The 144179-nt window shown below is 33.6% G+C and overlaps 1 protein-coding gene and 1 long non-coding RNA gene across 5 annotated transcripts; one reads left to right on the plus strand and one right to left on the minus strand.

Moving 5' to 3' along the window:
* The first annotated feature begins 22077 nt into the window (after window positions 1–22077).
* On the plus strand, window positions 22078–115296 carry PTPN2 (protein tyrosine phosphatase non-receptor type 2). 4 transcript variants are annotated; one of them, XM_074274612.1, is made up of 11 exons: window positions 22078–22544; window positions 46774–46864; window positions 56152–56252; window positions 64034–64132; window positions 66138–66275; window positions 90559–90768; window positions 93100–93261; window positions 101679–101866; window positions 106210–106311; window positions 111393–111427; window positions 114923–115296. In XM_074274612.1, exons 1-11 carry the CDS (start codon window positions 22476–22478, stop codon window positions 114931–114933), a joined length of 1206 nt encoding a protein of 401 aa, XP_074130713.1. In that variant the 5' UTR covers window positions 22078–22475; the 3' UTR covers window positions 114934–115296. The 4 variants fall into 4 exon arrangements, with proteins under 4 accessions (XP_074130713.1, XP_074130714.1, XP_074130712.1 ...); XM_074274613.1 differs by lacking the exon at window positions 111393–111427; XM_074274611.1 differs by lacking the exons at window positions 111393–111427; window positions 114923–115296 and having other exon boundaries at window positions 106210–107720.
* Window positions 115297–117801: 2505 nt separating this feature from the next.
* On the minus strand, window positions 117802–120310 carry LOC141546690 (uncharacterized). The gene is made up of 3 exons (XR_012483398.1): window positions 120218–120310; window positions 119862–119949; window positions 117802–117857 (listed from the first exon to the last, which is right to left on the minus strand). It is a non-coding gene; the product is annotated as an uncharacterized LOC141546690 (long non-coding RNA).
* Window positions 120311–144179: the final 23869 nt, after the last annotated feature.

Raw genomic sequence — 144179 nt, forward strand, 5'->3', positions numbered from 1 at the left:
CTCCAACTAATGGACATCCACTCAGTTTCCAGTTTCTTGCCACTACAAAAAGGGCTACCACAGACCTTTTTCATATGGGGCCTTTTCCCTCTTTAAGAATTCTTTGGAATACAGGCCCAGTAGGAACACTGCTCGATCAAAAAGTATGCATATTTATAGCCTTTTGGGAACAATTCAAAATTGCTCCCCAAAATTGGTGGATTAGTTCACAGTTCTAGGTGAACTGATTTTGATTAAATTGGTGAGTTTTCTCAGAGAGAGAGAGAGAGAGAGAGAGAAAATATGTGTGTGTGTGTGTGTGTGTAGTGTGTGTGTGCAGGGACAGGGTAAGGGAATCAGGTGAGACAAACCCTTATGCAGTGTTATGGAAACTGGAGTCCCTATAGACTTATAAGGAGGCTTACCAGAGGAGAGGAGAGTTTTGACTGTTTATGATTTCTTGTTAGGATACTTTGTGTTTTGTATTTTCTGCTGAATCAAATGAATTTTCTCTTTTGTTTGCTATAAAGTTAGCCTGAGGGCCATTTTTACCTCTTCTTTAGAATCCTGGACACAAATTACTTGTTCTGCTACTACCAAGGGAGATCTCATAGGGGAAAAAAAAGAAAATGAAATATATTCTGTGTAGAGAACAGACCTCTGGGCACAGAGTTAAAAAGACTTTAGTTCAAATGTTATCTTAGACATTAGCTCTGTGATCCCACTTAACCTCTCACTTCCTCAATTTCCTCATCTGTAAAATGGGGATTATCACATCTATTCACAGAAGTGTTGTGAGGATCAAATGAGATAATATTTGTAAAGGATTAAGCATTGTGCCTGGTACAGAGTAGCTGCTTATTTGAAAAACATATTTGTAATGTTTTCAGGGGAAATTCAAGGTAGGATCATGAGTTTAAAAAGTGTTTTTACTAGAAGTTTTCAAGATTGAATCTAATCAACAACAACAACAACAAAAACCAGGGCATCAATACTGGACCTTGAGTTATACAATAATGGTGAAAAGAGGGGTTTGGTTTGTGTCAAAGTTTTAAAATGCAACAGATTTTCAGCAGTTCTTTTGGGAGCCAGGCTGTTTACGTCACAGCAGTGTTTAACTGGGGGATTAAATAGCTTAGCAATGCGGGAATTACTCTTGTGATATCATCTGTGTTCTACTGCCAGTAAATGTGCTGAAAATACCCTGCTCCGGAAAAGCTATGTCTGTAAGAGACAGATCAGTTTTCCAAGAGAAAAACTAAGCCTCCCCTTGCCCCCTGAAAGAACCAAAACAAAACATGCCCACATCCAATCCATGAGAGCCAAAAATCAATACACAAACAAATGCTGTGTTTATGTACACAAGAATCCAGATCAAAAGTGCTATTTCATACATTATGTTCACTAGGTAAACTAATGGAAATGGATCAGATTAGATATGACTTCCAGTATCATTCTGAATTGAGAAGGATTTATTTCTTTTTAAATTAAAAAGACTTGGAAATATAAAACTTCTTGGGCTTCTTGGGCTTGAAAACTATCCAATAAAGTATAAAATTAAACTTTGTCAAATGTAAAACTGTGTACTGAAAAATCATTTACTACTTTATAAAGTAAAAGTAGCATAGTGTAATAGAAAGTATGTTGACTTCATAGTTGGGAGCCTGAATTCAGATTCCTTTTTGACACAAAAACTAGGCCTTTTACTTACTAGTTGTAGGACTAGGAGTAGTGCCTTGAGTTCTGAGAGGCGTTGTGAGTTCATTTGTTAAGGGATTATATACCTACCTTAAGAAGTTGTTGTGAAGCTCTCTATAAATTTTAAAAGGCTATCAAGTGAGTTAGTTATTATAAGTATTTTCTAATACATTTGTTTTTAATCTCTGTGAGACAACTAAACCAATTTTCTAAAAATCCTGACAATCTTCCAAAAAGTATTCACCATTTTTGGTGAAAAAGCTACTCAATTTTGTTTTTAAAACATTCCAAACAATATTAAAGGGAAAGCTATGAAACATTTTTTTCCCTTGAAATCTCAATTCTGAATATTTTGGTTAACAAGATCATTGCACAATTCCTGGAACCCTTGAAAAGCACTTGTTGGCATCTTGTTATGATCATAATTTACAAAGCATAATTCCTTCTGCACATGGTTTCACAGTCCTAATTTGTCTTAAGTGAAGGAACTAACAGCACAGGGAGCAAATTTGAATATGAAACTATACGACTAACAAAATATATAGTGTAATCTATTTTTGTTATTAGGATATAACTATACAATCTGATCAGTCTGGATGCCCATCAATTGGAGAATGATTGGGTAAATTATGGTATATGTATGGTATGGAATATTACTGTTCTATAAGAAATGACCAGCAGGATGATTTCAGAGAGTCCTGGAGAGACTTACATGAACTGATGCTGGGTGAAATGAGCAGAACCAGGAGATCATTATATATAGTAACAACAAGATTATATGACGATCAATTCTGATGGATGTGGCTCTTTTCAACAATGAGATGATCCAGGCCAATTTCAATGATCTTGTGATGAAGACAGCCATCTACACCCAGAGAGAGGACTGTGGGAACTGAGTATGGATTGCAATATAGCATTCTCACTCTTTTTTTTGTTGTTTGCTTGCATTTTATTTTGCTTCTTTTTTTTTAACTGGTTTGATTGAATTTTTCTTGTGCAGCACTATAATTGTATAAATATGTATCTATATATTGGATGGGCTATCTGCCAACTGGGGAGGGCGTGGGGAAAAGGGCAATTGGAACACAAGGTTTTGCAAGTGCTAATGTTGAAGAATTGTCCACACATATGTTTTGAAAAATAAAAAGCTTTAATTCAGAAATAGGTAAGGAAAGAACCTAAGACAGCTAAGACACCTGAGGAGGGATATAACAAAAAATACTTTTAAAAAGAAAACTTTGAAATAGTTCATGACAGAAAATTCCACTCTTTGTAAAGCACATGTATTTATTTTGGGATATCAGTTAGCATGAAATAAATGACAGCTCAAAGTCTTTGATAAAAATATACAGGATATCCAATTTCCAAATCTTGTTGAGGGAGGTCATCCAAATTCCTCATTTGTCCCAGCTTTCATTCTTTGATCTCCCTTCTTCTTTCTATAACTTATTACTGAATACTTACCAACAATTTTTTAACTAAACACAACCTTGAGGTACCCAGTGAATACAAGTGTAAGAATAGCATTAGTTATTCCTGATGACTTTGCAGAATCTCTGTTAGCATTTTGTGTACAACAAAGAGCATCCTCTTGGACAATGAAAGAAAAATCATTATTCTAGAAGATACATTGCAATACTTTAATTCAAGGCTGCTTTCTTCCTGTTATCCAATATAAAACTGAGTCGTTTTATGATAGTTAACATTTATATAGCCCTTTGCAGTTTACAAATTGCTTTCTTCATATCAACCTTGTGAGGCAAGTAGTGTATCATTTTTGCCTCCATTTTATAGAATTAAAGTTGAAAGATTACTTTGAGAATTTAAGTAATGGTCAGTAAGTGTCAGAGCTTAGACTCATTCCCATGTCTTTTATGAAGCTAGCAATTTTCCTACCATATATTTCTTTTCCCCTTCCCTCCAATCATCAATGAGTCTGAATTTAGGAAATATAAATTAACTGAAATTACTAAGTGAAAAATAGTAATTGAGATATTTGTTAGATTCAAATATAAAATTGTTTCTTGATGAAAAGTAAATAATATATAAATGGAACAAATGTTCTGTCCACTTTTCACAAAGCATCATGAACATGAATACTTATATAATTATATATAGTATCCCTTCCCAATAGAATATAAACTTTTTGAAGGCAGGGACTGTTTTTTTTTATTTTGTCTTTGCAGATCTGGTCAAGTGCCGTGAACATAGGTGTTTTTAAATTGCTTATTGATTTGAATTGGATTGGATTGTTTGGCTCATAATTTAGGTCTATACCAAAGGCAGCATAATTTGGCAGAGTTGATAACAGAACTGGACCTAAAGTTAGAAAGATCTGAGTTCAAAAATGGCTTCAGACTTTTACTGGCTATGTGGTACTACGTAAGTCACTTAATGTCTATAGTCCTCAAGTCCCTTACTGTAAAATGGGGACAATAATGACAATGATAATAACATCTAAGTTTCAAGGATAAAATGAGATGATATTTGTGAAGTGCAAACTTTAAAACACTACATAAATCCTACCTATATAAATGTGAGCTAATATTTCACAGAACACCAAATCATCTAGGTTTCTTAGATAGCTATGATTTTGCATGGCATAGAGTTGATCCAAAGATTGGGCTTTATGGATATGGAACATTGCATATAATGCCATTTTTTCTGTGTTGATTGGTTTTGCTAAATCTTTTTCTATTCTTTCTCTATTTTTCATTTTAGAAAATTCTTTGTCTTAAGAAATAGCTCTCTGGAAGAGAGAGGAATAAACATAGAGAGGGAAATGTAAGTGATAGAAAAACAATCAATACAATTCTATTTTTAAAAATAAAAAAATCCTCAAGGATGCCTCTGGGTTATAAACACAACTTTTATATCAATCCATCTCTGTCATCTCCATCTCTATCATCAACTTCTCTCCTGAGATCCAAACCCACATCTTAAATAAGATAATGCATGTAAAGTGATTTGTAAGCTTTATAGTGCTACTTGTCAGGATTTGGCTTGCTTATTATTGGATATATGTAGGGAACTCCCAAGGAGAAAACTCTCACTACAAATGCAAGTCAGCAATTGTTAAGCAATTTAGAGTTCTAGAAAGCTGTCAGTCAAATGACTTTTCTACAGACTCATTATGAAAATATCAGAGACAACTTGAACTTGGGTTCTCTTGATTCACTCTATCCTCAACACAGGCTGCTTCTCAAGTCAGTTGTATTATTTTCATCATTTTCGTCGTCATTATCAAAATCATTATCACTTTCTTCATGATGTGTACTCACAGGATATTTTCTTCTAGATATCTGACTAGTACTTCAAATTCAAAATGTCTGCAACCAAGTTCATTACCTTTCTTTCAAAACTCTCCTTTTTTTGACTTCACTACTTCCATCAGTGATACTGCCATTTACCTTGTGGCCTGTATTCAAGATCTTGACAATATCTTTGACTCTTTTCTCTCTCATCTTTTATATTTAATCAGTTAGCAAATCCTGTTGATTCTAACTTTATAATATCTTTCACAACAATTTTATTCTATTGTTATTGCCACAGTTCTAAATTAGTACTACCATCTACCTGGACCATCATCATCCTCCTAAAAGATTTCTCTACTGACATTCTCTCCTCTCAGATCCATTTTTATGCCATTGGCAGACCAATCTCAAGCCACCCAAAGTTTAGGAGGTTTGTTGTTGATTTCATATCCATAATAAAAGCAGTGGCATGAACCAGGGATGCTTTTTTAAGTTAAACTTTTATATTTCCACAGATTCATTTGCATGGCAAGACATTCACACACTCCTGTGTTTTTTATTGGAAGCAAGCTGTGAAATAGTTTGAAAGGCATGTATACTGGCAATATGAAATAAATTGAAATTAAAAGAATTTTCTAATCTTCTATCAGATGGAGGCTTGCAATAGTCTCCCTCCTCCTTGTACAAAGAGGTTGAATGAAAAGAATAGGTCATATTTAAGAAAAATGTTCAGCCATTGTTCTGGGGCCTTGCTTGAGGTAGGGTGCCTCTGTCATGACTAAACAACCAGAAGTCCACTCTCATCAAGCTAAAGCTTTTTAGTTACTGCAGGCTAGCAGATGCAAACTGAAATGGTCAATTGGCTGCCTGAGGTTCAAAAGTTAGTTAGCAGTTGAAAAGTTCATCTAAATTGAGAACAATGAATACATGCAATGAATGAGCATCAGGGAGACCTCACCCAATGGAAAGGTAGCTGTAATACATTGTCAGGAGGGAAACAGGCTCAATCAAGTTATCATCAGAAAGCATTGATAGCCTTGAGTTCTTGCCATCTCTTCTGGAATGCTTTCTAGATACACGTTTATTCGATGTGTTCCCTTCCAAGTGGATATCCCTTTCTGTACATTTCCCTTTCTACTGGACTCTATAAGTCCATTCTTTTCAATGAGGTATGCGTATTTATTGGAGATTGTGACCCAAGATTATGAAGAAGAAGTCAAGGTGGAAGGGATGTTAAGTTTTTTAATTTGTTCTTTTATTAAATGTTTTTGCTTTGAATTAATTTTACCTTCTTAATGAAAAGTTAAATATAATGTTGGAGGCTCCTAAGTTATGGTTTTGAGTGAATATGGATGTACTAAGTGCCTGTAGGTAGTTTCCTTGGCTCTCTGAGGTGCCTCACAGGAGAGAAGAGTTTGCACTATTTCTTTATAAATTCATCTTTCCTCATATTATTGCAATGTTTTTCTGAAAATTAATCTTACTAACCTAATCGAATATATTCATTAAGGTTATGAATTCTCAAATGGTACCAAGACTGACTGGTATTATGTTAAACATTTAATAGCCAACATCAGATCCAATTCTTTTTATATATTGATTTGAATTATCCATTGCTTCAGATAAATGATACTGATAGGCTTCAGAACATTGTGCTATAGCTTTATTGTCTATATTACCATTATTCATGATCAACAATTCTCTATTGTGACATACATCTCACTACTTAAATGCCAAAGCTGAAAGCTGAAAATACAAGATTGTTGAAGCACAATCCTAAAGGATGCAGAAGGGGAAGAGATTTAAGGACAAAGTTAGAACAATCAACAATTAGCAAGAAGTAGATAGGTCATTTTCTCTGAGCCAAAAAAGAAAAGAAAAGAAACGCAGTGCTATTTTTGAATGGTAGAAGAAAGATACTGATAACATTCCAATTGGATGGCTTCAGACTCACCAAAGTAGGCTGTCATTTGCTAAAAATATAGGGAGTGAAGGTACTACTAGTACCTTGGGCTTGACAAGACAAATTTAAAGAAAGAATCAATAACAGTATTGCAAAGGATTGATATGCAGTTTTGAGAGACTAATTAGGCCATTCAACATTAAATTTAAAGTGGATAAAATCAAGTTGATTTTGAGACTTCCTCAACCAATTCTCAGAAAATTGGGATTAGATGTAAGAAAAGAGGAATTAGATGGTGATAATTATCCTGGACTGAGGACAGATCAAAGGGCAAGAGCTAGTGAGTCATAAAAATGACAGCTCATGGAGTCAAGATTTTATTTGAAGGTAAAGTGAAGAGTGAACTAAGAGAATTGGCATTGGGATGGATTTATTTTCTCCTATCAAGAAGAAGCCCATTTAGCTATTATCATATATAGCCAATTCCCATACTATCCTGTTTGTGTAGAATGATTGTGAGACTGGAACTCTTTATCAACCTCCACTGATTATCCCCCAACATCTGTACATCTTTAAACAACCTTTAATATATGGATTAGCATGTCTGAGACCTGGTCTGCCAATTGCATTCCATCTGGTCCCTTGATCCCTCCTTCTGAGCTCTGCCTTTAATTCCCTGAGAAATCCCCAGGCTGTATTTTCCCTATAAAATATCTGAATGAGGTTATTCTATCCCTCCTCATAGTGACTTCCCATAATGTTTCTTCTTACTATAGCTAATTGTGGTTTATCTGCTAAACTCCAATTAAGAGCTTACTCCCACCCCATGAGGTATTTCCTTTCTCTTGGTTAATTATGAGTTCCCCTTAAGAACTTATCTTTTCCTTTCCCAACTCTATTTCATATTTGGCACTCCTGGAGTATTCCTGGTGCTTATTTTACCTCTTATTTTGTCTGTAACCTCTTCCCCTAAATAAATCTATCTTTTGCCAAAGAGAATAGCTGTTGTGAATTTGTCACATTTATTTCAAACAAGGAATTTCAACCTTGACCTTATCGAGAGCATCCCTGGAAAGATCATAGATTTTTGAGCTAAAAGTCAGTTTGGGAATGAAACAGGAAAGATTTATTTTTTTAATGTAACTTTATTCACTTTAAAGCACAACTTCAACTTCTCTGACCAGAAATACAAATGACTGCTATATTATTTTTTTGCTTTTTTTATTGAAGTTTTTATTTTAAAAATATACAAGGATCATTTTTTGCCATTGACCCTTGCAAAACCTTGTGTTCCAATTGCCTCCCATTACTCCCACCCCCTCTCCTAGATGGCAAGTAATACAACATATGTTAAACATGGTAATGTATGTAAATCCAATATATGCATATATTTATACAATTATCTTGTTGCCCAAGAAGAATCAGATCAAAAAGGGAAAAAATGAGGAAGAAAATAAAATTCAAGCAAATAACAAAAGAAGTGAAAATGCTGGGATCCATATTCAGTTCCTACAATCCTCTCTCTAGATTTAGATGTTATCATCACAAGATCACAAATGACTGCTTTAAAAGGTGATTATTAGAGGGCTTGACAGTGAATCCAGTCAGAGGAGAATATATTGTTTTATTTTTTATTATCAAAGCTTTTTATTTTCAAAGCAGATGCATAGATACTTCTCAACATTCACAAATTTTATGTTCCAAATTTCTTTCCTTCCTTTCCCCCCAACCACCTCTCCTAGATGGCAAATAATCCAATATATGTTAAATGTGTACAATTCTTCTACACATATTGAGAAAAGGTTTATTAATGTGAATGGGAATTGTCTAGTTCCTGTGTAACCCTTGCCTCTTAGGCCAGTGTGCTGTAAGCACTTTTATAAAGCTATCAAGTCAAGAAGCATTAATTAACTACTATATTTCGTGGCACTGTGCTAAACACTAGGAACACAAATACAGTAGCGAGAGAGGATCTCTACCTTTGAGGAGCATCACAGAAAGTCTCATTGAGAAAGATCAACAGCACAACCAGGTGGAGAAATAAAGACATGGTTGTCCTGAGCCTAAAATTGAGATTCTTGGAACCAGCTCTTATCAGAGGGAAAAGTTGATGCGGTAGGAGAGTACTTCCAATGACAGAAGTTATCTTGGGATGGAGTGAGCTTCCAGGGTGAAGAGGTTACTTTGGCACTATTGAGATGACTCTACTGAGAAACTGTATAGACTTCAACCCAAAATTTACCAATTTGGTGATGCAGAAGTTGTGGTGAGATACTACTGTGAAAAAATCAGTTGTGTTGTATACTACTCAATAAGGCCAGTCAAGGAATCCTAACAAGGATTCCTGTTGCAAAGGATGACAGCTGGGAGCTGAATTGTAACTCATTCTGAGAACTCTTTTCATATGATAGGGTATGCTGGGTGAGACTTCTAAACTTTCAGTGGAGAACTACTTCCAGCAATACCCTCCCCTTTTGGACTAGCTGAAGGTACAGACACAGAGAAAGGCAACGAGGCCGAGAAACAGAGACAGAGATGGATAAACAGACAGAAGAGCTAAACAGATGCCATCTTTCCTTCCAAGGCTTAGTCAAAAGGGAATAGTACTCAAACTTATTACCTTGCTTAATTTAAACTTGTTTTAAATTTCTATGCTCTTATTCTAAATTTGAAAAAAGAAAAGAAGAGAGACAAATTTGTGTGTTTAATAATGAAAAACAAGAAATTGTAGAAAGGAAAAAGTACTTTTCTTTTTTCCTCTTTCCATGGCCCTTACAAAAGAAAGACTGTATAAAATGTAAATGTATTAAGTATGTTCTGTCTCAGTATCTCTCAAGTCACGATGCTACATTTCCCTTCAGGATCCTAGGGGGACAAACTAAAAGGTTTGAAATGTTTTTTTTTTATAACATCAAGTTCAAGCTCAGCTAAGAGAAACACAGAAAATCTCTAAAATTTTGCTCAAATCTATTTCCAAAACTCAAGAGAGAGAGAGAGATAGTTTCTATGTGAATAAAATGCCACTTGTTGCTACCAAGAATTATGGAACTGTGGAGTGGAAACTTGCTAATCTTATATGAATAAACATTATAAAGATGTTATTTATGTGTTAATATTAAACCAATCTAAACTGTGGTATTTTATACAATTATATAAGACACAATATATGCCAATGCTAATTCTGTACTAGTATTTTTATTTATCAAATTGAATTTAATTTTCACTTGCAAAGCACTTAATGGCATCTTCCCTCTTAATAAATTTCTGATGAGGTATTAACAAGGTGTACACTGACAACACTTGTTTAATAGAGCTTTTAAAATTCATGGCCAAAGTACTGTTATTTGTGTCTGGGCAACTTCACAAATAATCAGTGTACTACTTAGACAATTGTCTATACTGATGGAACTCTCCCACCTACAACATGGAGAAGCTTCACCTAAAAGAAGGCAAAGGTTTATCTCAGGTTCCTTCCCTCCACCTTTCTCCCAAACAATATGGGGTAGGTCCAAGACCAAACTTATTAGCTTCCCATTCTTCTAAAGGCATAAAAAAATCTCAGCCATATGGAATCAGACTTGATGGGTACTCAGCTCACTTGCTTACAAGCTTTAAGAAGTGAGGGCGGCCAAGTCTATATCCTTGCAACAAGTAAAAGTCCTTTCGTCAATAGGTCAGTGACTTAGAAATGCCTCATTTTGTCCTCTAAATAAAAAGTAAACTAAGAAAGTATGACCATTAGAGTCTCAGCTCCTACATTTAAGCTTAAAAAAAAAAAAAAAAGCCATAAGGATGAGTGTTAGTAAATCTAGGAACTCCCTTGTCTGTAAGTCGCTTTACCTTTAATTCAAGGCTGCCAGTTACATTTTTTAATTGTTCTAATTCTTATAAGTTTTTCTATACATCAAGCCTTATTGCTGCTTCACAGAATTCACTTTCTTTGACTTAGTTCAAATACCATCTTCACCTGGAACCTTTTCTGATTCCTTGAACCATTCATACTTTTCCTCCCTAACTTATATTTAATCACAAATGTATTTGTTTAATTATTATATATTTCATATTTATATTCTATAAATATATATTTACATGTCTCCCATTCCATTTTTGTCAGTTGTATTTCCAGTATTTAGCATGGTATCTCACCTTTAAATAAGTACTTAACAAATTTGTAATAATTGATTTTTCTTTGCCTTAGTTTATAAAATGAGGAAGCTTATAGATAGCCTCTGAGTCCCTCTGTTGAAGACTCTATTATAACTGCAAAATTTCTTCTACTATCCTTACTAGAAAAGTAGAACTGAAATGGGATTTATGAAAAAATGGAACAGTAAAGAGTTCTGCTGGTAATAGTATCTACAATCTGGGAATTTTCTTAAAAACAGAAAGGTAGGGGCAGCTAGGTGGTGCAATGGATAAAGCACCAGCCCTGAAGTCAGGAGGACCTGAGTTCAAATGTGACCTCAGATACTTAACACTTCCTGTATGACTCTGGGCAACTCACTTAACCCCAACTGCCTTAGCAAACAACAACCAAAAAAAAAAAAAACAAAAACAACCAAAAAAAAAAACCAGAAGGGTGCCCAGGATAAATGTCACAAAATTCTCCTTGATTAAATAGGAAGAATATGTCTTCAAATCAACTTTTTAAAAATTAGTTGGGAAAGTAGGAGGCGAGATTCTTCAGTTGGCCAAACGCCACCACTGAAGAGGCTGCAAAGAGCTGAACAGAGAAGGCAGAGAAATAACTGGTGTAATCTCTCATTTTATGTATAGTCTCTTCCCACAGAAAAATTTAGAGTGGGAAAAGGATGGGATTTCTGGTGGGTTGAGAAAACAGCAGAAATGAAGAAAAAGGGAAAGCAAAGAGAAGTTTAAAAGTGGGAGTAGAAACTACTTCCTTTGGTTCTGGTGTTTTGACTAGGTATGAACACTTTTCGATTAAATCAGAAGGTTAAAACTGACTATGAAGTGGGCCTGTCTGAATTAAAAAGTATTTGTAACTAGTCAAGTCACCCAAACCAAGTAGGGTGGTTTCTCTCCTACCCTTACAAAGACACAGACTTTGAATAAATGAGTGGATGGGAATTCCCCAGAGCCAGAGGCACAGAGGGAGGAGTCAACACCACCCTACTTTCCCAGCATCTCCATCCCCAGAGAGTTCCAGAAGTGGACTCTTCAGTTGAGATCATTTTCTCCCCTGTGAAGCTGAGATTTCATTTTGCTTCTGGGACACAGAATCCCTGCCCCTCTATTATATGGTTTCCCTGAGCCACATAATCCCAGCAAAACTTTACTGTTTAACTTGGTAAATATATTTCTCAATATTGTCTTTTGAGTAATAAGCATGTGTTGGGAAGGGGAGGCTAAACTGCTACATATTAAGCTTGTTACCTTTTAGAGAAGAGACAGAATTGCTCCCCTACCACCTATTCTGAGACACCAGGGAAAGTGGCTTTTCTCTTGAATTCTCCCCCAAAGAAGTATATCCTTATATTGTAACTACAAGGCTCACATTCCTCCTTGAAGTCACAGGACCAAAGGTATGATCTCTCAGCTAGGACTATTTTCTTAATTTCCAGGGAAGATGAAACTCTTAATAGAGCATGGCAGAACCTCACTACATAACCCCACTCCTCAGAGCCCCAGAGTTTCTAACAAAAGAAATTATTTTTACTAAGTAGGTACTAACTTAAATTGTTTTAAAGCTACTGAAATGGGGGGGGGGGCAGAGGATTCTGCTCTTTTACCTATCTGAAATTACTGAAGGAAGTGTGAAATTCTCCAGTTTGCTGCTTTCTTCTATGTTGTATTGAACAGAATCCTGGAACTAAAGCTGGGAAGATCTAAGTATATATCCTGCCACTTCCATTTTTTCAGGCTCAGTTTTCTTCCCTGTAAAATTAGGAAAAGAACACCTACTTTACTAGGTTATCATCAGGACCAAATGTATGGAAAACACTCTGCAAGCTCTGAAGCTGTGTATATATATTTTTCCAATCATTAAGATTTCCTTTACAAATTTTAAACTCTATTCCTCACCAATTTCAAGATATCCTTAACTCCCTCCAGCTGTTGCTAATAATTTCTACAAAGAATTTTTCTCATTACTTTCTTACACATGCTATTCTGTAATGAAATCCTTTCAGAATAGAAACAAAATCAACACAATACGTGACAATACTATAGGAACAAAAAAAGTTTATAAGGCAAGGAACAAATGAGAATTTCTTTTAAAAAGAAATACAAAATAATAATCTAACTACTTCTGTATTGCTTGACATGTTGGGGGGAGGGCCAAATGTTTTAGCTTTAATATTCATGTATCTCCCAAATCCAATACCTGAAACTATTTTCTTCTTTAAAAGCCAAAAAAGTGTCAAAATAAATTCACAGAACAGGGAGGGAAGTTATCTAATCCCATATTCTCATTTTATAAAAGAGAAAACTCAGGTTCAGAATGGGAAAGCAACTGACCCAATGTCATACATATAAGAAGTGGCCAAATAATGATTATGAATTCAAGTTCCCTGACTGTAAATCAGTCCTTATACCTCTGCATTATGTATGGGTAGAAAAAACTCTAGTTGAACTCAACCACCATGGCTAATTCCAGTCCTAATCAAATACAAAGAAAACTATTCGGGATTATTATAGCCTACATGAAATAGAAATAAGAACTGGTGTCTTCTCTATCTTTAAGATTCTATAGGTGATTTTGACAAATTCAAGTCAACTTCCTTTTACAAATGGTTATTAGAATTCAATAGTGGGGCCAAAAGGCATTATAAAACTTACAGAATGAAGGTCATATAGAGAGTATGATATTCTGAAAAAGTTTTAAAGTTGAGAATAGAAACAAAGTTTGAAAATATGAACATTTAGGAGTTGATTTAACAAAAATAACAAAAGTAATGTATCACTTTGTCAACTTAACTCCTGAATCTTTAAAAAAGAAAGTAAGAAAGCAGAAAAAAAAGAAAAAAATTTTCCACTTTGATTTTTGAAGTGGGCAGCATTAAAACTGTAATTTTAAAAATTAAAAAGAAAGTTAGTAATTTGCCTTTTCTATAATTGTTTTTGAATATATACACTACCCTGTTAAATGTCTGTTGTGATTCTAGATAGAGAGTATTTAAAAAAAAAACAAAAAAAAACTAACAGATGTAATCCTGCTCTACCTAAACATGGGATAGTTTTCCTGAGGAAATGCCTGGTAGCACATAGAAGGTAGCCCAGGGACATTGGACTGTCCCACAGGAATGGCCCCAGGCTTGGAAGGGAGTAGGACAACTTTTAACCTGAGAAAAGATCTAAAACAACATTTAATAAGTGTTTACTTTGAGAAAGATGCCAGGGATACAAAGATGAAAAACAATAGTGAGTTCCTGTCTTGTGCCACACAATAGTTTACAAATGCTTAAGAATTTATCTACTATATTGGAGATACCATCTTTAATCACAGCAGTGGATGGGAATAGTCTAAAGAAGGTTAGCAAATATCTTTTACAATTAAAAACCAAACCAAACCAAACCACAACTTCTCCCAAATAGCTAAAGATATGGGTATGTTAGCAATAAATTAAAACTAGTCAGACCTAGCTTGAATTCTGTGTGTTCTTTTTTATTTGCTGGTACAGAAGAAAGCATACTTCTCTGACATTGCTCTCCTTGCTATGTTCTTATTTAGATCTCTTCTTTTTCCTGAAGCATATCCAGGACATTATATTTTCATTTCTAACTAATCTTCCTAATTCAGAAAGTCTATTTATACTTTATAACTGCAAAAAATTAAGATATATGTCCATTTTTATGCAGCAAAGAAAATACTCAAAAATAATTCCCATCCAAATTTCTATTTCATTTCCTGGGAGATAACTTTGCATACAATGGCTATTGCTTAAAATGCAAATTTTCTGAATTAATTATCTTATAATATGTTCCTCAATTGTGTTGTACTGACACTCATATTTTTTAGTTGCTTTTAAAAAGATTTGCTTTCCAGATTGACACTTGAGTCATGTAGGTTTTGGAATTCATTTAAGTATTAGATGCGGTCTAATTTTAACAAATGAACCAGTCAATCTCTAATTTATCACTTTGTAATTTATCATAAGAGTTAACTACAGAAGAATTGTGCAATTACTGCTATATACTCTTGGTATTTCCCGTAGTGTTGATGTCTTGGCATTTAATATTTAACCCTTGGCTGTGTTGAAATTCCTCTTTTGTGTCACTGATTTTGATTATAAAACAACATTTAAAAACAACATTTAAAAACATAAACCTCGTTTTTCAAAACCTCGTGGTTTTGAATTCATGTTGAATTGCTCCTTTATTATATTTACACTCTTTAGGTACCTAGACATGAAAGATTGTTATTAATAATATAGTTATGTTGAAATTATCATTTATATTTGCAAGTAATAATCCATATTACTTATTCATATATCTTTTCTTTATTGATATAATAAAAATATTTCTGAATATTATATTTCAAAGATCACTCATATAGCTAACCTTAAAACAAAGTTTGTCTTTGGGACCTTATTCTCCCCTTCACTGAATGACTCATACTTCTGAATGCAATAGGGGTTTGTACAACACATGCACAGATTATTTTCTGTCTGCCTTCAGTCTACCTAGTTTAGGGAAGGGGGAGGAGGTGCTACTTCTGGTCCTGAATACGGTTTTGATGAATTCCCTAATGCGCTGCTAAGACAGAAACCAATACAAAAAAAGGGTGACATGTCCCTGTACCCCACTCATTTGCTTTCTGGCTTCAAAGAATGAGCACTATTTTGAACTACATCCAGAGAATCTAGTAGAGGAAGGACAGATGCCCTACCACCCATCTGGCCCCATCTGACAGCACACATATGTCTGCGTAGGCAAGCCTATGTCTAGGATAGGGTGGAACTCTCTTTTTTTCCTTTCTTTAAGAAGATAACCTTGTGAATTTCAAAAAGGTTGAAAAAATAGCAGTTGCAGCTGTAGTGCTGTCTTCCTCTAGTATGATAATGGCAGCAATAGCCACAGACATAATAGCAACCATGAAATCCACCAGAATGGTACTACTGACTGACAGAAGGGGAAATAACTGCTTTTTCAGCAGCTTTTCATCAGTGATATGTTAGGATAGTTCAAAGAAAAAGTGAAATATAAAAACATTAGCAGTCCTGAATACTGTATTATCTCCCAAGGAGGCTTGAATATTAACCTCCTAGGAGGAGATTAATTACTGAATTCTAGCCTGGGAATGGTGGCTCAAACCAGTCCCTGCTGCTGGGAATGCTAAGGCTAATAAGTCTCTTGGGCTCAAGGACTCTATGTTGCAGGAGAGCAAGCAAATTGGAGATCTACTCAAATTTAACATTACCATGGGACTCTCTGAGAGCAGGGAAGGAGAGGATGGTTGTCTAGATCAGAAGTAAAGTAAGAGCTCCCTTGCATATCAGAGTGGCAATCTTTTTAAAATAACAAAAGTTACTGATTTCTATAAAATGGTTCTGTTATATTATGACACGTTATGATTCTTTTTATGGTTATCATTTCTTTCTATGTAGGAATAATTTTTTGCCTGATTCTTATTATATACTAAAGCACCTCTTTTCTTTTTGTGAAGTCCCTGGACATGAATCAAAAAAATAAAAATAAAAATAGATACCATGGGGGCAGCTACGTGGCACAGTGGATAGAGTACCAGCCCTGAAGTCAGGAGGACTTGAGTTCAAATCGGACCTCAGACACCTAATACTTCCTAGCATTCTGATCCTGGGCAAGTCACTTAACCCCAATTGCCTCAGCCAAAAAAAAAAAAAAAAAAAAAAATACCAGTCCAGTCTCCTGAATGCTGGGATGAGGCTTTATTGAGTCAATGTGTGTAAGAATAGAAAGCTGAATCCTCATAACTAAAGGTAAGATTTCACCAAAAGGGAACTATAGCAAACATCAGTGAGTAGATACAAAATAGGGAGTAGTGCAGGTCACCAGTCCCTGTTCTCCCAGCAACAGTAATTTCTCTATGCTAGATTAGTTTTCCAAGTTTCTGCCTACCCATTGCTTTTTTTTGTGTGTATGTGTTCCAAAATTATGCTTACTCTTACCCAACCCATCAAAACTCCATTCAATCAGTGGTTAGCAGGGAAGCATGTGCAAAACTTAATTCACATTAAAGAATTACAGCACTTTAGATTGCAAAAAGGGGCACTTTATTATCCTAAAGAAATAATATTCTAATGCTGGAATTTCAGCAGACATCTTAGAATATGAGAGGTCTTCCTGATGGCTGTCAATATCAGGCCAGCTTTCTCACAATGATGCCAAAGTCAAAGAAGAAAGTGGTTGTCCTTTCAAGACAGAAGCCACATATCAAAGGCCTTGAATACCAAGAAGGCAGCATTTTAGAATGACCAAAGTCTTAACAAAAGAAAAATCTATCTTCTGATATTCTGGCTTAAAAGATAGTCCAAAAAGCTTGATCATTATGAAATTTGCCTTGATCACTGAAATCTTCAATGGAGAAGAATGAGAACAATAATATTCTAATATTCATTGTGGATATGAAGGTCGATAAACATGGGATCAAGGAGCCTGTCAAGGAGCTGAATATCAATGTGGCCAAGATCAAGAGACTGACCAGTTTGATAGAGAAATGAAGGTTCTCATTGCCCATCTAAGGTGCTTTGGACACTGCCAATAAAACTGGATTCATCTCAAGTATACCTAATTAAACTATTTTATATTTAATAAAGATTTCCATTATATGTATAAAAATAAACAAATCCTTATTTCAATGACAATATTTATAAAATGATTATAATTACTCTCCTCCTTGTACTGGATTAAATAGGTACTGGATATGAAAGTACTTAATAAACTGTAATGGACTATACAAATTTGAGGCATTATTTTGAACATTACTAATTTTCAAGCTACTTCACTTGTACATACTAATTCAAACCCCAGGGTAGCTAGGTGGCTCAGTAGATAGAACACAAGGCTTAGAGTCAGGAAGATTGAGTTCAAATACTGTCTTAAATACTTGCTAGCAAGAATGTTTGTGGCAGCCCTCTCTGTAGTGGCCAGAAACTGGAAACTGAGTGGATGCCCATCAAGTGGAGAATGACTGAATAAATTGTGGTATATATGAATATTATGGAATATTATTGTTCTGTAAATGACTAGCAGGATGATTTCAGAAAGGCCTGGAGAGACTTACATGAACTAATGCTGGGTGAAATGAGCAGGACTAAGAGATCATTATATACTTCAACAACAATACTGTATGATGATCAATTCTGATGAACGTGGCCCTCTTTAACAATGAGATGAAACAAATCACTTCCAATACATCAGTAATGAATTGAACCAGCTACACCCAGAGAAAGAACTCTAGGAGATGACTATGAACCACTACATAGAATTCCCAATCTCTCTATTTTTGTCTATTTGTGTGGATTATTTCTAATAGCTTTTTCATAGAATCTTTGGGGTTCTCACATATCATCAGCAAAGAGTGCTAATTTTTGATTTCCTTCACAGGCTAATTGTACAATATTTCAAAGTTCTTTTTGTATAGCAAAATAACTGTTTGGACATGCATACATATATTGCCTTTAATTTATACTTTAACATGTTTAACATGTATTGGTCAACCTGCCATCTGGAGGAAGGGGTGGGGGGAAGGAGGGGAAAAGTTAGAACAAAAGGTTCTAAAGGTTCAGCAATTGTCAAGCTGAAAAATTACCCATGCATATACCTTGTAAGTAAAAAGCTATAATTTAAAAAAATAAATCTTGCAAAAAAAATATATTTGCTAGCTATGTGACCCTGGGCAAGCTTCTTAAACCTGTTTGCCTCTGTTTCCTCATCTGTAAAATGAGCTGGAGAAGAAAAAGGCAAACTACTATAATATTTTTCCAAGAAAACTTCAAATTCAGTCATAAAGAATTAGATACAATTGAAACAATCCAAAATATAGGCTATTTTAAAGTTCCCATTTTTGTGTTATGTTGCTTTACATTTTTATTTTTAACTGCATATAGTTCAATACTTTTTTAGAATGAATGGAAACATACATTGAAGCACAAAGAACAGATGTCATACCCCCTTAACACAGAATACATAGCATCTGATGCTTACAGTTAACACTTAACACAACACATAGCATCTGATGCTTACAGTTCTGATGCTCAAATTCAAACCCCCCCTCACCCCCATTCCTAGAGCTTCAAGAAAAGGGAAAGAGGCTTCAGCCACTGACAATCTTTCTGTTGTTCTAAGTCTTCTGACTGGATTTTGCAATGTTGCTTCCTACTTAATTCTCTTCACTAGGGTCCCTTGCCTATATTCTTCACTGTGTGCTGCTGTAATGGCTGCTTACTGTCCTGCTCCAGATATGTCTCATTTCTCACTGAGCTCTTTGGGCATTCACTCCAGGGCCAATAAAATGCCAACAGCAGCAATGTCAAGTTGAGTCTGGACTCAAATTCCTCTCTTTGTGCCATTTTGTCTATTAACCTTCACTAAAGTTAGGACCTATAGCATCCCTGTCATTTTCTTGGCACTTCTCTATCTAGACAACTATCCCATTGGCCCCATTTCTCACTCATTACCTGCCTCAGTTTTGGCATTTATGAGAATATATGTAACCCACAGTCATACTTGATATATTTGCATAAGAGTCTTTTCATCTGCAGAGAGAACCATTAGTACTCCATGCCTATGTGTATGGTGAAGCTGGCAGAGCTTATGAGAGATTTTTTTATTAAAAAAAATCTTATATCTACTAAATGTCTTCCAGTATGTCTTCTCCTTCACCCCCCTTTCAGAGAGCCACCCAATATAAAAAATCTTTAAAGAGAGAAAAAAAATAAAGGAGGAAGAAAAATACCTAATAAATAAATTTCAAATATCTAAAAATTTATGCAATGATTCACATCTGTGGATTATCATCAAAAGAGAGAAGGGAGACATCTTCTATCTCTTCTTTGGGACCATGCTTACTTTCTCTAATTTTCTAACACACTTTTGCTTTTTCTGTAGTCCTTCTCATTTACATTGTTGGAGGACAGGAAAGATGTCTTCTAGCTTCAAAAAAAGAAACACATGGCTCCAAGTCCTTTTTAATAAAAGATTCTTAGGGGAAAAGATAAAATGGGGGAAAGCAAACATATAGAGCTGCTGAAGCCTCAATATGTCCCCAATTTACAATTTGCTAATACAGAGATTTTAGAGAATTGCCTCTGGTGTAGTGGATGAGAATTTGTTACTCCCAAAATGAGAGCACACTCTCCATATATTGTCTATTATGTTCTAATCTTTATAACTTCTGTGACTTGCATGCTATCACCTTGAATAAAAAAGTTTTTGATAATCACTAGCTGTGATGGTCTTTATGTAACTGCATTTGATGAAAAGGGAATCAGATAGTTAAATATACTTTGGAATACTATTTTCCCATTAAGGGCTGGTAATTAGGAAAATGGCTTGAAGCTAAAAAGTTCCTGTACTAATATTGGGGAGTGAGAGGAAGCAGGGCATATCTCTCTCTCTCTCTCTCTCTCTCTCTCTCTCTCTCTCTCTCTCTCTCTCTCTCTCTCTCTCTCTCTCTCTCTCTCTCTCTCTCTCTATGATATGCATAAGATGTAATTGTATAACATAACATAATGACATATAATTTTATATGTGCCAAGATGAATATATAATATAAAGGTGTAATATGTAATATATATATATAAACAGATATATAATTCTAATCTGATATCTTTCAGTAAAGAAGAAAATAAGCATTAAAAGCTTACAATGTACCAGGCATTGTAGTATGTGCTTTACAAATATCATTTCATTCGATACCCACAACAAACCTATGAGATAGACGCTATTATTATCCCCATTTACAATTGAGGAAAATGAGGTAGAGGTGAAATTACTTGTGTAGGATCACAGAGTTAATAAGTATAAGATGTTAATTTCAGGTTCCAAGCTATCTAAGTAATTAATCTATAACAGTGGCATTTAAGACACCAGAATAGATTTGTGAGACATTTGGGATAAAATGGATTGCATTTACATAGTGCTTTAAAGTTTGCAATTTCACTTTACAAATTTATTAACTCATGTTATCTTCCAATAAACCCGATAGGTAGGTGCTATTTTTGTCTTTATTTTACAAGCTCGGAAACTAAGACAAACACAAAATTCCTTAGCCGAAATCACGTAACTAAGAAGTGTCTGAAGCTTGGTTTGAACTCAGCCCTGACTCCAGATCGGGCATTTATTCACTATGCCGACCAGCTGCCTCGAATTTAGGGTTAGAGGCATTTCCAGTGATCCTCATATCACACCCGTCATAAATTTAGATCTGGAAGAGGTTCTAAGATCACACTAATAAGAATATATTTAGAGGCACCCAAACCCTCATTATACAAATAAGTACATTTTCCCGGGAGCTTCATGTTATTTGTTCCATGTCACACAGGTTAAGTGGCAGAGTAGGTTTCAACCGCACAGCTTCTGGCTCCAAATCCAGCACTCTTTCTTCATGGTAGCTTCAGCTCAGATGCCATTTTTGCCTGGAAGACTTGATTCCGCCACCCTCCACCGAATTATTTGTAAATTGCTTTAGGGGAAAAGTTGTTTCATTTTGTCCGCCAATCTCAACCACAGTTGTTTCATTTTGTCCGCCAATCTCAACCACCCGCATACACCGTGCCTTTGGTTTGAGGAACGTTTCTTCAATGAAAAATAACGGCTAGCTTCTATATAGCACTTGCAAAGACTTGCAAAGCACTTTACACCTAGCACTTAGCAACCCCCCAGAAAACCACAGAAGCTAGCATCCGAATGGGCTTTCTTCTGAGGGCTTAAGAAATGTACTCTCCGGGCACATCAGTATGGAAAAGGATCTCTATGTTGCTACATATAAGTAAAGTGAATCAGGGCCAGTCTCCAAAACCTGAGGAGTCCCAGACCACTCTGCACCAATTGCAAGGGTAGAGGGCATTTCTTCATCAGGAAGCTCCTAACGAAAAGAAATCCCAGTCCTTATAGACAACGACTTGGGGGGGGGGGAGGACGTGGTGAAAGAACACCCTACGCGAAGCGTTACTTTCCCCAGAATTTATGCCCCTTGCTCTCCTCCTCCTCCCCCCCTCCCCCAGCTCTGAGCCGCCTAGACCTCGGCGCCGGTCAAGGGGGCGGGGCCGGCGACCGCTTAGCCCCGCCCTCATCCCGCCCCCTTGGGATTCCGAGACCGGGCTGGGTGGTCTTTCGCAGCCCCGCCCCCCCTCTACCTGGGCGCCGATTCCCAGAAGCGGGGTCCACTCCCTCAGCTCTCCCCCTACTGTAAAATCGGCCCCCCGCCTTCTCCTCCCGTCTTCCGCGCCAACTCAGCGTGCTGACGTTCTACGCTTCAGGTACTTTCCCGGCCGCTAGCAGCTGGTGTTCGGCGTCGTCGCAGGGGGTTGGAAGAGGGGGAGCGGGAAGGAGGAGAAAGCAGGGAAAGCGGAGCGCGCATGCGTTAGGCAGCCGCCGCCGGGGAGACGAGTGCGGCTCGCACTCGGCTGTTAACAGCGAGGACGGGGCATGTGCCACTTCGGCCGCGGCGGCTTTTCTCGCGCCCGGTCTCGCCCGCCACCATGTCCATCACCATCGAACGGGAGTTTGAGGAAGTGGATGCTGAGAACCGGTGGCAGCCCATGTACTTGGTGAGTCTTAGGGGTTAATGTGGCGGCCGACGCCGCCTACTCTGAAGGGTCAGGGCTCGGGCTGTCCCTCCAGCCTCCCGTTCCCTCCCTCTTTTCTCCCTTCGCTAGACGGAAGTGACCAAGCCGAAGCGCGCGGGCCGTCCGGGGACTGGCGTTCAGGTGCGCGCTCCGAGTGCGGGACGACGGCGGAGCGCGCCTGCGCCCAGATTTTTCCAATAAATAAATTAATTTAAAGTAGTGTACTCTTTTGTGCGCAGGCGCAGAGATGGTTGCTGAGACCGAGAAGGGAACCCTACAGCGGCCTCTGGTGGTGGGTTATTTTGGTTGGGCCTGGCACTAAACCCCAGGGGGCGCTTTGGGGCAGGGAGGATGGCATTGCCCGTGTCAAAGCTGCGCTGCATGCACATGGCTCCAGAACTCCAAACGATGGAGCTTCTCGCTCTCGCCGCCGCCCGTCCTCCTCTCCCCAAGACTGTTAAATTCCATCTCTCCACACCCTGCCTTCTGAGTAGGAGCAGCAAAGAGGGCCTGTGGAATCCGTTTTTTGTCCATATTCTCTTCTTCCCTGACGGAGCCAGAGCATGTTGTTGTGTAGGCAACCCATTTAAATAAGTCTAGAAAGGAGTCTGTTTTTATATTGCATCCCCTGTAGGTATCAGGCAGGGGAGATGGGGCTTCCATATGGCACCTGACGAGGCTAGGAAAAGCCAGAGCAGTCTCAGTGCTTTCTTCACTTGTGAGAGGGACTTCAGTGCTTCCCGGAGAGGCTATTTGACCCTGAGGCTGTAAACGTGGTAGCTATTTCTAAAGTGAGCTCTGGTCTAAATGGACTAGATTTCATTTATATTTATTTTCCATTAACTAGTACATTTACATGTTTAAACTATATTGGAATTTTATTTGCTGTCTAGGGGAGGAAGAAGGTAGGGAAGGAGAGAAATTTGGAACAGAGTTTTGCAAGGGTGAATGTTGAAACTTTTTGTATGTATTTTGAAAAATAAAAAGCTATTATTATTTTTAAAAAACTATAGAGTAGTTAAAAAGTTTTCCAAACATGGATTGATGGGAAGATATTGTTGGAGGAAAGAAATAACCTTTTTTTTTTTAAATGAAATGAATGAAGCAGCATTCTTCATTCAGTAAGTAAGTACTTGCTGTGTACAAAATATTTTGCTAAGGGACTGGGATACCAATAGAAAAAAGCTCACATTCTAATGTGGGAGAGGACATATAGAAAGTTGAAGCTACAAGTTAGTAAGGTAGAAAGGTACCATATGCTTCAAGACTCAGAGGCAAAATAGATAATAATTCTTCATTTTTAAGGTCGTTTTCGCTAACAAAATCATATCAGCTTATGATATTGATAGTAGTAAGAGCTGCCTTTTTGGGATCTATAGTAGCTGTGGCTGCAGTGCCAACCAAAGCAGTTGACAAATCACAACTTTGGGGGGGGGTGGATGGAGTGGGAATTGCTTCACAGGAAAATGTCTTAAGATCAGATCTGGAAGCAGAATATATGATCTAAAAGCTGGTTTTGAGGTATTCTGTACCTATGGAGGGGTTAATGTAAATAAATAATGCACAGTGCCTTTTAAGTCAAGTAAAACTAAAATTCTTTAACTTTCTATTCTCAACTGAACAAAGATCTATAAAATACTATGTCAGTCACTGCCCTCAAGAAATAGATTGGTTAATGAGGGCTGCACACAAATCATACGCATTAGAAAATACTTAAGTACCTAGGAAAGGGTGAACAATGGCCAACAGATTAAAGGTAAAAAGAAGGGATTTTTTAAAATGACTTCATTTTAACCCAAGTTATGGCTTATTAAACACAAGACAAGAGATGTGAGATGTTAACCTGTAGAGGAGAATATTTTTAAAAATTCTTATGTAACTAGTGATTTTTCTTTGTGATTTCACACAGTTTCTAGCTGTGTGACCCTGGGCAAGTCACTTACTGAATACTATTTGTCTGTTTCTTCATCTGTAAAATGAGCTGGAAAAGGAAATAGCAAACTACCCTGGTATCTTTACCAAGAAATGCAGTCATGTAGAGTCAGACATGATAGGAAAAATGACTGAACTTAGTAGTAAGAGTACTGGTTTGAAGTCAAAGAACTTGGGTGAATTCAAATCCTGTCTCTGTTACATATTACCTTATGTAACCTAAAGCAAATCACTTTACCCTGGGTCTCATTTTCTCATTTATAAAATGAGGTCAGACTAGATGACTTCTGAGAGGTCCCTTTCAGTACTAAATCTATAAATCTAAATGAAATCAAGACTCAAGGATAACTTGCCAGTAGTCAGGTCAGAACTAAAATTTGAATAAAGGCCCTCTGTTGCCTTTCTATTATATGATGTAGGGTTTTTATTCATATAAGTGTAGTGTGTTCGATTGGAAATAATGTCTTGTCATTTTTTTAAAAAATGCTTTCTGATAATAAGGAATTTTTAAATCATGGAAAGTCTTAAGTAAACTAAGTGAATTCCAATGAGAATTCTGGTATGAGGAGCCTGCTAACTATGTCTTCTATTAGTTAAGTTTGTTCAGCAGAGGCAACTGTTTCCAATATGCATCTGACAGCCTGCAAATTTGAGATAATATTTATGGGTAATGCTCAAGAATTTATCTAAATTGAGAATTAGCTTAGTCAATACGAAACAGCAGATAGTCCTTTAGATAATTTTTTGAACTTCCTCTCTGCTGAAATGTGTCATTATCATCGACCTATAAAAAGAACATATTGTATTAATGTCAGGAAGATGGGAAGTTAACATAAAAGTATAAGGGGAGGGGGGAGAATTTAGGAATAAAGAAGTCGAATACAGTCACAAGCCTTCTTGTCAAAGAGGCAGAATACTTAGATTGTTCCAGTTACACTAATAGGGAGCAAGTCACTTAATTGACACCCCCCCCAAAAAAAAAGTTTTTTAATCAGCTTATATCCAAGATATTGAATTAGATACGATTGGTAAGATTTTCTGTGCTCATGGGACTTAGAATTTAGTAGGGGAAGATCAAACATGTTCAAGGGTTATAGTCCAAATTGTAATATGGTAATTCATGAGAGAGGTCCATGACCACAGAATACAGAATGTCTTGAGAAATTAATGATTGAGGAATGTTTTCTAGCTGAGGTGAGAGCAGAGTTCATGGAAGAGCTGGTTCTTGAAGGAGGGAAAAAATTTCAAAGTAAGTGGCTTACATTGCAGGAATGTAAAAGGAGGTGGTGAGATTACATTTTCTAAATCTGTCCTTGAAAGGAACTCATTTGACTTTTAGGGAGCTTAAGGATAAAAATACCTTCGGAATTAAGGGAGTTAGAAAAATTTTGAAACTCAGTAGAGGAACCTTGGTCTACTGTCATGTTGAACACTTGTAATTTTTTTGGACACTTTCACATTTTTGAAGGAATCAAGTAGCACTGAATCCATACCATTGAAATTTCTTTTCCAGTAACTATTGGCATAATTTGGATTATTAGGATTATAAAATATACATTTTGAAAACACTAGACATGATCTTTTAAGGCCTCTTTCAAGTCTGATTTTATGACTGTTCTAAATCAGAGTTTTTTAATCTTTTTTTTGTGTATCACAGCCTCTTTGTCAGACTAGTGAACCTGTTGATCTTTTTCACAGTGATGTTTTTAAATGAAGGAAATGCTAAATTTCAGTTACATATTAATTAAAACAAAGGGTTTTTTTTTTTTGTTGTTGTTTGTTTTTGTTGTTGTTCTTAGTTCATGGACCTCTTAGGCTAATAACTTTTTTTTTTTCCCCCATCAATTCCATTTCAATTTCTTTTCTTCTTTTTCATGTTAGGCAACAGTAAAATAGTTGATGAGTCCAGTTTAGTTAGCTTGACAAAATTTGTTTGGAAGTACTATTGTTAATCTTTTGAAGGCATCAGAAGAGTACTTTGAAACGACGTTCGGAGTCACTTCCTTTTTTACCCTTCCCAGACACAGCTAACTGTACTATATTAGGCTGGGGTATTAGAAGGAATGAGAATACGTATGAGGTTTTGTGAAACTGAAAAGAAGTAAGAAAAGGGAAATGGGAAAAACTCGGTCTAAGGTACAGAAAAATGGGTAGCTATATCTAAAATAAGGAGTTACAGTAATTGAGTTGTCCACAAGCATTAAGAATTTACCGTATTCAAAGCCTGGGGATATAAAGGTCAAAAACAGTTGCTATTCTCAAGGAGGACATATTCTAGTGGGGAAGAAAATATGTAAATAATTATGCATATATAGGATATACACAGTGTAAATTGGAGATAAGCTCCAGCACTGAAGGAGAACAGAGGTTTGTTGTAAAAACTAGGATTTTAGCTGAAACTTGAGGGAAGCTTGGAAAACCAAAAGGCAGAGATTAGAAAGGAGTTTCCCTACTTGGGGAAAAGGTCAGTGAAAGTGCCCATAATTAGGAGATAAAATGTTATTTGCAAGAAACAGCAAAGAAGCTAGTGTCATTATAGGGAAGGGTAGGTAGAAATGAGCAGTGCAGGGAACAAATATGCAGGTTTAATAATATATGAAGATATATTCGATCCTGGAAGTAACAGGGAGCAAGTGAAATTGAATGACTTAGGGGAAAAGAGTATGTACTGTGAGTGAGAGAGAGAAATAGAGTCAGACCTGTACTTTTTTTAGGAAGATGAATTGGAGAGACTTGAGGACTGGGAAACTATAGACCATTGCAGTAGTAAAAGTGTGAAGTAATTGGGGCCTGTTTCAATATCACAACGTAGAATTGCTAAGACTTGGGAACAGATTGATAAGTGTGGTTAGGAAGAGTGAGGAATATATATATAGGTTAAGGTTGTGAGCCTGAGTGACCAGGAAGGTGGTGGTGTCCTGTACAGTAACTGAGAAGTTAGGGATTTGGAAGGGAAAAAGATGAGTTATGTAATTGCACATTTTTAATTCAATAGTATAACTTACTGTGTGTCCCCAAGAGTCTATAAAGATTGGCTGAATGAATATGAAAGTGTTGATAAGTCCCCCCCGTCCTTACCCAAAGCATCTCCTGTGTGCTTTTTGACTATTAGACATACCTTTGTGTGTTTAAATATACCATTGTCTTCCCCTGCCCCCATTTCCTTCCTTCACATAAGCCTATTAATTCTCAATTTAGAGTCAATTACTTTTATAAGATTGCTTTCCTTCTATAAATAAGTAGTCATTGAGGTCAGTAGCACTGAAGGGAAGGAAATTTTGGTTGGAAGGTATAGTTTTGAAGTTTGGGATGCCCTAGTCAGAGATTTGCCTTTGGCATGTATTTTTTAGGTTGCTGTGCCCAGATAAAAACTTAGTTATAGTGTAAGGAAGCATATGGGGGTGCAGGTGACATGATTTGGAGATAATTTGAAAGTGATTCTTTTCTATTAGACACTCCATTACACTTCATTAGTTCCTCCTATGTCCATATAATTTTCCTCTCACTCCACATAAAATGGAATGTCTCGTGCAGCTCTAACAATAATAATGATAGACATTTATATAGTGCTTTAAAGTTTGCAAAGTATGTTGCATAATTTTAAAAATTAAGTACTTGTTGTGACTACTATGTGCCAGGTTCTATGTTAGCCACAAAGATACAGATACAAGGAATGAAATGTTCCTTACTTATAATAAGCTTATATCTAATAAGAGAGGGAAAGTATACATAAATGCACGTTTGACATATATTGGATTAATTGCTGTTTAGAGGAGGGAATGAGGAAAGAGGGAGAAAAATTTGAAACACAAGGTTTTGCAAAGGTGAATGTTGAAAACTATCTTTCCATGTATTTTGAAAATAAAAAAGCTATTGTTTAAAAAGCACATTAAAATATATACAACATAGATATAAAATTCATAAAAGAAAAGGAGGACATTGACATTTGGAGGCAGTAGAAGTAGCTTTATACAGAAGGTAATAACTGAGCTTCATCTTAAAGAAATGAGTCTCTGAGGTGAAGATAAAGAATGCATTCCCAGCTTGTGAATTGCATAGAGCAAACTCATGGTGACTGATGATGGAGTGAAAGAAACGAGCCAGATCAGTGAGATTGCAAAGTGTGGAAAGATAAAATAATGTAGAGTGAGGTAGGAAACATAGGTTTGGGCCAGGTTGTAAAAGGTTTTAAAAGCTAAATTGGAAAGTTCATATTTTATCTTAGAGACTATAGAGAGCCAGTGGAGTTAGTTGACTTATCTGAGTCACATATCAGATTTTCACTTAATGAATCTTCTTGGCTATCTTTGGAGGGGATAAAGACTTGAGGCTTGGAGTCGAATTAGGAGACTGTTGTTTGTGAGAGATAATGAAGGCTTCAATAGAGGTGATAGCTGTGTGAGTGAAGAGAAGGGCACTAGACACTAGAAATGTAATTTAAACCTTAAGGATAACCCACTGAAGTAAATAATGCAGGTATGATTTAATTACATAACAAGTGTCAACATCAGGGTTCAAGCTTAAGTCTTCTAGATCCACATTGATCACTAGATACCACCACCTTTATTAATCTAACTTCTTTTTATTCCTTCAGTAAGTCCTCATTTTTCTTTGAATTGAATGGAGCCGTAGCTAAAATGTCAGAGTATAATGTACCTTCAGGGTCAAAAGAATCTAGCCTTCAAATTAGTAGTTTAGAAATTTATTTTCCAAATGACTCTGGACCCCAGGAAATTGATTCACACTAAACAAATATAGCAAAATACTCATAAAATCATTTTTATTAATTTTAATACTTAAAATTTTGAGTTGTTAGGCTTTCATCTCTGTTACATCTTATTACATCTCTGAACAAAAAATAAAAACAATGCATCCTTATCCTAGGACTTGTGATTTATTATGAAAAATACTACAAAGTAGACCAGACATTTTTGAAGAATGAACTAGCAGGATCCTTTTCTTTGTAGGGAACCTTAATTGGGGAACTAAATCAATATCATAAGACTCTTGGGCAAATATATAATCAGAGCAAAGGGAATTGAAAGATGTAAAAATTGCTTTCATTTAAAAAAAAAAAGTAGCTGGATTGAAGGGTTCTCTCTTAAAGGGATACCTGACATCCTTCTTAATATAGATTGGACAGGATACTTCTGGGGAAAGGCTGACTTGTGTAACCCAACTTTTTTTCTTTTTTACAGTGCATCAGAATTATTATCTTTGTTTTACTTGTCATTGCAACATCTTTTTATTTTTCATTTGAGCATGCAGATAGCATTACTTCCAAAATTAATAGGTAATTTTTTTTACTGGTTACATTGTAATTTACTTGTTTTTTGGTGTCACATAGCTGTTGGCTACATTTGGTCATCTCCAAATTTTGAGAGACATTTGGAGATATTTGAGACTCCAGGTCATTTATGTTGCTTCTTATATATTCCCTGAAAATAGTCAGGCTTCTTGAATTTTTGACTGAGGTTTGGGAAGATGTGAGCTTAAATCCTGCCTTTGGCACTAGTTATGTGACAAGTTACTGAACTAGAAAGTTTTCTCCTCAATAAAATGAGGAGGATGCTAACCTGTTAGGCCCTGCCTCAAGTCTGTAAATTTCCTTGTTTGTTTTTTTTTTCTTTCTTTTTTTTTCCCTGAGGCTGGGGTTAAGTGACTTGCCCAGGGTCACATAGCTAGGAAGTGTTAAGTGTCTGAGACACTTAAATGTCTGGTGATTTGAACTCCGATCCTCCTGAATTCAAGGCTGGTGCTCTATCCACTCCGCCACCTAGCTGCCCCTCAAGTCTGTAAATTTCAAGAATATACATAAAGCTATTAACAAACTTTCAAGTGCCATATAAATATCACCTGCTATTATTGTTGTTCAGTCATTTATTTTGTATTTGATTCTTTTGTAACTCCATATAGAGTTTTCTTGGCAAAATAAATTATTTTTATTATCATAGTAAATTATAATTCTTAGAAGTTGAACTTCAGGAAACATTGATTGTGTATGCAAGGCACCATTCAGGACGTTAGAATAGATAAAAGATTAAATTAGAAATGGTCCCTGTCTTAGAAACAACTACAGCCAGAGAAGGAACACTGGGAATTGAATGTAAACTGCTAGCACTACTGTCTTTCTATCCAGGTTACTTATACCTTCGGAATCCAATTCTTAACTTGCAACAAGAAAATTGGATTTACACACATATATTGTACCTAGGTTATACTGTAACACATGTAAAATGTATGGGATTGCCTGTCATTTAGGGGAGGGTGTATAGGGAGGGAGGGGAAAATTTGGAAAAATGAATACAGGGGATAATGTTATTTTAAAAAATTACTCATGCATATGTACTGTCAAAAAAATTAATAATTATAAAATTAATTTTAAAAAAGAAAGAAAGAAAGAAATGGCCCCTGTCTTTATAGAGCAAATGGTAATTCTTTAGATGAATATTGTTGTCCTTTTGTTAAACTTAAACCCTGATTATAGAGACCATTTTATGAACTTGTAAAACCTTCTGCCTTTTTGACTGCAAGAAAGCAAAGAATGGAAGACTTTTCTACTTAATGCAGAAATTGCCTGAATAATGAAGTTATGCATCACCAACACCCTGAAAGACTTGAGAAATTTTTGTTCATGAGAAGAAAAAGCATGTCAAGGAGAAGTATAGCTTTTTAGGAGAGATATTAAAGGCATGACTTTTTCCAGTCTCCCAGGTTTGTAACCTTAACATTTTCTTTGATTCTTTGCTCCAAAATCTTGACATTTCTACTTATATGAAATCTCATATGCAACTGTTTTTTCTACTTATTTGGCGGCTACTTTAGTTTAGATCTTCTTCAGTTCTTGCCTAATCTGTGGTAGCAGTATCCAGATGGCTATGGCTGCCTCAAGTCTCTGCACTCCAATCCATCTTCCACAATTGCTGCCAAAGTGATTTTCCTTAAGTACAGTTTTGATAAAAGTCCCTTCTCAGTATACTAAACTACAAAATCCACATTCAAAAAAGAAGTCACATTCAAAACAATTAGAAAAGTATAAAAATAACAAATTAATCTTTTACATATATGTAAATATAAATATACTTATGACATACATATAAATATAAAACATTATTTCACAAAATATTAATTTAAATAATTGAAGGTATTTTCATTGCTCATAATTGGGTTGTGTTAGTATAAATATAAATAAAAATACCAAATGCTGCCAACTTTGTTACAGTTTTATTATCATACAAGACTACTGCTAAGGGATTACTTTAAAATTCAAGACAAAACAACAAAATTCATTTGGAAAGATAAAACTTTTAGAGCCAAGAGGTCTTAACCTAGGGCCTGTGAATTTGTCTTTAAAAAAAAAAAAAAAAAAAAAAAGATAACTGAAAATTTGATAAGCAGAAAACAAAGAGCCTTCACCAGTTTTCCCTGTAAAAGGGTCCATGACATAAAAGTATTTCTGGTCTAGAATCTTAAAGGAAATCATTTTTAAAAGTAGTACTGAAGGGAGAAGAGCTTTTCTAGACTTCAAATTTTTCTATAAAGTCATGTCATCAGAGTTGTTTGGAATTTATTAAAAACCAGTCAATTAGGATGAATCAGAAACAAAAGAATTGGGTAATCTCTTTTTCAGTAATCACAAGAAGATAAATTATTTGGAAGAAATTCATTTTTTTGCAATTTAATTTTTAACAATCAATAAAGCATTTATTAGGTGCCTACTATTACTACCACCACCATTACTGCAAGATACCCCTGTGTGATCTGCTGTGGACAAATAGTCAAAAATTAAATAGTCCTTGTCCTCAAGGAGCATATGTTTTATTTTTTTTTTTATTTATTTATTTATTTATTTATTTTTTTTTTTTTAACCAATGAAATATATTACTTTGAATTTATTTTGAGCATTTTTTATATGTATACATGTATATATGCTCACCCCATCCCCAATCCCAAGTAGGATCCTGAAAACAAGGGCTGTTTTTGCCTCATTTTGTCTCCTTGGCACCTAGAACAGTATCTGGGACAGAGTATATACCTAATAAAGTTTGTTGTATAGAATTTTTTTTTTTTTTTTTTTTAAATCCCAGATCTATCACTATCTATACACTTTATTGTAAGCTTTGGGTCCTAAATTTATTTATTTATTTATTTATTTTTATTATATATATATATATTTTATAATATTATCCCTTGTATTCATTTTTCCAAATTACCCCCCATCCCTCTATTCCCTCCCCCCGACGACAGGCAATACCATACATTTTACATGTGTTACAATATAGTCTAGGTACAATACATGTGTGCGAATATCATTTTCTTGTTGCACAATAAACATTAGAATCCGAAGGTACATGCAACCTGGGCAGACAGATATTAGTGCTAACAATTTTCATTCCCCTCCCAGTGTTTCTTCTCTGGGTGTAGCTACCTCTGTCCATCATTGATCAACTGGAAGTGAGTTGGATCTTCTTTATGTTGAAGATTTCCACTTCCATCAGAATACATCCTCATACAGTATTGTTGTTGAAGTGTACAGTGATCTTCTGGTTCTGCTCATTTCACTCAGCATCAGTTGATTTAAGTCTCTCCAGGCCTCTCTATATTCCTCCTGCTGGTCATTTCTTACCGAGCAATAATATTCCATAACCTTCATATACCACAATTTACCCAACCATTCTCCAACTGATGGACATCCATTCATCTTCCAGTTTCTAGCTACAACAAAAAGAGCTGCCACAAACATTTTGGCACATATATGTCTCTTTCCGAGGAGCATATGTTTTATAGGGAGAGACATGCACACATGCAAGTTTCTCTGTGTAGATTTAAATCTTTATCTATCCAACAAAGTAATTTTGATGAGGAGAGGCATTGGTAGCTGGGTAAATGAAGAAGGGTCTTATGTAAGAGGTGATACTTGAGCTAATTTTTGAAGGAAGTCAGATATCCTGAGGTGGAGGTAACGTTCTAAGCCTTTGCATAGGAACATAAAACATAGGAAATGGAATGTCATATGTTCTAGACAATAGGAAGTTCAGTTTTGCTATTACAAAATATGTAAAGGGAAATGATGTATAATAAGCCTGAAAAAATAGGTTTTAGTCATATTGTGAAAGACTTTAAATGTTTGAATTTCTGCTTGAAATTAGAGGCAATAAGGAGCCATTGGATTTTATTGAACAGGAGAAACATTTGTTTTAGAATTATCGATTTCTCAATTATGTTTAGAATAGATTACAGGAGGAAATGACTGAAGAGAATAGGATAGGATTTGAAGCTATTAGAGTAGTCCAGGTAAGAGATGAAGATCTGAACTAGGGTAGTGGAGGATATAAGTGGAGAAAGGACAAGTATGAAACATAAATAGGAGTAGAAGGGATAAGTGTAGGTTACTAATTGCTAACAAGGGGAATGCATAACACCAAGATTGCAAAAGTGGGTGATTGGAGAAGGGATGGGTAGGTTTTGAGGAAAAATTATGATTTTTTGATTTGTTGAATTTGAGGTGCTAATGGCACTTTCAATGGGAAGTCTCCAATTGGAAGCAGCTTATTAAGAACTAGAGCACAGAAAAGGCCTGGATAAATAAACTGAAGGAATCATCTGCATAGAGATGAAAATTGAAACAGTTGGTAAGGTCATCAAGAGAGAGGGTGTTATAATAGGGTTCATTACAGATTTCTTACATAGCCCTAAGGGTCCTCGGTGCTTCTAGACAATCCCTTTACATTTCCCTAATTGTCGTCCTACCACTCAATGCCTCTTCAAAACTCCTCCCCCAAACCTCTCATGACTTACTCTCTCCCAGCTCTCAGCTAATAACTTTGCAAAAGTTGAGGAAATTTGTCCAGCTTCTCTTCTCTCTTCCTTATCTTACATCATTTCCATGATTTCTGCCAGTCTCCTCCTTCACCATCTCACATGAAGAGGTGACCCTTTTCAAATCTAATGCTTCTTTGCATGTACAAGTAATGTCATCCCATCCCATCTTCTCCAAGATTAATCTCCATTCCCTCACTTATTATCTTCAATCTCTTGTCCCTACTGCCTACATGTCATCCTCATTTTCAAAAAACCCTCCCTTGATCCCTCTATCCTTACTAACATCCCATAACTTTCTTGCCTTTTATGGCTAAACTCTGAGAATATTATCTATAATAAATGCTTCCACTGCCTCTCTTCTTAACTTGCTACTACCTTGCTTCCTCCCCATTCAACCAAAATTGATCTGTTAAGACTTTTTCTCAGTCCTTATCCTTCTTGACCTTTCTGTATTTTGACACTAGATTAACCCTCTTCTCACTTTTTTTCCTTCCTTCCTTCCTTCCTTCCTTCCTTCCTTCCTTCCTTCCTTCTTTTCTTTTCTTTTCTTTTCTTTTCTTTTCTTTTCTTTTCTTTTCTTTTCTTTTCTTTTCTTTTCTTTTCTTTTCTTTTCTTTTCTTTTCTTTTCTTTTCTTTTCTTTTCTTTTGTTTTTTTCCTGAGGCAAATGTTAGAGGTAATCTAATCCAATCCTTCAAATGCCAGCAAAAGGAAACTCGGAGGAAGTGATTTGCTCAATCAAATTTATAGTGACAGAGCAAGTATTTAAATACAGGTCCCTTAACTTTATATCCAATATTTTTTCTATTCATGTTTGTGGTGTCTAAAAGTTTTTGGTCTACTGGCTTAATTTAAATGTTGAACTGGTTAAAATAAGTAGGTAGGCAATGAGAATGTATCCAAATGAGACTACATTTATTTGAATCAAAACTGAAACAAATTGATAGATGACTCAACAGTAAGAGCCAAGGACATAAATAAATAAGTAAAATATTTTTAAATTACATTATATACAGTTGGTAAAATGATAGGAATGTGTCTTAAGAGACCTTTGAAAAAAGGAAATTGTAGTTAGGGAGCTAATATGTTAATCTTTGAATTTAGGGCTGTTTAATTTTTTTTCTACTTTTTTCTGAGGCAATTGGGGTTAAGTGACTTGGCCAACATCACACAGCTAGGAAATTTAAGTGTCTGAGACCAAATTTGAACCCAGATCCTCCTGACTTCAAGGATGATGCTCTATCCATTGCATCACCTAAATGCCCCAGGGTTGGTTAATTCTTGAAAAAAATGCTGTTAAATTGAAAAATGATTTATACAATAGGAAATTTTATTCCTAATTTTGGGTATGACTAACTTTTAGTAGAAATAATTGTAAATATATTTGATCAGTATTAAATTATTGTATTGCATCATATAAAAACTCTTAATTGTGTGTGTGGGTGTGTGGGTGTGTGCTCACAAACACGAACATTGTTTAAGGCAGCAGTGACCAATTACCAAAAAAGTCAAATGTATTATGATTCAGTACAACTAACAGTATATTCTATAGTAGTATAATATACTGTAGGGTAAATTATTATTTTAATTTCTGTCTTTTTTTAAACTCATCAAATTTAGATAAGTGAATAAGGTAAGCATTAAAGGCAATCAATATAGGAAGCTTTGTTTTTTCCCCTAGTAAGTCCAAAGTCTATATTTAATGCAGCATGATATGGTGGGGGAAAAACAACACTGGACTAGTAATTAGAAGACCTGGAGTCATAGCCTGGACACTTAGTAAGTTTGTGACTGGGCCATTGTTTGCTTATTTGTAAAATGGGATTTGAAAATGGGTTGATGATATTTTCATTATCTACCTTACTAAATGGTGGTAAGGATAAAATTATACACACACACACACACACACACACACACACACACACACACACTGTAAAGCTTTTAATATATATAAAAAGCTTTATAAAGCTTTTATAAAACATTATACTAAATACAAGTTGGCATTGACAGAAACATGGAATTCAGAAATACTTTCTCTGAAGCTTTTCATGGGCATCTTTGAAGGTAGATTGGCAGATAAGTTTTTGAGAAATGGATGAGCCAATCAACTAACATTTATTAAATATTTTCTGGATGGCAGGCACTGTGCTAGGCTTTAAGAATACAAATATTGAAGAAAAAAAAGTACTCCCTCTTCTACCAGGGGAGAAATATACATGTATACATGTTTATATGTGGAAATATGTAAATAATATGTAAATAAACCCAAATACTTGGGAACCAAAATTCTAGGAACTGAGGGGATTAGGAAAACATGTAGGAGCTAAGCTTTGATTTTTTTTTTTTTTTTTTCCCCTCTTTTCTCAAGAATTAGAGTTGGAGAGGGAATGCATTGCAGGCATGGCGGAAAGTTTGGAAAGAGCAAAGGGATATTAAATGTCATAATAGCAGGATGGCCATTTTGACTCTTTTTGTCAAGTGCAGAAAGGAGGGGAGTAATGTGAGGCAATAAAGTAATAGTACATTGTGAGTAGGAACTAGTCAGGAGGAACTGAATTCAACTACTTCCTCAGACTTATTAGATGAGGGACCTTGGGCAAGTTTAATAACTTCTAATAAACTCTGCCTACCTCAGTTTCCTTATCTGTAAAATGGAAACAATAGTACTTATCCTCCAAGGTTGTTATAAGGATTAAAATGAAATATTCATAAAGAACATAGTGAGAGGCAGCTAGGTGTCACAGTGGATAGAGCACCAGCCCTGATGTCAGGAGGACCTGAGTTCAAATTTGACCTTAGACATTTAACACTTCCTACCTGTGTGACCCTGAACCAGTCACAACCTCAATTATCAAAAGCATAGTGAACTTCTAAGTGCTATATAATAAGCCTGATAGGTAACTAGATAAATATCTATTTTGATGCCTTTTTTACTAATGAAATTTCTCTGTAGCCATCATAAGCATTAGAGATCAAAATATTTTTTTCTTTTTGAGTCAAAACAATTCAGCAGTATTTTTTTAAGCTGCTATGTGTCAGGCACTGTGCGGGATATTGGGCATAAATAATCAAAAAAGGAAACATTTTCTGCCCTTGAGCTTAGACTCCTTTGAGATGAAACAACATGTACACAGATAAGTAAATTGAAAATATGTCCAGATTGACTATTTATTATTGCCTGATTTGTTTCTTTCTATGCAGGGTGGGATACTAAAAATGCTTGATCATAGTTAGGTTTGGCTAAAGCTGAGACTTTGGTTGTAACATGACTCCCAAGAGTAGAGGTTCCTGAAGGATACAATAAAAGAAAAGTTCTAGCGGGGATCATATTTTAATTAAAATTGTCTCCCTCAGTGCCTGGCACAGTAGATAGAATGTTGGGTCTGGAATTAAGACTGCATTTCAAACACTAGTTGTGTGACATTGGGCAAATCATTCAATCTCTGTCTTCCTTAGTTTCCTCATCTGGAAAGTGGGGGACATAATGGCACCTCCATTTCAAGATTCTTATGAAATGAAATTTGTAACAAGCATTGTCAATATTAAAGTATTATAGTACTACAGCTAGTACTTAATAAATATTTGCTCAATCATTGAAATATGCAATCTTTATTTCTGTACAGAATTATCCTATTATTCTGTACACATTATCCTAGTGAAGTGACTTAATCTAGAAGAAAATATGATACTCTACTTTTATACTTTTGAGTCTAGAATGAGCCCTGTGCAGCTTTATTCTTGCCTCTTCGATCCTAGGTGTTCAAGCAAAAATTTACCCCATTCCCTCTTCCCCTTTTTATTCCACTGACTCTTGCTTGTTCATTGTTTGACCTTTTCACCCTCAAGTCTCACTTCAGCTACTCTTTTATTAATTTTATTTCTTTTAGGTACTAGTATTTTATTTTTTCCAATTACATGTAAGATAGTTTTTAGTATTCATTTTTGTAAGATTTTGAGTTCCAGTTTTTTTTCTCCCTTCCCTCCCCTCTCTCCAAGACCACAATCTGATATAGATTTTACATGTATATTCTTTTCTTAATTTTATAGTCTCTTCATTCTTCCTAACAAAGTCCCAATCATAGGACTTGTTCTTCCTTCCTTTTCCTAAAGAACTAGTGACATGAAAACATGCTGTCTTGACTTGCATTTGAATTGGTTTTAAGTGAGGGAGAATTGAACCAAGGCTGATATCTGTCTCACTGTCTTCTAGAGTCCTTGAAATCTTATGACAAGACAAAGTCAGGATTATTAGTAATGGCCTGGGATACAATAGGTGACCTTGTTGTCTTCTTTGGTGTTTGACTAAGTTCTAAATGTTCCATAGGATCTGCTCCAGCTGCCTTCTTGGCTGTTAGAAACAAATTGTTCTCATTTGTCCATTCCACCTGAGGAATTCTTCACATGCTTGTGAATATGAGGCTTGGCAGTTGGTTACCCTCAATTTGGTTTGGCTGCTGTGCATGCTATAGAAGGCAAACATTTAAGGTGGATGAGCAGCCCTGAAAAGGGCTTGGCAAGCCATCACACCAGATGTGCTAGTCTTATGTGTATGTGTATGTGTGTGTCTGTGTAAAAATAAACCTTGCATGGGGTTGGTACAGATTCATAAGACTACTGAAGGGGGAAGGAAGAAAGGTTTCTTTCCATTAGCTTTTTTCCCCCTAATGGGCTATTAATTGGTCAGTTTTCATTCTGATTGAATTTCTGTGGTTTCTTTCAGTTATTCAGCAAACATTAGGATTTACTTGTGACTTCTTGCCTCAAGACAGGGACAATAATTATAATAGTTTACATTAACATAGCTTACTTTAGAGATGCTTAGCTCACACTAAGATAGTACAAGTATTATATTCCTTTTAGAGAGGAGGGAACTGAGGCTCTATAAATTTCTCTAAGTTTGCTATTTACTTAAAATTTATAAGTTACAAAGCTGGGACTTAAGTCAATTAGACATCTGCTTAATGCCAAGGGCTGTGATAAGTGATAGGAATACAAATACATAAGTGAGACATCTCCTGCCCTCAAACAGTTTAAATTTTAGTACCCGGGAATTATAGCCAGGGAAAAGGACCTTGATATAAGCAATTGTGAGTGGAGCTGTAGGACAGTAAATTGTCAAAATCTTTTTAATAGCTTTGAAAATATTTTATTATTGTCCTTGAGCAAAAAAAAGAGGACAAGGCTGTATGGACATGGTGGTAAAGCTTGTTCTGGGTAGGTTCTGGTGGATAACTGGAAGGGATAAAGCATGGCCTTCATTCAGGTCTAGGGCTGGTTGTAAATATAAGAATGAGGTGAATATTGACTCAATGACTATATCATCTAGACAATTCTATTTCAGAGCTGTTCAGACTGAGTAATATAACTTTCCTTGTATAAAGGTGAGAAGGCAAGGTCTTTGGAGGCTCAGAATTTAAATCTGTATTTCTGACTCTTAAATCCAGGATCCTTTTCAAAACTCTGCTAAGGCTACTTAATCTCAAGTGCCATTAATGTTTAACCAACAATCAGCTAATGAGAATTTATTACAAGATATGCAAAATGTCTGAATATGTTACTGGAATAATAGGTTTTTGCAAAGAAAAACATTTAAATAGCGCAAAATATTTGTGTTCTCTAAATTAAAAAAATAAACAAAGTATTATTAGTAGTATCAAGTAAAGAACATTGTATTTGAAATCAAAGGATGTGAGTTCATATACCAGCATTGCCAGTTACTGTTTGTGTGACTTTGAGCAAGTAAACTCACTGGTGAAATTTTTTTTACCTGAATTTGTAGCCCCAGTCTCAATATCTAACTATTTTCAAGGCTCAGCTAAAGTTACTTCTGCAAGAAATCTTTCCCAGTCCTCCTTAAAATCTTAGTGCCTTTCCTCTATAACTGTTCTACTTTATCATATAGATATAATCATATAAATGTAGATAGATATATGCATCTTGTTTCTACAAAATTTACATAATGTCTCCCCAATTAGACCATGACCATGAGATCCTTGAGAGTGAGGATTACTTTTTCCTTTTCCTTATATACCCCAAATTTACTACAGTACCCGTCATGTAGTTGGTACTTAAGAAATACATATTGATTGTCACTATGTAGCCTTCTATGAAGCCTCTCTACCTTTGGACTCTCCACTCTCCCACTTCCCTGGCCTCCCTTGGATTTCATATACCACTAAGCAAAAGCGAAAATGCAGTCATTCAAAAAATGATTAGTTGGAACATAGAGTATGGGAATAAGGAAGTAGTATGAAATAAGATACAAATGTAGGTTGATTTCATCTTGTTACTGCTACTTCCTTTCTAAAATGAATTTTTATTGGAAGATCACTAATGTCAAACTGAGGAGTTAACAATTTAAGATTTTATCCTGTAGACAGTAGCTCCTTTGAAGTAAAACCTTCATAGTCCTCTAGGATTATGGTTAGTCATTCACTAGAATTCTTATGTTTTTCAATAGACTGCTGATATGTTCTTTATAGTTCTGCTCACTTTACATTAAATACACACAAGCTAATACAGATCTTCCTAGGTTTCCCTGGAATAGTTCATTTCTACAAATAGTAGAATTACTAATAGTCCAATTATCTTATATCATAATTTGTCTAGGTCATTGGTTTCAAAAGCAAATAGAAACAGGGGCCACAATCCATACATAAGGCATCCCTGAAAGCTGCATATTGACTTATTTTTGAAAGTGTAATATTGTCTAAGTTTTTTATTTATTTTTCTTCAATTTTTCCCAATTACATTTTAATCTGGTTTGGGTCACACTTAAGTATTGTGGGCCATGTATCCTGCAAGTATCAATCTGTCTCCTTAGTTTCTAGTTCTTTGTTTTAACAAAAAGAGCTGACAAGAACATTTGTACCTGACTCTTCCTTTTTTTTTTTCCCCCCCCTGAGGCTAGGGTTAACCTGTCACACAGGTAGGAAGTGTTAAGTGTCTGAGATCAGATTTGAACTGGGGTCCTCCTGAATTCAAGGAGATCACTACACGGCAAGAGTAGAAAGATTATACAATGATTAATTCTGATGGATATGGCTCTTTTTGACAATGAGATGATTCAGACCAATTCCAATGATTTTGTGATGAAAAGAAGACTGTGGGAACTGAGTGTGTTTCACAACATAGCATTTTCATTCTTTTTGTTGTTGTTTTCTTGCATTTTATTTTTTCTCATTTTTTTTCTAGTTTGATTTGATTTTTCTTGTGGAGTGAGATAATTATATAAATATGTATTTATATATTGGATTTAACATCTATTGGACCACTTGCCATCTAGTGGAGGGGGATGGGGAAAGAAGGGGGAAATTGGAACATAAGGTTATGTAAGGGTTAGTGTTGAAAAATTAGCCATGCATATGTTTTGAAAAATAAAAAGCTTTAATGTAAAAAAAAAAAAAAAAAAAAAAAAAAGAGGAAGAAAAAAAGAAAGAAAATGGCTCTGGCTAATTTCTACCCATCTTGCATTTCCACATTACCCTTTGACTCACCTTCATCTTTTATTTCTTATATTTTATGGTGCTGCAGGATATATAGTCATAAAGAATCACCAGGGATGATTTTTAAAGTTCAGCTATTGTCCTAGGAAGCAGTTTTATTAAAAGTCCTGTATCATTTCATAAATGCAATCTAGCCTTCTCTCTTCCTCCCATTCAATTCTGGGACCTATTAATATCAATTTCCAGTGTCCTTACCAGATTGTACTGATCTCTACTAATTTAAAGGACTAACCATCCATCTGTGTATTAAGAGTCCAGATCAGTGGTCTTCAAACTTCTTGATCTTATGCCTCATCAGTTGAAAAAATATCATTCAATATGTAACCCAGTATGAATTAGGTATGGGGCTTGAACCTGTATTTTTAGTAGGTAAGAGGAACTCTTTGTTAGGGAAACTCCCTTTTGGCACTGTCTCTGCAGTTTCAGAGTTTTAGAATTTCTTGAGATTGAGCACTCCTAGGTTAAGTGACTTTCCCAAGGTCACTTAGCCAGTATGTATTAAAAGTAGGCTTGAACCCAAGTGTCTTTCCAACTCCAAGGCCAACATTCTATCTACTGTGCCTTGCTTCCTTTTGTACCTAATTATATATATATGTACATACACACACACACACACACACACACACACACACACACACACACATATGAATAAGTAAATAAAGTACATGCATAAGTTCTAATGTGTGTTTAAAAACATAAAATGTGCAAACAGATAAAATACAGATGAAATAAATAATATAAATATTTTATTTTCTATGTTAATGGCATAAAACTTTTTTGTTTTTGGTAAAAATAATATTTTTAGTGAAAGTAATATTAAATCTTTTGTGTGTCAACTAGGAGTCAAGACAGATTTATACATGTTTGTTAGTAATTAATTATTCTGTTAATTTGATTGGCCTATCTAACCTGATAGGTAAATTTCTTTATATGCTTTTTATTGAAAGACATACTGTATAGTAACCAAATAATAGATCAGAATAGTCAGAACAAGACAATTTTTCAGCAAGCTTTAGTTTACAAAAATAAATTGTTTCTAATGTCAACTTAACAGGAAGTTTATTTACACTATCAATTCATCATTTTTACATGGTTTTGCTTATTCATGTTTGAATATTTTTGCTGTGTTCTGTATGATGTGAAAAGCCCAGTAGTAAAGAACATAATGTCTGAACCTCATGTCAATGGGAAACTGCTGAAGTTTATTGATATGAGTATGTCATAGTCAGATTTCCTAAAAGGAAAATCATTTTAGATACTCTCTGGAAGAATAAGTGGATTGGGCAGAAATTTGAAATAGGTTATGTGTGTGAGAGGCGATGAAGACCTATATTATGCAAAGGCTTATATGAGTAGAAATAGTAGTCCTACATCCAAAGCCTCTAAGAAAAATAAAAATTGGTTGTGAAGGCAGAAATAACATGATTTAGCAATTAACTATGAAGTAAGAATCAGGCACAGAGGAAGATAATATAATTGGGATCCTAAAGTGGTGGGCATGTCCTTGACAATCATAAAGAGGTTAGGAAGATAAATTTATTTATTTATTTATTGGGGGGAGGAGGGGGATGAGTTCTGCCTATTTCATGTTGAGTTTGAGATGCCACATATAAATCTACATAGATCCTCATCCAGATCATAGGTGTCCCACAAGGTTCTCTCCTGGCTGTCTTCTCTTCTCCCTCTATCCTTACTTCACTTAGTGATTTCATCACTTCCTATGGATTCAATACCAACTTTATGCTGAAAATCCTCAAATCTAACTATCTTATCCTAGATTGTTGGCTGATTAGGGCAGCTAGGTGGTGCAGTTGATAGAGCACCAGCTTTGAAGTCAGGAGGACCCAAGTTCACATCTGGCCTCAGACACTTAACAAGTCCTAGCTGTGTGACCCTGGGCAAGTCACTTAACCTCAATTGTTCCAGCAAAAAAAGAAAGAAAATCGCAATGAATACAGAGAGCTCTGGAGAGACTTACATGAAGTGACGCTAAGTGAAATGAGCAGAACCAGGAGATCATTATACACTTCAACAACAGTACTATATGAGTGAGGATCGATTCTGGTAGAAGTGGCCCTCTTCAACAGTGAGATAATCCAAATCAGTTCCAATCGTTTAGTAATGAAGAAAACCAGCTACATCCAGTGTAAGAATCCTGGGAAATGAGTGTGGAGCACAACATAGTATTTGCACTCTTTCTGTTGTTTGCTTGCATTTTTGTTTTTCTTACCAGGTTATTTTTACCTTCTTTCTAAATCCGATTTTTCTTGTGCAACGAGATAACTGTATAAATATGTATACATTAAATGCATATAAATATTGTATTTAACATATACTTTAACATGTTTAACATGTATGGGACTGCCTGCCATCTAGGAGTGGGGATAGAGGGAAAAGGGAAAGTTGGAAGAGAAGTGTTTGCAAGGGTCAATGTTGAAAAATACCCATGCATATGTTTTGTCAATAAAAAGCTATAATAATCAAAAATAAATAGATAAATTGTTGACTGATCTCCAGCCCCACATCTCCATTTGCTTTTCTAATATCCAGTATAAGTTCCAAATGAACTCATTTTCTTATCTCCTTCTCTCTGGCCCCCACCAGCAGTTTCCTGTTGTAGAAGGCAGCAGCATCCTCCCAGTCCTTCAGGCTTGCAACCTAGTTGTCATTCTTTTTATCCTTGGCTCCTCACACTATCCATCTCCTTATCCAAATTGTTATCTCCACCTATCTATCATTTCACCCTGGCTCTGTATCTCCAGATACGATTCTTCTCTCTTAATAGGCCAACACTCTCGCAGAGTTTGTTTCCCTCAAGTGTCTCCCTATTCCAATCTGTCTTCCATTCAGCCAACAAAGGAATGTGCCTAAAGTGCATGTCCAGTCATGTCACCACTTTACTCAATAATCTCCACTGATTTTCCAGGATTAAATACAGAGTCTTTTACATTCCCCTCGCCTCATATACTCTTTGATCCAGCAACATGAACTCCTTGCTGTTCCATGGCACTCTGTCTCCTGGCTCTGCACATTTTCTCTGGCTGTCTACCATTCCAGCGTAGACTGGTCTTTCTCTTCATTTCTGCCTCTGGCTTCAAATCCCAACTAAACTCCTATCTTCTGTAAGAAGCCTTTCCCAACTGCTTAATCCTAGTACTTTCCTTCTTTTATTTTCTATTTGCCTTGTATATAGCTTCATTGGTAGATATTTATTTGGGGGTAACTAAGTGGTACAGCAGATTTAGAGTGCTAAACCTAGGAGTTAAGATTTCGTTTCCTGAGTTTTGATGTCTTAGATACTTAGATAGTGAGTGATCCTGGGCAAATCACTTAACCCTGTTTGCCTCATCTATAAAATGGGCTAGAGAAGGAAATGGCTAGCCACTTGAGTATTTTTGCCAAGAAAACCCCAAATGGGGGCAGCTAGAATGGCACAGTGGATAGAGCACCAGCCCTGAAGTTGGGAGGACCTGAGTTCAAATGTGGTCTCAGACACTTAACATTTCCTTGCTGTGTGACCCTGGATAAGTCACTTGACCCCAATTGCCTCCCCAAAAAAAAGAAGAAAGAAAAAGAAAACCCCAATGGGGCCACAAAGAGTCGGACACAAATGCAATCATTGAAAAAACAGCAGCATATATATGTTGTCTCCCCCATTAGATTGTGAGCTTCTTGAAGGCAAGGTTTGTCATTTTTCTCTTTTTGTATCCCCAGAGCTTAGCTGAATATCTGGCACATAGTAGGCAATAATAAATATATATTGACTGAATAGAGGAAACCAATGATCTAGACAGTAAGACTTTTTGTTCACTTAGTTTATTTCCTATGGATTTTTTAGGCAATTTTCTTGTGAATAATCTTGAAGAAGGGACCTTAGAGATTTAGACCAATTTCCTCATTTTACCCAATAAAAAACTGACAGATGACAGCATTTAAACAACTTATATAAAAAATTGTACATGGCAGAGCTGAGATTTATTTAGATCCCTGTCCTATGACTCCACATCTAACATTCCAATGGATTAACTGCCTCCATTCAGCCCAATATCTTGTAAAGAAGGAGAAATTGGGTAAGCATCAAGCACCTCAACCATTATACAGAACATTCTCATAAGTTTTTGAAAACACCTTTGGTGAGCTTCTCTTCCTTTATGTCTTTCAAGCATTAAAATAATGATCCTTGAACATATTTATATCTATTGTTATATTTATCAGGGAATTTTATCATGAGGAGTCATTAGATCTCTTTGTTGAGACTTCTGCTTTTCCAGTGAGCTTTTTGCTTTATCTTTTTGTAATCAGCAACTCATAATACTGTAGGGTCTGGTTGTCTCTTATTCTTTCAGTGAATTATTTGACCCTAAAATTGTAGTCTGTTGTGTGGAGGACTTATTTTAAGAACCTGCCTGTTCTCTTGTTTTCATCAGTGATACCCTCATTATACATGTCCATCATTTCTAAAGCTTTTGTAAAGATGGAACGGTAGTGTGAGTTTAATGTTCTCTTAATTATCTTTTGGAGGTTATTAATATGAATATTAATCATGAATGATTTTTTTTCCACATTTAAAAAAAATTTATTTCTCTGAGGTCTTATATAAAGTAATCTCAATGCTTTCAAGATTGTATTTCTTTAGCGTTGTGGTTCTTGGTATATACTTGATATGAATTCACCTATTTTCCCCAATTTTTTAAGTACTGTTTCTACTACTTTGCATAGTATATTAAAGATTGTTTCTTTACCCTTTGGCTTGTCAGTAATTGCAATAGATCTATAATTTTATCAATGTGGTTATTATAAAAATCAAATTGTAACTTTTGAAATATATTCCTTCATATGTTTTCTTGCTCATTCTTATATTGAGGATAGCTTATTTAACAACTAGGAAAGTAAGTATTTTGTTATGTATGATATGAAAATTTTGATTATTAAATTATATTTTTATTATTTTAAGGAAATTCGAAATCAGTCCCATGACTACCCTCATAAAGTGGCGAAATCTCTAGAAAATAGAAATCGAAACAGATACAGAGATGTCAGCCCATGTAAGTACTTAGGGTTTGGGGGGGAGGGGGTAAAAAGTACAATTGGACTTAGAGTGGTGGGTGAGAAGTGCAGTTAGGACTTATAAATAGTTAAATGTAAATAAAGAACTAAAGCACCAGTGCTAATGTATGTGTGATTGGAAAAAATTATCTGAAATGGATCAATGGAATATATTGGGTATGCAATGCACAGTATGAAACGATCAAAGTAAGCTAATGTTTGATAAGCATAAAAATTACAACTAAGAATTCACATTTGACAAAACTGCTGAGAAAACTAGAAAATAGTTTGGCAGAAACTAGATATAAACCAACATCTCATATCATATACCTAAAGTCATAATGGGTACGTGATTTACATAGAAAGGGTGATTAGGAGAGCTTGGAATATTTTATCTGTCAGATCTATGGATAAGGGAAAAATTTATGACCAAACAAAAGATAGAGAGTATTATAGGATATAAAATGGGTAATTTTGATTACATTAAAATTTCAAAAAAAACAAAAACAAAACAAAACTTGAGGGAATTGTTTATGGCCACTGTCTCTGATAGAGGTCTCAATTTTCAATTATATAGAGAAAATTGAGTCAAATTTATAAGAATACAATTCCATTTACCAATTAATAAATGGTCAGAGTATATGAACAGGTTTTTCTTTTTTAAAACAATCTCTCTTTGGAATACAGATCTACTAAATGGTATTGTCGGATAAAAGAAAAAGGACCCACTTGCACAAAAATATTTGTAGCAGCTTTTTTTTTGGTGGCAAATTATTGAATATTGAAGGGATGTCTATCATTGGGGGAATGATTGAACAAGTTGTGGTGTATGATTAGAATTGTGATACTGTTGTGCAATAAGAAATGATGAGCAGGATGCTTTCAGAAAAACTTAGAAAAATAACATGAATATGGAAAACATTTTACATGACTGCACATGTCTGATCAGTATATGTATAACCATAAAACACACACACACATATATATATATATATATCTTGGCTGTAAATGTTTAACCCAAATCAAATTGTTTGCCTTCTCAATGAAGGTAGCAGGGAAGAAGGAAGAGAATTTGGAACTATAATTTTAAAAATGAATGTTTAAAATTGTTTTTACATCTAATTGGAGGGATTATCATCAAAATATTCAAAACTAGAAGGAAAAAAAAAACTACTTGAAGTAACAGTTAATTTTGAAGTGATTTTAGCAGAAAATTTTAGCTCTTCTTCCTTGAATTAATTTATCCTAATTGAGACTGCTTCTTTTAATAGATACACTTAGGCTTTTTTATATGGTCCCAATTGTAGAAAGTTTTTATCGATGAAAACTCATATTTTCATTTGTTTAGAGTGGCATTTTTGTTTTTCCTTCATTATAGAGCATTGTGCTTCTTAACCAATATTAAAAGATTTCATTCCAGATGAACCAATTAGTTTTATACCTTGTTCCATGACCACAAAAAATATATAAAAAGAACAGACTAAGAAGAATGTATTATGAAAATTATTGAGCCAAAAAAAGCAAGATGTATATAATAAAAGTTGTAACAAATACTAAAGCAAAACAAATGCCTCACATTCTTTTACAAAACCAAATATTCTGTATATTAATCTATCATTTCTCTTTGGAGATTAGATGGGCATTTTTCTTCATTGGTTCATTGGAATGATAGTGGTTAGTGATTGTATGAATTAGAGTTCTTAAAGTCTTTCAAAATTGTTTATTTTTACGATGTTAACATTATAAATTTGTTCTCCTGGTTCTGCTTCTTCATTTTGTTTCAGTCCTTACAAGTCTTCCTTGATTTCCCTGAAACTATCTCTTTCATTATTTCTTTCAGCAGAATAGAATTGAATTTAGTTTTATATTATAATTTTTTCAATCACTATCCTAGATGATCAACAGTCTGTTAGTTTTTAGTTTTTTGACACTTTAAAAAAAAAAAGATTTGCTATAAATATCTTTGTATATATAGGATCTTTTAAAAAATCTCTTTGGGGCTGTAAGCCTAGCATGGCTATTCCTAGGTCAAAGGATATGCACAATTCGGTGACTTTGGGAGGTTAATTCCAGACTGCTTTTTAAAATGTCTAGAATAATTCATAGCATAACGGACAGCATATCCCTTTCAACATTTGTCTTTTTTTTTTTTTTTTTGAAACCATGCTTTTTCATTGTAATGTTTCAACATTGATTTTTGATTGTTAGTTTTTCATTTTATATTGTTGTAGTCATTGTGTATATTGTTTTTTATTCTAGTTACTTTATTCTGCATCAGTTTATGTAAATCTTTCGATGCTTATATGTATTGATCATATTCATCATTTCTTATACTCTCTTATAGGAGTGTTTTTTCATGTGCCAAGAGAACTTGGATTTCTTTATGTGAGAACTTTATCTTCATATCATTTGAGATTAGTAAATGGTTCTTACTCTTATAAATTTGAATCAGTTCTTTATGTACCTTGAAAGTGAGAATTTTATTAAAGAAATTCCTGAAAGGTTTTTTTTTTCTTCTAATTGTATTTGTAACTTCCATTTTTAAAAATACATAATGCATTTAACACATTAGTTCAAAGCTTTTTGTTTGTCTTTTCTCTCTGTTTCCTTTTGTTCTTCTCAGCTTATTTTTTACCTTCTTCAGTTAGTCTTTTCTTTTGTGGCATCTCACAGAAGCAAAACAAATTAACACACTGATCCTGTAAGAAAATAAATATCTTATTTTGTACCTTTAGTCTATTGTTAGGAGGTGGATAGTATGCTTCATTATAGGGTCTCTAGAGTTGTGGTGGGTCATTGGGTTTATCACTCTTCTTTCAGAGTCATTCTTTTTTGAATTAACATGTTAAAAATAGTTTTTAGTAGTCATTTTTATAAGATTTTGTTTCAAAAAATTTTATGGGTATTAATCTTTCCTAGGAAGTTTTTTCTCTAAATTGCTTGACCATGATTTTGGATTATTCTCTCAAGTGAGTGATGAAATAACCTTTAATGAAATGGGTATTTACAACTTTTTCTTTTTAAAATATGAACTTATACCGAAATAGAAATATTCCAGTACTCAAAGGAAAAAAGAACATGAAACAAAGACCTAGCAACAATTTATTTGTTAAGCGTACTACAAAAAGATCTGAATATAGAGATGGAAGGCTTACATTGTTAATATTGTATATATTGCCTGTATTTATTCTCTAATAGGGAATTTGCATTGCTCAAAGGAAGGATGGTACAATTTATAAAAATTCTATGAAACAACTATATACATAATCATGTTATAAGAAAAGTCATAGAAACAACAAGCAATGCACTATGAAATGAGTTATGGCAGCCATAGTTTTAAAAATCTTACAACACTTCATTCCTTAAAAAAAAAAAAAAAAAAGCCTTATTTGAATGTCTCATTCCTACATACTCTTGCCCTCTATCTTCATTCAGCAAGCATTTTATAAGAATCAACTACATTCTGGGGCTTGCACATGATACTAACTGAAGATAAGAATTGGGGGTAAAACAATCCTTGCTCTCAAGGATCTTAGATTTTATGGGGGGAAACACATAATCACATATAGGTAAACACAGAATAATGTAATGTCCAGGAGAGGAAGCTGCTCTGTTAATAGTTGAACAGGGTCTCTAGAAAATAGTGGAAAAATAGGGAAGAATATAAGGGAAAGTGTCAGTGTTGGAAAGAGTGATAGAGATTTGACGTTAAAAAAGTGGTCCAAAATCAGGTTGGACAACATTTTAATTTTGTGCTGACAAACATTGAAAATAAAGGTACATTTCATTTCATTTTCACAACAACTCTGTGAGGTAGGTGTTTTCATCTCCATTTACAGATGATCTCTTCCAGCGTTAAAGCAATAATCCCATGAGAAACTGAACTATAGATAGATAAGACAACCAATGATCACATAGCTAGTTGAGTTTGAATCCATTTCTTCTTGACTTACATCAAAAAAAGTTTTGTCTTTGTATTTCTAGGTTACACAGTGAAAGCACTAATAATTATTGACTGATTCATTTATGTATATGGGTATGCTATCCCTCCACTGTAGAAGATAAGGTCCTGTAAAGAGGTACTGTTCTTTGTTTTGGGTTCTGAATCTAGAGTACTTGTTTAGTACATGCTTATTGGGTTGTACTATATTAGATTGAGAGGAAAGAAATACAAATTGAAGTTATTAACCTGGTGACAGGAAGGATCATAGCAACCTTGAGAGAAACAGGGAAGTTTGGAAGAGGGGCAGATTTATGAGAGAAGATAACTTTTTCTTATTAGGAGTTAAAACAGAGAGATCGACTGGACACAGATTTAGGAATCAACCACATAAAAATGATAATTGAAGCCTCAGGAGCAAATCAGGAGGAAAGTGTATGTAAAGAGATGAGCTCAGGACAGAGTCTTAGGAACTATTCACATTAGATGAACAGGGAATAGTAATCCCTCAGTGGAGAGTGAGAAGAAACAGATAGGAAGAGAACTTGGAGAAAATAATAAATCAAAAAATCAAAAATTGATTATTTATTAAATCAATAAGTTTAACATAGGGCAGCTATATGGTGCAGGGGATAAAGTACCAGCCCCGGAGTCAGGAGAACCTGAGTTCCAGACACTTTATACTTTCTAGGTCTGTGACCCTGGGTAAGGCACTTAACCCCAATTGTCTCATAAAAAGGGGGGAAAAAAGATTACAAAAATAAGCATTTAATGTGAGTAATGTCATAGGAACTAAAAGAAAAGCTTCCAGAAATATATTCAAATAGAGACTGAGGCATATGATATAAATTCAATTATTGTGTCTTAAGGTCAAATTAAATTTCTTTTAAAATACTTTTAATTCCTTAAAATGGTATGTAATTATGTAGTATTTTATTTCAGTTTAACAAATACTTCTCCCAGTTTCCTTCCCATGAAAAAAAAAAATCATATTCAAAAGCTATATCAAACAACTCAGCCTTTTTTGGCCCAGTAAAACAGCTATGAAATATGAGTGTTTAATCTTTATTTTATCTTGGCCTTCAAGCTCTATTTGTAAGTGTAAATCCTTTTCAACTTCTAAAAGTAGAAGAGAAAATAAGTATATTTTATAATGGGCATCAAACTGAGTGAAATTACCAAAGGAAGTAAAAGAACTTGATTTTGACTATTGAAAGAGGAAACTAATCTGTCTTGTCAGCTGAGTTCAAGTCTAAAACTAGTCATTTCTTGACAAAAGGAACCATTTCTCAGAAAATCTAATGTTGTGGGGGATGGATTTCAGAAGTTTGTTTTATTTTTAAACAATCTGCAACTTGAGGGTTAGTAATAAAGCATGTTTCTTTATGGTACTTACTATTAGTACTTTTAAAAACCTTAGTGACAAAAGTTTTTTAAGTATTTGTCATTTAGAAAAGTTGTTACTTCTATGACTGATGTTACTAGTTGTTGAAATCAGGCTTCCTGTGGAAGTGTGGTTTGGGTTGTTTTTGTGATATGTAAAGCAATAGAGTTTGAACCACCATTTCTATTGATTGCATTTTTCTCTGTTCACAATCTTTTTTGAAAAGAAAATTAGAGATGCTAATATAATGATAAGCAAATATTCTATTTATGTAAAAGTCTATTCATTTTACAGAGAATTGGGAGACCCTGTCATGTTAATTCCCCGTTGAGTTGCAAAGGCCAAAGACAGATTAAAGTGTGGAACAGAAAGCATTTTTTGGTTGCTCTTGTTTACAAATTAAAACTTACTTTGGAATTTATTGATAGGACAGTTGGTACACTGTAGGTAGATTATTAAGAGAGGAATTGATGTAGGGCCAGAGAGAGGACTGTGGGAACTGAATGTGGATCACAACATAGTATTTTTATCTTTTTTGTTGTTTGCTTGTATTTTGTTTTCTTTCTCAATTTTTTCCTTTTTTGATCTGATTTTTATTATGCAGCATAATAATTATGGAAATATTAACAGATTGGATTACTTGCTGTCTAGGAGGGAGGAGATGAAGAGGGAGGGAAAAAATTTTTGAACACAGGGTATCACAAGAATGAATGTTGAAAATTATCTATGCATATGTTTTGAAAATAAAAAGCTTTAATTAAAAAGGGAGTATAAAAAAAGGATTTGGTATAGGAGGAATTGTAATACTCTAGATAGACAGTTTTAAAGAAAGGAGTTGGCATTTTGGAAGTAGAATTTTTAGATACTTAAAAGTGTTACTCTTATTTAATTGGATAAGTGACATTGCCCTACTTTTATTGTTAAGTCTGTGCTGGAAATCATGAATCATACACTCATCATTTTTTCAGTGTTCATTTAAAAGACTGGTAGTTTCATTTCTTTTGAAAATGGCTGTTAAATTTTGTGGTGTTGTTTAAATAAGCCAGTCATATGTTTTATGTTATGCATTATAGTTAATGTTCGTTCCTTCCCTCCCTCCCTCCAGAAAAAACTCCTTCCCACTTCCACTACTGATTTGAGTCCATTTTGATTCCTTAACTTTTGTAAATTACTCTTTTAAAGGCATTTTGCAATATCATAATATATACACTTAAATTTTTTTAAATGAAAGAAAAAATTCATTTTGATCTTTAGACACATTAATTATGAAAGCCCCCTCCATCTATTCTCCTATCCCCAAATGTTCTTCAACTAGCTAGAGATTATTCCTAGAACAGATTTGCAATTAGGGAGTAGATTCTAAATAGATCATTTTTAAAGGATTTATTTTCTCTTTTAAAAATTTGTCCTTGAACTGATGCTGAGTGAAATGAGCAGAACTAGGAGATCACTATACACTTCAACAATGATACTGTATGAGGATGTATTCTGATGGAAGTGGATATCTTCAACATAGAGAAGAGCTAATCCAATTCCAATTGATCAGTAATGGACAGAATCAGCTATACCCAGAAAAGGAACACTGGGAAATGAGTGTAAACTGTTAGCATTTTTTGTTTTTCTCCCCAAGTTATTTTTACCTTACAAATCCAATTCTTCCTTTGCAACAACAACAACAAAATTCGGTTCTGCACATATATATTGTACCTAGGCTATACTATAACATATTTAATATGCATGGGAATGCCTGCCATCTAGAGGAGGGGGTGGAGGGAAGGAGGGGAAAAATTCGGAACAGAAGGGAGTATAAGGGATAATGTGAAAAATTACTTATGCATATGTACTGTCAAAAAATGTTATAATTATAAAATTAATAAAAGAAAAAGAAAAATGTCACCTATGAAATCTTTTAAGACTGCATTTTGGATGTTCTATGAGAACACCTTTGTTAGTGATTTATATCATGTGACTATGATATAAATAAATTAAGTAAAGAAATAGTTGGAAGTAGTGAGATTAAGTTGAAATATGAATGTTTTATTTTTATAGTTTTAACTTATTAATTTAGGAGCTTTTAATTGGGGGGGAAGCATGGAAATGCTTCTCTCCCTATTTCTGAAATATAGGGAAGTCCAATTGTTCACCCATTTCATTAGTATTGGTAAATGTAAGTATATATGTACTAACTGTGTAATGTGACTGTAGTATCATTTAATTGAATTTTTCCTATTTGGAGTCTTTTACTTTGTACCAACTGAATTACGGTCACAGCTGGGCAGTTAATACTGCTTTACTTTTTGTGTTCATGTACTTTCTGTGCTTGACTCAAGGAAACAAAGTCCTTTAGTGCTGTATTTTAGCAGAGCTTTGAAATTAGAGTTTATTTGACATTATAAAAAGATATTTTCATATATTTCCTGTTATAGTGAGCTAACTTTCTGGGATGTGTGGTTTTTATTTTGTTAATTGTGTAGCTGGCTTTCTCTTTTCCAACATAATAAAGCAGTTAAAGGGTGATTAAACTGTTAAAAAAAACAATGCTTGCTGACCTCATCTTTCCGAGAACACTAGTATGTGTGATTTACTATAACAAGATCTTAGTTTTTCCTGTTGGCAAATGACATGTAATATTTACAAAGGTCTTGGGTTCAGTCCAGCAGAAACATCTCAGATAAATTGATATGTGAAAGTAAAACCCGTTAGCATTTTCTTTTCTTTGGAGGTCTTGTACCTAGAAGATTTTTAGCTTAAAAATATTTTATTTAACATAACATAGATTTGAGGACAGCCTGTTGTAAACTAGATTATAAAATTGTTGTATAAATGATTTTCTGTAGAATTAAGCTAAACCTCAATTCATTTCATTCATATTTTCACAATACCAATTTAATTGTAAATATCTGCAATTGTATTTTCAGGATTGCAGGTTATCTATTCTGTTCTTTATGTAGATATTTATAATCTGTTTTAAAGTTATCTTGAAATAACTTTGTATGTAGAATATAAATGTCTTTTAAAAGTCAATCCTCTTAAGTCTTTCTCCCTTTTGTACTTAGAAATTAAATGAAGCAAAATTTTGCCCATTCTATATCTAAATTATCCTAAACCTGGAACCAGTGAAATCTGATTTTAAGGAAATTGTATTTTACATAAAAGGGACAGCAGTTTATACCTAAATTGTAAAATATATTTATTTTTAAAATTACTTTTAAAATGTCTTTTTTAATATCTCTCTGTATTTCTCTTCCTGCTTTCCTTCAAACCATCCCATATAACGAATAACTTAAAAAAAAAAAAAAGAAGAAGAAGAAATGGGAGCAAAGAAGAAAAAATAAAAACCATTAAAAAAATATGATAATATATGAAATGTTCCACACCTATGAATCTCATTAGGCCCTTTCCCCCACCTGTGCAGAAGAAAAAAGGAGCTATCTTCACATATTTCTTCTTTAAGGCCATACTTGTATTGAACCATATTTTACACATTAAGAAACTTCTTTTTCAGTCTGTTGAATCAAAAGCAGGAATAAATCTAGATTTCTTTTATGAGAAATTATTAAGGTATTTCAAAACAAAAATATACCTTAAAGTATGCTATAAGTAAGGATAGTAGAATAAAGCTTCTCCTACAAATCAAGTCCTAACCTTCTTGTGGCCAAATTTTTTTCCAAGCAGATCAGTCATTAAGCAGAGTTCATTGCCCCAAAGTAAGCATTTTGTTTTTAATAAAGAAGGTATTTTATTGTACTACAGCATTTCTTTTTTTTTTTTTTTTAATTTAATTATTTTAAGTCACCATTAATGATTTATACAACAATAAAAACCACTAACTTGATTTTTGTTACCTTTCTAGTTATTAAAGAATTAATAAGAGGATAAATTCATAATAAAGCCATGAATATTTCTGAGGAAATATAAAATATTTTGGAATAATTTGTTTGTCATTTTGTTTTTATTTCTAGATGATCATAGTCGTGTTAAACTGCAAAATACTGAAAATGATTATATCAATGCCAGCTTTGTTGCCATAGAAGAGGCACAAAGAAATTACATCTTAACACAGGCAAGTAATATGGTGCTGAGTAATTCCATGCAAATGGAATTTTATAGATTCTTGTTTTTTGTTTTTTGTTTTTTTTCTATCTAGTGTACTCTGAAATTAAATTCAATCATGTCCATTAAATACAAGTAGATTGTGTATTCTTTTATTTATCAGCTTTGCTTTGTGGCTTGCTAAGTACGTATTCTGCTAATAATTACTTGCTCATTTGATAACTTCCATGCTTTTTGTTCTCATTTTTACATTGTCTGAAGTACTGCAAGGAATTCCTTTGAAATCCTTGTTTCAAGGAGGGGTTGAAAAGAAAGTACAAAATACTTTGGTTCATGTTCTGTATTACACAGAGAAAAGGAACTACTTGTCCATTACAAAAATTGAGTTGCTAGGAAGAATTGAAGTAAAAGGGGAAAGATCAGATAGAAGAAAATTGGATGGTGCCTTGCATTATTTTTGTGAAATGAATTTTCTGTGTATCTGATATGCCTATTCACATACAAATGCATTTTCATTTTAATTCCACTATAAATCACATTGAATTACTTAACTCAATTATTCTTTGTTAGAGTAAATCAGAATTAAACTGATATTATCTTTAGTTAATGGTTAGCTAAGTATCTGGTTTAAGAAATCTACAGTACTGATATTTAGAATAATTCTTCTCAAGTTATTAGTATTTTGAATTAAAATTGCTGTAGTTTTAGAAATTAGTCAGCAGGAGCAGCTAGGTAGTATAGTGGATAGAACACCAGCCCTGAAGTCAGGACGACCTGAGGTCAAATCTGGCCTTAAACATTTAATATTTACTAGCTATGTGATCCTGGGCAAGTCACTTACAGCAAAAAAGAAAGAAAGAAATTAAGTCATAATTTTGTCAGAAAACATTCTTTCTAACCTTGCTTTTGTATATAATAACCAAAATTAGAGTATTTAAATTACTGAATATTCACTACACAATTAGGTGGTGCCGTGAATCAAGTACTAGATTTAGATTCAGAAAGATTTGAGTTTAAATATAAATGTAAGTTTAAATAAATAAAAATTTAAAAATCACCTTTTTTTGTTTGGTGAACCTGGCTAGTTGTTTAATTTTCAGCTTCAATTTCCTAATCTGCAAAATGGAGATAAAGGCATCTATCCATATCACAGGGGTATGGTAAAGACAAAATAATATTATAAAGAACTTTTCAAGCTTAAAGTGCTATATAAATGCTAGTTATTGTTAATCTATGTTTAGTGTTTTTTATTATGGTCCTCTGCTGTAGATCATCTGTGTAGTGCACATCTTTGTAGAAAATAATTCATGTTCTCAAGGCAAGTTGCAATGGAAAAGTTATTAAAGCATTCAGTGCTACCAACTAGTAATAGCTTATAAGTTTATGTCTTTGGTAAGATAGATTGGCTTAGGAATTAATATAGTAATGTTTAAAAATTAAAATTTATCTTGGCATATTGAGTTTTTATTATTTTTGAAGAACATGTTTTAAATTTGACTTTTTAAAGACATGATTCTCATATTATTTATTAGACTAACCATGCTATTATCTCAAGTCAGACTCTTCAGAACTTTAATTGTGAAAGTGTTGGCAATAATGATATTAATAGACTATGCTAATTACCTTTGTAAACATTTTTCTATTCAAATCTAATAGTAATAATTCATATATTATATCAGGATATGTGTATATATGATGAAGTAAAAATATATATTTAAGTAATACATTTTAATAACAAATACTCAAATCCCTTCTACAAAGAAGGAAAAAAATTACAATTTTTTTCAACATTTTTCCAAGCCATAGCTTTCATTTTAATTACATATGGCTTAAATTTCATTTGTATTATTATAATTATGTATGTATGTGCTTTTCATTCCCTCCCTAAAGACATCAATGTCATAAAGAAAATTGAATTGGAAGTGTTCAGTTTCTGATACATTACTTATCACCTACATAAAACCAAGCAAATCATTTTATTTCTTTGAGCCTGTTTCCTCATTTGAGGAAATGAGAAGTGTCAAAATGAACTTAGTAGTTCTTTTCAGCTCTAGATGTCCTATTTGTCATTTTGAAAGGAGTCCAAAGTGCAGGACAATGCTAAAATTAAAGATATGAACTACTAATGATGAAATTTTAAGGAGTGGCAGAGACTCAAGCTTTGCCTTTCTACAACCTAAGGTCACATTAATAACTTCTTCACCCAGGGTCACACAACTAGGGAGTGTTAAGTGTTTGAGACCAGGTTTGAACTCACATCCTCCTGACTTCAAAGCTGTGCTTTATCCACTGTGCCACCTAGCAGCCCCACATTAATAACATCTTTGACTACTACATCACATTGTTGAGTCACTGAATTTATATTCCACCAAACACTCTAATCTTTCAACTTCTCTCCCTTCGTGTTTCCTCCCTTTTTTATATGAAATTTGCTCGGGGCTAAACTTGACATTTATCACTATTAAATTTCATCTTCTTAGAATTTAGCTCAGTGCTTTTAGCCTGTCAGGCATTTTTGAATCTTGACTCCATTATCCAGTGTATTAGCTATCCTTTCCAGTTTTGTGTCATCTGCAAACTTGATCACCATAGCATCTCTATACTTTTATTTACATCATTGATGAAAATGTTAAATACCACTGGGCCTTGTTCACAACCCTGGATTACTACATATTAGAGATTTCCTGTCATTTTGACTTTGGACCATTAACAACTACTCTTTCAAAATGATGCTACAACTAATTCTAAATCTCATTTTCATTGTCTAAAACAGCTTTGCTAAATCTGGGTAAATTATATTCATAGCTTTCTTCTCCTACTTTAGTAATCCTTATCAAAAAGTAAATTATAATTTGGCATGACGTGTTCTTTAATTCTAAATTAATTTCTTAGAACTTCTAGGAATGGAAGAAAGTTGTACATGAAACTTGAGTACATCTTGCTTTTTCTTTTAACTATATAATGAACTTTCCTTTTTTTTTTTTTTTTTTTTTTTTTCTCCTCCCTTAAGCAATTGGGGTTAAGTGACTTGTCCAGGATCACACAGCTAGGAAGTATTAAGTGTCTGTGGCCAGATTTAAAGCTCAGGTCCTCCGGATTTCAGGGCTGGTGCTCTATCCACTGCACCACTTAGCTGCCTCTAGCACATTACTTTCTTTTTTTTTTTTTCCTTTTTTTTTTTTTTTTTTTTTTTATTATTATAGACTTTTATTTAGCAGATATATGAATGGGTAATTTTACAGCATTGACAATTGCCAAACCTTTTGTTCCAACTTTTCCCCTTCTTCCCCCCACCCCTTCCCCCAGATGGTAGGTTGACCAATATATGTTAAATATGTTAAAGTATAAATTAAAATATGTATACATGTCCAAACAGTTATTTTGCTGTACAAAAAAGAGTCAGACTTTGAATAGTGTACAATTAACCTATGAAGGAAATCAAAAGTGCAGGCAGTCAAAAATAGAGGGATTGGGAATTCTATATAGTGGTTCATAGTCATCTCCCAGAGTTCTTTTGCTGGGTGTAGCTGGTTCAGTTCATTACTGCTCTATTGAAGCTGATTTGGTTCATCTCATTGTTGAAGATGGCCACATCCATCAGAATACATCCTCATACAGTATCATTGTTGAAGTATATATAATTATCTCCTGGTCCTGCTCATTTCATTCAGCATCAGTTCATGTAAGTCTCTTCAGGCCTGTCTGAAATCATCCTGTTAGTCATTTCTTACAACAATAATATTCCATAATATTCATATACTATAATTTATTCACCCATTCTCCAATTGATAGGCATCCACTCAGTTTCCAGTTTCTGGCCACTACAAAGAGGGCTGCCACAAACATTCTTGCATATACAGGTCTCTTTCCCTTCTTTAAAATGTTTTTGGGATATAAGCCGAGTAGTCACACTTCTGGATCAAAGGGTATGCACAGTTTGATAACTTTTTGAGCATAGTTCCAAATTGCTCTCCAGAATGGCTGGTAGCACATCACTTTCAAAGGTGTCGGTGTTGATTTCTGACCTTCTATGTTCAATGATTTCAAATATTTCTTTTCTGTTTTCTTTCTTCTTTTTTACAACTTTATTACTGTCTCCCTTCCTTAATGCAGTGGAAAAGAGAGAAAGAAAAACAAAACCCTTGGAACAAATTTACAGAATTAAGCAAAACAAATTTCCTGGTTAGGTCTGTCTGAAAATGTCATGAGTAGATTCCTTCAGCATCCTATGACTTTCTTGATGAAACCATACTAACTTTTGTAAATCACTTTATAACCAAATTTTTACTTTTTTTAACAAAAAATACTTTATAACCTTTAAAGAAAATCTAAATTTTTCTTAGAAAAATTTTACTGGGCTTAATAACCTATAGTTTGCAGGATTTGTTCTCTTCCCTTTTTTGAAAATAAAGACCTTTGTTCAATCTTGTGATTACTCCCGTTTTCCATGCTTTTGCAAACATCATTAACAAGAACTCATCAATTGCATCTATTAATTTTTCAGCACTAAAAGATAGTTTATATGAACCAAGTGACTTGTTCATTAAGAATAGCTAGGTATTCTCTTATTGTCATCATACTATTTTGGCTATCAGCTACCTGCTATATGTTTTTGTTCTGCCATTTCATAGTAAAGACCATTTATCCTTTACTGAAAAAATAGAAACAAAATAAAGATTTCATTAGCCCATTCCCTAAGATTTTAGCTCTTCTTTGATCTTTTTTCTTTCCACATGACTAAAAATTCATCCTTTTTTGTTTTCTTTAGCCTTTATCATCAGCTTCAGCCAGTGCTCATTATTTCTGATAACAATAATTTTGCAGAATTGTGACCAATTCTCTCTCTCTCTTTTTTTTTTAATTAAAGTTTTTTTTTTATTTTTCAAAACATATGCATGGGCAATTTCTCCATTCAGCATATTTTAATCACTCCAGTGTGGAGGCTGTAGAAAGCACAGTATGTTTTGTCACTCCAACTTGGGGGCTCTAGAAAGCAGGACACAACACCTTACTCCCTCCCCTAGATGGCAACTAGTCCAATGTATGTTAAACATGTTAGAAATATATGTTAAATCCAATATATTCATATATATTTATACAGTTATCATGCTGCACAAGAAGAATCAAATAAAACCAGTAAAAAAGAGAGAAGCAAAATAAAATGCAAGCAAACAGCAACAGAAAGAGTGAAAATGCTGTGTTGTGCTCCACACTTAGTTCCCATAGTTCTCTCTCTGGGTATAAATGGCTCTCTTCCTCACTGAGCAATTGGAGCTAGTTTGAATCATCTTGTTGTTGAAGAGCACATTGTGACCCACTCTTAAAGTTACCTTCTGTATCTGGCTTTATTTCCATTCTCTGTACATTTCTTTTTAAAATTTAAAATTTTGATGAGTTCCCTGTGTGGATTTACCTATGTCTCTTCAGATAAATGACATTTTTCCTCTTCATTGAAGTTGTTTTCTTTTGTCTTCAGAATTTTGTTTTTGAGCATCTCCCATCCCATCCCTTCTGAGCTGAATTCTGCTGAAAAATTTTTAGTCCATGGCATTTTACCTTTTTTTCTGAACCTTTAAAATCTATTTCTATAAATCTACGTGGCATGTCAGATTATGCCTCAGATTTTCTTCCCTCTGTCTGAAACTCTGGAATGGAGTGATTATTTCCCTCCAACGATTCCTTTTATTTCCACGCCAGAAAAAAGTTCCTCCTTTGGAGAATCCCATACTGTGGATCCCATAATGAGAGCTATATTAGAATTTCTCCCCTTTTATTCATCTATTTTTTGAATGAAGAGGAATCTTAGTTATCATTTAGAGTATTCAAGAAGTTATTCTGCTTCACTTTTGGTTAAAAAAAAAAGAAAAGAAAAAGAAAGAAAAGAAAAGAAAAAATGCAACTCCAGATGTCTGAATAATTGAGATCCCTCACCTCATGTCTGTGTGCTATGACATGCCTGTGTGCCAAACTCCATTACTCACACTTATTTCCTTTTTTTTCTTTCAGACTTCTGTATTTTACTCCTATGACAAAATATCTTCATTTTGCCTTTCCTTTAACCTTTACCCAAATATTCTCTATCTTCTTTTCTTCCCACTTAGGTTCCTGGATTTCTTCATATACATATGCCATCTTAATATGCAGTACTATCCTACCTATCTATCTCTTTTACTTATGCTATTTCTTTTGAATAAGATTATTCAGCTATTGTTATCTATTAACAGAAAATCTGTAGCATACCAGATTTTTACAAAGATACTGGCTGAAAGTTTTAAGTAAGTTATAAACCTATTTCCAAAATTAATGTATTGTATAGCAACATCATCTTCTATAGGTTTCCATTCATTATGTAAATAATTATTGTGGAAAGCTTAAAATCTGATGCTATAATTAAAAAGAAATTGTCTGGTTTTTTCAGGATTTGGACCAACATAGAAGTTCTTACTCTGTTCCCCTGAATTTGTTCTTTTATTGTTTTGATAACTGTATTTCAGCATAATTGGTTTCATTTATAATCATGTATTTTATTTTATGCATTTAAAAATATTTTTTGAGAAAGGATTCATACTTTAACCAGGGCAGTCCATGATACAAGTAATATTAAAAGTTTTACACTAAAATCATAAAGACTTTGAAGCCTGGAGTATGAGGCCTTAAAGATCATTAAATTCCACACCCATGTTTCATAGAAAATTGTGGCATTAGGGGATAGTTTTTTATTGAAGAGTCATAACTAAATTGTTGATACTAGAATCCAGGGCTTTTTTGAATCCAGTTTTCACTGTAGCATAATCCTTCTTAGTTAAAAACACCACTAAATACAATAAAGTCTTATCTTACATTTGCAATTTTTGACCTTTGGGGGCAGCTAGGTAGTGCAGTGGAAAGAGCACCAGCCTTGAATTCAGGAGGACCCAAGTTCAAATCTGGTCTTAAGACACTTAACACTTCCTAGCTGTGTGACCCTGGGCAAGTCACTTAACCCCACCCTCAAGGGGAAAAAAAATTTTTGATCTTTGCCCATTTGTATAGCTATCAAGGTGGGGGGAAACAAGAGTGTAAGGATACCTCAACTCTTCTGTTAGGATAAATTCATAGAGCATTTATTGAGCACTTGCTATCTGCCACAATACTGTGCTAAAATGTATGCAGTACAAAGAAAAGCAAAAATAGACCCTACCCTCAAGGAGCCCACAATTTAGTGGGAAAGATAACATACAAACAATTTTGAACAAGCCTAATATATACAGAATCAATTGGAGTGCATCTCATACAGAAGACATAGTTATTGAGGAGGAATGATAAAGGCTTCTTACAGAAGAGCCTCTAACAGTTGAAGGAAGATAGGAAAAGACAGGTAATGCCACACTTGAAAGAGATAGCAGTGAAAATGTCTAGAGATGCAGTGTTTCTTTCAAGGAATGGCAAGAAGGTCAGTAAATAGTAGAATATGTAGAAGGGGGGAATAAGCTGTAAGAATACTGGAAAGAAAAGAAGTTTCTATTGTATGTGTATTTTACAGATTAATGTTTTTTATAATAAACTTGAGAAGCTTGGAGATATTTTCATAATCTTCTCTTATTCTGAATATCATTTGTCTTTCAATCCAGATTTAATATCTGAATTTTTTATTATCTATATAATCATAGCTTTCTTTTTATGCCAGATAGATACATACTAAAAGTAGCATACTTTCAATTATTAAGCTGAACTTGATTCAAAACAAGTCTTTATATTGCATTCACTTTGTTTTACTACATTTTTTATACCGTTTCTTTTTTATTTCTACAGGGTCCACTTCCTAATACTTGTTGTCATTTTTGGTTAATGGTATGGCAACAAAAGTCCAAAGCAATTGTTATGTTAAACCGAATTGTGGAGAAAGATTCAGTAAGTAACATTTATAATTTAATATAGCTACTTTATACATTGTTATCATAAGTACTATCCCGAGTTGCTTTGGATGTATCTGCTTGCTAGTTAGCTGTCTCTAATTGCTTACGGATAGTGATTAGGAGCTTTTCAATAAGAAGAACTAATATATCTTTTTCTTTTGACACCCTAAATTTTTAAATAACAGATACAGACCATTAATTAACCTCATAGGTTTAAATATAATATACTAAGTAATAATGAGTAGTAATACATACTTAGCTCATAGCTTTAAAGAGCTTAAAATTCCTGGGGCTTGATTTTAGTCCTTTATTGTCTAAGTGTTAGGAAATTTATGATTGATTTTGTAAAGTGACTGTTGCTCTGTATAAATTATTAATGGCTCTTAGTTGATGGCTTTTAAAAGTTAGGCTTTTAGATAAGTAGCAAATAGACTATATTTAAATATAATCCAATTTCATTACTATCAAATACTTGGAGCTAACAGGTTTTAAAAAAAAAAATTACTTTTCTACATTCTTGGGTATGTGATATAATAAGGAATTGTCACTTTTTGTCAGTAAATCTACTTATCGCTTTTTGGGGGAGGGGATAGTCTGAAATGTACTGCAAAGACTCTTGGGTTTTATGATTTTCAATATAAGATAGGAAAAGAGTGTTCAACAAATGTTCAATAGATTTCAGGTTTTTGTTTAGAAACTAAATGTTAAAATAATATTAACAAAGTTTAATTGTTGAGATTATGATTAGAAAGCTTGATTACATTGAACAAAAACTTAAGATAATGAATCATGTTGAAAGTCTTTTCGGGATAACCATTGATGGTTAAAATTAAGTTAACAAATCTCAGTATTTTAATATGTTGGACCCTGAGCTTATATAGTTCATATATAATAGTAATTCTTTGAGAATTGACCAGAAAATGTAATATGATGTTGCCTTCTTTCCAGAGCATAAGTTAGAGCAAGGGGTTTTCCTCTTCAGAAAAAGAGATATTCAGAGCAGCACAGTATTTATATTTACAAGCATTAGGTAAAAACTAGAGTAGTTCTGGGAGTGTTTAGCCATGTTTTTCATCTAGAAGGCTGTGACATTATTCATTAAAAGCAGAAATTTCTAAGATAACTAGATTGTTCTTTTTTAGGACATATGAAAGTAAAAAAAATTTTGATTATTGAGTCAAAAGCATATTTAGATAGTTGCCAAACTCTTAGTCTGTTTACGTAAAAATAAATTGTTTTGCACATGTTTAACTTATATTGGATAACTTGCCATCTAAGGTAGGGGATTAAGGGAAGGAAGGGAGAAAAATAAATAAATACAAGGTTTTACAAGAGCAAATGTAGGAAGCTGCATATGTTTTGAAAAAAAGCTTTTTAAAAACTTTTTAAAGAAAAAAAATTTTTCTGTCAAAATATAGTTTCTTTTATCTCACTTTTCTTACATCTTCCTTTTACTCTTGTTGCAGTTGACACACTTACAATGTAAAAATGCAAGTTAAACCACATCAAGCATAGGTTTTTGTTTTTTCTTTTTAATCCTAAATTATTTCTCATGAGCAGCATAAAAATCTAGAAGGATATAGAACAAAATCAGGAATAAGTTTTTAGACCTATTCTGGGTACTTTAAAAATAAAGCCTTTTCAATATAGTATTATAACTACCTTCCCCATCTAGAATCTGTTAAATTTATAAACATAAAAAGCAAAAACTTAAATAATATTAAAAATGTCAGCCATCATGATTTCGTGGATCACAAATAGTTTAACAATTTATCATTATTTTGCTTTTTCAAGATAAAATGTGAGGATTCTTATTCGAAAGAAAATTTCATTATCTTGAAAAGCAGTACATTTTAATAGCAATATTACTTGTTCTGCATGTGGCTTTCAAATGACTCCTCTTAAATACAGTAATGACATTGGTTTTTTGTTTGGGTCTGTATTTTGAAAATAGGCTCTCTTCTCTTAAAATGATTTTTTAAACATATTTTTTAATTTAGGTAAAATGTGCACAATATTGGCCAACTAAAGAAGACCAAGTGATGCTGTTTGAAGAGACAGGATTCTGTGTGAGGCTAGTGTCAGAAGATGTCAAATCATATTATACAGTACACCTACTAAAATTAGAAAATATTCACGTAAGACTCTTCACCCTTCCTCCCATAATATTTATTTATTCTGTCATAAGTTTTTATTGCAGTGTTTTTGAATTATGATTGGATATCTTCTTATACCATGTGTTATTTTTTGCCTTTGTTATTATGTATGGTATCTTCAAATTGGGTAGAAACATAAGCTAAGCTTTGAGAGTGCTAAATGGATTTTTTTTTTTTTTTTTTGAGGTGAAAGTTTTCAAATCTGAAATATTTTTGGCAATAATAGTAACAAACTATTCATGAATGTAACAAAACAATTGTTTATAAATAAAGGTATTCTCTACCATGTGATTCTTTATCATACTTATAGATTAACTAGAAGGAAGTTATAAAAATAGTGAATTTTTTCAGCATATAGTTAGGCAAGACCATAATAATGAAATTCTTATCAGAATACATAAAATTTGTTTTCATGTTACTTCACTATTGTGAATAGCTGGCTCATTAAACATGTGCTTTTATAAATAACTAGGATTCAAGACAACCATTTACTAAAGAAACTACTTTTTCTTTTTATCTTTCTCCTTTAATTGTTGCAATTTAAGAAGAGGATGAGATGGAAATAATGTTAACAGAAGGGAAATATCACTTACTTTGCAGATAATATCTTTACAACTAGAATTTAAGAATGCATTTATTATTTGAAATTAAGAATTCTGTAATAATAGTATTTAAAAATATTCATTTTCAAATAAAGTCGGGTAGCTAGTGATTCCTAATCAGCATTTTATGATTAGCAAAAAACAATTCTCCCAAATAAAAAAAGTAAGTCAATAATCACTTATGAGGGTCTTGCTACGTAGAAGATGAAATTTAAAAACATTTGTTTTAAATTTACCTTCATTTACCAACCAGATATGAAAATGTAATATTTGGTTTTTATTCATCTGCCCATTTCTGTATATAAATTTCAACTGTATATCCAATTGAGAATTGTTTTCAGTAACTGAAATAGTTATGTGTAGGCCACATTTGATTCATATGAAATGGGAATTCCATTCATAAGTTTGAAATGTGGTGCCTCACTTCATAGTACCTCTACCATCCATCCCTCAACATTTTTGACCCCATGGACTTCCCTATAGCAAATTGCTCTTGGGGTTCCTGTAGTCCCCCAAAATTTGAAATATTCAATATTTTAATTTTTATTCATTATTTTAGAATTAAAAATAATTTATATAAATTGCATTTATTTTCTAATCACTGATCACAAATCTTAACCAAAGTTTTTCTGTATCTATAACTCATTTCTAAGAGCATCATTGAACTGGATAGTACAGTATTGTTGCCAAAAATTCATAATAATTATCTAATGCATCTCTTTAGTTTTTGTTGTTGTTGTTTTTCTTGTTTTATATTTAATTTTTATTTATTACAACTGTACATGAGATCATTTTATTTTTGCATCTTTTTAATGGTTTCTTTTTTTATATTTGCCCTTCTTTCCAATTTGTTTGGATGTGACTTTATGCTCAAGAATTTTTTGTAATCTTTGTCCAGCTTTAGCCTGGTGATGACTACCTTTCTAGGATGAATGTGCACACAGACAGTTGTGCCATTAGCTTTTTCTCACGCACATGCTCAGTGTAGATGATGTATTTCTGTAAACCTGGACACTCTTGCCAATTTGCTAACCTTGTAGTTTCCATGAACCACCTGGACCAGATAAGCATGGAGCAGACATTGTATTTTCATTTCAGGTCTTTGGAAATGGGGAGGACATGGTCTTCCAGCAAATGTGGGAGGGCACCTTGAAGTATCTCTTTCAGTTCTTGCTTTCAATCAGAAGTCATGAAGGGGTTGAACTTCATTTTGGCTAAACAAGGAGGGGAGGGAAGAGAAGAAAGTAAATAATAACTTGTCTCTATGACTCTTTAAGGTTTATGATGCTTGCCTCCTAACTGTTTTTAGGGATAGTAAAGATATTACTCTCCCTTTTACAAAAGAGGAAACTGAGACTCAGACAGGTTCAAGATCTGACTATAAGGCAAGTTCGTTCTGGAGTTTCCCAACACAGATCTTTTTCTTCCTCATCAAGCAGTGCTCCCATAGTGGGGCCCCAGGAAGAGTGGGCAGCTGCACTCTGGTTCTTTTGTGTTGTATCTCACTTAATTTGCTAGCTAGAATGTTTTTGGAAAGTTCATTTAGCAGAAGGTAATTATAAATGGGTTGCTTTATTTTTTTGAACCTTGTTTTTTAATTTCTAAAAGAATTGATTGCAACATATTTGAACATAAATGAAAATTATATCATGACTTTTGTAGTTATTTGTTATTCTGAATGCCCACCATTTGACTTGACTTAAGTTCTGATGACTACTTAAATAATTGCTATACCAATTTTAAACTAAACTATACTATACTGTACTATACCATACTATATACTACTATGCTAGTTTTACTTATAAAAAGTGTGATTGGTTTTTATGGCAGTGAATTTTAGAAATTATATGTGTAATCAGTATATTTAGTGTGTTTCAACATATTAGCTCTCTTTGAATAGGTCAACTTTAGAGCAAAAAAAATTTTTCTTTAAACTTTCACATTTTCAGTTTTTCTTTGTTCCCTCTTATTTTTCATAATCCTGTTGACTGGCTTTAATTTAAGTTCCAGGAATTCTATTTTAATAAGAACAACATTGTATTTTCCTGACCTAGGAAAATACACTTTCAATGTATTGAAAATACATTAATTTATTGAAAAGAGGAAGGGTTACTGATTTATATTAATACATTTTAGATTTTGATACAGAAATGTTATGGCTGTTCCCTTCCCCAGCAGTGCCCTTAACCTATTTTTCTATGTATTTTTCATTACTTAGTTTAGGTTTCACTTTAGTATCAGTACTATATTGACATCTTTTTTAGATAATTTGGCATTTTCATGTCTTCCAGTTTCCTGTGTCTTGACTGTATGCTTTATTGTCCAGCACAATCTGAGGCAACATTCGTTCAGTGATTAAGACTAGGTAAGAAATGAGAGGAAAAAAATCATTCTGGGAGAGAAAGACCCTCAGGATTTTTTACCAAAACCAACAATTTCTATTTACATTCATTCTGGTCCTGATATGTATCTTGCCACTGGACTCAGATGTTTCCTAAGAAGAAAGTGAGATGCTGGTGACTTTGCCCAATTCCCTCTCTTAAATACAATTCATTTGCATGTGCTGGCATCATTTCCCTGATGTCATGATCCTTTTTATGAATGAAGGATAAACAACAGCACAATATTCAATTTATGAAATAAATATTAGATGTTCATTAAGTACTTGTTGATTAAAGTGGAATGTGAAAAGGCTTTTGGTACAAATATATTCAAGCATTTTTTTAGTGTAGCTTTGAAGATAATTTACAGAAAATATAAATTAGAATAATATCAATACATCAGTTCAACAAACAATTTTAAAGTACCTACTTAGCTCAAGACACTGGGGAATACAAAGCCATAAAAAATAGGTTGGATATAAAATATGTAAAACTAAAGTTCTATATAATGTAAATAATATAAAGTTCTATATAAATGTTAGCTGTTGTCAATTAGTATATTATATGTCAATATAATATATTGTCAATTAATATATTAATTTATAGCTGATAAGTACTAGAAGTAGGGCTAAACCCAAATCTTATGGCTTATTTTGGTAACACAATAAAACTTTTGGTTTTTTTTTTGTTTTTTTTTTTTTTTTCTTTTTCCTGCCTCCAGTATATCTCTTAAATAAATTTTTATTGGCATGAGTTTTCTCTTATATAAAGTTGGCATAAGGAATAGAATGCCAAACTTGAAGTCAGGAAGACCAAATTTTGCCTTAAATATTTAATGATTGAATGACTCTGGCCAAGTCATTTGTCAGCCCCATTTTCCTCTATTGTAAAATGGGTACAATAGAAAACCAAACGAAATAACTTATAAAAGGTATTTGCAAATCTTAAAATACTGTAAAATTGCTAGTTGTTATTTTTGTTCCTGCTAAAATTCCAGCTAATTGAAGTTTTGCTATACTTCTTAAATATGTGTACGTTTAGAAACACTGTATGTTTATTCTTTTTCCCTTTTAGAGGCTCTAGAATAGGGGTTCTCAAACTATGGCCGGCGGGCTAGATGTAGCCTGCCAAGGACTTTATGCGCCCTGTGGGGTTATGGCAAATGGGCTAAAGGGCTGAGACAAAGTGTGAGCTTTTGTTTTTACAATATTCCGGCCCTCCCACAGTCTGAGAGACAGTGAACTAGCCCCCTATTTAAAAAGTTTGAGGACCACTGCCCTAGAATATAAAAGTAATTTGTATGTTACATTGTTGTGTTGGGGTTTTTTTTGTTTGTTTGTTTTTTTATTAATTTGGGCAAGTAATTGCCTTGTTTTGAAATAGATTTAAAAAATGGATTCCCATTTTTATTATTTTCATTTAATAATTGAATAGATTTAACATCTGACTAGATCAATAATGTGACTATGTTGGCTAAGAATTCAAGATTGCAACCCTTAATCACTTCCTCATCTCATGTAAGTTTTATTCGTATCATTGTATAACTAGAGTATCCTACCCAGTGAAAGACCTTTTATCCTAGTTGTTAACTTTTTTGGGATATCATTCTAGCCTTGACTGCTGGCTTCTTGTCCCACCTTTTCACAACATGAGCTGCTCAATTCCCCTTCTGGTCCTCCCATTTTCTGAGTAATAACTCTTATTCTTATTTTATCACCTAAACCATTAGAGTAGCAATGTTCTGTAACTTATCTCTGCCCAAGTGTGTGTGTGTCTATTACCATTAACTAAACCTGAACCTTCCATTCAACAGAGATTATGGGTCACATCATTCACAGAAATTGGCTATTACCTTTGTGGCCTAATCTCTGATTCATTTTCTTCATCTGAACTAAGTAGGATATATATAGAGAGCTTTCTAGCTCTAGATGTATAATGCAAAGAATATTATTAATAAAAAAAAGTGGTTGAGGTCTTTGAGCCTATGGAGCACAGTGCAATCCTATTAACTTCTGGACCCAGTTTGTTGTCTCTCTGCAGTACCTGTCCTCTGTTTTTTATTACTTCATTATAAGAATGCATGACTCCTTGGAACAAAAGAGCAAAGATACTTTTCCAACAAATAGTCTTCATGTTAAGATTATGGATGATTCCTTTATAAATGCCACTATAGAAAGAACTCAGTTCAACTATTTGCCCATTATCAAATGATGTAAAACAGAAATATGTCTCTTCACTAGAAGTGTTCATTACTGTCATGCTGTTTGCATATTGTTGAAGTAGAAAAAGGACTTTCTAAAGATAACGAGGCACCAGTTTGTTTGTTTACAACTTTCATGGCTATTGTGCTGCTTCTTCAGACCTACAAATAAGATTTTCTGGGAAGTTTGGGAGCAGATGGGCAGGATGTTTACAAAACCAGTAAATACTGACTAGTTAAATAAAGCATAAAATATTTGGAAGGAAGTAATACAAGATAAAACTAAAGTAACATGTTTTCAGTAGAATGATGAGAACAAAAGTCATATTGACAAGGGCTTTAGGAAGTGAAGTAGACATTAAGAAAAGACTATTCCTCAGTTGATGAGTTTCTGGTTTTTTGCCAAAACAAAAAGAGCTACTATAAATATTTTTATACCTATGTGGTTTTTTTCCTACTGTTTTTGATCTCATTAAAACGGGTAAATAATGGTATTAGTGCGTCAAAGGTTATATACAGTTTAATAACTTTTAGGAAACAGCTCCAAATTACTTTATGGAGTAGTGGGACCATTTCATATCTCTGTCAACAGTTCCTGTCTTATCATAGCCCTCCAGTGACTGCCATTTTCATTTTTTATAAACTTGGCTAATCTGATGCATGTCAGTAGGAACCTCCAAGAGATTTAATGTGGTTTTTTTTATTAGTAATTCTGAACATTTTAAAATATTTTTCATAGCTTGAAATTCTTCCTTTGAGAACTTTTAATATCTTTTGACCATTTATCAATTACAAATGATTTTTCATATAAATTTAAACTACATATTTGGAAATTAGACTTTTTATCAGAGAAACTTGATGCAAAGATTTTTTCCCCATTTACTTGTTTCCTTTCTAATCTTAGCTGCATTTAGTTTTTTTTGTATGAATTTTTAAATTTAATGTAATTAACAAATTCTTCCCCTAATCATAGATCTGAAAGATAATTTCTTCCTTTACTATAACTCACTGAAATCCACTTCATTTGCATATCATAGCATTACCTCCCTGATGTATTGGTCCTCTTTGAGAACACATAACTTCTGTAAAAAGGAATAAGAGCTGCCTCACTGGAGACTCAAATGGAGCTAACCAGTTGAACAACACATCTCCTTTCCTCTTCTCTTCTCATATAAAAGTGTGTGTGTGTGTGTGTGCACGCTCACACACACACACACACACACACACACACACACACACACACATTTTTTAAAAGCTAGGTAAAAGAGGCCATTCTTTGCCTCATTTGTACCTACCCCTAATCACTGATTATTACCTTCAGACTGAGACTTAAAAGGCTTTGGTTTATAAAGGCCCACTGCATCCAGGATCATTTCCAGTTGTCCTGATCTATAGCCACTGGACCCATATGGCTCTAGAGGAGAAAGTGAAGCTGGTAACTTTGCATAGTCCCCTTTCACTTAAATCCAATTCACTTGATTGTCATAGCATTATCTCCTGATATCATGGTACTCTTCAAGAGCAAAGGACAAGCAACATTTTTGAGAAAAGAAGGGATTGGAATACTAGTTCAGAGGGTTGAAGTAGAATTACATGTATTAAGGAATGGAAAGATATGAACATATGTGTAAGTAAAGGGGAAGGAGTCAGTAAAGAAATAAGAGATTGAAGGTGCAAGGAGAAACAAATAAAGCAATTACTTGGAAGACAAAAATAGATGAATATCGAGGAGCAAAATTGAAGATTTAATCTTAGAAAGAAGGGATGTTATTTTCCTCACAGGCAAGAATAAAAGGAAGATTCTGATCTAGAGATAGAGAATAATTTTTGCAGTTGATAGGAAGAAAATTGAAGATCCTCATAAAAATGAAAAGTTTTCAGGTTATTTCATTTACTTGGGATGGGAGGAAGCCTGATAGATTTTAGGTAGTTTCAACTGGTTTCTTTATTGCTGTAGAATATTAAAGAACTGCTCTGAAGCAAGATCATATTGCTTTTTTTGTCTTGAATTATGGCTATGAAAATAACAAGTCAGAAATTCTGCTTATTTATTATTTGTGAATTAATTTGTTTCATAACTAGGATTTACATATTTTATCTTTGTTATATGAAATATGCATTTCTGTGCCAATATAGAAGCAACTTAAAGATTAGTCCTTTATTGGAGGGTTGTTATTCTGAGAAGTCTGCCTTTTGTGAGCCAAAATAATAAAATATCAGAAAATCTTATACCTAAACTTTAAAAATCTGATATTGAGTTATATTGTAACACATGTAAAATGTATGGGATTGCCTGTCATCGGGGGGAGGGTGTGGAGGGAGGGAGGGGATAATTTGGAAAAATGAATTTAAAAATTTAAAAAAAAAATCTGATATTGAAAGAAGACAAATCATCTGGAGATAATTCATTTTGTCTGTACAGGGGCCTACAAGTTCTATTTTATGCCTTTAAAGACATTAACCTTAAAAATATATAATGGTAATAAATGGTATCATTCTTTCCCATCTCCACCCCTGACTTTTCCTAAGCAATTTGAAATAATAAACAATGATGACCATATATAAATCTAATAATGAGTCATATGTAATGCTGTCTTAGATTAGTTTATTTTAAGAAATGCATATTAACTAATTCAATTCCAGAGTTGCTTTCATATTAAAAACCTTGATTTCTTTTTTTTACTTAAGTTAGTTTTATTAATTTTCTGATTTGCATTTTTTTTCTTTCCCAATGTCTAAATAAAAATGCAAGAAAAACAAAACCCCTGTTAACAAACATTTATAGTCAAGGAAAATAAATTACCTTATTGGCCATGTCCTCCAAAAAATATCTCATTTTAAACCCTGAATCTCTTCTCTATCCAGAAGTGGTTAACATTTCATTTGTATCGTCTGGAATTTTAGTTGGTTTATTATAATGATTCTTAAAACTTTGAAAGTTGTTTGTCTTTGTTTATTGCTATATTGTTTAAATCATTTTCCTGTTTCTCACTGTGCTCTCTTTCCATTCTTAAAGTTGTCCCATGTTTTTCTGAAACATATTTTTCATTATTTCTCATAATACAGTAGTATTCCAAAAGATAGATTCCAATGGAGAGACAATGGTCTCTCCAGACCATAACTTATTTGGCCATTTTCCTATTGATGAGTACTCTCTAAGTTTCTGAATCTTTGCCACGAAAAAAAAAATAGCTGCAATAAACACTTTGATATATAATGGATCCTTTTCCTCTATTGTTGTTCTCTATGGAGTAGAAACCAATTTCTGAGTCAAAGGATATACAGTTCTAATCATAGAATTATGAACTCCCTTCTGTTTATTTTTTTTTATATTTTTCCCCCAATTAGATGCAAAACAGTTTTTTACATTTCTTTTTAAAACTTTGAGTTCCAGATTCTCTTCCTTCCCTTGCAACCCACCATTAAGAAGACACGTGAAGTTATATAACATATTCCTTAAAAGTCATGTTGTGAAAGAAAACATAGATTCCCTTCTACCCCAAAAAAACCCAAACCCTCAAGAAAAGTAAAGTTAAAACAAAGAATATGCTTCAACCTGTATTCAGACACAATCAATTATTTCTCTGGGTATGGATAGCAATTTTCATCATTTCAGAGTAGTCTTGGATCAGTATATTGCTGAGAGTGGCAGTCATTCACCAGCTGATAATCCCACAACATTGCTATTACTTTATAACCAATACATTTCACTTTGCTTGAATTGATGGAGGACTTTATAAGCATTTTTTAAAACTTTTACAAGCTTTTCTAAAAGTATATTCAACAATTTCCCATGGAACAATAATATTATATTACCTTCGTGTACCACAATTTATTCAGCCATTCCCCAGTTGATAGACAGCCCCTCAATTCCCAATTCTTTGCCCTGAGAAAAGAGCTGCTTATAACAGCTCAAATATTTTTGTATATATCAATCCTTTTTCTCTTTTTAAAATCTCTTTTGGGAATGATACCTAGTAATGTTATTGTTAGGTCAAAGAATATGCATCATTTTATAATTCTTTCAGGATAGTTCATATCTTTTGATCATTTGTCAATTAATGAATGAATTTTTTAAAATAAATTTCACTCGGTTCCCCATATATTTGAGAAATGGTGACCTTCATCAGAGAAACTTGCTTCCAAATTTTTTTCCACAATTACTATTGCTAAAAGTGTATTTCTCCTATTTATTCTATTTTCTCTCTCCTTATACTCTGACCCTTCTCAAAAGTGTTTTGCTTTTGACCACCTCCTATATGCCCTCTCTTCTATCACCCTCCCCATTTCTCATATCCTCTTCTTCTACTTTCCTGCAGGATAAGACAGATTTCAATGCCCATATTGAGTATGTATTCTATTTCCTTTTGAGTCAATTTCAATGAGAATAAAGTTCATTCACTTCCCTCCTTTTCTTCCCCTCCCACAATAAATGCTTTTTCTTGCCCTTTTATTGCAGATAATTTATGTAAATATGGGCTCCCTTTAAACACACACACACACACACAAATAGTTGTTTTCTGGAAATTTTTCAGGAATAAAAATTTTGGTTAAAGAAAATTCATTTGTGTTTCTTAGAGACAATATAGCATAGATCAAAAGAGTTCTGTACTTAAGAGTCAAAAGATTTTAGTTCAGATTCTGTCTGTCCTTACTACTAGCAATGACCTGGGCAATTGTGTAATTTCTGGTCCTAAATCTCCTTTGTAGAATAAGAATTATCCTTCTCTCAGGTTTGTCAGAGAAAAAGGTTTTAAAATCTTTTTTTTTTTTTTAATTATTCAGCATTCTTTTCTTTTTAAAATTTTGAGTTCCAAATGCTCTTCCACTGAGAAGACAAGCCAAATGGTATTAGTTAAAGAAAGTGAGAAAATAATACTTAAGTTTGTACTGTGAGTTCACCATTTCTCTCTCTGGAAGTAGTTAGTACTTTTTTCATCCTTTGGAATTGTCTTGGATCATTGATTAGAGTAACCAAGTCTTTCACAGTTGGTTATCATTACATCATTGATATTTTCTATGTTCAATGATCTCCCAATTCTCACTTAACTTTGCATCAGTTCAAATAGGTCTCAAGTTTTTTTTCTGAAACCACCCCCCTCATCATTTCTTATGTTGCAGTAGTACTCCCAATTACAATCATATGTTTCAACTTGTTTCAAACATTCCCCAATTGATGAGTGTATCCTCAATTTCCAATTTTTTGCCACCACAAAAAAAGAGTCAAATATTTTTGTACAAATAGATCTTTTTCCTATTTTTTTGATCTCTGTGGAATACAGAACTAGTAGCAGTATTTCTGGGTGAAAGAGTATGCAGTTTTATAGCCCTTTGGTTCTCCAAAACACCAGATTATTCCAAAATATTCTCCAAAGTTATTAGATTGATTTACAACAAGCAAATTTTGTTAGTGTATCTGCTTTCCCTCATCTCCTCTAGAGTTAGTGATTCTGATGGGTATGAAGTGGTACTTCAGAATTGTTTCAATTTGCATTTCTTTAATCAGTTGTGATGTAGAACATTTTTCATGACTCCAGATAGCTTTGATTTCTTCTTCTGAAAACTACTTATTTATATTATTTGACCATTTGTTAAATTTGTCCTTTGCTTTTGAGAGGAATAAATTGGATTTACGTGCAGCAGGACTGTGCAAAGTCACCATCTTCATTGTCTCCTCTAGAGCCATTTGGGTCCAGTAGTAAGATCAGGATGACTGGTGATAGCTCTGGATGCCATGGGAGGCTTTGGCCTTTTTAAGCTTAAGTCTTAACGAGATCTGTTTATCTGAGGTAATACCAATTCAATGATTAAGGCTTAATAAGAAATGAGACAAAAAATGGCCTTTTACCTAGTCCACCAAAAAAAAAAAAAAAAAAAAAAATGGGGAAGACCCTCAGGGTTTCTGGCCAAAACAGAAATAATTGCTATTTGCACTCACTCTGAACCATCAGAGCCCAGTGACCATATAGGGTTTGGACTGAGACTTGTTTTTGGCCAATGAGGATTTAAAGCATGATTCTTAAAAAAGGAAATCTAGCCCATAAACTCCAAGATATCCTATGTGATTTCAGCAGTAAAAATTTATATTCCTTGGGGCAGAACACCTTCAGGTAAGAGTATGATTCCCTCAGAGGACAGAAAGGGAGGAGACAGAAGGAAAGAAGGACCTGTGTTGTCCAGGCAACTAGCTAATTGGGTCCCCAGTAATGCAGCTGTTAATACACTCAGATTGATGTTTCTTGTTTGTCCTTCCTTTTTGAAGAAGACCAAGACTTTAGGAGGATAATGTCATGAATTGTAAATGAAGTGGATTTAAGTGAGGCAGATGTAAAGTCACCAATCTTACTCTACTCTGGAGCTATCTGAATCCAGTAGTAAGATATAGATCAGGACAACTGGAGATGGCCCCCTTTGACCAATTATCAATTGGCGAAAGACTCTTATTTTTATAAACTTAATTCTCTTCCTATATATTTGAGAATTAAAATATTTTATCAGAAATGTGCTGTAAAATTTTTTAATATTCATTAACTGTTTTACCTTTTATCAAAATGCAGTTTCTCCTGTTCTTTCTTTTTTTAATTGTCTATTTTTCCTTTTGCTTTATCTGAGATCATAATTTCTATTTCTGCATTTTTTAATTGAATCATAATAGTTTCTGCTCTAGATCTTTATCTTGATTCTCTGTGTGTGTTTCTGTTTCAAGTGTATCTCCTTTAAAAAACATATATTGGTTTCTACCTTCTTTGATTTTATAGGTGAGCTCTTCCCATTCCCATTCACAATTATGATTACTAATTATTTTACTCCATCCTATTTCCTTCCATTTATTGTTCTCTTTCTGTTCTGTCATTTCTCAAAAGTGTGTTTTGTTTTCTGACCATAGATTCCCTTCATCTACCCTCCCCTTTGTTTTCTTCCCCTATATCTCCTCCTACTATATCGCTTATCTGCTTTCCTTCCTATTTCCCTATTGGATAAGGTAAATTTCTATACTTAATTAAAATTGTGTGTGTATGTGTTTGTGCATTGCTTCTACACACACACACACACACACACACACACACACACACACACACACACCATTTTCCTCTTCACTATAAAAGTTCTTCCTTGCACGCTTCCTTTGTGTGAGAAAATTTTTGCCAGACTCATATCCATGCTCTCTGTCTATATAAGTTCCTTTTAACTGTCCTGATAATGATAAAATTCTTAGGTGTTAGATGTATCATCTCCTCATATAGGAATGTAAACATTTAAAGTTTATTGAATCCCTTAATATTTATTGTTTCATGTTTGCTTTTTTATGCTTCTCTTGAATCTAGTGTTTGAATGCCAGGTTTTCATTTTAGCCCTGGTATTTTCATCAAGATTGCTGGAAAGTTCTCTATTCCATCGAACATCCATTTTTCTCTCTGAAGGATTATACCCAGTTTTGCTTCATAGGTTATTCTTTGTTGTAGCTCCTTTGCTTTCTGGAACAGCTCCTAATCTTGAATGATTCTATCTGTGGCTCACAATATTTGAATTTTTTTCTTTTTTCTTGGCTTGGAAGCTTTGGAATTTGGCTCTAATATTCTTGGGAATTGACTTTTGAGGATCTCTTTTGGGTGGTGATCAATGGAGTTTTTCAGTTTTTATTTTGACCCTAAGATTGGGTCAGTTCCTTGATTATATCTTGAAATATGATGTTTGGGGTCCATCCTTCCTTATTTTTTCTTTCCCTCTCTCCTTCCTTTTCTCCTTTCTTTTCTTTTATCTTAGCTTTTAGGTAGTAGAATAATTCTTAAGTTATCTCTCCTGGATCTGTTTTCCAGATCAGTTTTTTTTTTTTTTTTTTTTTTTGATGAGGTATTTCACATTTTACATTTTTTACTTTTTAAAATTTTCTTATCTTATGTAGCTTTTAGCTTCTTTTGTTCATTTCTCATTTTGAAGGAGTTATTTTTCTCAGCAATCTTTTATACATTTTTTTACATTTGGCCAGTTTTGTTTTTTGAGAGATTTCAGTGAATTTTTGTCCCCTATAAAAGGGGACAAATGATAAACATTAGCCCAAGTTTATTTTTTAAAGTGTTATTTTCTTTAGGTTTGTTTTTGCCTCTTTTACCAAGCTGTTAATATCCTTTTCATAATTTTTTTAAATTCTGCAGAATTTTATTAAATCTTTAAAGTTCCACTTTCCATCACAGTAGTCCTAGTGTCTCTGTTTGGTGTTGGATTCTAGCAGGTTTTTTGATTTGCTTATTTTGGTTGTTAAATAAGGAGATCCACCTTTATAAATACAGGTGATTTGGAATCATGATTATGATTCTCCTGTGAGCTGTTTTATACTTGGCCTTGCCAACAGATGGGCTCATTCTTCCTGTAAAACCAGCTTCTCACCTACCCTTTTCTGCTCAATCCTCCTTTATTGTACTATGAAAGGCTAGAATCTTCTTTGCAGTTTCTGTGATTACTTGTTTCAGAGGTTTCCAGATTTGAAATACACAACAACCTGCAGATACAAAGGCTGCAACCCCAAGCTCCAGCACTATTAGTCTTGACCAATTACTGGTCAAAAACACTGGGCTGTTTGGCAGCTAGTGGAGCATACTTGGTCTCATTGACTGTGCATCTTTTTCAGGAATTCTTATTGGGCTTAGGTCCAATTAGCACTTTTCCTTGAGATTTTGAGACTTTTTCACATTGTTATTGTCTAAATTTATGCCTTAATCATTCTTAATACCGTAGTAGCTCTTTATGCTCCTTTTTGTTGTTTTCTCATTGTTTCCAGACTGTTTCTTGACTGAACTTCATGTTAAAGTTTAGTTCTGTTTCATCTGGGGATAGGAAGCACTGTGCCAAGCTTTAGGCTTTTTTGTATTTTCAGAGCTTGTTGTGGGAATCTGCAAGTTTGGGGTACTTCTGAGGTGGTCTTATCCATGGAGGAGAGATGTGGTTACTGTTCCTCTCTGGTTTTTACCCAGTAAAAGCCTCTGTTCCACGCAGCTGCAGGCTGTAGCTCTCTTCTTGGCCTTGGAACCATGACCAGGGCCTCTGTGTGAGTGACTAACAAATCACACTCTTCTCCATTCCAAAACTGTGAACCAGGACTGGTATGGGAATTGAGTTATTGGCAGCCACTTTTACCTAGGACCAGCAAACAATCCCAGTTATTAGAACCCATACTGTCCTGAGTTGAGAGCTCCTGAAGCTGCTGCTATCAATTGTGGTCTCAGTCACCTCTAAGCTCCCCACTGGTGCTGCCACACTAGTATCTCAGAACTAAATTGTCTTAAATTGGAGAAATGTTTTAGACTGAAAAATTTATTGCTGTTCCAAAATTTGAAGTTACTTTGAGGGGAACATTGGAAGAATTCAGCTGAGTTGTTGTTGCCCGTATCCTGCCATTGTGGCTCTGTCTTACACAACATATTTTTGATTTTAAAAGAATCTAAAAGAGTGAGCTATTATGATTATTTCCTTTATTCTCTCTCATTATCCAGCTATCATTTACTGAGTACTTACTGTGTTCAGGTCATATTTTGGACTTCAAATATAGTCAAGACAATATCTCTGTCTTCAAGGGGATTATCTTATAGATGCATAAATTTTAAAAGATAATACAATATTACACTGTCAAGTAAAATATACAAATGCTACAGCATTTCAGAAAAAAGAGTAGTTACTAAGGACAAGCATAATCAGATTAATCCTTGGGCACCAAGTATTTAAATAGGACAAGAGCTTATTGCATGCAGAGAAAACTTACTTGAGCAAGGCAGAGAACTGGAAGGTTCAGACTAGATCATTTGACTGGAACAAATGAATTTTTGGGATGTAGCATAATGTAATAGATTAAATACTAGACTGACTCAGGAAGATCTAGGTTTGAATTCTGCCTGTGGCACTTAGCTGAATAACCCTGGGTAAATCTTTCACTTGTCTTATTCTTAAAATGGGAATAGAGAGTTGTCAGTATTAAATGAGAATATGATATAGAAAGCACTACATAGCTTTTAGTTGTACATTAATATTCCTGTAAAGGAGATGAAGTTAGAGAATGTCTTGAATGCCATGCTAAAGAGTTTGAAATTTATTCTATAAATACTGAGAAGACATTGAAAATGATTTTGATATGTTTTTGATAGAGATAGAGATGATATTTTTAGGCAGCAGTATATAGAATGAATTCAGAGGAAATTTACTGAGAAGCTTTGTATTATATTGTCACTTGTAGCTCCAAGAATCTGTCATGAATAGCAGACTGGTAAAAGCCATTTCAGGAAACCAAGTAAACCAGATTGAGGGTAGGTAACTGATAGGCCTCAAACCAAAACCATTGATAAATTAGGGAAATAGACTATTCTAAACAAGTAAAGACTTCATCTAGTGAAATGAGTAGATGAGAATACTTTATTCCAGTAGCCCTTAGAGCTTGATTATACATTTGTATATGCTAAGGTTATCTACTTCAGCCCAGGCCATTGTCTTCACTTTGTCTTACTAATGGATTTCTGTGACAGAAAAGATAGTGAAGTTGATGACTTTGTATAATTCTGCCTCACTTAAATCCAGCTCACTCACAAATTAAGATATCATCTTATGATGTTATTTGTTCTTTGAAAATGAAGGATAAATAACAGTATTCCATTCTAAATATGATTTTTTAAGTCTTAGAAAAAAATAATGACATTGACAGAAATAATAAAGTCTGGAAATTGATATTGTTTTGAAGGGAAATGATGAGCTAAGGAGTCAGCAAGCATTTATAAAACACCTATTTTGTGTTAGGCATTTTGCTAGGTGCTAGTTATATTTAAAAAAAAAAAAAAAGGTACCTTTTCTCAAATAGCTCACAGTCTGTGATGTTATATTTTAACTTTGCATTGTATTTCCATAACTTTTTGCAAATATTAGTGAAAATATTAGAAAAGAAAGAATGAAATTTATTCAAGTAAATATTTCTTTTAAATTATGGGAACAAACATGACTTTTATTACCTCTTGAGCTCTCTTTTAGCTCCAGGCTATCTCATTCTGTGAGTCTTTTATTTTTGTTTTTAATAGCAGCATTTTATTTTAATAAGATAAAGATAAATCAATCAAAATTAAATTCTTTGGTGGGGGTGGATAGAGACAAACTTAAGTCTTTCCTCCCTGGGGGAAAAATGCACTGGGGTGTTTTGTGTGTGTGTGTGTGTGTGTGTGTGTGTGTGTGTGTGTGTGTGTGTGTGTGTGTGTGTGTGTGTGTGTGTGTTTATGAAAACTATTGGTGAGGTGGCCCAGATTGAATAAACAAACATGAAAATTTCTGGGAAATGTCTTTGAGTATTCATGATAGCCTGACCTGAATTTGAAAAAAGTCAAGGAACAGTGGTTGTGAGCCAAAATTATTCAGACAGAAAATAAAACAGCCACCCAAGACTAGAGGAACAGAAGGTTGCAAGCCAGGATGTGATGCAATTGCAGAGCATATAAAAAATTCGTGAATATTGGGTCATAGGAGAAGATGCTACAGTCTAATAAATTTCAGGTTGAACCTAGAAGACCACACTGTGACCTTTGAAGACCTATAAAGAATGAGTCTAACTCCACACCACTCTAAAGGTATTAACCTGAATTAGTCAAATTAATAATAATATTATTTTTAAAAGAGATTACTAGAAGAATAATTCTGGACTTGCAATAAGAATTTTATCATTTAAGATTTACTAAATAACAAAACCAAAAAAATTAGTTAGGAATATACATCCAGAACTGAACTTTCTAATGATGAAACACTTCTTCTAATGCAAGATTAGGAGTTTTTGTCATTTCTGTAATGGGCTGCAAAATATTTCTTAGGGTAGTATCAATTCTACAAGGTAATTGCCTTCTATCTTTACTGCACTCAATTAGAAATGTAAATTTAGAAGAACTCAAATATGACGTGTTCATTTACTAAGAGATTTTTAATTCTGTACATTATTTTAACATGTGTTCTGATTTCTTTCCTTCCCTCCATATTCTGATACCATTCTTATGTTGTCTCCTATTTCTTGTCACATAAGTTTACATTAGTTTAATTGGACTATTCTTTGACTCTTGAGTATGCCCTATTTTCCCCTTCCCAAATAATCTGTGACTTTGCTCAGTCTCTTCTTTCTCTGCTTTTTTGAATTCCTACCTATCCTTTAAATCCTAGCTCAGGTAACATATTCTCCATGACTAACCAATTAGTCATTAACAGTGAAAAATATTGCATATCTTTTATACATTTATATTTGTTTGTATTATTTATGTAACATAATGACAAGTAGATAACTCAGAAGACTTGAAGTGTGTTTCAGTAGAAACAAGTTATGGCCGGTTTGGCCTTGCTAAAAACTTCTCATACAATAATGACAATATTAAATAGGTAATTTAATTTTAAATATTAGGCTTTTAAGAATATTAATTAATATTCTTAATATTTAATAATTATCTTTAATATTGTTTGTTTTAATATTAAATATTTGACTTAGTCTGCTTTTCCCACACCATCCTAGCTAAGTGTGAAAAGGCTTATCATTGACTGCTTGATGATAATAAATACAATCCTTTCTGATAAAATCTGGGGCAAAGTAAGGATTTCCAATGTCACCACTATCAGATAGTTCTAGAAATGTTTGCTAAAACAGTAAAACAAAGAAATGTAAGAAATAATCATCATAGGCAAATAGAAAACAGTTCTTTGCAGAAGATATGAAGATTTATCTAGAGGAAAAATGAACTGAAAAAATTAATCAGGACATAGAAAATGAAACAACCCACAGAAACAATCAACCTTTCTGTATATTACTAGCAAAATAGTGGAAGAAAAAAAATCCAATCACAATAAACTATAAAATGTATAAAGTATTAATATACTTTTGTCAAGACTTAGATGGATACATCTACCCTAAATTCTTAATTGGAGAAGTCATAATTGTTAGTAGTTAGGCTGTGCCAGTATACTAAAAATAACAATGCTACCTAAGATAATTTATAGATTTAATGTCTTGGCAGCCAAATTATGAAAGGATTATTTTATAGAACTAGACAAAATAATAAAATTCTCCTAGAAGAATAAAAAGTCAAGATTCTCAATGAAAAGAAAGTAGGGGTGAAGAATACATTATAATTTTCAGATATTGAACTATCTATATCTAATAAGTCAATAAATAATTGTTTGCCACTGGTTTAAAAAGTGAAAAAGTTGGTCAGTGGTTAAGTAAATATGACCCAGAAGCAACTAAACACAATCAACAAGCATCTATTGAGTACCTATTGATTTTTGCTAAGGGTCACAGCTATTAAGTGTCTGAGGTCAAATTTGAACTCAGGAAAATGAGTATTTCTGACTCCAGCCAAGGTATTCTATATACTGTATACATGCCCTCATCAGAGAAGGTACTGTGCTCTTATGAGTAAAGCATAATTGAATTAACTCAAAGGAAATGTAAGATGAACCAAGTTAAAGAGTCCATAGATAATCATAGGGACTATTTGTGCCTGATTTGTGATAGATCTCATGGCCACAGTTGGACACACTGTTAACTCCATTCTATAATAGTGACATTGAAGGGCAATAACCAAGTACCTACTATGTGATAACTCTCTGTTAGGGACTAGAGATACAAATATAAAAGAAAAAAAAAAAGATAATTCATACTTTTTTGTTTAAAGGAAACAACATGAACATATATAAACACAAGCTAGGGAAGGAAGACACTCACCATGAGGTAGAAGACACAGGAAAGGCTTCATGTAGAGGGTAGAATTTGAACTGAAACCTGAAGGAAGAAAGATAGAGTTGTCTCCATGACAGAGGTGAAGAAGGACTCCATTCTATGGAGAGGATACAGTCAATACAAAAGCATAGAAGATTATAGCATAATATGTGCTAACTCAAGGATACCACCCAACTGCTAAGGAAAATCGGAAAACAATCTGGAAGACATTAGGTTTAGTCTAGGTCATATTAAAATTTAGAAAAGGGGGAAGAATTCTTTATCAGATCATAGAAGATTTTTTTTTTTAAGGGCCATTTCAGTTGCACCTGTTGGAAAAGCTTTATAAAAGCAGTGCATTAAGAATTAGAAGAAAATATTGGATTTGTATCCTAAAAAGATCATAAAAGATCTCAATGGAAGTTGAGTGGCTATACCTCAGTTGGATAATCTGTATAAGTTGTGGTACATGAAGGTAATGGAATACTGTTCTATAAGAAATGATGAGCAGGCTGATTTCAAAAAAGCCTAGAAAGACTTATGTGAACTAATGCTAAATGAAATGAGCAGAACCAAGAGACATTGTACACAGTAACAAGATTATGTGATGAATCAACTATGATGAACTTGGCTCTTTTCAACAATGAGGTGATTCAAGGTAATTCCCATAGGCTTGTAATAGAGAGTGCCATCCACATCCAAAGAGACTACTATGTAGATTGAATGTGGATCAGAGCATAGTATTTTCCATTTTTTTGTTGTTTGTTTGCTTGTAGTTGTTTTTTTCCCCCCTTTTAATTGATTTTTTTGCACATGATATGATATGGAAATATGTTCAGAAGAATTGCATATGTCTGACCTATTTTGGATTACTTACTGTTTGGGGGAGGGGGAAGAAGAGGAAGAAAAATTTGAAATATAGTTTTGCAAAGGTCACTGTTGAAAACTATCTTTGCATGTATTTGGGAAAATAAAATACTATTAAAAATTTTTTTAAGAATTAGAAGAGAAATTAATTTATACCAAATATAGGTTTTTAACCATTCTATAAAGGGAATGGTGCAAATATATAAGAACAAACCATTCTACAATAGAAAAGGAAAGGACTTGAACCTGCCGTTTTCAAATAAATCAGTGGAGCTACCAACTATTCCAACCTTTCTGGAACATAGTTTGGAACTATACATTAAAAGTCAATAAATCATATAAAGTCTTTGACCCATTAATGGAATTACTTGTCATATATCCCAAAGATGTCGAAAACTGAGGTAGAAAACCCTTATGTAGAGCGCCAAAAAAAAATTATAACAGTACTTTTTGTTCTTACAAAGAACAAATTAAATGCCATTTGTTTGGAGAATGCCTGAACAAATTTTAATATGCAAACATAATTGTATATTATTTTGCTGAAAGTAATGACTAATAGGAAAGATTTCAGCTCAGTAATTCATCATAACTACAAAAAAACTGATAAAGTACACCTGTCTATTGACAAAGAGGAGACAGACTAGAAAGACAAATGTAGACACATTTTTAGATACAGCCAATCTCTTGATGTGTTTTACTTGACTATGCCTATTGATTATTGAAAGAGCTTCCTTTGGGGGAAGGATGAGTTAATAGCTAGTGATAATGATGCAAGAGAGATTTAGAGTCTCCAAGAGAAATGAAAAAAGAATGGAACATCAGTAAAGTATTTTTAAAAGTATAGAAAAAAATTTTTAGAAAACAATGCAATTTTATTACTATATTGTAGCCTATTTTTAAGCTGCAACAAGTAGTTATGGTTTTTCCTATTCAATTTTATATCTCATTCATTGTATATTGAAATGCTTTTGGTGAGCTTAACTCATAACCCATTTTTTAAAAATTTAAGAACTTAATATCCTCGATATTAAATCAACAAAAAATTATCAGTAACTTCAACCAAGAGGTAGAAATAGGTGAGGACAACAACAAATTTCCTAAAAGATATGGTTCAGGATTAAAGAATGAGAGAAGCCAAAGATTTGTAAATTCTACAGAAATTCCCCCCAATGCATTTTTAATACTTTAGGAAAAAATTGGAATGTGAAGTATTAAATGACATCACAAAAAATAGAATTGATTATCAGACAGAAAATTGTTTTTAATGATTCAGCATTCATTCTAACTTCAGTTGTCTATGTATATTCTAGTCACCCATTTATTAAAACATCAAAAGGACTACTAATATAGAGGGAATAAAAAGAGAAAGAATTCCTTGTGCTATTAAAACAACTAACCTGACCTATTTAAATAAAATATTAATCTGAAAAATGGGAAATGCATAAAGCAAGAACAACAATGCTGATTATAGCAATTTCAGGTAAAAATTAACTGCTATAAATCAATTGTCATAATGAGGAAATGAAAAGTGACTCCCAGACTATATTAATTCAACACCTTACTTGATAAGGGGGGAAAAGAGGACAGATACTGGACACATCTTCATAAAATCTCTTTCAAAAGTATAGTGGAAAGTTATGAGAAATACTGCCTTATAAAACACCTCAGTTAACAGGCCCAACTAAGAAAAACCATCTTAGGGGAATTGATGACAAAATTGGATGGGAATCAACAAAATAAAGGAAATTGGCAAAGATCTGCCAAGATCTGCATTGAGGGCAATAGAGTGAGTGACATTTGGATGATAACATCACAATCCTGAAAGTGCTAATAGAGGAAATTGAGATAGCAGTTAAAGCAACTAAAAATTAGAAAAACAGCTGACATAGATAATATAGTATTAAGGTACATTGAATCATATCAAGAAAAGATAACCAGATGTCTGAGGAAATCCTTCAAAAAGGCAGCTAAATACATGAATAACTACTTATCCATTTTTATACTTTTCTTGCTTTTTAAAATTTCAGAGACATTGTGAAGAGTGAACTGAAAGTTGACTTCACATTTACAAAGAGGAGGCTTATTGTGGTTTTGACCATGTAATTTCTCAGTGTCTGAGCTAGCTCTCTAACAGTTTCATAGGAAGAAGCAAATTTCCTCACTGGCAATATTCTACACAAGTCAATTTCAGACTAAAGTTAATTTTTATTAGAATAAAAGGCAGCTAGGTAGCACAGTGTATAGAGTACTGGCCCTAGAGTCAGGAGCAGCACCTTAGTTCAAATTCAGCCTCAGATACTTGATACTTAATAGTTGTGTGACCTTGGGCAAGTCACTTAATCCTGATTGCCTCACCAAAAATTTATTATTATTATTAGAATAGTTTCCACTGGTATTTAATAGTTACATTCTTGACTTCTCTATAACATTTAACACTATTAATTACTATTTTCTCCCTTGTTCCTCTCTGGGTGTTGGTGACACTATCTAGTTTCTTTATTTTCACATTTGTTTGGTAACTCTTCACTCTTTGCTTGACCATCATCCATGTCTCCAACATTTTGTAGAAAGCCACCTTTTTTTCTCTTGGTAATCTCATTAGCTCCAATAAATTTTCATCTCTGTAGAGATGACTTCCAGATGTATATATTTTGTCCATTGTCTTTCTCCTGAGCTATATTTATATGTTACCAGCTACATATATATCCCATAAACATTTCAAATTTAATATCTCTAAAACAACTCATTCTCTCTCCAAATTCACTTATCTTGCTAACTTTTCTAGCTTATCAAGAGTAACATCCTTCTTCAATCACCTAAGTTCTCGTACTCAGAATCTCTTGTCTTTGGCCCCTAACTCTGACCTGCCCCACTTTTCAAGTCTTGTCATTCATATCTCCTACTTCACACATTCTCTACTTATGGGTACCAGGTAATTATAATAGTTTTCTAATTAGTTTCTCTGTATCAAGTGTCTCCTGGCTCCAAAACATCAAAGCATACATTATCCAAAGCAATTTTCATGAATTTCTGATCTAGGAATGATTTTATTGTCCCAATAAACTCTAGAGACTCAGCATTCATATTAGAATCAAATAAAACTCCCCTAACATTTAAAGTCTTTTACAAAGTGGCTGTCTTTTTAATAATAACAAATTATTCTTCTTCTTGCTGTTCTTACTTGTGATATACCATCTCCTGCCTTCATTCCTTTGCCTTGACTGTCTTTCATTCTTGGCATGTACTTTCACATCACCTCCAACTCCTAGAATCCTTTGTTACCTTCAAAATTCTGTTTGAATTGTGCCTTCTACAAAAATTCTTTCTGATGTCTTCCAGCTGCTGACGTTCTTTCCCCAAAAATTTAGCTTGTATATGAACTTATTTGGATACATGTTGTTTCTCGTGATAAAATGCAAGGTAACTTTTATTTTTATCCTTTTTAGCCATGCTGCTGCTACATAGTAGGTGCTTAAATAAAAATGTTTCTAAATTGAAATCTTTTGACCATGTTAGGCCTGAAATAGGGGATTGAGATTTTTTAAATATTTGGCTGTTGTGCTGGAAGTCAAGCATAAAATTCAAAGAGGAATTCTCTATAATGAAGCCCTCCATATATTTTCAGTTGATTTTAAAGAGTCTCCTAAATGATATTCAGAGAACTCAAAAATTTAGACTCACCTATCTACACACTAAAACCAAATGGATGAAAAATAGCTGACCTGTCTATAGTTACTTGTCTATCAGTATATTTGTCTGGGACTGATGCTTCCAATAGACATTGAGCCAAAGTTTATAAAACTGGTGATTGGCTTGGTAAGTTGTATTGAAGGAAAGCAAAAAGTCACATAATTCTGAGGTTCGTGAGTATTTGACATGAAAGATAATTCAGATATGTCAGTTTTGCCATATATTTGAAGTTTAGGTAAAAACTGCAAAAATTTGAAACTTTTAACCCAAGTGATTTTCTTTTAGAATTTGCATGTATATGCAAGGGAAGGGTAAAAGCATAAACCCTGCTCAGAGAAACGGATTGAATGTTTCAAATAATTTTTTTAAAAATTAGTTTGTCAAAGGAAACTGGTTATCCTGATACTATCTTATCACTTATTAAGGAGAATCATATTTGTTATTATTGTTTTTTGGAATAGTGATAGCTATTTCCAAGTATATTTCTCAAAAGTTTTTCCCCTGCATTAGAAAAAACAATTGATTACATCCTGAATGGGAAAATTAGGGTTCAAAGAATTTTAATTACAAATATTCAAACTAAGGTATTGAGCGTGGAAATCAGAATATTAGAGTTGTAGAGACCTTGAATTATCTATTTTAGCCTCACTTTATCTATGAGGAGTTCCATTCCAGAGAGATTAATTATTTGACTAGATCAAATCATCTTATAACATAGTTGATCTTGTTAAATAACAAAGTGTTTTAATAGACAAATCAGACAAAACTAACTTTCCTTCTCCCCCCCCCCCCTTTAATTTTCATGTTGTAGAGTGGTGAAACCAGGATAATATCTCACTTTCATTATACTACATGGCCAGATTTTGGAGTCCCCGAATCACCAGCTTCATTCCTCAACTTCTTATTTAAAGTTCGAGAATCTGGTTCCCTGAATGCTGAATACGGACCTGCAATAATTCACTGTAGTGCAGGCATTGGCCGGTCTGGCACATTTTCATTAGTTGATACCTGTCTTGTCCTGGTAAGTGCTTTTTAAATATACTGTTTGTTTCATTTTATTTGGGTTTTATCTCTATGTTTAGGTCTAAGTTTAGATTTTATTTCTGAACAACAAAGTGTTCATAGCTGTTGAATGTAGGGAGAAAAAAAGATCTTTTGTAATATTTTTCATTCTCCCTCTCCACTCATTTCTTCCCTTCTCTATTTTAAAGAACAATTTTATTGATTTTTCTGTTTACATCATCTTCATTTTTCCTTCTCTTTTATGTATATTAGTCTTCTATCCTTGGGGGGGAGGGGAATGTTTCTCAATCCTTATGTTCTTTCAGATAATGTTCTGATTTCTTTTCTTCCTTTCATCAGCAAATTCATCACTTATGTAAAGTGTAAGCAGTATCTTTCTTTTCTCACTTCCTTAACTGCTACATTTGGTTTCTGTCTTTTACAAATAATTTTAAATACACCAGTAAACATCAATTGGATAAATATCATTCTTTCTTTTGTTGACCTTCTTAACTGGCCCAGGATCTTGTCTCCATCCTGGCCTTAATTAATTAAAATCTTACACTGTAACCATGGCTTCTTTACCTTCCCACTGGTCAAATTTTACCATATCCCATTTGCTAAAATATCTCTTCCTCTTTTCATCATAACACTTACTTCTGAAATTATTTTAATAGGATAATATTACCAGCTTAGGTAACATACATTAATTGATCAATTTTATTGATCTTACACTGGTGATCTATTTTTTTCTACACGATTCATTTTCTTTTTTCTTTTCTGGCTTTTTTTTTTTTTTTAAAGACAATTGGGGTTCAGTGATTTATCCAGGGTCACACAGCTAGGATGTGTTAAGTGTCTGAGGCTAGTTTTGAACTCAGATTCTCCTGGCGCTCTATCCATTGAGCCACCTAACTGTCCTCACAATTCATTTTCTCTTAAACTCTTATCTCCACTGATTTAACTCTCCCTTTTTAAAAAATAAGCTTTATTTAGGTGTTTTGGTTTTTATATTACAAACATTTATGTATTTCCTGAGCTCCCTGAGAGCTCTCTTTGTAAGAGAAGTAAAACAGTTAAGCAAAATTAATACTAAAAGAACCTCAGAAAATTCATATAACCTTGAGTTAGAAATTTTTCTCCCTCTCTTTTCCCTAATCCCCTCTTCAAGATAGCCAGCATTGGGGCAGCTAGGTGGTGCAGTGGATAGAGCACAAGCTTTGAATTCAGGAGGACCCAAGTTCAAATCTGGTCTCAGATACTTAATATGTCCTAGCCTGTATGACCCTGGGCAAGTCACTTAACCCTGGTGGGGGGGGAAGGGGGGAAGATAGCAAGCAATGTGATTAAACATGTACAATTCTACTAAACACATTTCCATATTTGTCATGCTGCACAAGAAAAATCAGATCAAAAGGGGAAAAACATTAAAAGGGAAAAAAACAAGCAAACAATAGCAACAACAATAACAGGCAAAAATACTATGCTTTGATTCACATTCAGTCTTTGTAGTTTTCTCTCTGAATTCAGATGGCACTTTTCATCATAAGTCTTTTGGAATTGCCTTCAATCACCTTATTGTTGAAAAGAGCCACATCCATCACGGTTGATTTGATCTCATTTTTTATGTATTTCTAGTAGTAGTTTTAATTGGGTCAAAGGACAAGCACTGTTTAGTAACTTAAGCTCTCCCGGATCATGATTGTACTCATTCACAGGTCTGCCCAACAGTGCATCATTATGCCTCTTTTCACTTGCTCCTCTAATATCTATCATTTTCCATTTTTGTCATCCTCAACCACTTTGATGCATTGTATCTCAATTGCTTTAATTTGAATTTCACTAGTAGTGACTTTATAGATAATTCTGGGTTTCTTTCCCTTGTGAAGTACCTTTTTACCTCTCTTAGACCAATTGATAAATGGCTCTTATTTGTATACATTTGAATAACTCCTCTTGAAAATTAGAACTTTTCCAGAGAAGTTTGTTAAAAATACTTTCCCCAGCCAATTGTATACTTTTTAATTTTAGCTTTATTAGATTTGTTTGCCTAAAACCTTTTGATTTTTTTTTTTTTTTTTTTTTTTTTTTTTGTAGTCAAAATTACCTTTTTTGTCTTCTGTGATCCTCTCCCTTGTTTGGCCCCAAACTTTTCTCATAAACATAGATTTGATAGGTAGTTTTTTTTTTCCATATTATTCCATTTACAACAAAAGGTTTATAACCACATACCATTTGAAGCTTTTCTTTATCTAAGGAGATAATTTGAACTATGTGCTTGTTCATATTACTAAGCTCCTGATCTCAAGTAATAGTAACAAGATCAAAAATACTTTAACTTTCTTTGCAGATGGAAAAAAGAGATGATCCTTTTTCTGTTGACATTAAGCAAGTATTACTGAATATGAGAAAATATCGAATGGGACTTATTCAGACACCAGATCAACTAAGATTTTCATATATGGCTGTAATAGAAGGAGCAAAATTTATAATGGGAGATTCAAATATACAGGTAAACTTTATAAGCAGACTTTGCAGGCAGGGCAGTACTTAATTTGATCATTAGTTATATTGGTAAATAACAGTGGTTTCACCTGTACATTATCACAACTCAATTAGATAACTTATTGTCAAAAGATGTTTTGTGCTATGTATTAGGATATATGATATTAATATAAACTATTAAGCAAATATCATTCAACTAATCCTTACATTCCTTGCCTTGAATTCTAATCTTGAACATATTGATGTCAGACTCTAATTTACTAATCTAGTAAATTTCCTATACTGTGAAGCTATAAACTGGCTTAGTATTTTTCATGATTCCCAGCCATATGTGGAATGTTTATTAGAAACCCTCTAAAGTTTTACTACCAGATTATCTATTTTGATGAATGTTTTAGTATCTAGTAACTCAGGTTATATGTATCATAGGAATCATAGAAGTTAGAACTGCAAGGAATCTAAATCAACTAGTCCAACTTTTTTCTGTTACGTACAAATGAAGAAATGAGGCTGAGAAGTTAATTGATTTGCTTGAAGTCATGCAACTATTATGTGACAGATTTAGGGCTAGAACCTAGATCCTCAAGGCCTGTAATATTTCACTATGTTTCTTTTTAGGTAGGATTAGTTAAATTAAGCAAAGTATATTTCATGTAACTTAGGGGCAAGACATTTATTGAAATGAAAGGTAACACAGTGACTAAAGTGCTGGGCCTGAAGTCAAGCACTCAGTAGCTACGTGAGACAAATCATTTTTCCTTTGTCTCAGTTTTCTTAACTGTAAAGTAGAAGTAATAATAATATCTTCCTCATAGAGTTATTATGAGGATCAGATGAGATTTTTTAAGTGCTTAGCATAGAGCCTGGCATATAGAAAGTTCTATGTAAATAGTTATTTACTCTCTCTCTACTCTCATTTATAAATGTTAAAGTTTCTGGTTTTATTTTGGCTTTTTGATTAAGATAGACTCTCATTCTTGATTAAGATATGCTATATAGTAGACATTTTAAAACTTCTAAAATAGTATTAAGGGAAAATGATGTCTGTAGAGGACCATGTTTGTATAACGTGGCATTTTTATCTGGACACACAAAAAGGAAATGTTATCCATGGAATCAGATAACTTTAAAAAAAAATTTTTTTCCAAAAATTAAATACTTTCTTAGAATTAGACGTTTAAAAGTGATAGTAATGAATGATTCATATAGAGAAGCATGTCTAGTGTATACCTTCCTATGTATCTACTTCCAATAGAATGGAAGTGGAAAAGTGGTTTTATTTGAGAAAGTGATTTTTTTCTCATGTCTGAAGGAATTAAACATTTTATTTGCCTTTACTTCAGATACGTAAAATGGCTCTGCCACAAAGCCAAAGTGGCCTGACATTTCTCTGTAACTTTTTTGTATTTCATTCCCTCGCTTCTATACTTGTAAACAAGCTGAAGAAATATGGAGAAAAAAAAAAACACACAAGCTCTCTTCTTTAGATATGTGATGACCAGTACCAGTAGGTGTACTGAGAGTAAGGTGGATGGTTTTGATGTGTCCACATATTCTTATTCTACATTTCTAAAATGACTGGTCACAGTTTGATACAGGGATCAGACATTCTGTCTTGACTTCATTAGCATACTTCTCTAAAAAGTTTAGCTAATGACTATACAAAGTGTCCATTTGAAAATGTGCTGTGGTGTATAGAAAGTGAGCAAAAAGATCTCTGATCTTCTCGTGATTTAATTTACACTGGTTTAGTGAGTTTCTGAAAAGTGACATCTGCAACTTTGGGGAGAGGTGTAGTTTTCTCTGCTTTGTGATACATCTGCAGCTGTCAGCTGTAATATACTAACTTTAATCATCCTGAATTAAGATGTATACCTCAAGATCCAATCTTGCAGATCTCCTCCTTACTCCCATCCTTTTCTTTATTTTCTTCTCTTCCTTTGTAGTTTAGAAACGTGTGTGTGTGTGTGTGTGTGTGTGTGTGTGTGTGTGTGTGTGTGATTATATAATTGGTTTGTTCATAAAATTATCTTACTTGGAAGCTCATTGTTTTCCCAACTTTAAAAAATAATTATAGAGATGCTAAGGACATCGTTGGTCTATCTGAATTTTTAATATTATTATCTTTACATTGTTACATGAAATAATAGTTTCGTTGGCAATTCCCATTCTAAGGTACTTAATTTACCTCTTCTCATAAATGTTAGCTTGAAAAAGTGGATATATCTATTATTATGTGTGGGTTTATTGGTTATCTCTGTAGAGGAAATTAAGATGAATGTTGGATCTGTAGAATTTTAGTAATCTCAAAGGATGTATCCTTTTTATTGTTGCACACATAGTAATTGATAGTCTAATTTCTCAATTGTGTTTTAAAGGATATTTCCTTTAGGGAAGCCTCTGTGATGGTGATGACCTTGATCTACCGGGAGAAATCTAGGCAATTCTCAGTTGTGATATGAACTGGTAATTAGTATCACTAATTGTAGTCCATGATTTTCAGTATACTCAGGTAAATTATTTAGATCAGCAGATCTCCAATCTCAGGACTTGACCTTTTTGTTTATATGGATTTTATCTACTGATAATTATTTTATTAGAAATTAGAACAATTTGGTATTATGAAAATACTTTTGACTGCATGGGACTCCCTTAAGGAATCTCAGGGACCCCCTCCATCAATCAAGTCAGTCATTAAACAATTATTAAACCCCTGTTTTGTGCCATGTACTTTGCTGAGCACTAAGAATACTTAGGTAAAAGATAAGACTGAAAGACTGCCCTCAAGGAATTCAGAGTTTACTAGGGAAGGTACATGGTCTGAGAATTCATGAAGTCTTACAGCTGGGCACTCTCTTAAATGGAAGATGTTGGAGTTTTCTGATGTCTCTCCTCTGCCATCATATAATTCAGCACTGTACCCCTTCAAATACTTTCTTTGCATTGTAAAGCTTTAGTATCTTAACTTCAAAAACAAACAGCATCAAAATCAAGCAAGTTTCTTTTTGGCTTAGTTGTATTCTATAGCTGCTTTTCCTTCAGATAAATAGCAGATCTTGAATTCCAGATTTTTACAAATTCTTTCCTAAGATTAAATATTCTTTTTCATCATTTTCTTAGTTGATACTCCTAGATGACAGATTGAGAATTTGTTCTGTATTCTGGGAATTGGTCCAGTAAGGTTTTATTTCTGGAATTTATGCCTCTTACTGGAATTTTTACTTTTGTCCAAGTAGAAAGCCAGGCTCAATGAAGGGCAAAATAATACCTCAGATTTATCCATGTATATTCTGGGAACTGTTTAGCATTCTTATTGGGTACCTTACTTTAGCCAAATGTAAATAGCTATTTTGTTATTTGTTCTCTTATCTCCCTGTTTTAACAACTTTCTCACCAGTAGGGCTGAATGGGGGGGGGGGAGTGAGGGGATTGTAAGAATCAGTGAGCATTTATTCAGCTCTTACTAAATTCCAAACACTGCTAAGCATTGGAAACACATACACAAAAAAAGGAAAAAATCAGTTTTATAATAAATTTTAGTTATACAAGATATGATTATGAGTACTTTATTGTGTAATGACCTACACAGCAGATATTATGGTGATAGAATTTCCCATAAGTAGTACTCATTGAAATACATGACATAAATCTTGGTTGTGCTGTATTTTCTATGTTAGTAAAAAATGATGCAGAAAGAAAGAAAAATCATTGTTGTTGTTGCTTATATTACTTAAGGCATCATTATAATTGTGTTAACAGACTGTGATTCAGTTAAATTTTTAAAAATATGACTCATCTTCTTACTGCCAAAAAAGACAAGCTCTTTTGACATAAAGAATTATTTTCCATTCTAAGCAAACCTAAAAAATCCTAAGTTGTAAGAGTAACTTCATCATTCTAAACCAAAGTCTTAATTATACTGTTTATTATCCTCTTAATCTATGAGCATTTATTAAAATACCTACTGGATGACCTGCATTATTTTAGCCTTTGAGGATACAAATTAAAAACAAGAAATATTACTTTCCTTCCAGGAACCTACATTATATAGGAATAGAAAACATACTGCAAAAAATATGAGGGGAGAGGGGGAGCTTGGCAGCTAGAGAAATTTCAGGCTTTGGAAAGGGTTGCTTGAGGAGAACTTTGAAGAAAGTAGAATTCTAAGATGTTGGGAGTGAAGTGAGAATGCATTCTAGAAGGATCCCCATTGCAAAGGTACAGACTGGAATGTTGTGTGTAAGGAACAACAAGAATGCCAGATTAACTGGAATGTAGGATATAGAAAGGGAAGTAATATTTACTGAAGTTAGCAAGTTGGATCGGAATTAGGTTATGAAGAGCTGAAATTTAAACAGAGGGGCTTATTTGATCTTGAGGTACTATTTACAGGAGCTATTAGAGTTTCTGGAGTTGGAGGAGTGACATGATTAGGTATATACCTTAAAATCACTTGGAGATGGGAGATGCTTGAGACAGATAACAAATTAGCAGGCTATTTTATTCGTTCCAATGAGAGGTAATAAAAGCCTAAGTTTGAATTGTTTTGTAGAGTAAAGAGGTTAAGATTATAATGACTGCCTTAGTGTACTGTATTTTTAATGTTGATATTCTACAACTGGACATTGTTATATTTCACATAGACTTCTAGAAAAGTATAGATAGTTCAGATAATCTTTTTTAGTTGTTAAAGCATAGTGGGAGAACCCTACCAGATTTGGGCCAAACCTTTTAACTTATTACAAATTGATCACATCTAGACTTATTCACATTGTTTTATTAGTCTAGTGCATGGCAGCCTTTGTTCATATCAAAAGATATTGGAATATTATGTTTTATATTCTTCATTAATTATATTAGTTATGTGGCACAATAGAGTACCAGGCCTGGTCATCTTTCTAAATTCAAATCTGGTCTCAAACATATAGTCACTAGATGTGTTAACCTTGTTTACCTCAGTTTCCTCATTTGTAAAATAAGCTGGAGAAGGAAATGGTGAACCATTCTAGTATCTTTGCCAAGAAAACTCCAAATAGGATCACAAAGAGTTGGACACAACTGAACAACAAAGATTCCAAGCTTTAATTTCATAATGATATTTTCATTTTTATGTACCGTTTTAAGGTCAGGCTCAGGAAATTGAGATTCAAAATAGTTAAATGACTTCTACTAGATTCCAAGGCATAATTTGAGTCTATAACTTCCCAGCCCATGTACATTTGTCTATCTACTGTGCCAGGCTATCTGTCACCAAAAAAAGCACTTTAATATGTTGTTCCACTTAAGTTTCATAATAGCCCTATGGGGCATATTGCCCAAGTATTATAAACCTCATTTTATAGATGAGGAACTAGAGGCTTAGTAGTTATGTTAATAAACTATAGAATAATAGGTAACCATCCTCTTTGCTGCTAGCAAATTCCTGACTTTTTGCTAAAAGGATAGCTAAAAGGATCTCAGAATCTTACCCAGGTTTATCTCTTTGTTTCTCAGTTTGTTTGGTGATACATACCTTTGGCAAATATACATCATTCTGTTTTTACTCCTTCGTATTGATAATCATAGCATTATTGAACAAAGTTATCTTTCTTATCATTTCTATATAGGAATCTTGCATGAACTTTATTGATGAGAAACTCATTTCCAAGTCACATGTTTTTTATTCCAACAAAACAGTTACTTTCAGTGGATTTGTGGTAGATTTTATAACTTATGTAGGCCTTTTCCTCCTATGTGATTTGTTTTCTTCCATAAATCCAACACAGAGGATCCAACATATTAAGAACCTTCTTCTAGAGCTTTGTGAATTACAGTGATTTATCACTGGAACGTTTGGGTCTGAGCCTTCAATATATCATTGCTCACTCTTACTACTTCTTCTAATCATACATTTAATTCGTAATTTCTCTTTACAACTTTATGAATGAGTCTAAAATCTAAAGAGAATTGTTATCTTTGACTGCCATTGTCTCACTTAGCAAATAAGTCTGTTGACTTAATCAATTTTATGGCTCTTTGAGCTTCCTTATTATTGATTTACACTGATTATGAAATTTTTTATATAACTTAATATCATCTTTTTCTCCATCCTTTTTCCATTGATCAGGATTAATTAATTAATTAATTGATCAGGATGAATCACTTGTTTAAGGAGATCAAGTGTGATTTTATCATTATATGCCAACTTTTTTTTTCTCATTTTAATCTTTGTTTAACTAAATTGTAAATCTTAACTATACACAGGCAGCTGATTTGGGAATGAGTCCAATATCAATAATATGTCATTTCTTCTCTCTTAAAATATAAATTTTATTTTGGGAGATAGCATTATACCCAGTGCCTTTTTTTCCCAAAGAAGGTATTCATTGCCATATGTAAGCATAAGTTGTGTAATCTACAGATTGTTGACCTTTCTCCTGTCTTATTCTAAAATCTTATTTCTAACATATTCTTTACCATCTTTATATAGTTCCACTTTTTTTCAGTCGATATATTTGTATTTGTTCATTTAGTTTTGAGGTCTTAACAGATTTTATATATATAAATTTATTTTTCTTTTCACTATGTACTGTAGGTGTTAATTTATATTTAAAATAATTTTCACAGTGGTTTCTCTGTAGATATTTAACCAAGATGAACAAATATTTCATGAAATGTTTCTTTTTGCTTTTCGATGCACAAGACCAATTCTACCAGCTTCCTTAATTGCCTCTCTTTGAAGAGAATTTGTGATACATTACATCAGATAGCTACAATTTCCCATTTCACTGTATAGAGAAATTGTCAAGATTGTTACATTTCATCCAGTAATATGTCTATTTATTGGTCACTTAATAAATCTATCATAACAGCCTAATTGATTAGTTGATGTTCAAGCAGTCTAAAACTGTGTGGTTAGTAGAAGCTATTTATAGAAGCAGATTGCACAGGGATAGTGGGCATTTATATTTTATATTTTTCTTTGATGTTTGCCCTTGCCAACCATTTTATTATCACATAGGCAACCTGCTAATGAAGACCCTTTCTATATGTAGCTAGCTTCCTTGAAAAGCAAACTAAAATCTGTTTCTAAAGCTATATATTCAAAACTTTTCCAACTTAATATAACTTGTCAAAACTTTTCATTCTTCATGTCATGGCCTTCGAAGAATTCTTCACTTCTGACCTCAACATAACATTTTCACTCTGTCTCTCTTTTTTTTGTTTGTTTGCATTTTGTTTTCATTCTCATTTTTTCTTCCTACTTGAACTGATTTTTCTTGTGCAGCAAGGTCACTAAATAAATATGTATACATATATTGGATTTAACATATATTTTAACATATCTAACATGTATTGAACTACCTGCCAGCCAGGGAAGGGGTTGGAAAGAAGGAGGAGAAAATTTGGAACAAAAGGTTTGCAAGGGTCAATGTTGAAAAATTGCCAATGTATGTGTTTGTAAATAAAAAGCTTTAAAAGTGTTTAGAAATGTTTCAATTACTAAGGAAATATTGTGTGGTTTTCCATGTAAAAGACATTGTTTTATTTTCTCAAGAAAATCTTGAGCAAGTCATTTTACTTAGTAAATTATTAATAAACTACATTGGACAAGTTTAAAAAAAAAACAACTAAAAGGATTCTCCATTTCCACACTATAAGATGTGACAAAAGAAACCTCATTTTAATGAATAATTTGTGGTATTTTAGGATATTCACTGAGCTGAAGTTTCTTTAAGGAAAAAATGGGTGATTAAACAACGAATGAAATTTCAAGAGAAAAATTTAAAACTAAAAAATAAAAACCTATTCTTAACATATTTTTTTTCCTCTTGCTTTTCACCATGGCAGCAGTAACCATTGTTATGATGGAAGTATTGCAGTAACAGATGATGCTGCCTGTTGTCAGCTACTGGGGCCTGGAAACTTTAAGGAAGTTTTTCCCAATCCAGCAATAGGCTAGTTCTTAGGTCTTTGAGTTTGCTGTAAGACAAACCAGACAGCACACCTAGATTAAGAAGCTGGCAGATGACCTATCACCATTTGATCATGCCAAATGTTTCATTTTCATTACCACTAGAAAGTGAGAAATCTCTTTAGTACTTCAATAACAAAATTTTCTAACTAGATACTTACTATATATATACTTACTAAATATGTATACTTACACTAAATACTTGTAAGTATTGTTGTGAGATTCAGTATAATTTTTTTAGACAAATGACTCATTTAAAAAAAAAAAAAAAAGGAAGTGTTGTTACCCTTAGGTATAATTGGTGAGGTATTCTAAATTAATAAAGTGTCTAATATTGTACTTTTTAAAACATTGATTTTTTTTTTTAGGTTCCATGTTGCACTTCACTTTTCTTCCCATTTAGAAATAATGGAAAGAACTTTGTAAAAAAGATGAGGTGTTTTATTAACCTCCATTTTTCTCCCCTTTAGAAACGATGGAAAGAACTTTCCAATGAAGATGAGGTACCTAACTATGAACATTCACCACCTCATCCAATAATTACTGGAAAGTACAATGGGAATAGAATGGCATTAGAAGAAGATGAAAAAAGTGACAAAATAAACCTTACAGAACTCTCCACCAAGATGCAAGATACTATGGAAGAGAGCACTGAAAGGTAAGTTTTGTGAGCCTATTATTATAGAAGATGTAAAAGAAGTATAAGCACAGCCCATATTTTCAAGGAATTTAAATTTTATTTAGGAGATAAAGTCTTATAGAACAGTCTAGAATACTAGATTAAATGCAAATAGTTTCATGGGCTGACTTTTGACTTATACCAGAATCACATATCCTAGTATGTTTGAACTGCAATTATAATGTAATTAATTTTACTACTTCACTAAGGTAAATAGTTCATTTTCATTTACCTGAATTTTGAAGTTGTGTACTTTTTATTTTACTGACAGAGATGTATAAAAATTGAATACATTTTATCATGGGTTCTGCATGTGAGCTGAGAATTATCACTGTTTTATCTTGTATATTAATCCTGGAGTCTGATTTGAAGGGTTTTTAACTTAAAAAATATGCAGCCTTAATGAGCCCAATATGATATAGATACCCCTCACGTTTATCATAAGAATAGGTTGATAATTCTCATAGATTGTCTCATATATGCAAATCTGTCTACATCTTTTACAACTATTCAACTTCAAACATTCATAATCACACATGTTACATAATATGTGATATTAGAATGGCTCTTAACTGGTCTTTCAGTATCCAGGATTTCTCTGCAATCTCTCCCTCTTAGACTTTTCCCCCTTTCCCCAGGTAGTTTTCATAAAATCTCAGAATCTCTGTGTTAGAAGGGAATTCAGAAGTCATCTTAGCTGACTTGTATCCAAATAAGAATCTACTGTATATCATACCCAATAAGTTAAAAGAGTACCAGTTAATACCAGTTAAAAGAGAATATCTTCTTCACAAGGCATTCCATTTCACTTTTTCCTATCTCTATTTGTTTTAGGAACTTTTTGTTGCTATTAAACATAGATTGGCCTCTCTAGCCTTCATTCCCTTCTCTTAGTTCCACAGGGCCAAGCAGAATGGACTTCCTTTCTAACACACTGCTCTAATCATATTCTTTCACTTAATTACCCTCATTGGCTCTCATGTTGAACTTGCAACCAAAGGGATAATTTAATTCAGATGATAACTCTGTGAGCAGGAGCAAATCACTTCTCTTAGCATCATCAAGTATTCAGTCATCAAGCATTCTTTAAGTGCTTACTGTGTCCCAGAGAACATCTTATGGGCTTGGCATATAAAGAAACAGAACATTAGTTCTTATTCTCAAGAAGCTCCCATTTTGGTAAGGGAGATGTATTGAAATAAGTACATAAAAGATACATGGAATATAAGAGAGTCTAAGAAATATATATCATGATGATTATCTACTTTACAGACTTGAGAAAATGTCACTACAGTGTTGCACAGAGTTCAATTACTGAGAGGCAAAGCTGGGAAAGGAATAATCACTTCTACCTTCCTTCTGCTTTTGATACCTGTTACATGTATGAATGTGAGCAAATCATTTAATCTCTTGCATCTGAAGTTTCTTCATCTGTACCATATGGATAATTTTATTTGTGTCATCTACTTTTTAGTGTTTTTTTGTGAGCAAAGTTGTTTGTAAATCTTAAACTAATATACATATCTAAACAAAATGTGAGGAAATATTATTTACTCCTACTTTTTTTTTTAGCACTTAACTCTTCAATTCCTTGCGTAACTTTTTCATTTCCACAAGCTTTTATTTGTATTTACAAATTTCTTTACCCAGTATTAATTTTTCTTCAGTTATTCAAATATATCATATGTCCATTTGAAAATATTTTGTATTATTTGTCTTATTTTTTTCACATTCACACTATTTCTGGTACTCATGCAGTCCTGGTCTCCAATCATCATGGTTGTATTGGTGCTCTGCTTTGTTTCTTTTTCTATTCTGATTAGTGTTTATGATCTTACTTTTTTTAGTGACTTTTATTTTAGCTGTCCAATCTGTCACCATCCTTAATCTCCATGAAGAGCCATGAATATCATGTTTTTCTCTTTTTTATGCACAGTGTTTTAGCTTTAGTAGGCACTTTTGAAGTGAATTGAGTTTTGTGGAACTACAATATTCTGATTTTTCTCCTACTTCTTGAGCTTTTTCTTTCCAGACATCTCTATTTAAATATCCCTTTACCATATTAAGTTCACCATTATCTCTACTGTACTGATCTTCTTCATCCTTTCCCTTTAAACTTATATATTGCTCTTGCCATTCTTGGATTCACCCATCCTTAAAACCATTATCCTTGATTTTCTTCCACCTGTACCATATCCAATTAAGCACAATTCCTGCTATTTCTCTATATTAGTTAATATAAAATAGTTAATATAATATGTGATATAAAATGAAACAAGAGAAATCAATGATTCCATGAGTCAGCAAGAAATTTTAGAACAAAATCAAGATTGGTGAAATATTTTTAATATAAACATCTAATCACAAATGGTTAACCTAGAATCAAATGAGTTAAAATCCAATTCATACTCATTAAGCTTAAAAAAAAAAAGTATTTAATGCATACAAAAAGATTTCATTCAAGTTCTAGGGAACTATAGCTGGGTTCACATAGGATCTTACAGGTTCCATTAAAAGTGGAAAGGACTTAAGAGAAGGTTAGAAAGGTAATTGTATTTGAGTAATTTGAAAGAGTTATAGCATGATGTGTAGTACAAACATTCAAAGGCAGAAGAAACATTCCTTTGGAATCAAATAGTATTGAGGGAGATAAATCAGAAAAACATATCTTGAAAGTGGATTGGTTGTATTCTGAGGGAGTTAAGAGGAGAAAGAAAAGTAAGGAGAAATATATTAGTTTAGAAATAAGGGGAAAGGGGGTGAATATAGCAAGTTTTATTCACTTGCTACTTATAATCTGAGAGTTTAAGAAGAGTATACAAACATGAAGGAAGGAATGGGGAGTATCCATTAGAGGAACTTCATTTTTATCTAAAACAGAAAAGGAAGGTTTGGACACTTGCACCATAGTGTGGAACTGTATCAGTGTTAACAAGAAACAGACAGAAATGGATGGAGAATTAAGAGGAAAGATGATAATAAAATACCTAAATACCAGGAAGAAAATAAATAAGCTTTGTCATTCAGAATTGAGCACAATTTCAATATTAAAAAACTACATAATCTAGTAAAATTTCTGTATGTATATAATAATAATAAAAAATAAGAACTGTTCATATGTTTATAGTGGAGTTTATAAAACATTTTCATTACAACCCTTTTGTGACATAGGCAGTATTATTCCCAACTTACAGTTGAAGAAATAATCTCAGAGGATAGTGACTTTTTCATGGTCATATAGCAAGCAAGGATAAAATGTAGGATTCAAAGCATTGTTTTCAGTGTACCAAAGAGTCACATTTTATCTTCATAAGTTTATATATGATGTCTTGTCACATGACTTAAAATTTGCATGTCCCTTTCTTTACAATGTCTTTTATGGATGGTCTAGAAAAATTCTACCATATCACTTTTATACTAAGATGTTTCAGTATATATATTATACATTAGAACCAGTATTTTAACCCAGGCTTTCTTTAATTGCCAAGTTCGGTGACATTAACCCTTCTTACTGTGTAAATTAAATGGTTTGATTCAAAGTGTTAGCTTTATTAAAGTTCTTACCTATGATTTGTATCTCAAACTGGGAATAGTCCTTATCTAACTGGAATCCTTAAACAATATTACTCTGATATAAAATGATTTTGAAGAAAGAAAAGATAGTTTTTTTATTATGCCCCGCTCCTTTCATAGAATGTCTCAGAATTGAATTTCTTTAAAACAAGGTTAGAACAGAACATAAATTTCAGAAAGCCAGAAAGATGATGAAAATCCTAAAATGATAAATCTGATGGTAAAAGAGTACTTTAAGGGGGGCAGCTACGTGGCACAGTGGATAGAGCACCAGCCCTGAATTCAGGAGGACCCGAGTTCAAATCTGGTCTCAGACACTTAACACTTCCAGCTGTGTGACCCTGGGCAAGTCACTTAACCCCAGCTTTAAAAAAAAAAAAAAAGAAAAGAGTACTTTAAGACTTGGCAATTGTCAGTGCTATAAAATTACCCATGCATATATCTTATAAATAAAAAGCTATAATTAAAAAAAAAAGTGCTTTAAATTCTTTTCTTGTACTAAAACTCCTGTTCCTCTGGCAAAACAAGAAAACCATACACACTTTACAAAAGTCTCAGCAAATCATAGCTTTGACTTAGCTCACAGTGGGATATAAAACTTGTAGAAATTGATTGCAATTTTCACATTAAGTATAAAGGTAATTTGGAGTCTCAAGGTTTTTTTTGTTTTTCCTTTATTCTCTTTTATCTTGAGTAAGCAGTAAAATTCAACTCAACTGTTTGCTTATGTATTTATTTTTTGTTTGTAGTGCTGTTCGGAAACGATACCGAGAGGACAGAAAAGCTAATACTGCTCAAAAGGTTCAACAGATGAAACAGAGGCTAAGTGAGACTGAACGAAAAAGAAAAAGGTGGTTATATTGGAAACCTATTCTCACTAAGATGGGGTTTGGTGCAGTCATTTTGGTTGGCGCTTTTGCTTGCTGGACATTGTATTCTCAGCAGCATTCTTACAAGTAAAATCTTAATTTGCACAGCAAGCTTCTGCACTAGTGGTTGATTGAGTTGCTGCTGCAGTTAATTGCTAGGGCTTTGTCTCTTAGCAGCAAGCTCCCTACTCGTACCTGAAAATGTCATAATAGAATAGACACCAACCAGATAAGTGATGGAAATCAGTCACAAATCAACATCTCAGGACTTTGACCTGCAGGTACTTCTGAAAACCAAACTGTAAACTGCTATATAAAATAAAGATGTTAATGTTTGTTTTCAAGAAGAGTTTATAATTATTATTTTTTTTATTTTATTTTATTTTATTTTTTTGCAAATGTGTTGATATACTTAAAAAGTTATATTTCTCCAAATTAAGCTGAAAAACCCTTGGCCAGCGGGATCTATCTATATAGGTTGTCTAGGTTTTAATTCATACACCTGATACAAGCAATAAACATTGTGGTTTTATCTACATTAAAACAAATGATCCTTAAAGATGTACATTATGTGTGATGTATTCTCAACATGGGCATCAACATTTTATATTCTTAGGATAAATATATTTTATAACTGCTTATTTAATCTCTCCTTTTGTAGTTAATTGTACTTTTGAAAAAAGCCCAGTTTGAAAAGATCTGTTACTGAAAAAAAAAATTATTTTAGAACTGAGTGTTCTGATTTGTGCATTAAATTAGATGTACCATATAGATTTTCATTATTACTAGAGATTTGGTATTGGTGATTAAAAGTCTGCCAAAGCAATTTTTACTGTATATTTTGCATCCTATTGTGTTTTGCTATTTCCCAAACTGAAAAATAATCCAAAAGCAATTCCCCCAAAAATCATTTAAAGAAAAATGCTGCTTATTGGGGACACTGTCAGGTAACTCTTAATCCAAACTGTAAGGATCTATAAAAATTTATTTTTCTAAACTTCATTATAAAAATATTTTCATAAGAATTTCAGTGATAATACATTAAAACTTTAATTGAAGGTAATTCACACAATTGAAGAACTAAAATATAAGCCACAAGCTTAATTCCAATCCAGTTTCATTTTCCTGAACTGAATGAAAAAATGAACATTTGGCCAAAATTTTTATGTTCTGAAGGGAATTTTAAGGTTTTCTGAAAGATTTGAACAAAAGATTAATTTTTACAACCTGACCGTGTCCCTTTAAATTCTTTATGCTATTGTTGGGAAAAAAAAAAAAGAAAAAAGAAAACTTTGGCTTTTAAAAACACATTGTTTTAATAGAAGCTATGTTCAGAGTTTAGAATGCTCTTCAGAGTGCTAGCTTTATTAAAGTTCCAACATTCCATTCAACTTTTAGCTTGTCTGTATTTTGTTGACTTTCAATTTACATCGCAAATATTTGGAATTTTCTGAGAAATATAGTCTAGATAAACATCTTTAAATGTTTTGGTTGAAATCTATAATATAGATTGTAGGTGGTACAGCTATTTATTAAATAAGGGTTTTTTTGAACTTGTGCCTGTGTCCTAATTCAGTATTGTTTTCTTTAAATTTTTTAGTTAAGAGGAGGCATATGCATTTTTACATTTCATCTGTTATGGTGCCAACACCATATATTTGGGGCATTATCCAAACCTAAATTTATTACCTGCATTATCTTTGCTTTCCACCTTGGTTTGTTTTTCTACTTTTGATTCAATGTTTGCAAAGTATATTTGGATCTCATGTTAGATGTTACATTAGATTTAGTTAACCAGCTGGAGTTGGGTTTGTTGATGAAAATTTTTTATAATGCTTACATTGGTGTAGTGGGGAAAGCACTGCATTTAGAGTCAAAACCTTGGATCTTGAGCAAGTCATATCCCTCACTTTCCTCATTTTCCTCTAAAATGGAGGGTTTAGATTAAATGGTTTCAAAGCTCTCTTCCAACTCTCAACCTATATGAGTCTGCATATATGTAGTTACTGCTAAAAAGACAGTATCTTTTGATATATTTAGAGTGGTTCATAATCCATTCATATCTTCACTATTTACATTACTCCCCATTTTGGAGTAATTCATAGTTCTAAGATATTTTTATTTCAACTTTCCTTATCATTCTTTGTGCTTACTTTGTTTAACATGTCCTTTGTGAGAACTAGTGTAGTCAGAACTCACTGGGCCCACCGGTGGGTCCTTACAAAGAATGAAATTGTCCTGGAAGAAGTTTACTTTTTTCTTGTGGAAATGCTGGAAAATCTATTGAGTTAGTCATGCCCCCAAACTTGAAAAATTATTGGAAGATTTTTATATGGACAACATTTATCAGTTTTGTCCCAGGGCAGCTGGGTAGTGCAAGAGTGCTGGGCCTGAAATCAGGAAGACTCCTATTGAGTTCAAATCTGGGCTCAGATACTTACTAGCTCTGTGACACTGGACAAGTCACTTAACCCTGTTTGTCTTATCTTACTCTTTTCTAAAATGAACCGGAAAAGGAAGTGGAAAACCACTCCAGTATCTTTGCCAAGAAAACCCCAAATGGGCTAACAAAGAGTCAGACATGACTGAAAACAACTTAAAATACAAATTCATAAAAATTTGTGGTAATGTGTTGATATCCTTGGAAGTTTGGCCATCATCATCATACAGAATTATTTATTAAATTAAGAAATGCATAGATACAATCAGTATATTATAGCAGAAAGAATATTAGATTTAGGGGGCAGCTAGGTGGCGCAGTGGATAGAGCACCAGCCCTGAATTCAGGAGGACCCAGTTCAAATGTGGTCTCAGACACTTCCTAGCTGTGTGGTCCTGGGCAAGTCACTTAACCAGCCTCAGGGGGAAAAAAAAGAATATTAGATTTAGAACCTCAGTTTGAATCCTACTCTACCTCTATGATCTTCATACCTTTCTAAGACTTAGTTTTCCTCACTGGAAAAATGAGGTTGTTGGATTTCTTGAGATTCAAAATTCCTTATAACTCTAAATCTATGAACCATTATCATCTACAAGTTTATATTTTGAGTTAGGAGTTTACAATTTAAGATGGACATTTCATTTTTTAGAATTAATATACTTAAGATTTATTCATCTCATTAGACATTCATTACACAGAGGTCTAAGAAAGTTAACTGTGTAGTTCTATTTTATTTAACTAGAATTGATTCCTTCGGTTAAAGAAGAAATAAGGAGAATAAACAATAGTTTATTCTGTTTGTTTTTTAGAATGCCTATTTACTCTGTTTTCCAGTTCATATCTGGGTGGTTTCCTATCAACCCTTGGTCATAGTCTTTGGCCTAATGCACAGTGGTCAAATGGATACATGATCTCATCATTATGGCTACTTCCTGCTTTGGTGTAAATTTCTCCCCAATCATACCTTCTCTTGGACAGTATATTATCAATGCACAAATCTGCCACAAAGGATCAATCTAGTATAATTGAACTTTCCTTTTACTCTTTTAATGTTTTTATGAATCCCAGTACAGTGCTCAGACCATGTGTTTACCTGCTCAGGCATGTTATCTTGTGTTCTTTCTATATAATCATTCCATCTCCTTTTCTGGTCCTTTCAACATCACATCTCTAATGCAAGTCAATGTTGATTTCTTTTGACTGAGAAAACAAATCAAGTGATAATAAATTTTATCAAAGGCCACTTTATATCAAATGACTGTTAATTCTTTCTTTTGTGTGTGTGTGTGTGTGTGGGTTTGCAATTGCTATAGTATGTTCTCCTTTCTTTTTTGGATTGCCCAATTTATTTGGGTTAATAGCCATGTTCCAATTCTAGTGCTTTATTATGAGGGTAAAGAAAATATGTCAAAATATTCTAATAACACAGTTTACAGTTATATTCATTTCATGTTCAGGAGGTTTGGAGAATAGTCCAAATGTTTTGCCTCTTGCTTTTCTTTATGTGTGCCCTAGTTCATCCCATTGGTCTTTTAGCATTTTTATCACAGAATGGCCAGGAGAAAGGAAAGGAAACGACAATATTAGTGACATTCATTCAACAAGTTTTTATTAAGTGCTTATTTACTGTATGCCAGGTCCTATGCTAGTCAAGTTATCCATTTAATGATAGCTTTGATCTGTCACACAGAGGTTATAACTTGCTTTACATGATATCTGGAGTCTCTATATGCATTTCTCTTATTTATCTGTGCTCTTCTTATCCTCTGTTGTGCTGAATAACATTTGTATAAATCTGTACTGATTTTTTTAAAAATACGTATTAAAAGTAGTTAGTTTGTATTAATAGGATACTACATTTTTTTTTTGCAATAATTTTTTGTTTGCTTTCAGCATCATTCGACCAGCTTGAGTGAGGCCTAGCATTTAGAGAGAAATCTCCTGATTCTTCTGCAGATAGAAATGTTCCTGCTGTTAATTCATAAAATGATATTCAAGGATTAGAGTCAAACCATTCTCAGAAAACTGAAAGAAACATTTTCATCTTTGTTTAATGTATGCTTTATAATAATTAGATTCAAACCTGAAGTTTTGATGAAATTCAGTAATCTTATTTACCATCCATTATACATATTAAATTCACATTGATGAATGCATTTCCTATGTAATCATCACTTTATAGGTGGCTATAAAGGAAACATGAACTACTAGGTTATATTATTGTGCACTAAACAGCAGAAATTGATATTTTCCCTTAAACTTTATTTTTGACCTGCAGATAAATCTATGAACAACTTAAAAAAACAAAATACAGCCATATAAGCCAAGTATCATCATATTTTAAGACTAATATCTCCTATTATGTACTTCTAGCAGAAATTGGAGTTCTATAGACTCAAGTCCACATCTTCTACCTTCTGCCAAGTCCAAGACTAGAGAGAGACAGTTGAAAGAAGAATAAGATAGAAGTAGATAAGTAGAAGATAATAGTTATTGGTTTGTCCATTCAGGGCCATAAAGAATTAGCCACATGCTTTGATCTAAGGCAGAATGAGCAGTCAAAATAATCTCATAGATTGTATCTAACTGGTTGGTGGATTCTGCTTTTTGTTCCTGATCTCAGGTGTTGCAAGTACTGCCAGTTTGGACTTAACAGAGGTGTGTATTCACAAAAAAACAGATCTGTATTATTAAACATATCAATCATAGTATTTCATGCTTTTAGTAGCCTGTATTTTAGGGTGAATTTGTTTTTTGTTTTGGGTTGTTTTGTTTGTATTTTGTTATTTAAATGATAACCAAATAAAAACACCTATTTTACCTATAGATAAAATTTTAGATTATGTGCATGCAAGAGGATTTTTTTTTATTTCTAGTCTGTCAAATTAGACAATAGAAAATCAAATTTTATGACTTTACATTAAGTATCTGATTATCTATTGGATCATCTATTATTGTGGGGCTAAAGAAAACTTTCATTCGTGTTTTTCTACAGTTTGTTGTTTGAGTTTGCTATTTGTTATGTGTATTTATCTTAGGAAATTATATTTAAGGATGACTTAAAAAGTTGTTGCCTTGCTAAGGATAAGGTACAAAATCAGCAGGGCTATCTCATTCAAATGTAAGAAATAAAGTGTACTCTCTCATCAACTTTTGGTTTAACAGGATAACTCATCAATTATTTATTGAATGCTTACCATGTGTTTAGTACTGGCATAGAAAATTAGTGGATAATTTAGGGAATATGAGTTCCTTTATTTTCATTGTTCTTTCCTAGAATGACTTTCTTGAAAGTTGTAGGTATTTTGAGCCCTGATATTTTCCTCCTCAGTAGTAAGATTTTCTTTAGCAGTTATGATATTCTAAGGACAACTCAAGAGTTAATTCTTCACAGGATTTTTCTTCTCCTAGTTTCCAGATAGTGTCCTCTTTGCAACGTGGATCCTTAAGATTTTTATTCTCCTTTGGGGAGCATTCAGTCATTTCTGATCCTTTTCCTCTAGTGTATTTTGTTTTCCCCTAATTAGTGGCATTTTTCAATGTAGTTACTGATTCACATAATAAACTTTGTCCAAAGGGCTTTGATATTATCACTCAATTCAAACTCAAATAGGAAAAAAATCTCTAAAAGTCCCTGCCCAAAATCAGGTTTGAAACATACAAAACTAGTAAGGACACATAATTGGAAAATGATATTTTTAAAATTTAGTTATCCTAATCAGAAAGTTGGTTTTACATTTGATATAGAATAGATTTAAAGAACTTAGTTATTAAAGCTACTTACATAGTTACCTGTAATTGATTCTAGTTATTTAATAAGTATATTATTTGAAGTTTTTAAATTTAGGACATCATTGACTTTTTTTTACTTCATGTTCTGTTTCAAGAAAATGGTGAATATATTTTTCCTCATGGCTAGCTTGTAGTAATATTTTTACAAAATATATAATCTTAATTCTGTTGATTTCTTGCCACCACCATTTTTTAAAAAAGGATACTTAGTCTTTGACTTGGGAAAGAGAGTCAGGTAGTTTTTTCCTATACAAAAATAATGCTTAGGGACTTTTGCACTTTGTCATCACTCTGGTATGAGCTTTGTATAAATGCCCAGGGGCAAAAAAATTGCCCCATGTAAGGTTTGACTTCTTATTGCAGATTTAAATCAAAAATCAGGATTTTTCCATTAATATATTTACTATTCAATTCAGAGTAAGGAAAATGGATGGTTTAATGAAATAAGTATCTTGCATAAATGCTTTATCCAAATATAAGAACCATTAACCATATTTGATTTAGTTTGATTTAATTTAACTAGCCATTTCATTTTCTCTTGTTGGGAGAAATAATCAAAATAGTAGCTTTAATTAACTAGTAATATGCTTTATTTGACAAAGTTAACTTTTAACTTGATTAATCTTACAGACAACAGATGTGTTGTATTGATACAATATATCAATAGAGAAAATGGAACTAAATTTTTTTAATGACTTTTGTCTGCCAGTCTCTGTTAAGTGTAGTAAATATATACATGAAATAGCTAACTTGAAATTTTTAATTAGATCAAGAGTAACGCAAAGGTTATAATAAATAGCACCATCTGTTGAAATTCAAATAGTAATTATTTTATAAAGAACCATAGTTCCACACACTCAAAAGGGAAAAATACCAGAGTAAAACTCTTCCACCATTACAGTAATCTCTGAATCAAAAAGAGTTTGTTTAAATGTTGTTCCTTTATTTATCTATCTATTTATTTGTTTATTTATTTATTTATTTTTGGTTATCAGAACTTTTAGTGGCTGCATGGAAGATGAATACAAATTATTCTTTACAACTAATCCTTATTGTACCTGCCACTTTAGATGTTGAGAATTCTTGGGAGATACATCTGTTAATGTTCCAAAACATTACTTAGAATCATCTATTTAAAGATGAGAGTTTCCATTAAATACTTGATTCTGGTCATGTTTGAACAGCAAAACAAAAGAATCTTTCTAAGCATGACACAAAGAAATAGGGTGGTGGTGTTTGCAGAATGAAGTAGATCTAAAATTTAGGAGGTTTGATTGGTCCAATTGTAAGTCTGGTGTGCTTCATTTATTTAGAGATACTGTAATAGAATATTTGCATTTTTGCAGGAGTAGACAATAGCATTAACCTGAATAAAAGTAAGGGGATTACTAATCTTCAAGAACATAGTAGTAGTATTTATCTCAAAATGAGCAGCACCATGGTATATGGGATACTCATGACAACTTTTTTTATCCTCAGGGATAATACCTTGCATATATTAGTCACTTAATAAATTTTCAATGACTATAAGTTGCACAGAAAAATGGCATCCTCCATGACGGAGGAAAACTCCTCACATGAGAGTTTAACTTTGCCACTGAAATCACAACTTCAATCCTTATACCTATTTTAAAGTCATTTCATCTGTTATCTATACTATATAACATGCTAGTTTGGACTCATGCTAATTTATTTTAGATTTTATATTAAACATAATAAATATCTTGATTTGTCCATGTCTATTTTTACACTAATAATTCATAAAATAAATAGAATCATCTGTGACATTAGAAACCCAAATTCTATGATTGTCAAATTAGTATTATTTACTACAGAGAAGGAAGCTAGCTAGTCAAAGTACACATCTTTTTAAAATATAAGCACCTTAAACTCACATTGACAACACTGTTATTGGATTAACATATAATAAATCCCAAAATGATAGAAAATTGGGCCAACACTAATATTGATAAACTGCTCCAGGCACCTAGTTTACATTTACAAAGCCCACTTGGCAGTATGTGAGGAAGATCATTATGGGATTTGAGAGGAAATGAAAAGGGGGGCTTCTCTAGTTTTTTTTTTTTTTTTGTTTTGTTTTGGTGATTTGCAAAGAGGAATTTAAATTACAATGTTTTGATGTAAGGTAGATGATGAGGAATTTTACTGTAGACAACTGGAACAATTAGTCTGATGATTGAATGTAGAATGTTGGAACACTTTAGTTGCTTTTTCTTTTCTTTTCTTTTTTTTTTTTTTTTTTTTTAAGTTCTTGTAAGTCATGTGCTTGTATGTGTCCATATGGGGGGAGGGGGTTAAATTTGTACCGAATTGGTGATTTTGTTTTATATTATGTTGTAGGCCAAGATTGACTGACACCTAAATCTTCATGATCTGTGAATGTTCTGAAGCTATAAATTTTGAACCATTGACATGCAAAGCAAGACCTGAAGCCCTCTCCAGGAATCAAAGTGAGGTTTGATAAATCTCTATAGAGTACCTCACAGTTATCTGTTTACAACGTAAACTATACATCCAGGGGACGAAGAGCACCCACCAGCAAGAAGACTTTGCAAAACTTATAAATTTGATGTATTAAGTGTTTTTTAAATGCTTGTAAGAACTGTAGAAAGATGTAAAAGGAACAAAATAGGAGAGAATACTTTGTAATGTACTGCCATTCTTACTGTATTTTTATACGTTTTGGGCAGCATTAAATATTTTTTTTTAACTGATGTGTTACTCTTTGTGCATTATGTTTAAAAAAATTTCTCCTCAATTTTTAAAATTTATTTTTGCCTTTGCACTTTTACAAATAGTGACTGGCGTTAAAATGGCATTTTAATATAGATGATGGAGACAGCTTCTGTTAATAGTTACTGGGAGCATGGCTGCTTAATGTAGTATTTGCATTTTGATGAACAAAAGAATCTGTCTGGGACCAGTAGTTGTAATCCTGTTTGTGAAGCGAAGAAATCTACCAATATAGATTGCAGTGGTGCTGACACTATTTCCCAAGTCAGTGGGACATAAATTATTACATATTACATTTTAGTAAACATGCTAAATGTAGCAGATGACACAAACCTGAGAGAGATTATCATCAAGATTAGAGATATGAACAATAAACTAATAAAGTGGACTAAGTAAAGATGAATGCAATGTCTTAGGTTACAATTCTCATCGTGACGTGGAAGAATAAGAATTAGATTTGTTCTTCTTGGCTTCCAATGGCAGAATTTTGAGCCAAATTTAGGCTTAATTTAAAAGTAAACATCTTTAGATGCCTAAAAATGGTATTCACTGACCGGAAATAATGAGTTTCTCATCATCATTTCACATTTGCACAAAAACTCAGACCTCAGATGCTGTCTGGCTCAACTCTCACCTAAGGAAAAATCACCTCTACATTATAAACTCAGGTGGATATCCAGTCATAAATACCTCCAGTAAGGAAGAATCCATCTCTAAAAGGCCATCACTTTTAAATAGTTCCAAATAAAGGTTGTTCTTTGTATGAAGCTTTAAAATTCATCTTTGTACCTTGTTCTTTAGTCATTTAGGATAAATCTTAATATTCTCTGCTAAATAATAACCCTTTATATGTGTGAAGATTGTTTTCTACCTGCTCCCTTACATCTCCCTGCTTAACATTTCACCTGATTCTTGTATGACCCCAAATCAAGAGAGACCTATAACCTGTCTTTTACATTTCCTTATATCCCCATCACTTAGCATGTACCTCATCTATTAAGTGCTTAATATATGCCCAATGATTCACTAATCATACTTCTTACCCTTTGGGTACTACTCTCTAGTTTATCAATGTCTTTTCTAAAATGTGCACAGAACTGAACATACTATTCTAGATGTAGTGTTATTAGGGAATGACAAAAGACTAAATTTCTTAAATGAATCATGATTCTCTTTATACAAAGATTACATTAATTTGCTTTGCTGACATTGTACAATTGACTTTTGTTGAAATTGCAAAGTGCACTAAAACCTGCAGTCTTTTTCCAGATGAACTGTGCAATCTTGCCATGACAGGTATTTTTGATTTTTGTGAATTTGTAATTTTTAAAACTTAAGTAAAACATTTTACATTTAATCCTATTTAGTTTCTTATTAGACTGAGTTTAATATTCTAACAAGTCAAGAGCTTTTTAGATTCTGTCATGTAGTATATTAGCTAACCCTCTCAGTTTTTAGAGACAGGTAGGTGACAAGGGATAAAGTGCTAAATTTAGAGTTAAAAAAACCTTAGTTCAAATCCTAAACACCAGTTATATGGCCCTTAGGAAGAGGTTAAATACTTCACAATCTCAGTTTCATCTGTAAAATGGGAGTAATAGTAATACTTCATAGGATTGTATGGAAGAAATGCAATTTTACATATGTGCATATGTAATTATAAAGTGTTCATCTTTTAAAATTCAAAGTGCCATACAAATGTCAGCTAGTAGTATTGTTACTAATAAAATATATTAAACAGTGCAAGTATAGATCCTTAGGACACTCCATTAGAGACCTTTCAAGATAATATAGGGCCATTAATGAATGGTAATATTTGGGTTTGGCCATCTGACCAGATCTAAATCAGCATATTTTCTAGTCTATATCTTTCCAACTTTTTCTTAATAATATGAGATTCTTATCAAACCTTTTGCTAAAATTTAACAAGTAAGTTCTAGCATTGCCCAGTCTACTAGTTACTAGAAATGAGGTTAGTCTAATATAGCCTTGCTAAAACCATGATTGCTTTTTATGATTACGTCCTTTTAAAATTTTTCACAAAAAGTGTTTATGTATTTTATTCACTGCCCTCTTAGTAATATTTTCTAGAATGTTCCAGAAACTGAAATCACTTGACCCATAGTTTGCAGATTCCTTTTTCTTCTTTTTTAAAAAAGATCAAGCCATTAGATTATCCCCAGTCCTTCAGCACCTCTTCCATTCACCTCAAACGATCACAGAGTAGTTCCATTAACAAATCTATAAAATACTTTGCTCAGAATGTAGTTCAAGTGGACTTTGTGACTCAAGCTCATTCAAAGTAAGTAGGGGCTTTTGAATCTTCTTAATCAGTAGATTATCAGCTCTTTATTTTTATTCTGTCTTTTCTAGTCCCAAGATCATTCTCTTCAACAGAAGTAAAAAGAAGAAAAAAAAAAAAAAAAAAAAAAACAAGCAAAAGTTGAACAGTTTTGTCTCTTCTCCATTTCTTATTGTTCCATTTGACTGAATAATAGGTTCTGTTCTTTCTTTAATCCTATTTTCCCCCTCAATGTATCAGCTTTAAGAAGGAAAGAAAAAAAAGAAGGAAAGGGAACTTTGTTATCCTTAATTTTCTTTGAAGCCTCTGTTTATTCTGCACATTAGTATTATTGATCTTGTAGAATTGTGTCACTATACTTTTGTTATCTATCCTGTTACCTTTCTTTGCTTCCGTGTATATTATCTTTGAGAAATCTAAAGTTGATTGTTAAGTTCCTTATGCATCAACATGCATCACTTACGCAACACCACTTTTGGCCTCATTAGAATCATTTTTCCTTATGCCTTCAAAATTTCATTTGTGAAAGTTTTCTATCCCTCTTTGGCTTCCCTTATAGAATTTTAATGTATAGAATCTTACCTATCTTTTTTGTTGAACTTAAGTCAAGAAATTACTAGTTATTCTACTTTAGGATTAGAAAATTCCAATGATGTCTAGATAATTGCTATCCTTCATCACTATTATAGCATATCTCCATCCAAGTTTTAATGTTTCCCCAATTCTTGTGTTTTCTTCTGTAATACTTCCACGGCAATATCATTCTTCTTTCTAAATCAATTTTGACCCAAATATCCCACTATATTTACCTCCAAAAAAGCCAAATGACCCAAGTTCTTCTCTGTACTTACCTACTCTGGTTTCTGAATTTCCTCACAAATATATGTGTAGGTATATTTAATATACAATGATATCCTACCCCTATTCTTTTTACCTTTCATCTTTTTTTTGAATAAGATATTCTTCCAGAGATTCATTCCAGGCATGAATCTCATTCTACCTGTAAAATCTCAGTGTTATGTGTGATATCAGATATGAATCCTTGTGTTAGGATCTTTAGTGCTGGAAGTTATACTTGTGCGTTTGTGTATAGACATGTGAGATCTGGTTTTATTACTAGCTTCATACTTTGACTTTTGTCCATTGTTAATTCCTGAATATTGTTATCCATTGTAGCCTTTCTCTGTGGCGTCCAGGTTGATTGATATACAGAAAATTTTCTTTCTCTCTCCCATTCCATTGCACCTTGATTAGATTTGCAAGAATCCAGATATCCTCTCTTATCAGCACTTGTTAGTTGCATTCTATTCCTGATTTCTTGTTCCCTATATATTACAGAAATCCAATTTCTGTTCTTAGATATGATCTTTGTAATCAACTATTGACTTCCCAAGGCTTTTTTTCTTTTCAAATACTTAACTTTCCTTCATTAGACATTGATAATGGAAAAAGACTTGTTTCCCTAAGGGGTTCTTAGCCATTTTTATGGCCCCTTTGACATATTGGTAAAGCCTGAACCCTCTCTTGAAATAATGCTTGTAAACGTTTAGAACAAAAGACATAGATATAAGATTATAAGAGAAAACAATTATTTAAATAGTTGTTAAGTTCTGGGTCCCCAGGTTAAGAACTCCTGCTCTAAGGTTATAGGATCATAGATTGAGAGTAGAACTGGATCTTAGAAGCCATCTCATAAATCCCTCATTTTACAGATGAGAAAACTGAGATTCAGAGAGATTTTTAAATGTCTTACCCCAAATTTGATTATCTTTAGCAAAGCAAAAAAAATATTCTGAATAAACAATTAACGAGGTATCATCTAGGATTCATACTTCATCCAAGGGGTTGAACTATATATGACCTGTGGAGTCCCTTTCAATTCTAGGAAAGTAATGGTCCTCCTGTACTCTTCTCTTGTCTAGTCATTTCTGGGACTTGCCAGCTATAACAGGATTCTTGTTCAAGTTACAGGTTGGATTAAATGGTTTCTTAGCTACTTTGAACGTCTTATAGCTTAAGATTTTGCAATTCTTTGATTCTATGTGGAAGCTAAAATTTCATTAACAATTTGTAAGGAATATCAATCTCATAATCCAATCCAGATCCAAACACTTAAAAGGAGACTAACCTTTCAGAGTGAGTAGCTGGAAGCCAATTTCCATTCCTTTGTTTATTTCATCTTGGATTCTAAGAAAATTAACTATATCCTCCTATATTTTCATTCACATTTGCATCAAAACTTACCAACTGCTATTTCCATGGTAACAGGATACCTCATAACATCAGTGGTGTCCAACTCAAATAGAAAAGGGAATTCTTTTTCCTGCAGGACCTATATTGAAACAAAATGTCATCAACTTTATTGATGTTCTATTGTATGTTTATTTTGTGCTTCCCTCAGCAACTCCTGGTCTCTTATTTGACATCTCTGCAATCACATCACTATTTAAATATATTGTTAAGCCTTCTCAAAATTATGTTTTGGAAACAGCAGGGACTATTACTGGAAATGGTCTTGGAAATCATCAGTCTTGAAAGGCAATATGGTAGAATGAGCAAATTATAAACTTAAACTCGGGAAGTCTAAGTTTGAGCATTACCTGCTTCTTAGAAGCTACGAGATCTTGAGCAAATGTTTAATCTCTCCTCATCTGTAAAATAAGGATAAAAATGACTTATATGGATCAAATATGAATGAATATGAAGTTACTGATTTTTTAAAATAATAGCTTTTTATTTTTTATAACACAAGTAAAGATAATTTTCATCATTCACCTTTGCAAAACCTTGTGTTCCAAATTTTTCTCCCTCCCTCTGAACAGCAAGTAATCCAATATAGGTTAAACATGTGCAATTCTTCTGTATATATTTCCACAATTATCATTCTATACAAGAAAAATCAGATGAAAAGGGGGGGAAAATGAGAAAAAAAAGAGCAAGTAAACAAAAAAAAATACTATGTTGTGCTCCACATTCAGTCCCCATAGTCTTTTCTGCATGCAGATGGCACTTTCCATCACAAATCTATTGGAACTAAACTGAATCACCTCATTGAAAACAGCCAAGTTCATCACAGTTGATCATTACATAATCCTGTTGTACACAATATTCTCTTGATTCTACTCACTTCACTTAGTATCAATTCATGTGGATCTCTCCAGGCCTTTCTGAAATCAGCTTGCTGATATGAAGTCATTTTGGAACCCTAAAGTATTATAAATGTATAAATGTAAGTAATTAATAGTTATTTAACAGAATAAAAAAATGAGCCTAATAGCAAGATCTAATTTCTGCCATAGATCTTCAAACATCTTTATTTATGTCACAGCTGAAAGCTTAGTAGCTTGTTTAAATATAAACAGATATTTAAGGTTAGAACCAATAACATTTCTTAAGTTTATTTTCTACATCATTTCTTCTCAAACCAGTTTCCATGTTTTGACTATCTAGTACTTTGCCTCTGTGGTTTAGGGGTCAGAGTTTAAAGTGTAGTTTTAGATTTCACTTTAAATTCTGTATAGGTTCTCTAACTGTGAACTACAACAATCCAAGAGTAGATCTTACTTAATCAGTATTTAAAGGAAAAATTTGACTCTTGCCAGCAGATGACACAGAAAATGCTTAGTCACTCAAAAATGCATAAAATAAATGTGTAATAGTATATAATATTAACATTTATCTCTTAATACCACAAATATAATTTCTTTTTTTTTAAGTTAAAATATGACCAAATGTTAAACCAAATTTTACAATAAAATACTGTAAACATCCCATAAAAGAAAAAATAGGAAGTCATACTTCAGATATGAAGAGAGGGCCAAAAACTTTTATGTAGACTTTTCAGATTATAGGGGAAGAGGGAAAACATCACACCTCTCACTTCCATGATGTAGAAAGGATAACTGTATTGTGAGTTAATCAGATTAATATTTACTTGGCAGAGGGTAGGAAGACTGGAACACAGTTTCATGGACTAGGTTTTTTTCAAGGGAAGAGGGAATATGGGAAGAGATACTGGATGTAGGTTGAGAAAACATCATTGAGAATTTAGTGTCAAAAAAATATATTACAATAAAAGAGGTAATATAGAAAATAAAACTGGTAAATAGAGCAGGAGGAAAAGAGACTTTAGTACAAACTCCTAACCCTTCAATGATTCAAGCTAACAAATACATTAAAACATGGAAAAAGTCTCATTTATATATAAATAGAAAAGATTGTCTCCCGAGTCCATACAGGGTCACGAAAATTCTCTTTTTTCCTGCCCTGTAATTATTCTCACTTCCCTCAGGGACATCTATAGAGGAAAAAAAGAGAATAATTTTCTCATTTTATCCTTATAACAACTCTGATTTCAGTACTCTTATTCCCATATTTACAGTTGAGCAAAGTGAGGTAAGAAGTGAAGTCCCTTGCCCAGGGTCACACAACTATTAGTGTATGAATTAAGATTTGCACATAGGTCTTCCTGACTCTAGGAATAGTGTTCCCCCACACTATTCAGCTGCCTATATTTCCCATGTCTCAGAGTATCTGTGAAGGACAAAGTCCATGAATTTCTTCCTTTACGTTTCTTTATTATTCCTCAGTATCAATCAGAATGTCTGCTCTGGATCTCTGCCCCATTGCTTTCATCAGCATGGCAGGGGGAGGGATTGAAAAAGGAAGGGAAAAGGGAGAGACATGTTATGATAGTGGGAAGAGGGGTAATGAATGTTCCTCTGAGTGAAGAAAAATGTTCTATGAAGGGAAATGGGTGTAGTCTACAGAGATTGCTGCCTGAACAGATTACTTATCCTCCTTTGGGGATGGGGGGGGGGGGGGGGATTTAGAGCTCCTGAGCATTACTAGAGCCTAGGAGTGGAAGGACGAGGGGAGAATATTTTGAGATATCCAGATGACCAAAGTATAGATCAGTGGTCTGCTGTATATTTGGGAATATAACAAGGGGTAGAAGGGTATGCTATGGGGCAGTATCTTCTCTGTCATCTGAAGGAAATGACATTTTTCTTCCAGTATAGTACAATTGATTAGATGAGAGGTGGAAGAGCCAAAGAAACAATTTAGTGTAATTACAAGAAAAAGGCTGAAAGACAGAAACAATATATATGCCTAATTCCCTAAACAAACAAATCAATACTAAATCTAATAGAGAAGAATTTTTTTTTAAGTTTAAAGGTGTTGAATAAATATTATACTATGAAGGAAAATTAATCGAAAATTCTCAATGATAAATTTGAAGGATTCCTCAGAAATCATGGAACAATACTTTTTTTTCACTTAATATTTTAATTTTTTCAATTACATTTAAAGATAATTTTCAATATTCATTTTTGTAAAATTTTGAGTTCCAGATTTTTCTTCCTCCCTTGCTTTCCCATCCCCTCCCCAAGACTGTAAGCAATCTGGTATCGATTATACATATACAACAATCATTTTAAATATATTTCCATATTAGTCATGTAAAAGAAAACTCAGAACAAAAGGAAAGAAAAAAATGACAATATTGTGCTTCGATCCATATTCAGTCTCCATATATCTGTCTGGATGTAGACAACATTCTCCATCACTAGTGTATTAGAATTGTCTTGGATCACTACATGGCTGAGAAGAGCTAAGTCTATCATTGTAGATCTTCATATAATCTTGCTATTATAACTTGCTATTAATGTTCTTCTGATTCTACTCACTTTACTCAGCATCAGTTCATGAGTCCAGGTTTTGCTGAAATCCTGCCCAGTCATAGCTTTTTCTTTTTTTCTTTTTTTAATTGTAATAAATGTATTTATTTATTGCTTTTTGCTGAGACAATTGGGGTTAAGTGACTTGCCCAGGGTCACACAACTAGGAATTGTTAAGTGTCTGAGATTACATTGAAACTTAGGTCTTCCTAACTTCAGGGCTGGACCTCTTTCCACTGCACCACGTAGCTGCCTCAGATTTATTTATGTTTAATACGCATTGCTTTATGAATCATGTTGGGAGAGAAAAATCAAAGCAAAAGGGAAAAACCATGGGAGAGATAAAAAACAGAAAAAAAAAAAAAAAAAAGGTAATTGTAGCATGTGTTGATTTACATTCAGTCTCCTTAGATCTTTTTCTGGAGGTAGATTGAATTTTCTGTCCAAAGTCTATTGGGATTGCTCCAGATCACTGAACTGCTGAGAAGAATCAAGCCTTTCATAATTGATCATCACATATTCTTGCTGTTGTTGTGTATAATGTATTCCTGGTTCTGCTTGTTTCACTCAGCATCAATTCCTGTAAATCTTTCTAAGCCTTTCTATAATCAGCTTGTTAATCATTTCTTAAAGAACAATACATTACATTACATTCATATACCATAACTTATTCAGCCATTCCACTGATGGGCACCCATTCATTTCCAGTTCTTTGCCACTATAAAAATGGCTGCCACAAACATTTTTGCACATGTGGGTTCTTTTCACTTTTTTATGATCTCTTTAGGATATAGATTCAATAGTGGCACTGCTAGATAAAATTGCTCTCTAGAATGGTTGGATCAGTTCACAACTTCACTAACAAGTGCATTAGTGTCCCAGTTTTCCCACATTCCCTCCAATATCTATCATTTTATGTTTCTTTTATCTTAACCAATCTGATAGGTGTGAGGTAGTCCCTCAGAGTTGTTTTAATTTTCATTTCTCTAATCAATAGTGATCTAGAACATTTTTTTCATATGACTAGAAATGGTTTTGATTTCTTAATCTGAAAATTGCCCGTTCATATTCTTTGACTATTTGTAAATTGAGGAATGACTTACATTCTTATAAATTTGACTCAGTTCTCTATGTATTTTAGAAATAAGGCTTTTATCAGAAACATTGGCTGTAAAAATTGTTTCCCAGCTTTCTAATTCCCATCTAATCTTGGCTGCATTAGCTTTGTGCAAACAATGTAATCAAAATTATCCATTTTGCGTTTCATAATGTTCTCTATTTATTGTTTGGTAATAAATTCCTCCCTTCTCTAAAGATCTGACAGGAAAATTATCCCTTGTCTTCGTAATTTACTTATAATATCACTATGTCTAAATTATGAACCCATTTTGACCTTATCTTGGGATAGGGTGTGAGATGTTGGTCTATACCTAGTTTTTGCCAGACTGTTATCCAGTTTTCCCAACTGTTTTTGTCAAATAGGGAGTTCCTATCCAAAATCTGGAGTCTTTGGGTTTATCAAACAGTAGATCACATAAAGTCATTGACTACTGTGTCTTGTGTACCTACTATTGCACTGATTCACCATTCTGTTTCTTAGTACCAAATGTTTTTTATGACTGCCACTTTATAATACAGTTTTACATCTGGTATGACTAGACCACCTTCCTTGGCATTTTTATTAATAACACTTGATACAGCAAAGAAATTCTAAACTTATTCAATAAAAGAAATACTCAGGTCCCATAGACTAAGAAGATGAACAGATCCCTAGCAGAGTCCTCCAGAGTCCTTGGTATTCCCTCTCCCCATGGGAAGTCTCAGGGAAGGAAAAATGCTCACCTCCAATATAAAATAGTCTATATTTGTAACTGATCAAGTTATTCAAAAAGCTACTTTTTTTTTTCTTTATAATAAATCTCCTTGTTACCCTGTATACAATTAAAACTAATCAAACTCATAGGGAAAGAAACAGCATCTACTTGTGCTTTAGTTTATTTTGATGAATTGAAAAAAAATTCAAATAAAGGTGGTCTAGCCATCTTCCTGTAGCAAAAACAGTCAAAATAAAATTGATTCCCATTGATTGAGATGAGGATTATGTAAATATAATGGAATGTTAATTATGCTAACAAAATATGAATGTGAACAATTCAGAGAAACAAGTTTTGTATGGAGTGATAAGCTTCAAAGACAGAATCAAGAGAATATTTACCATAACTATAATAATGTAAATAATATTTGCACTAATGAACTATAGTAAACTATCTTAATCAGAGATTTGATGAGGACACATACCTTTCTCTTAAACTTAATAGGATTGTAGGGACTATATAGATGTAACATGATACTATATCAGATATTTACCCATATGGGTTTACTTTGCTTAAATGTTTTTCTTTATTACAAAGGGAGGTTAAGTTTTGGTGATTAAGATGTGGTGAAGGATTATAGGAAATGGCACCCATAGAAAATTAGTAAATAGTGGGGCAGCTAGGTGGCACAGTGGATAGAGCACCAGCCATGAATTCAGGAGGACCCGAGTTCAAATCTGGTCTCAGCCATTTAACACTTCCTAGCTGTGTGACCCTGGGCAAGTCACTTAACCCCAGCCTCAAAAGAAAAAAAAAAAAGAAAGAAAATTAGTAAATAGTGACTGTTCTGAAAGTTCCTAAAGTTTAGAACAGAAGTTCTTTCCTGAAATTGGTAAACTTGCTGTTTTAATAACTATTTCACTATAATTGCTTTTCTTTGTAATCTTATGTATTTTATTAATTTAAAAACATCTTAGAGGCAGCTAGATGGAGCAGTGGATAGAAGACTGGTCCTGATATCAAGAGGACCTGAGTTCAAATGTGACTTCAGACACTGTGCAAGTCATTTTTAATTTCTATGTGCCTCAATTTTCTCATCTGTAAAATGGGGATAATAATGGCACTTACCTCCCAAAATTGTTGTGAGGACCAAATGAGATAATATTTATAAAGGGCTTTGTAAAACTTAAAGCACTGTATAAATGTTAGCTATCATCATCATTGTTATTGTTAATTTTCTGAGAAGAGGTCCATATGCTTCACCAGATTGTGCCATGTTGCCTTGACATTCAGACTCAGCAATGAGAATCAGAATGCTCCCAGGCACTGCAAATTCACTAAAATGAGTGCCTATACCTTCCTTGAACTCCCTTAGAGAAATTTCAACTATGGAACAATGCAGGAGTTAGTTTAAAATGAACCTAAAGTAAACAGACAGCTTCTACTCACTGAAGGAAAAAGTATGGTCCAGAATAGGGAAAAAAGCAAAGTTGAAGGCTGGGACAAATTTTATTTTCTTTATCCCTCCTATAATTTCAAATTCAATATTTCCCCGTTAGAGAGATTTTAAGTCAGAGAAGTTTAGATGACATTCAAAGAGACAACAACACATCTTAAGTCATGGTGAAAGGGGAAGCCAACAGCAAGCACTGTAAAACAAAACTGTCCCTCCTTTTCCTGAGACATTTATAGAAATGGCCTTGTACCATATACTGACATTGCTGGAATAGGAATGGGCCTTTAAATAAATGCAGAACCAATGAAACCTTCAGGAAATGAAAAACAGATTATTGACTCAGGGCACTTTTGTCTCAGAACTGTCAACAGTGTGGTCATTTCTTCATGTTTCCCCCACCTCCAGCCCCATTGCCACATATTTTGGTTAATCACACATCAATTGTGTGTTCTTCCGCTGACTTTTCTTTTTTCTTTATTGTGCAAGAAACTTCACTCAAAGATTCCATTAATTTTGTAATATAACATTGGAGACAGAACTGTTTGTGAAGTCACGGATCAAACTGGAGCCCACACCCAGCTGGTGAACAACCAGCATTAGATTACAGAAAGGCAAAATTCCACCCATTGTGGATCCGTTATTTCTATTGTGAAGAAAACAAGGAATGTGGTTTGTCTTACCTAGCTACATTCTTGAATGTAATGCTATTGGTCTCATAAAGGGCAGACTTACTGACCCTCCAGTTTGCCAATTCTCTCATTCTGTTATTTTTAATTACATATGCATTTATAAAGAATGTGTACATGACAAGTAAGCCCAGATACAGTATTTAAAAGAAATCAGAGCAATAAATGAGCATAGAAATCACAGCTCAAGTAAAGCTGAAAAATTGTTTTCTGATTCTAAATAACAACAAGATATCCATGATCTTTCCCATTAATGATACTAGGATATTGGTTCCATGTACACGCCCCTTTCCAGGGGTGGAAGGAGAAGAGACCAAACTTATTAGGTATATATTTGTATATATTTATTTATGAGCATGATATCTCTCCCCTGATAGAAGTTTCTTGAGGACAGGCAGAGATTGTTTCATGTTTGTAATTCTCTTACTAGTACTTGCCACAGGGCTGACACATAGCAAGTACTTAACCAATTCTTGTTGACTGACTAATTAAAATCTGATGAGCAACAGTTTTCTTATCTGTGAAATATGTCTAGATTTAATGCGCTCTAAGATTCCTTCCAGTTTTAATGTCTTAGAAACATGGAAATAGAAATCAAGTCAGGAATCAAATAGTGGTTTGATTTCAAAGTTGAGAAAAATATTTTCAAGTAGAAGTACTCCTGAGTAGGAGGGCTTAATTTGCTGGGACAGAGGTGGAGCTTCTATGCATGAAAACCACAAAGGGGCTGCACCCCAATACAATCATTCTTAGGTCTAGAGTCACCAATTCTCAGGGCAGACCTGTAGGAACAGTCCCCAAACTGATTGTCTAAGTCTTATGAGTTATTGAGCCTTGTGATCATTCAGTAAGGTACAGAACCAGAGTTAGTATGGCAGGAAAGGAGTACCGCATCTGGTTCAGTTCACTTGGCAGTTACAAGAACCAGATATTGTAAGCACATCAGAGATGCGAAGATGGCTTTAGGTTGCATCATTTTGGTTACTTCTTAATCTTGGGTCCCAGGAAAATAGAGAGAGCACCAAAATATCTAAACAGTTATTGATTAATATGAAAACCATAAATCCCTCAGTGAACAAGTTCTTGGTGCTGATCAAAGCAGTACATTTTGCCAGGGGGTACATCTTGCAGAACACAAGGGTAATTTTGCCAAGCTCAGGGCACAACCTGCTTGTCCTACCTTAACTATGGGAAACAAGTTATCACCTAATATCCTGACAATAGTAATTTTGAAGCACAAACTATTTTAGAGCCAAATGGGACCTGGAGATCAGATTACCTAGGTTAAAACCTTGTTTTAAAAGAGGAAACCAAAATCCACAAACACATGAGTTCTTCATAACTAAGCCAAATAATGGTAGATTTTATTTGAACCCTAGGAATAATCACAACTCTTATTCCAGCAATCTTTAAAAAATCAAACCAAACTGAAAAAAAAAAAAAAAACTTGGTGGTAGGGGAGGGGTGTATGGAATTCTTTGTCACAGTGTGCACAACTCTGGTCTCAGACTAAAGGAAAAATATCAGAAGCTTAAAATGTCCCCTTATAACTGAATTCCTCTATGAAGTAATGAAATCCTAGTTTGCTGTTTCGACAGATTCTTGTTCTCTATGATCTAGTTAGTCAAGCAGTCCGTGGTTGCCAGCCTCTGATCTTATGTTTTTGTCAATCTTGTCAAGGTTGGTTATAGAGCATCTTAGGGAAGTGAAATCACCTCATTCCCATTGGTAAATATTGAATTTTCCTAATTTCTGGATAAAATGATGCTATTATTAAAATAATAATGCTAATTATTATTAAATGCTATTATTGCTATTGCTATTATTAAATTGCTATTAATGCTAATGCTATTATTAAAAATGAATATAGGTTTGGAAAGTAACAATAAGGAAGGAATGAAACAAGCATTAATTAAGTGCTTGCCTAGCTGTGTGACCCTGGGCAAGTCACTTAACCCCAGCCTCAGAAAAAGAAAAAAAAAATTAAGTGCTGGCTATGTGTTAGGCACTTTGCTAAGTAATTTATGAATATTATTTCATTTGATCCTCACAATGACCCTAGTAGGCTATTGTTATTTTTATGTTACAGTCAAGGAAATTGAGGCAAATAGGTTAAGTGACTTGTCTAGAGTCACAAAGCTAGCAAGTATCTAAGACTGAAGTTGAACTCAGGTCTTCCCAACTCCATGCCTCAATCTTTGCTCTATTCATTGTGCCACTTTATTTGTCATAACAATATCAATATTCTTTTTCCCTTCCATTTTTTTCAGATATACATATAGTTTTCAACATTCATTTTTATATGATTTTCAGTTCCAAGTTTTTTTCCCACCCTTCCTTAAGGCTCTCTCTCCAAAATAACAAGCATTCTGACATAAGTTAAACATGTATAATCCATATTTGTCATGTTGTACAAGAAAAATCATACCAAAAAAGGAAAAGAAACACCAAAAAGAAAAAGCAAACAAAACAAACAAAGTGAAAATACTGTTCTTCTCTCTATATTTAGTCTATGTAGTTTTCTCTGGCCACGAATGGAATTTGATATCCCAAATCCTATTGAAATTGTCTTAAATCGATGCAAGAAATAACAATATTTCTAAGAATTATGTTTTATAGTACAAGTACCTTTGTAATCTTTGGCAAATCACTTAATCTCTATGAGCCTGTTTCTTCATCTATATAATAAATAGAATGGACTGGTTGGCCCCTGAGGTCCCCTCCAGTTCTAGATCTATGATCCTATAAATAACTCTGCCCTATTTAAAAACAGAAAAAAGAGAAGAGTTTAAAATTTAGCAAAAAGTCAAATTATTGGGGGGGAAGGGAGAAGGGGAAGAAATGTGCAAATTAATATGAACTTAGCAATAAACAGCACTTGTTCTACATGATTGAAAAATGTCATACTATAATATTCCAGATGGAATATTAATTATATGTGAAAGGAAAATATTTCAGTATTCTCCAGTTTTTCATGCACAGGTAAAACTGTTTAACCAAATTAAAACCAATCTCACCTCCTTTTTGCTTAATAGCTCATCCCCCTTACCTGAATCAAAAGATCTTTGATGCTTTTTATCTGTTCCTCTTAATGTGTAGAAGATTGATTAAAATGGAATACACTCAATGCATTTTTAAGATTACAAAAAACACAAAACTGAATTACTTTCCATCAGTGATTTGGAGCAGTTAATAAGTGCCATCAGCAACTATCTGTGATGTGTTCAATACAAACTTGGCATGTTCCTGGTATGGAATTGAATCATCACCTTTAAATCTCACTTGAAATTTTACTAGGGAAAAATTTGCTCTGCAAAACTGCCAATAGAGTGTGTGATCCCCAAGGATAGTGCTAAGGGATAACCCAGCTTGGCAGATACAGTTAAAAATGAAAAGCTCCTGAAACAATGTCTACTTTTCTTCCTTTCTTTTTTTTTTTTTTTTTAATTTAAAGAAGAAGCCTTTTTTTTTTTTTGCAAATATATTCAAATGGATTACCATCAAAGAGAGAGGTCTTCTTATAGGCCAGAATATGTCAAAATTCAAACCCAAATAAAGACATATAATCCTCTGGAAGTTTTTACCCATATTCTAAGGGTGATGGAGCAAACTCTCAAACAAGCTATCTATCAGAAATGCTTCCTGTTTTCAGAAAGACCTTATCTTCTATATTGGCTCATCTGTATTGTGAAATCTACTTCCAGCCAAAGGGAAGGTACCAAAGGTAGCCATGGTACATCAGATGTCCATGGGTAGGGACAACACAGACACAGATGACTACTGAACATCTATTCAAGGGTTCATGCACTAAAAATGAGGCACAGAGGAATATCCACATCAGAAAAGGCTCCCAGGTAACCCAACTATATCCTATAATTTCTGAGCTTTAGAAAGTTGAGTCTAAATGAGGTGATTCAGGTAAATTCCAAATTTGTGGATGGAGAGAGCCATCTGCAGCTAGAGAGAAGACTGTGGGGACTGAATGTGGATCGCAACATAGTATTTTCACCTTTGTTGTTTGCTTGATTAATTTTTTTCTTTCTCATTTTACCCTCTTTTATCTGATTTTCCTTGTGCAGCTTGATAAACATGGAAATATGTTTAAAAGAATCGCATTTGTTTAAACTATATTAGATTACTTGCTGTCTGGGGAGAGGGAAGCAGAGAGGAAGAAAAACTTGGAACACAAAGTTTTTCAAGGAAGAATGTTGAAAACTATCTTTACATGTAATTTGAAAAATAAAAAGCTATTATTATTTTTTTTAAAACTCTATTACACACACACAAAAAAAGAAGTTTGAATCTAAGCTGTTCTTCAACAGTAGTTAAATATGCTACCATGTTCCATCATGATGGGAAATCTATTAACCACCAAAAAATTTTTTGAGCTTTCTAGTCTTTACATCTTTCCACTATATTCTGCCATTTTCCACTATATTTTGTGATTGTTATGGAGTTGTTTCAGTCATGTCCAATTCTTCGTGACTCTATTTGAGGTTTTCTTGGCAAAAATACTGAAGGGATTTTACTATTTCTTTCTCCAGCTCATTTTATAAATATGAAAACTGAGCAACATGTTAAATGATTTATCTAGGATCACACAACTAGTGTCTTCCTGATCCAGACTTGGCATTTCTCTACTCCACCATCTAGCTGCCTCGTTTTGCACTACATATTATCACTATAATGGTGGCCCCAGGATTATCAGTTGCAAGGACTAGGGTCTCTGCTCTGTCTTATTTCTGACCCAACTCACCAATCACAGATTCATGGATACTTCATATCATGGTTCTGACAGCATTGAGTATACCTAAAGAATTCATGTTATGGAGTTTTCTACAGTGAATGATTAACAACAACAAAACAACACTTATAATAGCTACTGTTTATACAATGCTTTAAGGTTTGCACAACGCTTTACAAATATTATTTCATTTTATCCTTATAACAACTCTGATTGTTATTATCTCCAACTTACAGATGATAATACTAAGATAAAAAGAAGTTAAATGACTTACTCAGTATCACACAGCTAGTAAGTGGTCAAGGCCAGATTTGAACTCAGGTTTTTCTGACCAGAAAGAATGAAACATGAGTTATAGGAACTACTTATCCAGACAATATGACAAAGAAGCTATACAATAGCTAGCTGTGTTCTATCTTTTCTTTCTCATTAAGGAATCAACATGCATTCCATTCTCTTCCTTATATGTTTACCTATATAGAGGGCTTAAGGTAGGTTGGAAATACTATATTCTACCTCTTATTCTCTATTGCCACTGCTGTCTCTGTATAGGGAAAAGGTTTTTTTTTGTTTTTTTTTTTTTTTTTTTAAAGCAAGGGGGAATTGGGCTTGCAACTTTAAAAAGCTAGAAAAAGACCAAATTAAAAAACCCCAATCAAATACTAAACTTGAAATTCTAAAATTAAAAAGAGAAATTAATAATATTGAAAGTAAAAAAAAACCTATTTAACTAATAAATAAAGGTTTTTGAACTAATAAATAAAGGTTTTATGAAAAAACAATAAAATAGATAAACCTTTGGTAAATCTAATTAGAAAAAGGAAAGAGGAAAATCAAAGTGTTAGTCTTAAAAATGAAAAGTGGGAATTTTCCACCAATGAAGAGGAAATTAGAGAAATAGTGAGTTACTTTGTCCAACTTTATGCCAATAAATTGGACAACCTAAGTGAAATGGATGACTATCTCCAAAAAAAAGGCTTCCAAAAAAACCAAAGGAGGAAGTAAATTGCTTAAATAATCCCATTTCAGAAAAAGAAATAGAAGAAGCTATTAATCAACTCCCTGAGAAAAAATTTCCAGGACCAGATGAATTTACATGTGAATTCTACCAAACATTCAAAGAACAATTAGCCCCAATGCTATATAAACTATTTGAAAAAATAGGGAATGAAGGAGTCCTACCAAATTCCTTTTATGACACAGACGTGGTACTGATACCCAAACCAGGTAGGTTGAAAACAGAGAAAGAAAAGTAGAGACTAATCTCCCTAATGAATATTGATGCTAAAATCTTAAATAAGATATTAGCAAAAAGACTTCAGAAAATCATCCCCAGGAAAATACATCATAATCAAGTAGTATTTATACCAGGAATGCAAACTGGTTAAATATTAGGGAAACTATCAGTATAATTGGCCATATTGGGGGCAGCTAAGTGGAGCAGTGAATACAGCATCAGCCTTGAATTCAGGATGGCCTGAGTTCAAATCTGGGGTCTCAGACACTTAACACTTCCTAGCTATGTGACCCTGGGCAAGTCACTTAACCCCAGCCTCAGGGAAAAAAAAAAAAAAAGAAAAGAAAAAAAATTGGCCATAATAATAACCAAATTAACAAAAACCATATGATCACCTCAATAGATATAGAAAAAGCATTTGATAAAATCCAACATACATTCCTATTAAAAAAAACTTGAGAGTATAGGAATAAATGGACTTTTCCTTAAAATAATCAGTAGCATCTATTTAAAACCATCAATAAGCATCATACGTAATAGGGATAAACTGCAACCATTCCCAATAAGATCAGGAGTAAAACAAGGTTGTCCACTATCACCATTACTATTCAATATTGTATTAGAAATGCTAGCTTTGGCAATAAGAGTGGAGAAAGAGATTAAAGGAATTAGAGTAGGTAATGAGGAAACCAAATTATCACTCTTTGCTGATGATATGATGGTATACTTAGAGAACCCCAAAGAATCTACTAAAAAGCTATTAGAAATAATCATCTTTAGCAAAGTTGCAGGATACAAAATAAACCCATATAAATCATAAGCATTCTTATATGTCACTAACAAAATCCAACAGTTAGAGTTAAAAAGAGAAATTCCATTTAAAGTAACTACCAATAGCATAAAATATTTAGGACTCTATCTGCCAAAGGAAAATCAGAAACTGTATGAGCAAAACTACAAAACATTTTCCATACAAATTAAGTCTGATCTAACCAATTGGAAAAATATTAAGTGCTCTCGGATAGAGCGATCAAATATAATAAAGATGACAATACTACCTAAACTAATCTATTTATTTAGTGCTATACCAATCAGATTCCCAAAAAACTATTTTAATGACCTAGAAAAAATAGCAACAAAATTCATATGGAAAAACAAAATGTCAAGAATTTCAAGGGAATTAATGAAAAAAAAAAAATCAAATAAAGGTGGCCTAGCTGTACCAGATCTAAAATTATATTATAAACCAGCAGTTACGGGGCAGCTAGGTGGCGCAGTGGATAGAGCACCAGCCTTGAATTCAGGAGGACCCGAGTTCAAATCTGGTCTCAGACACGTAACACTTCCTAGCTGTGTGACCCTGGGCAAGTCACTTAACCCCAGCCTCAGAAAAAAAAAAAATAATAATAAAAAAAAATAAACCAGCAGTTACCAAAAACCATTTGGTATTGGCTAAGAAATAGACTAGTTGATCAGTGGAATAGGAGTTAAATCCAAAAGACAAAATAATCAATAACTAATAATGTAGTGTTTGACAAACCTAAGGACCCCAGTTTTGGGGATAAGAATTCAATGTTTGACAAAAATTGCTGGGGAAATTGGAAATTAATATGGTAGAAACTAGGCATTGACCCACACTTAATACCATACACCAAAATCAGGTCAAAATGGGTTCATGACCGAGGCATAAAGAATGAGATTATAAATAAATTAGAGGAACATAGGATAGTTACCTCTCAGACCTGTGGAAGAGGAATGAATTTATGTCCAAAGAAGAACTAGAGATCATTATTGATCACAAAGTAGAAAACTTTGATTATATCAAATTGAAAAGTTTTTGTACAAACAAAACTAATGCAGATAAGATTAGAAGGGAAGCAATAAACTGGGAAAACATTTTTACAGTCAAAGGTTCCAATAAAGGCTTCATTTCCAAAATATATAGAGAATTGACTCTAAAGAAATGAAGCCATTCTCCATTTGATAAATGGTCAAAGGATATGAACAGACAATTCTCAGATGAAGAAATTGAAACTATTTCTAGCCATATGAAAAGATGCTCCAAGTTATTATTAATCAGAGAAATGCAAATTAAGACAACTCTGAGATACCACTACACATCTGTCAGATTGGCTAAGATGACAGGGAAAGATAATGCAGAATGTTGGAGGGGATGTGGGAAAACTGGGATACTAATGCATTGTTAGTGGAGTTGTGAAAGAATCCAGCCATTCTGGAGAGCGATTTGGAATTATGCTCAAAAAGTTATCAAACTATGCATACCCTTTGACCTAGCAGTGTTGCCACTGGGTTTGTATCCCAAAGAGATCTTAAAGAAGGAAAAGGGATCTGTACATGCAAGAATGTTTTTGGCAGCCCTCTTTGTAGTAGCCAGAAACTGGAAACTAAGTGGATGCCCATCAGTTGGAGAATGGCTGAATAAATTGTGGTTTATGAATATTATGGAATAGTATTGTTCTATAAGAAATGACCAACAGGATGATTTCAGAAAGGCCTGGAGAGACTTACATGAACTGATGCTGAGTGAAATGAGCAGAAGCAGGAGATCATTATATACTTCAACAACAATAGTATATTATGATCAATTCTGATGGATATGGCCATTTTCAACAATGAGATGAACCAAATCAGTTCTAATAGAGTAGTAATGAACTGAACCAGATATACCCAGTGAAAGAACTCTGGGAAATGAGTATGAACTACCACATAGAATTCCCAATCTCTCTATTTTTGTCCATCTGCACTTATGATTTCTAATTGTATCTATTAATCTATTAATTAATTAGATCCAAAGGACAAAATAATCAATAACTAATAATCTAGTGTTTGACAAACCTAAGGACCCCAGTTTTGGGGATAAGAATTCAATGTTTGACAAAAATTGCTGGGGAAATTGGAAATTAATATGGTAGAAACTAGGCATTGACCCACACTTAACACCATACACCAAAATCAGGTCAAAATGGGTTCATGACCAAGGCATAAAGAATGAGATTATAAATAAATCTAATTGTATACTATTTCAAAGTCCGATTCTTTTTGTACAGCAAAACAACTATTTGGACATGTATACATATATTGTATTTAATTTATACTTTAACATATTTAACATGTATTGGTCAACCTGCCATCTGGAGCAGGGTAGGAGGAAGGAGGGGAAAAATTAAAACAAAAGGTTTGGCAATTGTCAATGTTGTAAAATTACCCATGCATATATCTCGTAAATAAAAATTATTAAAAAAAAAAAAAACAAGAAGGAAGTAGAAAAAACAATATCTAAATGGCACAAGAATTATTGTCCTCATTTCAAAGATGAGAAAGCTAAAACTCATCGAGGTTAAGTGACTAAGGGCATATGACTAGTAAATGTTGCAACTGGGACTTGAGCCCACATCATCTAATTTCCAAGTCGTTGTGCTTTCCATTGCATCTTGACCAGATCTTAAATTAGATTATATCTCTTGGAGGCCTCTGGGTTTCTCTGAATATAAGTGGTCCTGCACATATTTCCATCAGATAGAGAGAAAATATCTGTGAAAAAAAAATGACCACAAAAATTCTCTGAGACAACACATCCTCCTGTTATCAAAGGACTCAGTGGAACTCAGCAGGATTGGGGAGTAAGCCCAGGCTGAGCTGCCACTACCCACTGCTTTCCCAATTGCAAGCTGGTCCAAGAGTAATGTTACAACTAGTGATCTTTACAATAAGAGAAGAATCCTTTATTCAGCAATTCTCATGAAAATGGATATACTCATGGAAGAGACACACCAAATAGTTTGAGGGAACAAACTTTATACTGGTAGCTTAGTTCTTTACCCCTCCATTCAAAGCTTACATTGGTCAGTTTTACAGTCAGGGTTACAACTGGATTACAATCAAAGTTACCATTGGTTGGATTTACTATCTGAATAGCAGTTAGGTTGGATTACACTCCCCTTAAAAAGTCTTATGTCTTGTTACTGACCATAACTGGTTTGTGTAGGTTTAACTCTAAGCCCCCTTTGTCAGCAACTTAGTTGTCTAACCAGTTCCTTAACTCACAGGTGACTGAAGATATCTTAACAAGATATTTCACCTTTTATTCTGATGGAAGTGGATATCTTCAATATAAAAAAGATCCAACTCACTTCCAGTTGATCAATGATGGACAGAAATAACTACACCCAGAGAAGGAACACTGGAAAGTGAATGCAAATTGTTAGCACTACTGTCTATCTACCCAGGTTACTTATACCTTCGGAATCTAATACTTAATGTGCAACAAGAAAATGGTATTTACACACATATATTGTATCTAGGTTTTATTGTAACACATGTAAAATGTATGGGATTGCCTGTCATCTAGGGGAGGGAGTAGAGGGAGGGAGGGGAAAATTTGGAAAAATGAATACAAGGGATAATATTATTTTAAAAAATTCCTCATGTATATATACTGTGGAAAAAAAATTCTAAATAAAAAAAAAAAAAGATATTTCACCTTTCCCCACTCCATCCCAATCTATTCTTTTTTTAAAATTAATTTTATAATTATAATTTTTTTGACAGTACATATGCATGGGTAATTTTCTCCTCCCTCTCTCTACTCCCTCTCCTAGATGACAGACAATCCCATACATATTAAATGTGTTACAGTATATCCTAGATACAATATATGTGTATAAAACCAAATTTCTTGTTGCACGGTAAGAATTGGATTCCAAAGGTATAAGTAACCTGTATAAGTAACCTGGTAGAAAGACAATAGTGCAAACATTTTACACTCATTTCCCAGTGTTCCTTTTCTGGGTGTAGCTGTTTCTGTCCATCATTGATCAACTGGAACTGAATTGGATCTTCTTTATGTTGAAGATATCCACTTCTTCATACAGTATTGTTGTTGAAGTGTATAGTGATCTTCTGGTTCTGCTCATTTCACTCAGCATCAGTTGATGTAAGTCTCTCCAAGGCTCTCTGTATTCCTCCTGCTGGTCATTTCTTACAGAGCAATAATATTCCATAACCTTCATATACCATAATTTACCCAACCATTCTCCAATTGATGGACATGCATTCATTTTCCAGTTTCTAGCCACTACGAAAAGAGCTGCCACAAATATTTTGGCACATACAGGTCCCTTTCCCTTCTTTAGTATTTCTTTGCACCCCTACAATATCTGTAGAAACCCAACTTCTTAGATTTTGCACACTCCAGATTTTTTAAAGTAGTAGTATATGTCTGTTATCTTTGCTCTTGGGAAGACCAAGCAAGGGTGGGGAATCACTTGAATTTGGGTATTCTGAGATAGAATAGAATTAAAGCTAATTGAGTGTTTTCAGCATCAACATAAAGAGTTGCTAGGAGTGGGGAAGCACTCAGTTGCTTAAGGAAGGAAAATTTGGAGAGATCCCAAAGGCCAACTAGTCCAGGCCATTTCTGAACATGAATCTCTTTTTCAGTGACAAGTAGTCATCCAGCATATACTTTTTTTTTTTCTTTTTTCTGAGGCTGGGGTTAAGTGACTTGCCCTCAGCACTTGCACACAGCTAGGACGTGTTAAGTGTCTGAGATCAGATTTGAATTCCGGTCCTCCTGAATTCAGTGCTGGTACTCTATCTACTGCGCCACCTAGCTGCCCCTTTATCCAGCATATATTTAAAGATTTCTAGTAAAGGGAAAACTAATTTCTCTGTGCACAGATAATTCTATATTTGGAGAATTCTAATAGTAATTTTCTCACTACATCTAGGCCAAGAATGACTCTCCACAACTCCTATTCACTGCTCCTTGTCTACTTACTAAAACCTAGAACAACTTTTCTTCCATGTAATCAACAACTTCTGTCTGTCGCTCTGTCTTTCTGTCTCATTCAAACTGGAAAGGCAGTAACAATTCAAGGGCCTAGTTCCATTATTGATCAAGCTTTGACCTAGAAAATTATGTTTATAACCTAGAAAAATCCATTCCTTAGAAAGCTTAGTGGCACTCTGCTCCTGGAGGCAAACCATCATCAGCTTTGACCGTACTAGGGTTCAAAAGTCCTGAACTTAAGAAGTCCACCAGCCTCAAATTCTACTAGTAACAGGGCTTACAGGCATGCACTAGCACTTCCCTGACAATAGCCTCATTTCTTACAATCAATTCTCATATCTATGATCTTGAAGTTATTCCCAATCTTGGCCATCTTCTTTGGAGCTTTGTATCAAAACATTGATGAACACATCTTTAAACATGGCACCTAGAAGTGATCACAGTGCTCTAGAGATGGTCTGGTCAAGACAAAGTACCACTATGCCTCTCTTAATGTAGTTGTAGGTTTCGCTAGCTTTTTTGAGTTTAATAGGTTGAGTTTATAGAACATCAAAACTTTTAAATCTTTTGCTTGTCTTTAATAAAGGTGATTTTGGGAACTTAAGCATAATATACATACATATGTATGTATGTATACATACATATAGATATACTTGAATAGATATGTGTGTATACATTCAAATACTACATATGTACATACTTGAATACACACACACACACACACACATCTATTCAAGTTTATCCTATTAGATTTAGTCCAGTGTTCTGCACTAAACTTGGGATACCTACGTGGCACAACAAATGAAATGCTGGTCCTGGAGTTAGGAAGATTTATCTTCCTGACTTCAAATCTGGCCTCAGATACTTATTAACTTTGTGACCCTGGACAAGTTATTTTACTCTGGTTGCCTCAGTTTCCTCATCTGTAAAATGAGCTGGGGAAGGAAATGGCAAATCATTCAGTATCTTTGCCAAGAATAAAGTAGGTGGAGTCAAGTAAAATGTGAGAAAATTGGAAAATTAAGAAGTGATCATATTATGAAGGGCTTTAAAAGCCAGATGAAGAATCTAATATTTGATGCTTGAGATATTAAGGAAGCACTGGAATTTATTGAATGATATGTGTAGGAGAGAGACATGATCATACCTGAGCTTTAGGAATATGTTGCTAGCTGAGTGGAGGATAGACTAGAGTAAGGAGAGACTTGAGGCATAGAGACCAACCAGCAAGCTATTTCAATAGTCCAGGTATGAGATGACAAGAGTTTATAGAGGATGATGGCGGTGTTATTGAAGGGGAAAATTTGTGTGAAAGCAGAGTAATCTTAGAAGAGATGGGATAGCAGGATGAGAAACATCAGAGTTGAGGATGACATTCTGCGTCCAGTTTGCAAATCTCCATGAGTGGAAGGATAGTGATGCCCTCAGAAGTAACAGAGTGGAAGGTTTTGGGGAAAAAAATAATGAGTTCTGTTTTGGATATGTTGGCTTTAAGAGGTCTAATAAGCAACTGGATAAGAGGAGAAATTATTATAGTGATAGGAGAAATGGCTGTAGTGTTAGCCAAAGAAAGAGAGTCTTTCAAAGAGAGTCAGCCATAGTGTCAAATGTCACCAAGTGGTCAGAGATAAAAACAAAAAAAAAAGGGGGAGAAGGGTTTGAATGTGATAGTTTGAGGAGGTGATAGTGCATAGGTACTGCATATGAATTCAAAAGACTTGATCTCAGCAAATCAGTTCACATTGCTCTTCAGTTTCTTCATCCATAAAATGGTGACAATAATTGTACCCACTTCAGAGGGTTGCTGTAAAGAAGGCTCTTTGTAATTAGTAAAGCAGCACTCCTCAAATGTTTTGATGTAAGAATTCCTTTACATTATCAACAGTTACAAGGAACCCTTCCCCTACCGTTGCCCAAGAGCTTTTGCTTATGTGGATTATATCTATTGATATTTACATATTGGACTATGTTCAAAGGACTATCAAATTGTGCATACCCTTTGACCCAGCAATGTTTCTACTGGGATTATATCGCAAAGAGATCTTAAAGGAGGGAAAGGGACCCACATGTGCAAGAATTTTGTGGCAGCCCTTTTTGTAGTAGAAAGAAAATGGAAATTGAGTGGATGGCCATCAGTTGGGGAATGGCTAACAAACTGTGGCATATGAATGTTATGGAATATTATTGTCTTGTAAGAAATGACCAACAGGATGATTTCAGAGAGGCCTGGAGAGACTTACATGAACTCATGCTAAGTGAGATCAGCAGAACCAGGAGAGATCATTATACATGGCAATAACAAGGCTATACAATGATCAAGTCTGATGGACCTGGCTCCCTTCAACAATGAGATGATTCAATCAGTTCTTGTGATGAAGAGAGTCATCTACACTCAGAGAGAGGATTGTGGGAACTGAGTGTGGACCACAACATAGCATTTTCAGGTTTTTGTTGTTGTTTGCTTGCATTTTGTTTTCCTTCTCATTTTTTTCCTTTTTGATCTGATTTTTTTTGTGTGTGCATGATATTTATGGATATATGTATAGACATATTTAACATATATTGGATCACTTGCCAACTGGGGGAGAGAGTGGAGGAAGGAGAGAAAAAAATTAGAACACAAAGTTTTGTAGGGGTTAATGTAAAAAATTATTCATGTATATATTTTGAAAGTAAAAAAACTTTAATTTTTAATAAAAAGAAAAAATATGAGATAAAACCTGCAAACAATTAAAAATATCTAAAAATCAAGAAAAAGAAATGTTATCCATATCCTGATAAAGAACTAATGAACTCTGAATTCAGGTTAAAGCATATTTTTTCACTTATTCATATATATACATATAGTTTACTTTTAATATCTTCTTTCAGAACTATGACTAATATAGAAATAAGTTTTAAATGATTGTACATGATCACATTTATAATATATATCAAACCGTCTACCATTTTAGGAAGAGGGGAAGAGGGAGAAAAAAAATTGAGCTCAATATCTTGTAAAAATGAATGCTAAAAATTGTCTTGACATGTAATTGGGGAAAAAATAAAATGCAACTAAAACAAAAAAAAAAAAGATGTTTACATGTTACAAATCAAAATATCTTAGTATAATCATGAAATAGTTCTGACTTGCTCAGTGAAATGAGCAGAACCAGGAGATCATTATACAGTTCAACAACAATACTGTATGAGGATCAATTCTGATGGAAGTGGATATTTTCGGCAATGAGAAGATCCAATTCAGTTCCAACTGATTAGTGATGAACAGAACTAGCTACACTCAGAGAAAGAACACTGAGAAATGAATATGGACTGCTTCAATTTTTGTTTTTCTTCCCAGGTTATTTTTACCTTCTTTCTAAATCTGATTTTTCTTGTGCAAGAAGAGAACTGTATAATATATACACATATATTGTATTTAAGATATACTTTAACATGTTTAACATGTATGAGACTGCCTGCCATCTAGGGAAGGGTGGAGGGAAGGAAGAGAAAAGTTGGAACAGAAATGATTGCAAGGGACAATGTTGAAAAATTATCCATGCATATGCTCTGTCAATAAAAAGCTATAATAAAAAAGAATAGAATATAGTTCTGACCTCACAGACCTCCTAAAAGGATCTTAAAGCCACCACCCTTTGAGAACCACTGATGTAAAGCATATAAATGTGAACTATTATTTTTCTACTACATTCTGCCTTGTGGCCAAAATTCAGCAATAGTTTTCAGCCATGGAATGATGTGACCACATATTTTGGGTTTCCCTGATGTAAACCCCTAGTTTTCCTCAGCTTCTAGCACTATGCTGACTCTGCAAAGGGATTTATTTCTAATCTTTTGAATGTTTTCCTTTGGAGAGAGAGCACTGTCATTGACATCCAGTATTTCCTGGAAAGGCAGTCTCAAGGACTTTTGATGACGTTGGTAGTCTATTGCACAAGAAGAATTTCTCAGGAATTAGACTGTCTTGACAGCTTCCAGCTTCCCTTGTTATATCCTCTTGAGCACAGATATGCAAAATAGTTTAAATGAAAAGAGATATTTGGCAACCAACAATATTTTGCTGGTGACCGGGAGCTCTGATTATTCTGAGATGACCCAGTCTTGTCACAGTAGAGAATCTTAGGATCTCAGAGATCTCTGAGGATCTTAGGATCTCTGTTTCATCATTACTAATAGTGGAACAGTGAAAAGAGGCTATGTCTCTGGAATGGGACAATCTGGATTAGGATCCCTTTTTGGTCACTTACTATGACCTTCGAGAAATCAGTTTAGGTCCATTTTCTCCTCCATAAAAGGAAGAGGGTTCCAGATCCAATATTTATGACACTATTAGGAGTGTGTGAGGAGTAGGAAGTAGGTGGGGGAGAGAGTGAAAGGGTGGTCAATTGGGTAGATCAAATTTCCTCACTCCAACTAACCTAGTGATAAAATGCTACTCTGTAATACATTAATCAGATGAGAACACAACCCCATCAACTAGTCAATCATGGGCTTTAATCTAAATGTGTCCTCAAAGTCCTTAATCAACTGAATGCCCTTGCATGAGAAAAATGTTTAGATTGGCTGAGGAAATTTGGTCATGTCCTGAGGGGCATGAGGAAAATCAGGGAGTTAGTGAAAACTAGTTCATAACTGGAGAAATTCTAGCAAGCACAAAGGAAAAAAGTGTTCCAACTAAATCTCCCTCCTTAGACTGGAAGACCTCATGAACTACAAATCCCCAGAGGACTTTCCATCTTCCCAACCTTGTCCTAGAAACAGCCCTGAACCAATTAATGGCAATATTAGCAATGTTAAGTACTTTGTAAGTATTATCATTTGATCCTCACAAAAACCCTGGGAGTTAAGATGCTAAGTAGTGATTAAGGTGTTAAATTATGATTTCCATTTTACAGATGAGGAAACTTTCACAAACAGGTTAAGTGACTCACCCAGGACCACACAATAAGTGTCTAAGACTGGATTTGAACTCAGGTATTCCTGACTCCAGTCCTCTCACTCCAGTGCACCACCTAGCTATCAAAATAACAATCCCTTAGAGGTATCCCTATAATCCTAAGAAGGGATATGGCCAGATTTACTCTAAGGACTCAACTCACCAGTGTGAGTTGACATTAGGAAAGTAGTTC

The sequence above is a fragment of the Sminthopsis crassicaudata genome, chromosome 1 (genome assembly GCF_048593235.1).
Source record: "Sminthopsis crassicaudata isolate SCR6 chromosome 1, ASM4859323v1, whole genome shotgun sequence".
In the NCBI taxonomy this organism is placed as follows: Eukaryota; Metazoa; Chordata; class Mammalia; order Dasyuromorphia; family Dasyuridae; genus Sminthopsis; species Sminthopsis crassicaudata.

What these genes read in the sequence shown, in the direction of transcription:
- PTPN2 (XM_074274611.1), top strand. Translation starts at nt 22,476, where the DNA reads ATGTCCATCACCATCGAACGGGAGTTTGAGGAAGTGGATGCTGAGAAC. An exon ending in GAAATTACATCTTAACACAG is followed by an intron (nt 56,253 to 64,033) that starts GCAAGTAATATG and finishes TTATTTCTACAG; the next exon opens with GGTCCACTTCCTAATACTTG. An exon ending in TGGGAGATTCAAATATACAG is followed by an intron (nt 93,262 to 101,678) that starts GTAAACTTTATA and finishes TCTCCCCTTTAG; the next exon opens with AAACGATGGAAAGAACTTTC.